The sequence below is a fragment of the Amblyomma americanum genome, chromosome 9 (genome assembly GCF_052857255.1).
Source record: "Amblyomma americanum isolate KBUSLIRL-KWMA chromosome 9, ASM5285725v1, whole genome shotgun sequence".
Classification (NCBI taxonomy): Eukaryota; Metazoa; Arthropoda; class Arachnida; order Ixodida; family Ixodidae; genus Amblyomma; species Amblyomma americanum.
The window spans coordinates 130,232,471-130,376,649 of NC_135505.1; the positions used below are offsets into that span (position 1 = coordinate 130,232,471).

Genomic DNA, 144,179 nt, shown 5'->3' on the forward strand with positions numbered 1-144,179 from the left:
AGGTTTTCTCATTTTGATGTCAGAAAACGCGTAGTGCTTGCGCTTTTTTCAGGTATATATCAGGCGGGGGAATTTCCAGCTTACTGTGGCTTACGTTTATTTTTTTAGACGTCTAGGCTTTTGAGTGTTTCTGTTTTCTTTAACCTGACCTGAATGCTCAGCGAATTATTTTACTTCACTTGTTGAATTTATTGGCTTTGTTGGATTTGTTGACGCTTCTCAAGTTCCTCGAGGATGTTTCGTCATATGATCTTCAGATAAATACTGTTCGAGGACGGTACTAATTCTTTACTTGCAATTAGAGAGTTCCCTTGAGACAGAAGAAGTGTTAAAATGGAATACAATTCAATTTTATGCAGTTATACTCAGATTATTTGTACGTGCTTGATGATTAGCAAAGCTTGTAAAACACGTAATGCGCAATCTGTAAAGCGTGAAGCTCATGTTCTGTCGTTACTTGTCGTGTTTGCGGTCCTTTCTTGCTCTTCATATACTAGTAAAGAAATGCTATTCAAAGCTTAACCCCTAGTGCACTGCGCCACGAATGGTATGAGTACTCTCAGGAAACTATGAATGTTGAGAGACAATCACTATTTCTGCATGTATGGGCATTAGCCCATCAACACTATCGCGACATCCTCTTAAGGAGCAGCTTCAGTTTCTCCTCCAGTTTTGGATCTCCTAAAGGTCATGTATACTTTGAATATTTCTTCAGTGCTAAAATACTGGTCTCTCAGAACGCTTCAGACCTGGCAGAAGATGTGAACAGTTTTGCTTTCACTCGTCGGTTCGTAGCCGGACGAAACCCCCCATGGAAGTTTTGTGGGCCTCGATTCTGCATTCCTTGGAGAAATTAAGCGTAAGACTGGCCTACATCTGTGGAATCTTCAGACGCTGGCGCTTAACGAAGAAGACGACGAGAAGCGCCGAACGCTCCGTCCCTCGTGCATGCTCTGGACTGACAGCTACCTCTGGTCTGTGCCTGGACTCTACCGCTGGTTGTTCGCTATGCTGTGATTTGTAAGACGTTCGTTATTACAGTGTCTTCTTAGTTTATGCACCTCTGGAAAACCTATAAATCTTATATGCACTGATGGGCTAATGTCACAGCGGAGGATTTAGTTTTTGGCTGTTTGCTGCACTTACGTAGTGCATATAAATACTGCGCTAACTCTCTCAATGTTGCCAGACAGCTCGAGCGTGCTATCATCAGAGGTTGAAGCAGGATAAACAAAGGTCACGTATCGGAGGGATCAGAATTAATTTTTCATTGCTATATGTGTCACCTCCAATGCCAACAGGCATTGCAGCAGGCGGTCTCTCTCACGTGGAACACTATATTATGCACCCAACGCGTTAAACCATGTTCATTCAATGAATATCATCAATATTGTGGCCACAAAGCATTCAAGTCATGTATCACAAAAACGAATAAAGAAGTACATTACCTCTAAAAGGAACTTAAGAAGCTTTGTATTAACAAAGTAACAACTGATTAGCGTCCACAACAAGCGCTGCTATACGGCGACAATGGAAAGCTGCACTGCTTTTGCAGAACTTTGTAGGTGAAGTCTAATTCGTTCTGGGCGATTTTTCCTTTGTTGGAACCAAGGACTAGGATAAATTTTTCAGCGACTACGAAATTTCTGTGAAAGTTGTTTAGCTCTCTTTTGCAGCCATATGGCTGCGTTTCGGTTGATGCTAAGGCTGATTCATATATATATATATATATATATATATATATATATATATATATATATATATATATATATATATATATATATATATATATACAGATTCATATTAATATATCGTGACATTTTTTTTTCTTTCACGTGCTTTGGAAGTTTGCTGAAACATGTGGGTAAAAATCACGCCACACTAGCTCCTTTTTTATGATAACATCTGCATTCTTTGTGCAACCCAGGTCAGTCGTAATATAAACGCTTCAGTGCTTCTATTACTGCCCGTCCCTTCAGGTAACAATGTTTGTAGTATGCACATAAAAAAGATTAGTGCGGTTGCTTTTAAAGGGACAGTGTAAACATTTCTTAGTATTTGAAGCCACGTCCCAAATATCACTCCTGGGAGCTGTCATTTCGGAATCATCCTGAAGACTTTCAATTTAGTCTGAACTATCTGATTCTTCACAACATTTAATCATCGTCGCAGATTTTGAATGAAAAAAAAAACGCAGACATAATTTGTGAACTGCAGAAACAGAAGTGTGTCCAGAAGACAACAATGCGCCTAATTGCAAGTGCGAGCAGCATATCGCGAGCAATGAAAACTTACCACAACAGAGCACTGCGAAAGTAAAAGGTGCTCAGAAATTCTGTCATTGAGGGAAACTTGCAAAACAAACCACTCCCACAAATATGCAGCCAGTCTTCCATTCTTGAGGAAAGAACGCGCAAGCAGCGGTATTGGGTCGCATCTACAGGAAATAACCAGAAGTCTGCTGTACGGACTCTTCTCACTACCCCGACTTCAAACATACACACATAAACGTAATTGACCAAGCTCTAGATACAGTAGCGACAGCATCCATCACAACCACTCCAAATTTGAAAGAGAAGGAAGCAGCTAGCTATAAAACGGTTGTCTACAGCCACATAACTAATGCCAAGCGTCCGAAAAGACTCGCGAACAACATGCTGAAATTACCACAGGAGCCTCGTATCCCCGTAACCGGCCAGAATTCTCAAGCCCTATGCCACCACCTCTTCTAAAGTCGTACTGGAATAGACCGCTGGCCAAGAGTCACTTCCTCTCATTCAGCGTCCTCAGCCGGTTGCCCCGCACACTTGCACACGAGCACGACATCAAACATAAGCCCACATTCCCTCAACGGAACCAGAACTGAACCAGCTCAAGCACGCAGTCATTTTCTCAAGGACGTCTTCATAGCCAAGTTCACCTAGCCGGCGATGAACCTTTTACGGGCCGAAATAGCCGCGCAAAATGTTTTGACTCAGTCCGGGACGAGGAATCAGAAAAAAATTTTGAAAAAATTCAAAATTGGTTTTGGGTAAAGGATATGGCGCAGTATCTCTCTCACATATCGTCGGATACCTGACCCGTGCCTTAAGAGGAGGGATAAAAGAAGCAGTGAATGAAGAAACAAAGGAAGGAAGAGGTACCGTATACGAGGGCTCCGGAATAATTTCGACCACCTGGGACCTGGGGATCTTTAACGTGAAAGTTGGTTTATGAGGAAAGGAAATGGTGCAGTTTCTGTCTCACACATCAGCGGACACCTGATCCGCGCCGTAAGGGAATGAATAAAGGTGGGAGTGAAAGAAGAAAGGAAGAAAGGGGTGCCGTAGTAGAGGGCTCCAGAATAATTTCGACCTCATGGGGATCTTTAACGCACTCTGACATCGCACAGATGACGCTTTTTAAGCTCATCTATGGCAGGGAGGTCGCGACCACGCTAGGCGCCATGCTGCCCAACGTCATCGAAGAAGATAACGTCGACATCGTCGCCTACTTTCAGTTCGTAGAAGCATGCCAGAGACTTCTCCGTTTAGGGATGAAAGACCAGGAGCGAACCGACGGCAGACGCTACAACCTGCGAAGACGCAACACGCAATACATGCCAGAAGACATAGTTTGGATTTGAGGCGCTCGGCTACTGATCCGAAGTACCCGGGTTCGAACCCGACCACGGCGGCCGCGTTTCGATGGAGGCGAAACGCTGAGGCGCCCTTGTGCTGTGCGATGTCAGTGCGCGTTAAAGATCCGCAGCTGGTCGAAATTATTCCAGAGCCCTCCTCTACAGCACCTTTTTCTTCTTTTCTTCTTTCACTCCCTCCTTTATACTTTTCCTTGTGGCGCCGTGCAGGTGTCCGCCACTATCTGAGAGAGACACTGCGCCATTTCTTTCCCCAAAAACCAATCTTAAACGTGAAAATTTGTTTTGTCTTGGGTTTTCTTCCCTGTGTCCCCGCTTTCCGCGCGGTTATTTTAAAAATGTATCACCAACTCGCCCGCCTAGCTATCGTGTTGAATTTAACATAATGTGCGACATCGGCAGGCAGTCGGGGCCAGTAATACTTGTCTTGAATTCGGCGGAGGGTGCGAGAAATCCCGATATGTCCAGCTCTCGGCTCGTCGTGTGAAGCCTGAAGAACTTCTTCGTGCAGACCTGCCGGTAAAACAAGAAGGTAGGCTGTTTTGTTCGCTGCGAACTTCTTGTTCAAGAGGACATCATTCTGTACACAGAACGAAGATAATCCTCACTTTAACGAGGCGCGGGTGAAGACATCTTACCTTCTAACTACTCGATGAGGCGTTTTAGGTAGGAGTCCGAGCGTTGCTGCAGTGCAAATAAGCTGGAGCTGATAGGTCCTAGGTAGGGGTCCTCATCGCCGTCCGGCGGTGGTGCATCTGCAGGGGCTCGTGACAGGCAGTCGGCCTCGGAGTGCTTTGCGTCCGGATTTGTAAACGACGGTGCCGTCAAACTCATGGAGGCGCAGGCTCCATCGAGCGAGGCGGCCGGAGGGATCCTTCAAACTAGCAAGCCAGCACAATGCGTGGTGATCGCTGACCACCTTGAACGGTCGTCCGTACAGGTAGGGGCGAAATTTTGACGTAGCCCAGATGATGGCAAGCCCTTCTCAGTTGTTGAATAGTTAGCCTCGGCCTTGAACAGAGAACGGCTAGCGTATGCGGTGACTTTCTCTAGTCCGTCAGTTTTCTGAACGAGAACGGCGCCTAGACCCAAGCTACTTAATAATTGTTTTTTTTTTTGGGGGGGGAGGGGGGCAAAGGAAATGGCGCAGTATCTGCTTCATATATCGTTGGACACATAAACCGCGCCGTAAGGGAAGGGATAAAGGAGAGAGTGAAAGAAGAGAGGAAGAGAGAGGTGCCGTAGTGGAGGGCTCCGGAATAATTTCGACCACCTGGGGATCTAACGTGCACTGACATCGCACAGCAAGCTACTTGCGTCGGTATGAATTTCAGTCTCGGCGTTTTCATATGCGCTAGGATCGGTGGCGACTGTAAACGACGCGAAAGTTCCTCGAAGGCTTCTGTTGCTGCGATTCCCATTTAAATGGCACGTCTGCCTTTGTGAGTTAGGTCAGAGGCTCCGCGATGCGCGAAGTTTTTGACAAATCGTCGGGAATACGAGCACAGTCCGAGGAATCTGCGCAAAGCTTTCTTAACAGCCGGCGTTGGAAACAGTGCAATAGCAGCTGTTCTCTGCGGGTCCGAGCGTACTCCCTGTTTGTTAACTATGTGGCCTAGAAACAGCAGCTATTCATAGGCAAAGTGGCACATTTCTGCTTTCAAGGTTAGGCTGGACGACTTCATTGCATCTAGTACGGTTCGAAACCTTTTCAGGTGCTCTTCAAAGTTCGAGGCGCAGACAACGTCGTCATCGAAATATGCTGCAGAAATTTTCCACCTCAAGCCTGCCAGCACTGCATTCGAAGTGCGCTGTCTTAGCTACTAGGACAACCGGTGCCGCCCATGGGCTGTTTGAAGGCTGGATGACGTCGTCGCGAAGCATTTCTTCGACATGGTCCCGGATGGATTGTCGTTCTTGCGGCGACACATGGTAGGGGCTTTGGCGGAGAGGTCGGTCGTGCTGGTCCGTTATAATGCGTTGCTTGGCAATCAACGCTCGTCGGACATTAAGGCGATGACGAAAACACTCGCTGTAGCTTTGAAGCAGGGTTGAAATGCGGGCCAGTTGGTTCATAGTAACTTGAAAAAAAACCAGTCACAAAATACAAGCGACAAGAGAAGGAGTGTACACGCCACAACGACTTGTCCCTTGTCTTTTGTGACTGGTTTTTTTCAAGCTTTGAAGCAGATTGCGGATCTGGTGTTGTCTGTTCCGGGGTAGGGCTGGGTTAATGTCTAAAGAGGGCGAGTTGTCTTGGTAAAGGGAATCTTCGGCAGATGGTTCGGAGAGGACAAAGCAATCTCGTACGTTGGGTATTTCGCCGAAGAAAGCAATCGTCGTTTCTCTGTTAATGTGCTGTTATTCTTTGCTGAAGTTTTTCAGCAGTACTTCGGCTTGACCATTGCGGAAATATGCGACGCCTCTTATGACGCCAATTCCTCGCTCTAGAAGCAACGCCGTGTTCCCCTCGATGAGAACTTCTACGTTCTTGGCGTCCGTGGAACCTGCGTTGACCATGACTCTTGATTGGGTTGGAAGGCTCACTTGCTCATCGGACACTTAGAGCAACATGCTGCTCCATGGTCGTCATTGAAGGGATGGCTGCGTCCGTCGAAAGCCTGATGAACTTGGAACGCTGGTCGATAGTCGCCTAGTGCTCACTAAGGAAATCGATTCCGAGTATCACGTCACGGGAACATTGCTGTGGTACTACAAATGTCGCAGGATAGATGTGCCCCTTGACGGTCACTCGCGCTGCGCATCGCCCCGATGGTGTAATGAGGTGGCTTCCGGTGGTGCGAATTTGTGGCCCGTCCCAAACGGACATAACCTTCCTCAATTGCGCGGCGAATGTTCCATTCGTCACCAAATAATCGGCGCCCATGTAGACTAGAGCAGTAACTTTCCGGCCGTCGATAGTCACTTCTAGGTGTGATGTCCTGGCTCGTGCATTGCACGTCACCTTCGGTGTGGCGTCACGGCTTCGTCGCGTATGCGAATCGCGGGTGGGGCGTGTCGTCGAAGCTTTGATAGGTGGCAGTGTCGTTTTTAATGCAGTTCGCGTTGTGGACGGGGTTGTCGTTTGTACGGCGTCAGTGCAGCGCGTGTAGCGTCCTCATGCGGCGTAGCGGGTGCAGCGTCTTCATGGGGCGTGGTCGGTGGAGGATCTTCGGCGTTTCGCTCTTGAGCAACCTCACCTCCATAGGTTGCTGTCTTTAGTTTCTCCTACAGGAGCTGGGAGACCTTCCTCGTACCGAGGCTGCGTAGCTGCGACGTGGTGAAGCAAAGCGCGAGGTTGACGGCGATAGCGAGCGCGAAAGGCGGTTCGGCGTGTACTCCTCTCGACGCACGTAGTCGTAGTCGATTTCCTGCGGACGTTGGCAGAAGAATGGTCGTAGCGCGTCAACGGTAAATCCTCGAAGACCGATATGTCGGTACGGGCAGTGCTAATATGGCCGGCCTCCCCGTAATGGAAGCACAACGGCGGTAGTCGGAAAACCTCCAGGCGTCGCATTACCAAAGGCTCATAGGGTCCTGGCGCTCATGAGCTGTGCGGGCAGCGGCGGGTAGGCGGCGTTCGGGAACAAGTTTTTTATGTCGGAGAGGACGTAGGGGTTGTCGTTGCAGCCGAGGACTGCGTACTGCAGTGGCATAGGTCATGACCTCGGGTTCTGTGGCCGTCGGGGTGCCAAGTGCCTGTTGCACTTCTTCCCGTACCACATCAATGAGAGTCGCTGCTTGCTGCGGTGAAAAAATGGCAGTAATCAGCGTAGCTCCTCGCGGATGATTTCGCGGATCACTTCCCGCAAGTTGCGGCTGGTGGTGGTCGTCGTGTCCGGATGGATTTCACATGCAGATGAAGGGCGGTTGTACTGGCGAGTCTGGATGTCGAGAGTCTTCTTGATCGTGCAGGCTTCTTGCATGAATTCGTCGACTGTTTTTGGCAGCTTGCAGACGAGGCTGCCAAAGTGTTGTTCCTTTACGGCGCGCAATAAAAGCGGAACTGTCTTTTCCTTGGACATCTCGGGGTGGGCGTGGCGAAAGAGGCGCTACATCTTTTCGACGTAACCGTGGGCGGGCTCGTTCGGAAGCTGGATCCTGGACTCATGGAGTCGTCCGGTACTCTCTTTCCTCACGACAGTGGTGAATACCTCCAAAAGTTCCTTCTTGAATGGCTCCCATGTCGTTAGGGACGAATCATGGTTTTCGTACCACGTACGTGCGGAGCTTTCCAGTGAAAAAAATACGTGTCCAATTCTTGCCACATTATCCAACTTGTTGAATGATGCCACGCGCTCAACTTGGTCCAACCATTATTTGGGGTCTTCGCCTAGGTATTCATTGAAAATTTTCGGTTCGGCACCCACTGCTGGTGCAGTATGATCGGTGTCGACATATTTTGCGAGGTGGTGGTGCTCGTAGCAGCGTCTTTTCGTTGTCGGGTGCAGTCCGTCAGGGTCCCGAACTAAGGCTTCAATCCCTGAAGACGTCTGCTGGCTCGCTTAACTCCTGGCTCATCCTTCGGTGCGATGCGCCGAGGTCTGGTGTCACGACTTGAAGGGGGAGTCCGGAACATGAAAGGCTACCCAGCACCTCCACCAGATGTCACGAAGTGGTGACTGCAATCCAGGGAGCACAACGACAGGGCAAATGGCGTCTAAACAAAACTCTTTATTTGTGCTGACTTGGGCCCACAATGGACTGAATCACTCGCCGGTGGCGTAGCAATAACAAGCGTGCTGGGCGGTCTTCGAACAGAATGCCCGCCGCGGTCTGCTGTGCTCAATTTAATGCTGATAGCGAACTTTCGAGATACGGCGTTGAAAGCTACGAGAAGATTCTGGAACAAGGTAGAATTGGCTCGCCTGGCTGCGAACAATCGAGATAAATCTGGTGGCGTCTTGCATCGCAAACAAAGCGATAAAGCGGCGTGCCGGCAGCTTTGAAGAATGAACAAACACTACTAAAAGAAAGTCTTCTTGGGCGAGTTGGTCACAATTCATCTTTGGTACTAGGCGCGAACACAAGGAAGGAAACAGGGGCGCTTTGTCCCGTTTCCTTCCTTGTGTTCTGTGTGTGTTCGCGCCTAGTACCAGAGATGAAACACTACAAAGTTTAGGAGCAATATTTGCGCTGATGTAGTGGCTCAATCATTAAAGCGGTAATCCTAACCTGCGCTCTACAGAGCGAATGCCGGTGTTTCTAGCGGAGGTACGAAATATTGCCCGGGTAAGAGGGGCCACTAATATTCGCGCATGGCTACACTATTTGTCATGCCAAGCAATATCATGTTAGTTGGCGTATCACATAAAGGAATTTTACATCGCCGCTCATGGAAATTCTCATTTTACAGGATCAACCGGGGAAAGACCATCGGAGCGTTCTCAAGAGTTTGTTGTTGAACTTTGCGCTATTACAACAAAAAAATACCAATCTGCCTTCGCAAGGCAAGAAGATATGACTACTTACTTCGCTGCATTGCTAAATTCGGTAAGGTACGCAAACTGAATCAAAAACGACTCCCTGTCCAAACTTTGCCGAACAGAAAAATATTTCTTGCATAGTAAAAAGTTAAGACAGTAAGCTTGATCGCGCTGCAAGTACTGTGCGCAAAGATATCTATTTAGGCCGCATAGTTCGGTGTTTTTCTTGAGAATGAATGCCCTCCCCTAAACCGAGTAGAGTATGAAAATAATTTTTAGTGGCCAGTATTGGGAGCATTAAACCGGCTTGCACCATGCCCACCTCGATTTCAATGTAATTTTGAAAGGTAAGGTTTTGTTATCCTCTGCTTTCACTTATACACCTCAATAGTTGCTGGGTATATATGTACCTATATGTTGCAATAGCTGTCTTAGAATCGCGCCTTTGCTGAGTCTTTGTGGATGCATCACTTTGGCACCATCGTGCCTTATGTTCATTGCTTCACTTCAAAGCTACAAAAATAAAAAAATCACAGTGAAAGCACAGTAGATTTACTATTAGCGTTACAAAAGATAAAACTTACCTTTCATGTAATCCACATATAATTTTCTATGCCTATTACAAAGTCTAGTATCTTCCTAAACGCATCAAGCTGTTTGCTACCATGGGTACAAGCTTAAAATACCACCGTGTATGTTGTCGGATATGCAGGTCAGCGAATGTTTCCTAACAAAGGCCGCACATGAGATTGATCCTAAGGGAGAGTTTTTACCCATATTTAATAGCAGCTCAGTAACCCACACCATCACGTTAGATGCCTCTCAACGCTTATATGGTGCTGCGAAACATTCACGCCGAGACCACTATGAGGCGCATGCAATTTTCATACTGCATACAGCAGCATACTGCAACACAGCCGCACTCAGGACACACGAGAAGAGCAAGCTGTAGGCAGCAGCTGACACATTTTAAAGTTCGAGCATGACAGGAATAAATAAAAAGTAGCTTTTATTTTTACAGGGAGAGCTCTTTTACCGAGCCCTCTTGATGTGTCCCCCCATGTAAGGGTGTGATGACCCAGAGCGCAGCAGGTGTGACGCCATCACCAAGCGCCGAAGAGCAGCAGGTTCTGCAGCCAAGGATGTCACAATGCGCAAGCGGCACACGGTGGAAAAGGAGTAGGAGGAGTAAAAACGTTTTGTAAAGGCGCAGCTGGACATCTCCTAGAATTAAGGTCGATTCGCAGCATATGGGGAACGCCTGGCCTCCTCATCATGATGTAAAGCATCGACGAAGAGAACATGCTGTCGTCCGCGCTGACGATTTCTAATCTGAACGATACCGCGACCACAACAAGCATCGGCGTACAACGCTGGAACTCGAACGGCAGTGGTGGCAGCGAGAGCCGGGCTTGGTGGCGTCTGGACCTTCGGTGGCGTCAGCCGCTAATGAAGGCCCAACGGCTGTCAAGCGCAAGGGGTGTTGTCCGATTAGGCCCCGCGCTCGGAAGATCGCTCAAAGCGGATGCGCAGGATTACAGCGGAAGGCAGCTGCCGTCCCCGCTCTTCCTAAGTACGTTCACCCTGTCTTATTAATTAGCTAAGTCGCTACACTTCACTTTGTCAATTTAGTTTAACTGGGAATTATAAAATTTTTGAACCGGATTGCCCCATCTCTGTAGACTCTGTAGAATGCTCTGTAGACTCTTTTCTTTGTTCAGGTAAGAGCGAATGTCAGCGCCAACGGCACTGCACATGCCTTCAAGGATCACTTTTAGAAAATGGCGACAACCATTGGGAGTCTCAGAAATGAGACATTAGACGATAACATTATTACCCTCTGGTGAGGAGCAAACTGCCAAATTCCTTGCTTGCTACTTTTCTTCCAGGTCAATCTAAGATACACTGATATGGCAAGACCTAAGATTAGATTTCAACTCAATAATGTCACCGTAGTTGAAGTAAGTGCTTAGTTTGCATTGCATTAGGAATTTTTCTCTCTCGTCACAATTCCCCAGAGAAACTCACAAATGATTTAGTTGGCGCCGTTTAAGCGCCGCCTGACACGTTTACGAGGTGCACTAAAGCTTATCTAAAATCTGTTCAGGCACAGCTAATTTATAGGTAACCTAAGTAATTGTTTAAAAAAGTCTGCATAAATATCCTTGGGTTTTCTCCTGCAGACTTGAGCCAGTAGCAAGCCTTTATTTTTTGCCCTGGATATTGTTTTAACTTCTGTATTTCTTTCACCTGTGACACAGCAGTCAGAAACAAATAGGCAAAAAACAGCTAAAAACATTGTCAAGGTGGAGCATTCTTCCAGGAATTTATCATATATAAGTGGTGCCAATGCACGTTGTTTTCACACACTCCAGTCTAGCTTAAGGTGGCCACAAGAAGACATAAAAAATGCCCAGATTAACCGTAAGAATCAGCAGCATTTGACGTCTTTAAAAATTGGCAAGAAACTCACGCTTAAAACATGCATGTACAAATCGCAGAGCCGAAAAATTTTGTGAGAGGCAAAGCGCGCCTCTAGGGCTAGAAATGCAGGTACCAATTTCTTTAATGCGCAGAAAGGTGTATTCAGGGATTTGTAACTGTAAAATAACATAGTAATTGTAGAGTTTCTTCTGTTCTACATCATGACAGGTCTTAAAACCATTCCAGGAAAGTCGACGTGCACTACGTAATGAAAAATTTGGTTAGCGTATCATTTCGCGTGCTTTAGCGCCAACTCATGAAGAGTAAAATTGCAGTGCGTCATTTATTCTGGCAACTGTTGAATACGCGTTCTATAGCCTCTGTCTTTACGAATGCGCTTTACTGAGAAAAATGTTCCATATAGCGGTGGGTCCTATAAGCAATTAATGAAAAATTATTTCACACTAGGATTCACAAGTTATCAAACACCACCGAAGACGAAAAACCGTGGATGCTGCGAACACGCTTATCAACCTCAAGAAGTTCCTAACGAATGGTTGTTGTGCAAGCTGCGATGTTGTATTCCTGTTCACAAGGTAAGAAAAGAGGAAGAGGAAATATGATGCCTTCATTTTCATTCAGCTCAGCGAGAGTAACTTTCGTCACATAGATCTGATAGATGACAGACGAAGTTACGCTTCTTATTCTAGCAAGAAAGGACAGCTAAGTATTTTAAAATTTTGGGAGTGTAATAAGTGGTTTTAGTGACAAACAATTATCACAAATACCGTTGAAAATTTCTTGAAATCTTTTTGACGCAAGCACTCGAACAAGCAAGGAAGACAGTTATCAACGGGTCATAATGGATATTGTGCGCTTACAGCGCTATTGCAAATGCATTCATTATGCCTTAACGTCAGCAACGTTTCATTGTAGCAGAAAAGCCCACCGAGAACGTGATATTTTTTCTATTCATGTGTGATCGTGGCGGAGCATCTGTTAAACCGTTTACTTTTGGAATTCCGTGCGCGAACTTAAATTATGGAGTCACCTTTCATTTCCTAGCGCAACTTTTTGCCCTTTCAATCCACCACTCAACCGCACATGGCTATTTTCTCACGCTTCGAACGTGACTCTCAAATATATCGGATTCATCAGCTATTTATTCCAAACAATTGACGTATTTCACACTTACACAGGAAATAGAAGTAATAATAATAATAATTGGTTTTTAGGGGGAAAGGAAATGGCACAGTATCTGTCTCATATATCTTTGGACACCTGAACCGCGCCGTAAGGGAAGGGATAAAGGAGGGAGTGAAAGAAGAAAGGAATAAAGAGGTGCCGTAGTGGAGGGCTCTGGAATAATTTCGACCACCTGGGGATCTTTAACGTGCACTGACATCGCACAGCACACGGGCGCCTTAGCGTTTTTCCTCCATAAAAACGCAGCAGCCGCGGTCGGGTTCGAACCCGGGAACTCCGGATCAGTAAAATAGAAGTAGCTATAGCCAAAATGAGCAGACGCTATAAACACTCCGTTATAAACCTCTACGGTCTGCATCAAGAGATTCTTGATGGCAAATTTCTATATTTGTGCCTGACTAGGGGGACACCTCATAGTATTTATTTTTCATTTAAAATTTATTTATTTAGTATATACATACCAAATAATTTTAGGAGTTGAATTGATTGGCTTTTGCAGCCTTCAATATTAACTCAAAAGACAGCTTTAGGTCTGTGATTCGTTTTCAAAAAGTATTAGAATGAAATAAAGTGCAATTTCTTTGGCAGATAAAAAATTCCATGGTGTAAAACCCCCTTTGAAAACCTGCAGTTAAAAAATACGATGTTTGAGCAAAGCAACCAAAGGAAACGGAACATATAATATCAAGCGTCGCATGAAGTAAACAGAACAACATAAGAGGTCAGGGCTGGCGAAAGCAAAAATAGTTTGCAGCTTTGAAAGGATAAAAAAATCACACAGACACCTATTGCCAATGTTTGTTGACAGTGCGGCAAAACTAAAAGCTATTTCTGAGCACTACAAGTGACATCACTTCCCTTATGATGACATCATTTATGTCCAGCCGTGGGAATCCTCCGCTCTGGTGACGATATTTCTCTGCGACCAAATGGAATGCTACGGCTTGGGGATATCACTACCTTCCAGCCAAATGGCGAATTTTATGCTTGTGGATCCATTCTAGCCCCATGTGGCCTCTAATACCTTCGCCTTAAGAAAGAAACCGTACCCAAAAACGGTACCTTCAATAAAACCAAATGCAAGCGAGGGAATGTGCAAATGCGAGAGGTATAGACACGCTCTCGAACACTTTCCAGTCGCAACAGGTCACAAAATTAATTTTACGCTCAATTTGAGCTTACAAACTCAAATATCTTGGTAATAGGTTAAGAGAAAACGCAAGCTTATATTGCATGGTCTCCTTGGTCGGCTGACATTGCCAACCATCGGAGCGTTTTTCGTTAATGAAGATGGACAGGGGTACTTGAGAAGGAGCACTCGTCGAGAGGGACAATATCGATGAAAGATGTGCTCGACAGGAGGCTAATGCCGCATCTGGTGCCTACTGGGCGCCGCTGATGATGCTGACGAACGCCTCCAGCGTCGTCGACCTCTCTTTAAAGAATTTTTTTTCAGGCTGTGTTACGAGTTCTTTGCAGCAGACTGAAGATTCCATATTCATGTTAGGTTTGAACCATGAAGCGCTTATGTGGGTCAAATGTAGACGTGTCCAATATTCTTGGACAAAAATTTTTGAATATTGAAATATTTTTAGGGATTGCTATGGAAATATTGAAGATAATAGTTCATTGTTCCCATGCGCAGCAAAAGTTTTCCTTTAGAGTGTTTCCACCACTCGCATCAAGCACTTAAGACTTAGAACTTAAGACAGCAGTTAAGACATAAGACTGCAATAGGGAACGCTTTTGACCACAGAAAAAATCTTCTTAACAAAAAAAAAAAATCAAGGCCGACGACGAGAGATTGTCTAACAAAGGTAAAAACATCACTAAATTTGACACAAACCACCCAGAAAGACGGACAGGACGGGCGCTGTCCGTCTTTCTGTGTGGTTTGTGGAAAATTTAGCGCTCTTTTTACCTTTGTTAGACAATGTTCCACCAACTAGTCCAGCATGAGGTACTGTTAAACGACGGGAGATCTGTCTATGCATTGATTCTTAAAGCGAATTATTGCAATGTATAAGAAACTCTACGCATAAACTTTTTCCCATTTAAAAAAACTTTTATCCAGAATTGTTGGGTAAGAGTCGCCAGCGTTCTTGAGTTCAGCATTCTCAACCCACGTTTTTCTTTATTTTTGTGATGAATTTATGTTGAACACATTGTGGGCACAGGCAGTAATTATTATTGAATCTCAGCTCTGCATGCGAATACTTAAATTGAAAAAGTGGCCAGCGTGCTTCCGCTCTCACAGCACATTATGAATCCCGGTTGCCAATAGAATTATTTCTTCGCATACCACCGTCAAAATTGTAATTTTTGTAGTTTCTTAGCAAGGCAGAACACAAGCCCTTGTGTTGTGTCTTGTCCTATTAATTCGTGCTATGAAAGGAGATGAGAATTAATTTTTACCCTGAACAATTGTCATTCGAAGTTTTAGAGGTGCACCACAAAGCTGTGACCTTCGCAGCACGTTACCTACTTTATACATTGTTGTAACAACTGGGCGCACATTGCAAGAGCCCGCATGCACTAACGTCATTAGGAGCCGCAAATGAATAAATTGTTCAATATGCTACCTAATATCTACAGCTGTCAGGTCGCAGAAGTGTATGAAGGCAAAAAAAAAAGAAATCTACAACTACATTGCAAAGAAGTGCGCAATGAAATAAATTTATTTTTATTTCAGTGAATCAATGGAGTTCTTAAGGGGCAAGAAATACGACGGAGTAAATGGTAAGTCAAGTTTTGTATAATTGTTGGTCATGCACTGGAAGCACAAATGTTTAGCTGCAAAGCGCAAGAGGCGCATTAATTCCTCTATACTTAGGTACCTCCCAAAGGAGAAACGATTTGTCGCCCACGCCAAAGAGTAACCGAGGCAATTACTGCAGCGCTGAGAGATTCGACAGACAATTGTCCTTTTGCGTGTCTAGCATGACTGGACATATTAAGAGTACTTACTAAAGTATATACACTAACATCTTTTGATCTTTAGTTCATTCGCAACTTCTGATGGAGCTCGCATCACTGACGACATCGGCGCTAGACAAACTTTAGCTTTCCATGGTCACGACTAATAAGCAGACCTGCTGGGCACTTCGCGCTCTCCAGTTTTCCAGAATTTACCCTGAAACTACCTGGAACTTATTCTAAATGTCGCCAAACTTCATACAAAAGTTCCGATAATGCGAGCTAAAACAACTCCTGGTCATTTATCTAAAAAAGGCGCCCTTGCCGTAATGTGTATTTTGAACTTCACTCAATAAAGTTCTAATTATTTCTCGTTATTTACATTTATTTTATGCGTGCTTTACCCTACAACCCCTTCAATTTCTCGCTCCAACTGCCACGTTCTTCATATCGACAAAGATATAAAGCACGGAAAATTACCCTATGACGCCAACACATCTAACTCTTATGTTAAACTATCATCGAAGAAAGATTTTGATGTGAGTATATCAAGTGAGTGCCATATATTCAGCGGCGTTAACTGGCAAAATAATCTTTTGGGTTCATTTCTGCCCATTAATCTTCTGAAATACAGGTAATGTTGTGTCTCCATTCCAACCAGTGACTGAAATTTTCTCCAGCCTGCGAGTGGGTGTTCAATTTGCTTCGATGAAAGTGCCCATGCGCCTTGAGTGAACAGATCACGGGCAGACACAACGGCAGAAAGGACTACTTTATGTGTCGCCAACGACGTGCAAACCAAATATGGTTGTCTAGTGTGTGGCTCAGTCTTCAGCTATTGTCGACGCTCTCAACGAAAGCGAGGAGATAAATCAAGAGTTAAGGTCTTTCCTACCTTTTGCGGCGTTTTGTTCGAGGCCCTGCGTTCGCATAACCCCGCGATGCCGCGCGCCATCCAGGAAAATCTCCTTCAGATAGCGCTTTGTGGTTACTCGGCGAATTGCCGCTTCGTGTCTAGCGTAACGAAATTCAAGAGTGTCAAAAAGTGCATCTTATAATGCAGTGTAACTGTACAGGTACAATAGACAATTGGCGAGCACTTCAATCATGCAAAGGGTCATATTGTGAGTTGAGTCTTAGGGAAGTGTTGAACGTTGCAATGGCTGTCCTGCCCGAACCCTTGAAGCAAAACCGCAAGCAGGTAGACATGTCAAGATATGAAGACGACGTTCGTTATTTTTTTACCGGCTACCAACACAAGCGACAAGCCTTCATAGCTACACACATCGTTACCTTAATATTATCTTCAAGGCGCGGGTCTGACAATATGAGCGAAAACGTTTGCTTTTTTTTTTTAACTCCACAGCGTTAAGGATCCCGTTCTGCACAAAATCCGTTTTCTTCGTATTCGGCGTTGTCCGCGTTGAGGTCGTTGGAGTTGTGAGAGAAAAATCCCTGGAAAAACAACCCAAGTCATCCACGTAGGTCACGTGACCTAGTGACGTTATCACAAGCTGCACACAGGATTGTGATCAAACTGACCACAGTTCCAGGTGGCAGCTAAATTAATGATTAGTCGTGAGCGGGTGGTCCGGAAGAACCACCTGTGTCCCACAAGCCCTTCCGGTGGCAACATGTGCCGTCATAGGGCATGGTCGCATCGCCAATGATTTTGATGATATCAATTCGACAATGATCGATCGGCATATGGGGGTATTAACCCAATAACGGTATCACGTGATACCCGCAAGGCGGAGCTTAAGTGTCTCGTCCAATTATTTTTCTTTTACCAAGCATCATCCCCACAGCTGCACAAGCGTCCTTACTATATCTGTCGAACTCTCAGATATAGAGGGACGTGAGACAAAAGATAGACTTTGGCATCTCGTGCATTCGCCGATTTCGTCATATGCAACTTTCTGAAGAAGTTTATGAGTCCGGTCTCCAGTGGCAGCGAACTGTAAACTCTATTCCCTCGTCTACATTTCCACGCCATAACGTGGTCCACAGAAAAGCAGGTGGGCAATAGGCCAATCATCATTTCTCAATGTTCAGACTCCACCAAGCTCTGGTGGTGTGCTTCACGATGCAGCAACTTTCATTAATTATTCCACCCGTATCACAGTTCCGTAACCAAAACATATTGCATAGAAAACCTACGAAGAACTCTTGGGGTTCCACAGGTGACCGTGTATGCTGAAGTTCTCCAACCGTGAACATGTAAACGCTCAAACATTGTGGGTATGCAGCAGTGAATAATAAAACTTAAGGGGCTTTTGAGAGGTGATAGCTAGCAAGCACTCCTACATAGTATCTGCAAGTTGTCTCATTACTGGGCTCTCTTGTCATATAAAACTGGAAGTGCTCTAGGTCTCAACTTTAGGAGGCGCTTGCAGTGGTTAAATCTTCTTTATTCATTTTATACTTTCGGCTGTGCGTTGACAATTCGTTAAGTTCGTACTAAGCATGGTAGCTCTTGCGCGGATACGTGGTCGATAGTACTCTAGTATTTTGAAAAGGAATTCAACACCATCTCTAGTTTTACCAGTGGTTCTGTAGACAAGGTAAGCGGAGTGTACTGCAGAGTCTAATTATCCATTTTTTATTACTGTCTGGTCTACCCACCTTAATCGAGTCGATTCCTCCCCGCGTCTAAAGTCGTTACCATTGAGGCGTCTTACGGAAGCTAAGACAGGGGTAGGGAGCTTCCTACGTATACCATTGTCCGGCTGTTCCCGACTTCAGCGCCAATTCCTGCCATAGAGCCTGGAAGAAATGTAACTGGAGCGCATCGTTGCCATGGGAACTGTATCAAGAAGAAAAAACTTCATCCCTAGGTGGGATTTCATTTAGTGAAAGCGAAAAAAAAGTCTATTAGTTCAGCTAAATCCGCCATCTTCGTAGCGTCTTCAGCTACTTGCATGGGCACTAATAGTTCATTTTTAAACATCAGCTCCCCTGCTGTCACCAGGTGCGCTGAAGTTGTTCAGACCAAATCTAGCCGGAGTTTTCTACCCCTGGCTAAGGTTTTCACGGGCTTAACGTGTTGTCTTCCTGACATATTCGAATTCAGCGCATCATAGGTTAGCGCGTGGTTCTGATCGGATGTCGCTTACTCCTCTGCATCCTCTGCAGCCACTGCAGAACAAAAATTTCTCATTACGTTTCTAGTGGGTACCTTTGCATATAAGCATTTTCGGGCATATAGGCGGCAGATAGCTTCGCCCATGAAGTGCATTCTGCACATTAATCAAGAAAATCCCTCTCATGCTCATACATTTCTAGGATACAGCGTTCGGCCACTTCAGATCCCTGCGGTGGACACTGATCTAACCGTTTGTGACAGAGGGATAAAACCTCAGCCCACTATGTTACACCCTAGTCGCAAAGGTTCTGCTCGTAACCCAGAATTAATGCACAGAAGTGATCAGGCGTCGCCTTCGCTGTGTTCACCTTGTGGCGCGCGCGGCGATGAAGGATATAACTTTTTTGCTGCGCAGTTTACAACACGGACAGGTGTGTCCTACTCATTTGGTAAGAACCAGGTTGGGCTAGGTGACGATTGGTCATGAGTGGAAGAACGCTAGTCACTTCACTGAGAGCGCAGGAGCTCCACATGGTTCGCATAAAAGCACTGTTTACCAACTTGAAAACGGTAAGATGAAAACCCGGATTTCCACCTACAAAAGTTCCTGCAAGGCACTGATCTTTAGTCCAAACGGTAAGAGCAGTAGCTTAATATTTTGCGTGTGGCGAATATTGTGTGTGTGCCGGCATAGATCTGTTAGGTCGGAGATCTTTACCTCAAATCCACGCATCTTGTTGACATCCAATTGTCGCTATGGCGGGGCACTTTCCGGCAGAATAATCACAGTGCGAGCCCACTTTACATGAACCTTTGCACTTTAAACTTTTTGCTGATCGGTGAAACCACAGGTTGCCTGAATGGTAAGAGAAATATTCTTTTTTTAGGAGTGGCATTGCCGGCTTCAGTTTGCACGCCTAAGAAAGTAGGAGTCGTGAGTGATATACCTCACTCGTACAGCTCTTCAAGAACATTGTCTCACGAGCTTGCCCACACGTAAGTTTTTAATAAAAACCTATTATGTTGTATATCGGATTCAAAGTATTAATTCAAAATTATTTCATATCACAATAAGGCCTTTCGGTAATAGTTTTTTAGTCTTCACATACTTTTTTCGTGCAAGAAGCGCGCCTTCGATGCGAAGGGGCCATCAAGAAAACGTACTTTTTTTCAAGAAAAATAAGTTTAAAGTGTATCTAGTGTGTTCGCTGCTCATCGCCATGATGATCGCCATATCAGGAAATGAAAAGCATGACGTGAATTTTTCTAATAAAACTCCAGATTGCCTGAGCAGCTAAAGACGTTTCGAAACCACTTTCTTTCTAAAGAATGCACAAAAAAAAAACAACCTACAATGCCGTAGTTCATCTCCCTTCTAATTGTTACGGATGTGGGCGGATTCATGATCAGAGAGCGTACTGAAAATTTGCCGCACGAGCTGCACATAGGATTGAATGGAATACGAAGTTTGTGCAAATGAAAATCATTCTAAAATCCATGTGCCTTTCGTTTGTTTCAAATTTGGTTGGTAATCGCTTTCCACATGTCTTCAGCATTACACACAGCTTCCTTCAAAACCTTCGTGCCATAGCGTTGCCTCTGCAGCCATTCAATGGAGAATTTTAGGCACCTCAACAAGATGTCTGCGGGACCTCGTGTACATTATTGCAAAAAAAAAATACGCATCACATTGTAAATATGGGCACCCAGAAACGCTTTTACTGCACTCCATTACATCCGTTTTACTGCCCTTTAATGCGATTAAGTGTCAGTTCCTGAAATTAGAAGATTGATAGCAAAATTGTAATATTTGCCTTATTTATCTGAATAGAATCTAACATTTCTGCAGCAAGTCAGAAATATGGACAAGAATATTTCCTTAAATTCTAGCAGAGGTCCTAGCAGAATCAGCGTCACGTAACTTGAACCAAGGAATAAAAAAGTTACCTATCGGAACTAGGTGATACCAACGACAAAGATTCTCGTCTGTGGCGCTCCTCAGAGTGTTTCTTTTAATTCCGCTTAATTGGTTAATCAGCTAAGACTAATTATGCAAAAGATCTGATGTTCACTTTAGGGTCACGTTCGTTCTCATAAGTTGTAAAGGAGGTTGAGAAAAGTTCCATAGTTTGTTTTTTTTTGCAACGTACAGGGGCGATGGGAAGAAACGCGAACAGAGCGGAGCCTAGGCGCTCCGCTGTTTGCATTTCTTTTCATCGCGCTTTTACTTTGGTGGCAGCAAAAAGACGCTAGAGTCGTCTGTGATGAATTTTAGGACAACTCTAACGTCTTTTTCTTACCTCCCATGTAAAAGCGCGATAAAAATAAATTCAAAAGGCGGAGCATGAAGCAGAGCCGTTGTTCGCATTTCTTTTCATCGCAAATAGACCTCAGACGTGGTCATTTTTTTCAGCATTTGAAGACAGCCCGCGAAATATCAAAAACCACGTTGAGACTGCGCCAATATTTTACCACATTTCAGCCCTCCCAATCGCGTTTTGACCGAACGAAACAGGCGCGCTGACCGGGCCCAAGTGAGTGGCCGCCGCGCACTTCGACGGGTTGCAATGATAAAAATTGAAAATAAAACGATGACTTCCTTGAAAAACGCCACTTCACTGCTTTTCCTTCCTTTTTTATTTTTCCTGTGCGATGGCTCAGTAGAAGCTGCGTCTGAATTGGTTGTCGTTGGCATGCTTATTAGTGATCGCCGTGCGCGCTTCCCGCGTTCGGGAAGAACGTAATGACGCATTTTCAAGGCTATGCTACGAGAGCAGTTGGCCGCTCACATCGAGCGGGTGAGCGTGTACGCTTCTTTGACGAGGGACACAAATGGCAGCGCAATACAACGGTAGCGCAATCATGTGGCTTTTTAGTGCGAAAGGACGACTTCACTAGGTATCCATGGTAAAACAGCGCGGAAAAAACACAAGGACGGAACAAACACGACGACATGCTTTCACCACGGAGACCGTTAACCAAGGTAGGATACAATTCTTGGATGTGGAGCTGAGACTTGAGCCCGGACATGTTTGCTGGCTGTATTCGCCTCGTTCCGTCAAGCCCCTACTCAGCTTTCAGTCTGGACACTCTAAGCTGGTAAAGGATGGCATCGCCCTGTCTTGTGTTCGCGCCGCCCTCAACAAGTCGTGTGTCCATATCATTGAGTAAGGTGTGCAAGGCCAGATTTCTAGGCTCAAGGACGCTGGTTTTCCTGAGGCAACTATCGGAAGGTTATGGGAAAGGCTGATGGCCAAAATCAAATCTGAGCATAAGCGTGCTCCTCAGGAAGATGAGGTCACGAATCGCCGGAAGATTGCTGTCATCCCTTACGTCCATGCATTATCACACCGTCAAGAAAGTGGGGCGAGAATTTCTAGTTGATGTTGTATTTTCGTCTCGCTGAAAATTAAGCAACATTTGCCGAGCTGTGCAGCGGAAGCGAGAGTCACTACTAGGAAGGACGATTGGTGGTGGTTGTACCACAGCACAAGCAGAGAGGAGGGTTGAATGCGTCGAAGGTGTAGTATACAAGATCTCTCTTTCATGCGGTGGGTGGTATGTTGGCCAGACTGGGCGATGTCTTAACGAACGGCTGAGGGAGCATCACTATTCTTTGGACAAGGCAGCCGGTTCGAATTTTGCGCTGCACTGCAGGCCACCTAAGCACACGTGTGCCCGATTGCTTCATCAGACATCCGCATCTTCAAACATAAAGATCAGATAGTAAGAGAACTAGTAGAGGCATATCATATTGACAAGGGGGGTGCAGCATGCATTAGCAAGCCCTCATTATCATTGGCTAACCACGAAATCACCTGTTTGGAGCATGCATTTGCAGCAAGGTAGATTTAATGTGTTCAGTGATGACGCAGTGTTTCTTGAATATTTTTTGTTCGGTATAGTGTTTGGCGGGAATAGTATATGTACACACGTGCGTAATAAATCACCAGTTGAAAGTCAGCGCTCGTGTCGTCGTGTTTTTTCCGTCCTTGTGTTTTTTCCGCGCTGTTTTACAATGGATAACAGTAACCAACTTGCTCAGCTTTCCGTACTTCTAAATGTCACTAGGTATAAAGGACTTACCAACTGTTAGAGAAGCTTTACCTTGTGTGCGTGTATGCATGTGCGTGTGTGTGTGTAGAAAGCCCAGCACCAAAGAGGATAGGGGTAAGTTTTTTTTTTTTTAATGTAAGGTGTTTGTCATTGGCGAAGAGATTTTGTAATCAGTGCACAAGCGGCATGTGGTACGTTTTTATACTTTCAGCGTAAGATTATTATATAATTACAATTAGGAGTTTCCGATGATCAACATCATAAATTTAAAACTAAAAGCATTTATTCTTTGCTATAGCCGTAGCTATATTATGGCCCTTCTTGGCCGTGCTTCGAATTGGAATCGTCAGTCCTTTGTTAAATCTATTATTTCGTGCAAGACATGTCCTTTATAATGAGGATCGTAACGCGGTTTGAGGCGGTCGACATGCACTGTTTCACAGCCATGATGGTGCGCATCCTGTGGCGGCGAAAGCGGTTCAGTAACATAGTTCATTGGAGAGGCCCTTAGGGGAACCATTGCGCAGAACGAGATTATGGAGGATGAAAGACGCAACGTCTTGCGCAGACGCGGATGGAAAGTATGAGGTTTCTACGTAGCCGGTGCGGTGATCTCCCGCCACGGTTATCTAGCAGTGGCCAGCCGGAGTGATGAGAAGGATATCGTAGATATCGATGCCAGTGCAGTCGAATGGGCGCGCTGGCCAGGACAAGGGCTGCAGTGAGTGGTGCAATGGCGAGGAGGGGTTTTGTGACGTTGGCACTTTGGGCAGGAGGGAACCTATTGGCGAATGAAGCGGCACCTTCCTCGACAGTAGAAGCGCAGTCGAAGGCGTGTGTAATCTCGACCACATCGACGTGGACGCACTGGGGGTCGGCGTGGAAAGAGGCGCATATGTCGGAACGAAGATGCCGAGGAATAAGTAGGAGCCATTTGCGCCCGTCCGGACGGTAGTTGCGACGGCAAAGGAGGCCGCCCCGTATTGCTAAGTGCCGCGCTTGACGACGGAGGGTTCAGGGCGCATGACGAAGAGATGGTGTAGACAGGAGAGGGAGGACGGAAGTGATCCAGGGTCCTGGCGTTGTTCAAATGGCACGTCAGCAATGTCTAGGGAAGAGCAATCACTAGGGCCAAGAGATGTGGAGTCCGCGTCGCCGGGGAGCGGTGAGCGGGGCAGGGCGTCGGTATTGGGATGCTTTCAAGCAGAGCAATAGACGACTTCAGTGTCATACTCTTGTAAACGCAGAGACAAGGAGCGAGACGGCCAGAGGTGTCTCTGAAGGATGACAACCAGCAGAGTGCATGGCGATCATTTTGACAGAGAATGGGCCGCCATATACGTAAAGTCGGAACTTTCGAATAGCCCAGATTATCGCCAAGCACTCTGGTTCCGTTACGGAATAACTCCTCAGAGCTTTGGTCAAAGGGCGGCTGGCATACGCAACAACATGCTTGGGGAAGCAGGGTTTCCGTTGGGCAAGAACAGCGCTGAGGCTTATGCCGCTGCCATCACTGTGAAATTCCGTGCGTTGACTGGGATCAAGATGGAGATTGATCGAAGGGGACAACAGAAGACGCCGAAGCCTGGAGAAGAACGCTTCACAAGAAGGTGTCCAAGACGAGAGGCTGGGGTCCCTGACAAGCTGCTTAGTCAGAGGAGACAGGATGGAAGTGAAATTGTGAACGAAGCGACGAAAATAAGAGCACATGCATATAAAGCTACGCCCCTCTTTCAGTGAAGTGGGTCGAGGTAACTCGGCTACTGCACGCTGCTTGGCGGCATCAGGAAGAACGCCCTCTTAGGAGACGACGTGGCCCAGTATTGTAAGCCGCCGGGCAGCGAAGCAGCACTTCTTCAAGTTCAGTTGCAGGCTTGCGTCGGTCAGACATTGCAGGACATGCTCGAGGCGGACCGGGTGGGACTAAAAGCCTCCAGAAAAGAAGACAACGTTGACGAGGTAACACAGACGCATCTGCCACTTCAGTCCGCTTCGAAATGGCTACATCATGCTCTCGAATGTGGCCCGCGCATTGTACAAGCCGAACGTCATGATGTTAAATTCGTATAGGCCAACGGGCGTGACAGAAGTCGTCTTCTACTAGTCAGTAGCTACCATGGGCGCCTGAAGGCAGCCGGAGCGCAGGGCCAGCGAGGAAATTATTATGCGCCTTGCCGGAAGTCGAGGGCATTGTCAATTCGGGGAAGTCGAAACATATCTTTGCGGGTAATCTTGGTCAGGCAACGGTAATCAGCGCAAAAGCGGATGGATCCGTCCTTCTTCCGCACGAAAACAAGGGGGAGGCCCAGGGGCTGCGGGAAGGCTGGAAGACGCCTCGCAGGAGCATGTCATCAACTTCTTTTGTAATGACGTCACATTAAGTGGGTGACACACTATACGGGCGCTCGCGCAAAGGGGAATGCGGCGAAAGGACGGCGTCAGTAGAGCGGGAAATTAGAAGTAGATTGGAACGTTGATAGCCTTTTCTTTCCTTGCTTTTTTCATACTCTCACCATCTGGAATGGACAAATTTGTGCGGTCTCCAGTATTCTTTCTTTGTTATTGGTGTAACGTGTAGTGTCAATTTTCAGACTAGGTGCAACTCATGACGGCGACGGGCCTCTTAATCTCACCTATAGTCACCCTGGAGCTAAAAGCTGCCCTTTTAACGGCGGGTACCTGATGGGAGAGGGAAACCATGGTCCTCGAAAGTACACTCTCTCAGACTGCACGGTGAAGCAAATTCAGGCGCATTACAGGTAAAGTGCAGTTTAGATTTATTTTCTAGTAATCTTTCCTCGGAAAAGTAGGTGCCAGCTGCCTTTCTTCGCTCAAAAAAGTTCACTTGTTGACTCCGCTTTCGAATCTCGAAACTAGTCGTAGATCCAGTTGGTGTGACATGTATAGCACAAATAAATAACACCAATAACAGCAGTTGTTCGGTAGCTGCTTTATTCACAATAAAAGTGTAGTTCTACAGCCATTAAGCGAGAAGAACACACAGAGAGAGGATGGACAGGACCGGCGCTGGCTTTGGCTTAGCTATAACAACCAGATGAAGGGGCTTCAATTGGCGCTCTGTCGTAACCATATGGTGGTGATTCTGTCAGAGTCCCTTCTACAAAGTATGAAAGGGCACGATTATAACCGCAGCTGTGCTGACGCATAACTTGAAGCAAGTGGCCAGCAAATATGAATTGCCAATTATTTTCAACGCTCACCAGAGGGACGGGCGATGGGCGGACTCTCTAGAGGAATGGGCGAAAGAAAAATCACCAACGGCTGCTCCACGAAGCACTCGAAGCCGTGCTTCACATCTGCCACCACAATCATATTTTAAATCTTAGGTTGTGGACAGGTTTACATCGTCTAAGCAGGCCGACGTGTGAATCATAAGACAACAAAACACTACCATCGACTAGAAAAAGAACATGATACGTATAAGCTCACCATTGCCATTTTTCTGATCGATACCAAAGCTTTGAGCGAAAACTGAATACAAAATAAGAATTCTAAGGAGGAGAAAAACACACTAAAACTTTCAACATATTCTGTTATAAAATCACTGGGCCCTGAAAATACCACTGAGACATCGGTACCCTTTTCGGAGGCGAAACGTTTCTACTAGGTTCGATTATATAGGGATTGCACGAAGGCAAATATCAGGTGTTTACCGGCCGTTCAGAAGCGTTTAGGGTTTTTCTCCTATTTCCTATTATTGGTCCAAGTGGAGAGCGCTGTGTGTTTTATCCCGTATTAAAATAAAACCAATTTTAGTAGAACGCTAAACAGAAAATAAAAACAAAAGAAAAGTAAACGGCCTTGTTGTTCATGGTATGTCATTGTGTTCGCCTTCTTTGAGCACTGTAGAATGTTACCGTTAATAAAAATGAAATCAAACCTCGAATACCGAACGAAAGATGCAATTTTGGCACTGCATCACTTTGGACAAAAATCTTTTCGCCCGATGCGGGCCGATTTTTTAATCTCGATTTACAAATCAGCAAGGCTGAACTGGCTCAGCCAACCTGCCAGAAGCTGGCATTTCTACTCGTATTCGTGCATAGAAAACGTTCAATGAAAGAAAGGAGGCTTCCCGCTCTCTCCTAAATTTTTTTCGAGACTGTAATTTGGACACCGGATAGTGACAGCTGCGGCTTGCCGACTATTGCGGGGATTCTGCGCTTGCAGACGTAGGCCTGCCAGATCAGAAATAAGTGCCGCTGATCGCCAGTTTTAATTAAGATATAATAGTCGCTGTACTGAAGCGGTTCCCGGCAGAATAATTGAAAGGCTAATTCCTTCAGAAGATAATAACAACCTCAACCATAAAGCATGAACAATATCCGCGGTTTCAGGGGCAATGTTTCGGTTTGGTTTATGGGGGTTTAACGCCCAAAAAGACTACGGCTAAGAGGGACGCCGTAGTGAAGGACTCCGGAAATTTCGGCCACCTGGGGTTCTTTAACCTGTACTGACGTCGCACAGTACACGGGCCTTCATCGCAATTCGACCGCCGCGTCAGGGATCATACCCGCGTCTTTTGGGTCAGCAGCCGGGCGCCATAACCACTGATCCACCGCGGTAGCTTAGAAATGTTGCGATGGAACCTAAATCTAAGATACCCGCTTCCTGTGCGATGTCAGGGCGCGTAAAAGAAACCCAGGCGTCACTTTCCTTCCTTTTTCTTTTTCCTTCTTTCCCCTAATTCTTCTTAGCGTGACTAACGAATACGTTTGTGGCCAAAAAGTGTGAAGTGAGATTCTTAATGTCTCATTTTTTTCCTCAAAACCGACTTTTTCTCTTGGAGCCGTTCGCAAACGTATGCGGCGTAGAACAAACGAATTAAAGATGATGAAGACCCTTACATCGAAAACACAGCACAACACATTGCGAGTTAAACACATGGCGCGAGAGGTTACGGCGACCGCCAAGTAGCAGAAGGCAGCAGGAAGCGATGCTTATCTGCTTATGCAACCACCGGTTCGATTCTCGCTCCATGCTGTATGTGGGGTAAGTTTTCTTAGCCCCCATCATTTAAACGGAAAAGTTCGGAACGTTTCGGAAAATCCAGAGTTTTCTTCTTCAGGTTCTGCATCATATTCATCAGCAGCCTCGGGCGATGTTAGCCCGAGTTTGCCGAGGGCAGGAGCGAAAAGCATTTCATAATGATAATAATAATTGGTTTTTGGGGAAAGGAAATGGCGCAGTATCTGTCTCATATATCGTTGGACACCTGAACCGCGCCGTAAGGGAAGGGACAAAGGAGGGAGTGAAAGAAGAAAGGAAGAATGAGGTGCCGTAGTGGAGGGTTCCGGAATAATTTCGACCACCTGGGGATCTTTAACGTGCACTGACATCGCACAGCACACGGGCGCCTTAGCGTTTTTCCTCCATAAAAACGCAGCCGCCGCGGTCGGGTTCGAACCCGGGAACTCCGGATCAGTAGTCGAGCGTCCTAACCACTGAGCCACCGCGGCGGGGAAAAGCATTTCATCCTGAAAAAGATTGTGCGGTAATGAAGGGACGACGAAACTCAAGCGGAGGAAGCAGGCATGGGTGATACTCCACCGGGGAACTGATATCCGGTTGTCTGTTGAGTTAGAAGAGTAGCTTCGAAGTACAGTAAAACGCCCCCAGATGCCACACAGAGCGCAATGAGGTGCGATTCCAAGATTTGATTCCGGGAGCTCACCGCGGTCGCCGAAAGGAAGCTTTATTTAGATATAAATCGGAAAGCTTGATTTATACAGTAGGCTTAATAATAAACATAAGACTTAAAGCACTAGCACCCATTTCCCCCCATGCAGGGTAGCAAAACCGCTTATTCTTCTGTTTAGCCTCCCGGCCTTTCTTCTTCTTCCCTCTCCTCCTCCTCTCCTCTGAACTTAAAGTTACACCAATATCATGTGTGCCTAACTTTTCTTCCTGGAAACACATATATAGCTGTTTCACACATTAATTTAGCCCTGTTCTGAAATGAGCACGTGAACGCACAAAAGTGGAGATAAGCAGATGCTCCTAATGTCCAGCGATCACCACCAGCGATTGAGATTAGGTCCCCTTAATTCATTGCTTCCGGATATTTCGTGCCAACACCTTTCCGCTTCGGATTATCTTTCTTGTGTAATCCCGTTGTGCCAACCTGTGGAGCGGACAGGTCACTTTTCTTCTTGTTTCTTTTTCTCACCCTTTCAAATGTATGTCCTTCTCGTGCTCAACACATGATGGGTGATAACTCGTCTAACAAAACCAACAAGACAGTTAGGTCCTGTGACTTATATTGAACATACGCTAATAAAACTTCTTTTTGTTTAGTACACTGCCATCAACTTGCATTGATGTTAACGGCCCAAGTTACACCAGTAACAAATATCCTGGACAGGACATGACCCCAGAGAAGCTCTGCAGTCACTTGCTCGGGAACACAGCCAAACTCAAACAACTGAAAGTGCGTATTCTAAGCAGTTTGTTTGCTTGATTACTTTGTACAATACCAATGGGCAATGATTCTGCGTATCTTCTTAAATTTAAACCGCATACAAAATAAACTAAACGTCAATAAAATCAAGAACATAATTCTAGAAAGCTTTTATTTTTATTGTGCGATAATGACTAGGCTATGAAATGCGCTCTATAGCCGCTTGAGAAACAATGTAATTTATTTGAATGTTAAAGACAAAGCAACCGCAATCCAACAATGTCATCTAAACCTACGCTCAGCTTATGCTGCGCGCAGTAGTTTCGAAAACTGCGCAGTTCGTACATAAGTGTAAGGCTGTAAGTAAGCTCCTTAAAAATAATGGGGACGCTTTAAGTCATCTTAAGAGGGAAATGCGATAGCATTCGGACCGTTGCTGTAGAAGTACTAGGAAGGGAGGCTGTACTCTGGCTGCTGTAGACACGTTTTAAAAATACGCTGTGGACCGATGCCAAATGGAGGTCTTTGACGCACTTCCAAACTCGATGAGCAGCTGCACATTGACGTAGGGGCTTCCGCATCCGCCGAGTACCTATTCCAACCTGCTTGTGGTCCCCTTTACCGTTTGCTTGCTCCCTGCCTTGTGTTTTTAAATTTCGAGTTTTAGCGACGTGCACCAGTGACCATGTGACGCCAACGCCCTCTCGATGTGGCCGCGTGAACTTATGACGTCACTGCCATCACCACAAATCACGGTCTTTTGTGACTAATGCAGGACGCGACATTGCGTGATGTGAATTCTAATGCTTTCGCAATAAAAAAAAAGAGGTCGTCTTCAACTTCAATGCAATTTGAGGCTTCCTTTACTGTTACTTGCTATCTTAAGCGGTATATACATAGGTTTTTTTTAAGCCTTGTCAAAATAGCCCTTAGTGACACCGTAACCAAGATATTTAGTTCCAGTCACTCACTCAAAAATGTGGCACCCCTAGCCGCCCAGATATGAAGGACACAAAACAATTCAGCAGCCAGCTTTCTTCTCTAACCAGTCTACTGCCATATAAATCTTCTTTCCAACGTGTTTCATAACACGAAGCTACAGAAGGGACTTTCAGCCAAGCGCTTATGTTACACTTTCTGCAAAACGATTAGCTAGCGTACTTCCGTCTATCATGAGAAACAAAAGTTGATTGTGAGGACACAGTTGCTGTAGAGGACAGCCCCTCTGTAATGCGAAAGCCCTGAGGGTAAAATAAATGGAATTAAATGAAATGTGTGAGCTTTATCTGCCCTTCACACATTGTCTAGCTGTCTATTTTTTTCCATTTGCAAGAACCTCATAGTTTGTCTTTCTGACTTTCTGATGCTCCCCTCGCCTCGTTTATTCACCTGTAGAAAAAGCACGCAGATAAGTGCCAGTTGGTATGCTGTACGCCGTCCCTGAAGAGAAAAGCCACTTGCTATGTGTATAGCATGTTGGATGCAATGGAATGTTCTGTAAACATGGTGAGCACAGATATACATGCATGCAATTAATTGGAAGCAGTTTTACAGCGCTTGAAACTTCAAGCAAGGTTCCAAAACCTCCCTACTCTTAGTACAGGCCGTACCTTGGAATCAATAGTCAAAGCACCATTCGCCTTTCATGTGGAGAAGATTTTACGGGCTGTAAAATGTTATAATATTACTTATACACCATACTAAATGGTTATTTCTGCTGGTAATGTTGAAAGAACGACACCTCCATGCATCCGCGTCCTCACATCTGTAAAAACGCGATGTGGCTTTCACCTTCATTTAGTAGGAAACGCTTAACGCTCCTGCGCCTATCAGCAATTGCTTACATGAATTAGTGCCTTAAAACATACTGAAGGCATTGTTCTTTCGCAAAAAAACTGGACTCGTTAACACGAAGTTTTTCCGACATTATCGCGGCAACGCGTTTTACGCTGATTAGATAGGTCCGACATATCGCCTATTGTGCGCCGTGACTGCTGCCCACCTCCATTTACTTAAAGTGGAGGCAGCAGATTACGCCGCCACATCGCATACCATTTTGTGAAAAATCACAGGCAGTCTCAATGGCAGATTTAGAGAGGGCAGGAAACACGCGACCGAGAATTTAAAAGCTGGCACATTTGTGCAGATTGAACCAGATTCAAAATTTTTGTTTACGAGGCAGACCATTTCAAACCTGTTGGTGCTAGCTCAGTTTTTGTTTGTCAAAAATGTAGCTTTGCTGCCATTGGTAGGGTTATTGCTGATGTTGCGTTCTCTAACCTGGAACCTAGCGAATGACTGGTTGCTATTTGGACACTACTCGGCGGTTCTTTTTATCTATTCAGCGCATGTGCATGTGTAATGAAAATCACGTGCAGTACGACACACGCAGTAATGGTGTCCGGATCTATCACACTGTACAAGAATTCCACGCTGGATATGATACTACCCCGTGGACTCTTTGACGGCTCGATGACAAAGTGTCAAGGATAGTCAGCCGCGACATACACAATTCTATGATTCAATGTTTTAAACGCAATTAGGTTGGATTATTCCAAGTCAAGATCTAGGCTCTGTTCAACTTCCATTCTGAGGTCCTTCTTTCGCAGATTGGTATCCCTGCGGTAACGCTTTCCGATAGTTAGTCACACAAACGGAAAAGCCCGTGCAGGATGTCATTGTAATAAAAGGTGTTGATTTTTTTAGTCAGCTACTTATTCGGTTACGACATGGATATAAAATACCAAGACAAGCATGGGAATTTCACCCGTCTCATTCGTAACTCTCCTTGTATTATTGGCCGTTCTGTATGTTGAGATTTGAAGGATTTATTTTGACTTTCTCATTTGCAGACATGCAGAAGGGGTCAATGCGGAGTGCACAACTGGGCTGAGACATAGCGCCGCTTCTGAAGATGCCGGAAGCGCAAATAATGTTCCCAGAGGCTTGTCAAGCTTCCTCACAACTTCTCAACGGTAAAAGATACGAGGCCAAAGAAATGTAAACCATTACAAAAAGCAAACGAATTAAATCACACAGCTTGTTCAGATAACTTTTAATTTGTGTTTAAGACTGAAAGCGCTGCTCGAAATTAGGTTCTTGCCTACTGCTGGTTAGGCGAGTGTGAATCATCGTGCTGTCTCCATCTGTCTAGAAATCAAAGAAATTTTAAAAGGTGAACTATATGCATAATGCAATGCCACCACCCCTTTTCTATCGACACCTCCCATGCCCCTTTCATTCTGGAGGGCTTGGTTTCATTCGTTCTAGGTGGAGCATTTCTCAAGCCTTCCATCCCTTAGCTTTCATGATTTGATCTCGCTTTTTGCATTATAACCACGGCAAAACGGGAATGTTAGTAAGCTTGCGAAAACGCAATTATACTCGGTGCTGTAGGTGAAAGACATTTGACAATCACGCGCCAGAAGACGCGCGTTTTCGAAAATCGCGTGGCTTTCTCGAGCCAAAGAAACTCCCCCAGCTTACTTTGTTGACTACGTGTCCGGTTACTGTTGTTCTGCTGTGTGGGCTGCGGCAGTTAACGGGATGGGATAGGGAAGGCTACGTGGCACTTGAGCCATTGAGGGTCGTGGCTTGGGGAGAGGTGCTTTGCGCTCGCAAAATTCTCGAGATTTTTGAAAGCACGGATCTTATGGCTTGTGGTGGCAAAATTTTACTGAAAAGCAACGCCGAGGGTTATCCCGTTTTTTATTTCAAAAACCTGATGCTGTGCGATGTCAGTGCACGTTAGAGATCCCCTGGTGGTCGAAATTATTCCTGAGCCCTCCACTAGGGCACCTCTTTCTTCCCTTCTTTCACTCCCCCCTTTATCCCTTCCCTTACGGCGCGGTACAGGTGTCCGCCGAGATGTGAGACAGATACTGCGCCATTTCATTTCCACAAAAACCAATTATTATTATTAAAATCTGATGGGGCCGTTACTACCATTCGGCCTTAAATCTGGAATTTCAATCATGTGCCCAATCTAACTGTTAGAGAGGTAACTAACTGAAGTTCACAAGAGCGAGGTGTCGTGCGAATTGGTATTGCATACCGAAAGAAAACAGCGCGTTGAACAGGGACGCAGGAAGACATTCACACGAGCGATTACTAATACATATGTGTGCGTTTCTTTCTTCCTGTGCCCTTATTCAACATGCTGTTTTTGATAACTTTCTCAATTAACCATCTTACTAGTTAACGTGATTCATTAGTTTTTGATGCCTACCAACACCCCTATTTCTATGCCAAAGAAGTCATCTGTAATGTGAAGCATCATGTTTTTTTAATTATTGATGGGCTTCTGTGATACACCAGGATGTACCCGGCAAAGTTTAAGACGTTCCTCAGGGAAAAACTAACGAAGTCAATGTTTTGGCGACAAGGTGGCCTTCGTCAGGAGAGGAAGCGCACACAGGATGCTAAGATATAAATATTGAAGAGTGCAAAGAATAATGGTAAATAAAGGAACTAGAAAGAAAATAAAGCAACAGAGAGAAAAAATAAAACAGGGAGGGGGGTAGGAGAGACAGATTATTGATTACAGATAAAAGAAACAAAAATTTATATATTAAATAATCAGAGTATATTTTAAAAAGAGCATGCGGGGCAGTTATCATTGACCATGGCTAGGGAATGCATTAACGCGGGAAAAAAATAGATATAAAAGGGGGCGGTTGTGGCGAGCGGCTGCATCGCAGTTTTTCTATGGAAAGACATACAATTCAAGATGCATTTGTCATTGCTTCCAATTCCTCTCGCAAGCTAGCCTCCAAATTCACTAGCACATGTAAGCTATATGGAACGAGAAATCGTATGACACTACCCGAATTGTTGTTCGACAAGTCGTTGCGCATAATCTTGAGCAAAATGGCATCGCGACGCGGACACATAGAAAAGAAAGGGAAATGAACACGTTAACCCGCACTTGAATAAGTAAACTAGGTATATGAGCATGTAGAGGAAAATTCACATGCCTGAAGGCATGAACGCGCATACTGACGCACACGCATGCACTAACGCCACATTCCGGGTGGACAGAGGAGCGACAGTGCACCAGGCGGGTTCCTACGTATCCGTAGTGGGCGTCAGAGAGACGTATGAGCAGCGCAAGCAGCATTTTGCACAGCTCAGCAGCCGGCCGCAGCAGGAGCCCTCGACGAGGCGACGACTGTGGGAGAAGGAGGTCTGCAAAGCGGCGCTAAGTTCAAGGTCCCCGCGTTGACTCAGGGGCGGACAGGCCGGACCGAGACGCGTTTCCTTGTACGGCGCGAACGCGTGGGGCTCCCCGTCGGACGCGCGCATAGGTACACGCGCGAACGCAGGTGTGCACCCCACGGCCGCTCTTTAGATGCACTAAGGTTGCGCTCAGCATGCTGTTCAATTCCCACGGATTGTTTCTCTTTGCAAGAGTGGCTGCTTAGCGTTCAGACTGCACAGAACTTGGAAACAAGGCCAGCAATCCTGGACAAAAGCTTCTTTAAACAGGAAAGCGTTTGTGAGCGCAATTTTTTTCACACGTTGTAAGATTTTACTGTAAGAATCGGTATATTCGCAGTTCTCCCGTCGGGAGATTTGCATTTTTTTTTGCTATTAACGTTTTTGCTATCAACAAAAACATTCCCCGTCTGTGTTCTACCGCAGTCGTAGCTACTGGATGCAGTGCTAGAAAACTTCTAAACAAAGATTTTACTATGCATCAGAGGAATGGGCCAATACCGTCAACACAGCCATAATTGCATCTTACAATGTTACAGTATTCGGAATTTTTGTTCAAGAATGCTGGACTAGGCTACCTTGTTACTTGAAGAGGTAATAAAAGAAGCCCAGCTTTCTTGGACATATTCTTTAAATTTGAACCAGCTGTGCAATGTTGTAAGACACTGTTACGAAGATATTGAAGGGAATGGTCTAACCTTCCGATGCGTAGCAAGACCTTGCTTTCAAACTTTCTGCTGCTCTCGTACCGAGCATGGCAGCAAGGTTCAAAGGTCACGCGGATGGATCTGCGGATATATTGGTTGTTCAGATGTATTCTTACGACATGCGAAAAAATATCACTCGAAAACTACTTCCCGTTGGAAAAAAAAATGGGTTAGTCCATAATTTGTGGGAACCAGGAATAAACAAGAAATAGGAGAGAATGAACAGGCTGCAAACTAGCCTTCCAGGAGCCACAAAGCCTGGATTCTTTTGAAAGAAGAAGAGTGAGAACAAAACCGCATGAACAGAAATATGAGACTACAAAATAACAAAAAAATTCTACATAGAACAAAAGAAAATGACCAAACGATTAAAAATAACTGCCACAGGGCACACAAAACCAGAAGCAAACAAAGAAATAAAAATGTACAAACTACTGCGCATAACATAAAAACCTGGTACTTGTGTTTAAATCTATATATGCAGGAGGTTATGCCAAAAAAAGATGACGGACGATATAGCGCGGTTGGGCAAAATGCGAACTAGGTGTGCTAGCACTTCGGATTCCGTTCGAGGCTCTGTTTTGAAGCTCACGCAAGGATATGAGAAATCGGTGAATGTAGGTCTTAGTGTGGGGTTGCAGCGTATATTTCTGCGTTTTTGGAAGAAATGCCAGTTGCTAGCCAGCGCCTGGGTTGCGTTCTTCTTTCGTCCTGTGTCAGCCCCGTTTCCACCATCATCTTAAACCAGCAACCCCAACTCTCTATTCTTCGGCGTTCGAAATTTTGCAGCAAGTTTCAGTGACAAAGTAATGGCCACTTTTCAGAAGAATTTTTTCAGATCAATTCAGGTCCTATGCGAGCAAATGAAGAATCACGAACCTGTAGAAACAGAACTTAAGTGGTGTAACACTCAAAAGGCGATTACACTCTGAGAAATCAAGAGCTGACTGCTTTTTTCTTGCAAAGTGGTACTAGGTACAAAAAGCGGTAGAAGGTAAGAAAGGTCTTTGTGTCACTCCAGCCATAACTGCAAAAAGGCAGTCGGCGGCATTCTCTAAATTAATACTACATAAATGAAACACTCTTCTGTACATCCGTGAAAGATAGTGAAGCCGTTCAAAAAAGATTGAAACGGTTCCTATAAATTGAGCTCAGGCAACATTAGAGCCGACCTCTTCAGAAACAGCGGATGCTTGCACATGAATTTAAGATTATCTTAGTTTTTCTTAATCTTGGAAAGCAACAAGAAGAGGAGTGGTGTGAAGACGGGTCTCTAAGATGGTGGAGGCAGACCAGCCACCCACACATTTTTTACGACTGCATGAAGGGGCCAGCACATACCGGACTACAGTGCATTGCCGCTGATGCGGACCACAATAAAAGTTCTATGATTCTTGGAAAGAAGACGTCCCAAAACTTTTATTTTAGGCAGCATAATGCGTTTCAATTTTATGCCGCAATAATTAGGTTGCTGGCCCTGATAAGCGACTTATTGAACACTGCTTGTTTCACTGTTGCGTCCCACGCCCCAGTATGTCCAGCCTCGGTAAAAAGTCTGCAAGAACCACGGTTGGCTTTTGGGCGTCATTTTCACGTACATAAGGCACTCTTAAAGAATTGATACTGTTTAAAACCTAAAGAAGAAGACGCACACTCATGCGAAAGACGAAGATGAGCCTGCGCTTGAGTGACAATGCCATCCTGTGTGTGTCTGTGCGCGAGCTGGCTGTCCTCGGTCCGGTTTCACCGCTGCCCCGTGATCTGAGTTTCTTTAAATCAAGCCTCGTCGTAAAAGAACAATCTTGCTTTCCTTCCACAAATATGTAACTTTTGGTATACCGTAGCTGCCTAGATACACGGCTCAAAAAAGAAGCAGGTGGCTTCGAAACTTTTGTGACGATGTTGCTTGTTAATCAAAACGCTAAGGCTTTCAACTGATGCTCAAAAATAATCATGTTACTAAGCTTGTTCGTTCACTATCTATAATGCATAAAATCCCACCAGGTCGTAGTGCCTGCATGAGTGTTTCTAAAAATGTCCTGCAGTAATGAGAATGGATAGGATAGCTGCAACTTATGCGTGATGTTTTGCTGCGCTCATTAGCTACGACTTCCCTGGGTCATTACTTATCTACATAGATGACAGTTTGCTCAGGTAAGGATTCCTTTTAGCATGAAAAGAAAATGTTTGCACTAGTATATCCTGGTGAGGAAACTAATCCGTTCTTGTAGCTGTTCGCCAAGCTATATTTGTACATGTTGGCAGATCAGCCAGCATTCAATGATTTCATCTACGTGCTAAATTTTAGCTCCGCCTCAGCTCGCGATAAGGTTGACTTTACAAGTGGAACAATTCGGAAACTGATGTCTTTTATCTGTGGATATTGTCTGGGAATTGACCGGACTAGCATGCCAAGTTGATGCATTAAGTTTTTCTTTACCTCCTTCAAGCTTTTTGCCTAGCAGGTCTCGATGTCTATGTGAGTTTGCCTTGCATTGCCAAGCTACGTGTGCAAATCCAATACAAGGGCACGCTACAGACTCTTCATAGCGACCCGACCGTAAGGCCGTACTTAGCAATGGCTCAAAATAGCTGTTGGTGGGACGAATATTTCAGTTCCATCATTGAAAATCATTAGAAATCAGCTATGTCTTGCTTTTCAGGTGACTGCAAAAGATAATGTTTGGCTTCGTAGCTACTTCGTGCGGTACTCCAGACAGTAAGGCACAAAACGTCAAACCTGAAAAACAAGCTAGGCCTATTGGCAGCTTTACTTACACATATAATGGTCAGATTCCTTTTCGTTCGGTCCTTATCACTTTTTATCGTCACACAAATATGCGTTATCGTGTCTGGAACACCTTGCCACCTAGCATCTCTCTCATCAGAAGGCTATCTTATCAACTTCACTCGATATTGTTCTTTTCTTTCGGCTTTGTTATTATCTCCAATCTGTGAAATAACATGATTCCACTGCTTCCATTTGCAAGAAATATTTGTGACCGCAACACACAGGTAAGATTTCGGTAATGGTATAAGTATAAGTATGGTATAAGCATGGTATAAGTATGGTATAAGTATAGTATAAGTAATGGTATAAGTATAAGGTTAAATTCTTTGACGCCACACGTTAGGTTCCTAGTGTGCCTTAGTTGAAAGCTCAGTTTTAACTTAGATAACGTGGTATTATTTACCTGCGCTCACACTGCACAGGCCACCAGCTTTCGTTACATTTCTTCTGCATGAAAATGGGGCTGCTGCGGCCATTATTTCCGTCCCACAACCTTTGGATCAACAGCCGAATGCCAGCGCCACTGAGCCACCGCGGCAGGCTCGTGTTTTTAATATACTCAAGCGCTTTCACCGGCAGTTCCGATAACGCTCTTCAGAACCGTACAGTGGCTCTGTTACCTAGTTTTCCGAACCTAATCTATGTTTTTCTAATAGCGATGAAATCCCTCGTGAGGTGTAAGTGCATTTTCACAGCTGCAATAGTTTGCGGTTGGGGATGCTTCAATAATGCGGAAGTATGGGGTTTTGGTATTTTGGTCACGTCAAGATTTCTCAACAATGCTTTATATGTGTCAGTTAAGGTATTGATATCATTTTATGCATTTTTACTTGCAGACTAAAACTGCGCACTAGGACCACGTGATGCACACGTATTGATAACAAGGGTGCACATAATGCATACGCTACACGTAACCGCACCAAACCCTTGGGGACAAATGCAAAAAGAAAGCTCTAAATCTTTTGCTTCGTTGTTTAATTCGATTTTTTAGGCGGCTCTACAAACTGAGCCTTCTCCTTAAGAGAATACAAAGAAAGGATGTACTCTAACACTAAACACCGAAGTTTAGGCTAGAAGCAAACGCACTGATAATTGGCTGATAGTGTTGGGTTTTATGGAACATAGATAACTAAGGCCATCATGCGCCAAGCTAATAATTGTTCATTATAAAATTTATGTATCCAAAAAGACTACCTTTACTTGATTCAATGCTCGAAAGATATCATCAGGGTCAACAAATTAATTAATGTTCTTTATTAAAGGTACGTGATAATCTTCAATAATACTTTTTGGTACTGAGCAAGCATCCGGGCTAGGTAAGTATCCGCGCCATACTGGCAGTGTCTGAAACGGCCGTCAAATACTTTCCTGCAGTTGCTCTTTTCGCGTCTATGCTCGGTGATAAGGTGCATTGAAATGATTTTTCCCCTGCGACCGGCGATCTTCCTCGGACTGACCCATATTTGCAACTGCTAACAATGCCGCCGCCAAGAACGTATCTAATCAGTCAGTGAGCTTTATCCCCGACTCTTCATAGGTTTTATCAGTGCCAACGCATCAAACATGGCGTGCGCCATACTCCCATAACCCCTTTCGCGAGCTACGCGAACAAGCCAGCAACCGCGATGCGAGCCGCACGAAAGTGGACGCTGCCCCCGCACGCCCAATTAAAACGTAGGCGTAGCCGTGACGTCACGTTGGCGTCGCGCCAATGAGGCGGTCACGCGCGGGCGAGAAGAAAACCGTACCCTTCTCTCTGTGGCGACTCGCCCGGCGAGGGCGGCCAGCCTTCGCGGGCGGTGTGCGCGCAAGCCCAAAACCGGTGCGACGTCGTTTCGCCGTCGTGGTGGTTTCAGTCTCTGCCTTGGCTTCGGTGAGGTTGTGCGCGCACCGCGGGGCGCTCACAGGCGGCGGTACATTCGCTTTCGTCCCACAGCAGCCTGTCTTCGGTGGTTTTTTGCCGAACGAGTCGCGATGGTCGTGAAGGTGAGTGCAAGGCACATATGACATATCACTTAATATCATTCCATTGCCCAGATAACGAAAAGTTTGAGTACAGAAGCAGGGACTATTTTTTCTTTCGGCGTCACGATGCGGAGGGATACCGCGCTGGTGCGTGGTATGCAGATGTGGGTCACACCTGTCACTTTTCTCTAGCTGTCGCCCCTACCAGACGCCTTTGTTCGTAGTATCTGTGGTAAGCGAAATGTTTAAAAGACGTTAGGGATGCAAAGAAGGGAATGGCTTGAGGAATCCGAAACAATAATAAAGATGACGTGTACGTCCCCTAATCTTACTTACTAAATTAAGATGTTTACACACAAGGGAACAAAACTGCTGGAAATTATTGTAGAAATCATTCTCCCTAAATATGTGATGTCAAGGAGCCATTTCGTAGGAAACTGCATCTGCGGGCATCAAACAGTTTCCTACTATCTGTGATAAGCGAAATCTTAAAATGACGTTAGCGACTCAAAGAACAGAATTGCTTGAGGAATCCGAAACGTTAATAAAGATGACGTGTACGTCACCCTAATCTTACTAAGTTGCCATGTTTACGCACAAGGGAATTAGCTGGTGTAACTTACTGCAGAAATCGTTCTCCCTCATTTTGTGATATCAAGGAGCCATTTCGTGGGAAACTAAACAGTCCGTGAAGGCGTACTTTAACGTATGCACTGATATCTTGCTAAGGCGAGCATTGTGTCTTTGCTGTGCGGTACTCTTGCTATTCTTCTGTGAGACCCGAACTTATCCTAGAGGGTGTATAATTGTGGCCATGGAAGTGTGGGGTCAGATAGCTTGCCGCGGTTTGCCTAAAATGATGTCATCCCTTGTATTTTACGAGGACTATCTTAACAAGTACGTTAAATTAGGAGCAACGACTGGCGGCGAGAAAAAAATTGGAAGATAGAGAAAAATAGTTGAAACTTTCTTGTGAGTGAAAATGAAAGAACCATCAGGGCTCGTGAAGATGACATATTTCTAGCTGCATCGTTCGTACCCCTGCAAAATATCCGTCGGCTAAGCGGCGTGACAGAGGGATAGAGAGCTATCAATATGACCGCGACCACTCGAAATACTAGACGATAAGGAAGAAGTTGACGATGCAACGCATATCGGTGCTACATTTCATATTCGTCTCCGTTCGCGTTAGCTTCTGCCTCATCAGCTTTACGAAGGCTGTCGGGTTTTTTTGTCTTTTTTTTAATCTTCAATACGACCGCCATAGCTGCCGGCGATGAGTGAATGAAAAAAGCGGCGAAATTTTTCGTCTTCTTTTGATCCTTGGATGTGCAAGATTGTTTTCCCAATTTAACAGCTAAATTGATAGCTCTGAGAGCACTGCCTATAAACCAGTACAACAAATGTTTCTAACGAAAGTTTAAAAGAAAGAAAATTTGGGCACGGTAATTTTTTTCCTTACAAATGTCGTTGAATCAGAACAAAAAGACACATCGACTAAGGTAGCGGGTGAAAATGGCTCTGGAATTTTAAGTTACAGAAGTCTCATTTCTAATCTACTCCCTTCTTGTTACTCAAGACGCAGATTTTATTTGGACAGTTTACTGAGATTTGTTTCCGCGAGTTTTCAAGTTCTTTTTTTCTGTGGGCTTTCTACGTGTTTTTCCGTGGCCATGGTATGTGTTTAAATTGAAAATGTTCTTGTTCTTCAAGCGGTTTTCCGCCGAGGTGGCCCAAATCTTGCGAATCATTTTGCTGCTGCAATCAACTATCTGCCGAAACTTCCACAAACGGCTTGAAGAGATAATGTAAAAACAACATCTTATATCGTGCTCCAGAAGGAAATGTGATGATAAGTGATGGCTGGGTTATTCATACTTTCCCCTGGCAGTATATTAGTCTTTATATTATTTATTTCCAAACAGCAGTTACAGTAAACAAACTCACCAATGCTTCTGCTTAAGAACAAGTCATGCTTAGTGGGTGAGCGTGTGCACATGCTGCAGATTGAACCCGTTCTGCTTGCAATGCAGCTGATAGATTATATTAGGATTAATATTGAAACATTAAAAAAAAACAGGATAGAAATTTCGTTATTGCATGGGCTTTATTGTATGTAGTATTTACCAGACCAGATTAGCGTACTTTTTTTTTTGTTTCCGCCGTGAAATTCTTTCTTCATTACGTTTATTTTCTTCAGCCAATTGTTCTTCTTGCCTCCTGCTTCATTATAAAAAAATTAAGGGGTAGTAACCGAATTTCTCGTGGCGGACAACAACATACGAGGCAGGGTTCAGGGGGTTCGTCGTCACGTAGAAACCAACTCTTGCGTTTAATGAAGCTTCTTTCTAGTTTACCAAAGTATTATCTCATGTTTTGAAGCTCACAAATTTGTTGGAAATGACCCAAGAGGGCAGTATACCACCCTGTCCGCAACAAGCGCTGGACTTCAGCCTGTAGCGTGCGGGTCTCTACCATATTCTATCTTTGATTTCTGTACATATTTATATGCGGTCATGTATTTATGGACTAATTGGTTATTAGCCCACTGGTTCGACAAAGGCGTTTCTTACTGTTTATAACAATGCCAGTAAAGTAAACTGAGAAAAAATTAGTAGCGGAAAGTTGTTAGCTCTTATGGCTAGATCTCAACGGTCGGCTCGCTTATAACATGACTGCAACACTGTTGCTCACCTGAAGCAAAACTGGCACACAGTTCCGTATTTCAAGGTAGCTGTGCTGAAGTAAGCTACTCTTGTACACTCCACCCACTTCCAACGCCGTGCATTGCGTCCATCCGGCAACTCAAGCGTAGACGACCCTTTCCAACCGACCCATCTTCAGTAGAACGTCACTCGCTTTCCACATTGGAATTAATGACGGGCGGCAGCATTACGTAGCCAACGCCGTAGTCGATAAGATTGGCATCTGCCTCCGCTTCTCTTCCCTTCACACACCTAGTCTGTTGCCTCCCCTCCAGTGCAGCGAAGCGAACTGGAATCATGTTCCGGTTAACATCCTTTCTTGAGTTCTGTCAGTCTCGCATGCTTTTATAGCTCTGTACGGGCTTCCTTGGGTTTGGAAGGACCATTTTATCCCCTTCAGGAGCATCCAGGATGGCAAAGAAAACATGATGAGCGCGTGCGCGTTGCTCGGCTGCTCCTGCGGTCGCCTGCCCGGTGCTCTCTAAAACATTCGCACAGCACTCTACACCTATGTATGGTACGACAGGCGTAAAAAAATCCAGCTGCAAAACCATATGGTTAAGCGTTCCTTGTTTGCTTTTTGCGAGTACTTATCCTACGCAACGCAGCAGTGATGAATGCATTCGATGGCCCTGGATTTGCGGCTGAAGGTGGAAAACAGGCAGCGTCTAGCCCCGTGAAGGTCGTATACTGGAGGGCTACGCGTGGGAGGTCCCGGATGTACTCGCCGCATACTTCCTGCAAGTCGTGGGTGCTTCAGCCACCGCGAATGGAAGCGGAAGGCTGAAAGAAACGCCCTTGCGCGATTAACGAATAACATACGTGTGCACTCAAATGCGCGCGATGGTTCCTTCCGTACCCCTTTATTTCCCTCTTCCTCTCTTCTTCTCTCCCCCTCTCTCTGCTTCTCTACTTCAAACCACTCAGCCCCATCAAAGCTAAAGTCGCGCGAGTACTGAAACGCATTTAGTAATACTACAACCACCCCTCAAACAACAGGCACACGTGAACGCCTTTACAAAAATGGTCTATAAACTGTCTATATAATCATTATAGAGTATATTACCTTGCTATAGATATTTCTTTTTGTCTATTCATAGTCAATATACTGTATATCGACAAGGCAGTGCCGGGTATGCTACCCTACACGTGGGAAGGGGAACGGAGGGAGAGATAGAAAGGGGAGAGAACAAAGAGAGATGATCACTTTTACACATGTCCGTTGGCCATTACTTGCAGGGTACACAAGGCACACACTGATAGTTCACAACCTTGCACTCAGTCCTGAGTCCTTCATGAACTTGAGAAGTGCCTACCGAAAAGTGTATATCGACAAAAGTCTACTAAACGTGTATAGCCATAAATCTATAGATTGCCTACAGACTGTCTATATGATATGTATTGTATTGCCTATAGACTTTCCTCTAGGGTTTGTCTATAGAGAGTATATAGATTTAAAGTCAGAAGCCTATATGTCCAAAAATATGTTTCTAAACCCATACAAAAAAGTCCTATGGGCGTATATGGGAAAAGCTATGTCCGTCTATGGCCTTTTATGAACGTCTATAAGCACCCATAGAGGTGCTTATTGCCAGCTATTGAAAAATCTATGCCACTAAAGCTATAGCTTTGGAACCACACAATTGTCTTAAGCTCTCTATAGAAAAATATATCAGCCTCTATAGACAGCTATAAACATAAATAGGAAATGTCTATAGCTATTTGGGCCAAAATTCTATAGCCGGCCATGGGACATTTTTGTATGGGAAGGCTCACACACATCCGGCCCCAACGGACTAACGGTCACCTCGTGGTTCGGAACAAAGTCACGATCGTTCCTTACCGTACACACAAAACAACGCAGTGGGAAATCGAGAGGGGAAGGGTGGTTGGGTAGAGACGGATGGAAGGGTCGAAGCAAAGCACGTTGTGGATCGCACAGCCGGCGCGGCGTCCCTCACGCGCACACTAGCGCCGCCGCTCGACCTTCGGTCGTGACGTCGGCTCGTGAACGAGGGTCGCGCCGTTGCAACGTGAGCGTGCGGCCCCACGTCGCCGACGGTGAGACGTGATTTGGCGTCTCCGGGCGTTGTTTCCCCTCACGATCGATTGCACGACGCTCTGTTGGCAGCGGTGTGGTGGACGATAGATAGCCGGAACTGCGGACAGTGCGAACTGTTTGTGCACTCCTACGCGTCGTGAGTTTGGGACATTCGTTACACTGCATTAGGGCGTCGAGCACTGCATATAGCCTTAGAGCTTAACGGAGCGTTGTTGTTCTAACGGGGCTGGTTTAGCAGTACACATGCCATGCATTTTAGTTGATATCCACGTATCATCGGCGGAAAAAGTAAATAACCCCTTCCCCAAGTTCCGACCGGCGCCACTCTGCGCAGGGGCGCCACCAGACAGAGTACTTGCCTAAGTACATGTGTCCCATAAGCAGATAGATTGTTTTTCCTGGCTTCATCGAAGCCTAGATCTTTTACGCGGTAACATTAGCTCCCTCTCACCTGAGCAGCTTTTGAACTTCCTAGGAAGTTTTTGATGCTCCTGCCTGGAATATTGCCTTTCCAGAAATATTTTGCAGCTCAGTGTGACCTTCATGCTCTCTAGCTCTTTTACAGCAATAACCCCTGCGTGCATGTAGAAAGTAAAAATATAAGCTGACTGCCCCAATAAGTGTGACCTTAGTGAATTTTCCCTTCATAAATTTCACTGTGATCTCAGTACACGTGCTTGAATTTTGTACACATTTAAACATTCCTTTTGATTATGCGAAGCTTTCTCCCGGGCTAAGGTAAACAACACAAAACCACACTCTCTGTGTCACGATAGGGCTCCAATGGTGACGATATAAAATGGTATGACTGCAACATTCAGCCTTAAATAGTATGGCAAAGCTTGCTGAGTAACCACATATTTCGGTATGAGCCGCTTCGTTTGAAGCGGTAGCTATTCAGTAGTAAAATACAGTTTCCAGATGAATGGTTTTGCATATACGCAGAAATTCCAAACGAGGGAGCCAGGTTATGGCGTGGCGCTTGTTGCTGCTACAGCATGGTTAGTGGCTTAGAAGTGTTTGTGGTAAAGAATGACAAACATTTACTGCGAATTTCATTTTATTTTTTTCACACAAACTGCTTTGCACAAGCTGTGCGAAAGCTGCACAGGGCAGGCTTCGCGTAGCCATCATTTCCAATTTAAAAAGACGTGATGGACAAGAATACATGCGTGTCTTGCAGTTAAAGAAGGAAAAAAATAGTTTGAGCAAAATCAGCGAAATTACGATCCAAATACTGAAACCTCTGAGAAGGGTTAAAAATCTGCGAAAAAAAAAACCGCTGAAGAAAAAGATCTCTTAAGGAAGAGTTCTTAAAAAAGACATTCTTTTCAATTCATTTCCTGCATTGAAGCCTGCAAAATAAACATTGTTGTGTGAGTGAAATTCTCTATGTACTGGCTCGTACCGCATCACTCGGCATTCAGTTAATTAACTGAACAATATTAATCAGGTATTGCTGCTCTGAATTAATGAATTATATAATATGAGATTTCGGTGCTTCAGAATCCGAGAACAATTTCACTTTTACACGTTTTTTATGGATGACTATGTCTGACAGCCCAGCAAGTAAAAAATATTAAAATTATTCCTCATATCATTCTGCAGTTTTATTCATTGTATTGGCTCAAAACATCTGTTTGCGGCATACAGAACTTAGTACCGCTTATTGCAATCCCACTGAATTTGCGACGTTTTAGAGATTGTGCTTTTGTATAGTTTCGTAATTTCTTCACATCTAGTTCAACACTGGCCAAAGTTTTATTATTGATTTATCTGTGTGTGCAGCTGCTAACTCGAGAAATAAAATTAAATATAACCAACTAGCCCGCCGCATTATTCAAAGTGAACAACATGCATGCTGCGGCAAGGGTTATACGGAAAGAAAATACTGCAAGTGCCCACTGTAAACACCATTCTTGCTCAAAGGAAATGCTTGATGAATGCGCGCAGGAAATGGCACAACTGAGGAGCCAGACAAAAGGGCTCCACCAATGGCATCTTTCTCAAGGGCCTCTACTTGAACAGTCATTGACGTTGAATTAACAGCCGTTTATTAAATCTCGAAAGACGTTTCATTGAAAGCTGACGACTGTTTCCGAAGGGACTCCACTCAACATTGCCTATGAAAAGGCGAATTGCAAATGGAGGCCAAAGAAAGCCGGTGGACCGCGTCGTGAAGGACAGATGTTGTTTACGGCCTTTGCTATACGCACGAGCAGTTGCATAGGCTAACAATGTCAAACATATAAACTTATATTTTAATATTTATGCCTGCTGCAGCGTCAGAATTTCGCGAAATTATTTAAAATGGCGCATTTTCCAAGAAGCTGCCATGAAAATATGAAGAAATTTACAAATGACATTTCAGATTATTCCCCCAAGCATCTTTACGCCACAGGCAAGATGTAAGAGCGTAGCGCTCAGTATTCTTTGAAGGTATTGATTACGGCCTGAAAGAGCGGAATTGTTGTGGCCTGTTTAGTCTGATTCTACCGTTCATCTTGCAAACAAGAACTTCAGCTATGCTGGTAGTCGCTAACTGGATGTAGTTGAACTTACATGTTGGCACCGCCGCAAAGTGTTGGATATCTTGGCGAGGGAATGAACACCTTCCGAAGAGCTTCATTCCCGCAGACACCTTTCAGCATCCTTTCTCTGAACATAGATTAATTGAATTCACTGCCGGTTTATTTCACTTTACTCTCGATATGGACATCACGCCAACAAATTCAGGCCACTAGCGTCGATGTTGTGCGCTTTGTTATTTGTTTCTGTTATTCAGGCCCATTTGCACATGATTTCATAAAAATCATTGTAAAGATTATTGCAAATAAATCTACACAAAACAATTGATAACTTGATTGATAAAATCAGCTTCATTTGGAGCTTTGAAGATGGTACAAACAGATTGTCGTTCTAAATTGTTTCGAGGCCTAATTACAATGAACGCGGGCTCCTTCGGCAGCTAACCACACTAGCCAAGCGATTTTATGTGCTTGGTATGAAAGGAAAAATTTGTTCATCTGGCTCGCCATAACTGTTCCCGACGTACTGTGACGTCTCGACTATCCTGCAGCTTGGGGGCAGAACATTCACTTCGATGAAGCTCGCAGTCGTTCTTCTCAGTTAAAGAAGGAAAGGGAAAGTGTACACACAGTCTGACGCAAACGCACGCAGACATCTTTATACATGGCTCCTTAGTCGAAGAACAGCGATCGTACGCTCCTTGCCAAGCCTGGCACGTGCAAACACGCCCGCCCTGCAACGTCCAGAGCATGCGGAAAGACGTACCACATACACTTCCCAGTGCACACAAAGGCGCGGCCCCGCAAACGAGACGCGACACAGACACCGGGGCTATCACTAGGCTGAGGCCGGCGTGACAGGCAGGCGCGGACCACACCCGGCTCCTGTCGCCCCACTCCGGAATGAAGTCGTCAAAGAGTTTGGTTGTGCGTTCCCCTGCTTGAGTTCGTGGGGCCTGTACTTGGCCTTGGCTTGTCTTCTTTCTGCATAGGATGGACAAAGAGCTTGACGGTTCTCGCTCGATGGCGCGTGGCCCCGGGGTGCGATGCAACCGGAGAAGCCGTGTCACGATCCATAGCCGATCCGAAGCTGAGTCGTGCTCGTCTCGTCTCTGCAAGGCGACGCTTGTCTTGCGCAAGCGAACCCGGAATGCGGGCAAGACAATCGGGCCCGCGCGCGGGTGCTGCGGCTGCAGAGGGGATGAATGAATTGCAGGGGTTCCAACAAGGGACACCACTGGGACTATTTACACACACAGTTTGATGAAAATGGAGACTATTTGCATGTCGGCGGGGATGTGGGTCATGGACTACGCGGTTGCCACGGGGCTTCTGAGCCGTGTGTGTGGTAGTTCTGCTAACAAAGTGGATACGTTGTTGCAACTTCTGTGTTCTGCGGTGTGGACAAGATGAATAGCTGCTCAGCTTGATGGAGCGTGTTAAATGAGATGAAAACGTATTCAATCGCAGTCTGCTGGTGTGTTATTTTTTTTTTTTCTTGAGGAGGGAGTGGGGGCGGGGGGTGCTGTTTTAAGGATACGTGAAAAGCCCTTGTCCAAGCAGGGTGTGTTGCTGGGCGAGTTGGTTTGACATTGTGAGCACTGAAGCGCTGGCAGGCGACGGACGAGGGCGAGACACACAGTGCGCTGAACTAACAACTTTAATACCAAATGAGGGCGATCATCACGTTTTTATACAGTAACCCAAGATTAGCCAGTGATTACTGGGCGCATGAGCAACTCAAAGCAAAAAAAAAAGCAAAAAGAAGCGTCATTTTCTCTGTATAGAATCAGTGATTCTGCTCTTATCGTGCAATGCTGCGATAAGAAAAAATATTTCAGATGTGAAGAGCAGATCAAATTTCGTGATATAAATGCAGAAAAAAAGATGGAATGCGCAAAGTAAAATATAAATAGATAATGAGACTCGAACCAGCCCTCTTCGATTCTGTTTGCCTTCACTGTTCCGGAACTGATCACACTTCGCATACTTCAGTAGGCGCTTCTACTTAGTTTTAGCTTCATGTCGGTCAGATCCCCTCGGTCCATCCATCTTTTATTCTTCATCGCCTAACAGCACTGAAACGCAGTCCATGCCTTTCGCACAATTCAGATAGTGGCACTCCATGCCAACAACCATGCTGGCAGCAACTCCGCACTCGTGCAACGTCGCGCTTCTTGGAAAAATGCCCGTTCACTTCGAACAAAAGGTCGCCAAACGACCTCTACAGATGGTCGTTTGGTTGGTTGATTTCCCAGTTGGTTCGCACAGTTCATGCAAGAAAGGAGCCGAGTCGACGCTTAATCGTCGAAACTTCACCATAAAATGCCCTGAGCGCCCAGCTTGGAAAACTAGTCGCGTCAAAAGCGAACGACAGGATGCAGCTGGGCGGTGGGAGCGCACCACACTCAGGGGTTGTATATACAGCCCACAGCCGTGCAGCGCCTTCCACGCAGTCCGCGCGCGCGAAGTTCAAGTCACGTCCGTGCGCGATCAATTCATGTGTACGCTCTCGCAGACTGTCCCCTCTCCCCCCTTCGCACTCTGGGCGGTGGTGACCCGTGAAACCCGTGACCTGGATGCATGCTGCGGTTAGCAGTGGTGCATAGGCTGCTGGGGGTGTGGCGAGGGAAAGCAAGCCGCTGCGCGGCGGAAGCTTGCCGTCGAGCCTCCTCTCCTAGCGACTAATCGCCTCCTTTCCCTCTGTCCATTCCCTCTCGGTTCTGGTGGAGCCGCGACCAAGACCCAGTTCGACACGACAGTGAGCCGTGAGACCGAGCTCGCTTTGATACTGGCAATTTGTTCCGCTCACCAGGCCACCAAAATTGCAGCAGCTCATGAGTGCGCCGGGCCTAGTCGATCGAGAAAGCGTGCCCCTTGAATGCGAAGAGTTGCAGGCTGTTTTATTTGGCACAGTTCACATATGTCGGCTGTATAGAACGCTTGATGGTTAATACGAGAGGCATTTGTCACTATGGCTTTCTGCGCAGCTATCTCTAAGCAGTCGTGTCACATGTTTGCAGCTGATGAAGAAATGAGCGGCTCGGTGAAGAGCACCACCTAGAAAAAAAAAATTTTCGTGTCTGTGCTGCAACATATCACCTATTCAATAGTGTATCGTGTGACAAAGTTGCGCCCGTACTTTCATGACAGTTACCATTTTTTGTTTTGCTACTGCTACTGCAGAAAGCAGCGGCCAGTGCCCCTTCTCGTAGCATCACGGTTAATCATGAAGTGTTAATTGTCAGGTGACTAGCAGGACCTGCATAAGATGTGAATAACCATTATGTCACGACATACGGTCAACGCCATTGGCTGGGCAGCCCTCTTCGAAGGGTATTCGCCGCAGATTTCTTGAGTTGAATCTAACATTAGACACCTACAATAAAGCGTTAGCTCAAACACACGCCCGGTCTTTCTACTTCGGCATGTTCAGGGCTACAACGATATTGTGTCGAGTTAAGTTGCAAAAGCGCCTACTTCCTACAGCTACCGTTACGGTGCACCGCTAGTTAATTTGTTCAAATTTGGAATGTCAACGTATCCCCTTACACTGCCTTTGCTTCACTCATCAAGAACCAATAAAAAGAAAAATACTCAAAAATAAAGAGAGGGGAAGGTGAATGAAGATGTAGAACAGCATCTTGTTAACTCCGTGGCAACAACCCGCACAGTAATTAGAGCGCCCCACAGAAGAGACAAAACCTCCGTTTCCAGCTGGGATCATCAAGCATTCGGGGACAATGCTTCCGATTGTCGTAATTACTGCTCGGCGTCACGACGCGTTATGGTAATACAGGGAGTGGGTGCCCGCAAAAACCCGACCGAAGTCGCCCACGCAGGAAGTTGCGCATAGAATCCGCGGACAACGATCGGCGTTATATGCAGCAGACGCCGGTCGACGGGGGGAACCACAGCCAGCGGCCAAGACCCAGATTTCGTCCCGCCAGCGGGACAAAGACAATGCGGGGCCTCCGCTCATTACTGCACGCACCGCACGTGATTCCCGCTGCTCGTCTACCGCGGGGGTGTTCATCGTCCCCGCCTCGGTGTACAGCGTGCGCGGCTGCAGGCACTCTCTACGCAAGGGGAGCATTGCTGCAGTCCCTATACTGGCTAGACGGAGTTGCATTAACGGGAGATCACAGAGTAGACGAGTGGACTGAAAGTGTCGGTGCTGCCACCTTGAGACGTCGACAGTCGACCTCCTCTCTCGGCCATCGTGAGTGGGCGCAAACGTCGTCAGTGTATCGTCTCTGATTGGAGACCACCCCCGGGGCCCCCCTCCTGGGCGATCGTCTTACTAAAAAGCTCGGTGTCGACTCCCCGGCGGGCTTTCTTGTGACTGCGTCGCAGAGAAATGTACGCCTGGTTCGTTCGTGACACTTGCTGCAGCGTCCAACTGAAGGTGAGCCTGCGTCCATCGGCAGTGTTAGAGTGTCTACAATGCAGTGGCCCGAATACCACTAGAAACAATCTGTGTAAGGTATGGTGATTTCGATTGACCAAAAAAAGTCTGGTTAGCGGCGGTTGTTTAATAATGGAAATATCTTGACGTGCCAAATCCAATAGATCAGCAATGATCCACGCCGTTATGAAGGGCTCCAGGCCCATTTATTGTGCACGATTCGGGCCTATGCACCGTCCACCAATGCCTCTTTTCAAGAACGTCTTGTGTGTCTCCTGCATCAGAGTATTGTTCGGGGTATAAGCCACATCACGCTCGCAAGAATAGTGCCATATACTGCGATGGCCCAATTCCGGCGATTTGGCGCTGAATGGCCAGAACATTCCAAGGCTCCGCGGCCGTGGTGCAAATGACGCAGAAACTAATTTGTAGAATCGAAACCCCTGAAAGTATCATTCCTTTATTTTATCCTAAATTATGCATGAAGGATGCAGAGAAAATGGAATTTGGAGCAGTGTATATCGCTGGCCGCTTTCGTTGTTCCGTGAAATGTCGTGTCGAAGCGGATTCGCAACGCAATAAAAAAGGATGGCCATGCCAGAGAAGTTTGGCGGTATGTGGTTGACATGACTACTGTCTGAAACAATGTCGCAAGTCAACATCAAGGATATCAACGTGGTAGGCGCTATGACGAAGTCGTGCTGTCAAAATGTAACGGACCGCCATACAAACACGATGTGTGGCTGTAAAGCAGCACGTAAAAAAAGGTTGCCTACAGACAGTGAAAATTTATCAAAGCATATTTTAAGCGCTGTTGGCAGCACTGCAGGTAGCCGTTGAGTACCTGCATTGTTTCTGCATACAGTTAAATACATGCGGCAATTCTCTTTTCCAAAAGTAATCCTCATAATCGATGCGATACGCTGCCCGCTCGCTAGTGGATGTAAACAGTGGGAATAGCTTTTTCAAGCATCTCTGCCAGCACCCTCAGAAATCACCATTCATGTTGTTGTTGTCCTCAAAATACAATGATGCATACCCACAAGGAGGATTTGCCATGACCAGGCGGTGACTACTAAGTCCGAATTGTAGATGGCTCGTGACACAAGACGCTTCTCAACTTTATCACTTGTGGAATCTGCCTCGTGCACGAATTCTGGATTCGTTTCATAAAACTTTCTTCTACGCAACCGTTAATCGCATGCACCTTGGTGATAAGTTCTAGAAGAAATAGCTGACGGTTTCCTTCGAGGGCTGGTCGTCTGATACGACAATGCCTTTCGTTGTTTGCCAGAGTTATGGTTCAGCGAAACTTGATATTGAATGAAGCCGCATTTCCAAGACAGTACATATATGCCCCCTCGACACTGACGGTAGCAACAACCAACTTAAGTGCTACGATATGATGGCTCAAGGTGACGATGACGGCGCGTTACGCCTTCCCTAGGCGACACTATATGGCTTCTCTGCTTCCCAGCGCTCACCTTAGCGTGACCGCTCCTGTTTGGGCCCTCCTTTGTGCGAATAACGGCGTACAGCATCAAAGGAGCGTCAGAGTCCACCCGTTCAGGATAGAATCAACTGATCCTTATGGTAGCGCGGTTTCGAAAATTCGTTCTGTTCATTACGCTGCACGGTCCCGCAGCCAAGTCATAACCAGACAGCGGTAACTGTCGCAAGCAGCAGAATAACGGGTCCTCTTTTGTCTGGTCACAATGCCTGGCGTAGGGACGCTTGGCCAGCATTCAACTCCTAGCCAGTGTCTTTGAGTTATACCGAAACAAAGACGCTGTTGCGTTTGCTGAGGTTACCGCGTGACCGCAGAGTGGCACAGAGGCACCTTCACTGGCGTTCGGGGAAGAACAAAGGTCATGAATGAATGAACTTTAGTGTTTATGGCATGAAGTCGACAACAAAAAATGACCCGTCGTCTAACTTCTTACTAACGCAATTGCTTTCTTTTGTGGTTACCGCTACTTTCTTCAACACGTCAGGGCAGCTTGCTGATAATCGATTAGCTGGTGCGTTGTGAACGTAAGATTGCAGACAGAAAAAAACAAACATGGACGGCAGCAGAGGCCAGGAGGCAAAAAAGCTTTCCCGTGCCTGCTTCTCCTGAGGTCAACGTTTTTCTTTTTATTTTCTGCTCTTCGTGTTCGACTGTTTACATTAAGCCACTTTATTGTAGTAAATGAGAGAGTGCATGTAAAAGTAGCCTCATTAAGACCCAAACGCTAGCCACTTACGTTTACTAACTAGATTCTGTCACAAGCCTCGCTTAGATTACATGTACTGGCTTATAAAATCTCTTCGTAGCTACAGAGCTACAATTTTCCTGCATTTTTGATATCTTTCTTATCCTGGACTCTGTAGTACTTATTCACAGAGGCAGCTCAATGAGCCGGAATATTTTTCTCATACGCAAAAAATGTTCTGAGAGTGATACCAGACCAGAGCTACTGGCTGTCTGTGCTTGCCCTTTATCTTTTGGGTCGAAATACTATTCTGGAATTTTTCGATATTTTCAAGTATGACATTCTGTAGCCTTACCGCATTCCTATTCAAGTCATGAACATGTATGAGCCTGAAATTGCGGGATAAATATTGTATAAAAACCGGTGCATCCATGAAGAGTGTAGAACAGGTAGACAAAAGCCGCAAAGTGAGACTACAGCACGTCTATTCTGACTTTTCTCAAACTTGTAATGGTAATTAGATGTTTACCTTATATTATGACTTTAACTTCTCATTATTTAGAGCAGCTGTGACCCGGGACTGTATATATGTCTTAGGTTTCTCTTAGCAGCGATAAGAAGAGCGGTTAAAGTAACTTTCCTGCTAATGTGAACGTCCATAGCGATCGCAACCTCCTCCGCAAAGCATAGTGTATAACTAGACCTGATTAGAATTTGAAAACGCGAACGACAGCATTAGCTTGTTTACTATCAGGTCAGTCCGAGATGCGCAGCACTTGAGAACTTTCGAAGAATTCGTACAAGCGCTCACGATTCGAAGCACATACGCGTTCGTTGTACTACGCTCGCTTTATAAAATTTCGACCACGTGGGTGGAGCAGCATGCTAGAGAGAACATGGAGTGAATAATAAAAATGACGAATAGGCCACAGCTGGTCGCAAGGAACGTGCAAAGCGTTTCGAAATCCCTGTCATTAGCGTGATAGCCGCGACCGCATCAGCAGCCGCAGCAGCGAGGCTACTCCAGGCGGCACGTAGCACGTGCAGGTCTCGTGCAAAAACCATTTGGCACCATACACAGCAAAAATAAAAGAATGGAGGGGAAGGGCGGAGGGGTGGAAGCCTCCTTCGTGCTGTGCAGTATTCCAGCAGGCATCCATCGCCTCGAAGGTTCTTCCCAGCCACGGTGGCTAGTACGTTCTCCACACCACCACGAAGACCGTTTAAAGCGCGCGCTAGCGAACCACCTAAGCGCATTCGTGATAGCGCAGTTCCTCGGTCGAGGATTCTGAATAGGCGCGCGCGTGCTCGCATCGAATTCGTCCGTGGGCGGCACCACGCATGGGCCATTTGCATTTGAGATGAACAAATATAAAAAACAAGACACCCTCTCTCTTTTTCGGGCTCCCTCCGTGAGAAGATTATGCATACGTGTACACGCCGAGGACTTCCGGGTCGTGACCACAAATAAAACGGTCCAAGGGGAGAAACAAGGTGTCTTTCTTATCCTTTTCTCTCTTACCCTCTTCCGTTTTTTCAAGAAACTCTCGGTACCACCGTTACCGACAGAATGAATCGGGAATGGAAGGAATATGTACCGTGTATGCCCGGTACCACTTTCAGCTCGCGCGCCGAATACGGTGATTGGTTTCGCAATAACTCGGTTTCTGCTCGCCTCATAAAAGGTGCGTGCACGGTTTGGCATCGTATTCTGTTTTGCAACCCACACGTAGCCAGAAGAGAGTATAGGAGAGAGACGCCTCACGGCGATTTCCGCAACGTGCGTTAAAGCCACGCGGACATCCCTCGGTAGGTTTTGGAAGACGGGGCATCAGAAGGCCCTGGGTTTCGGTACAGAACGCCCCGTCTGGAGGGCGTATCGTTCGTTGGCCATTAGTTTTGTTTTTCTTTGTTTGTGTGCCGCCGTCGTCTCGGAGACGTAATTTTCAATCTAAGCGGTGTTACGCAACCCTGGAAAATGAGGCGCTCATTATACGGAAGCGTCGGGTTGGAGCATACGCCCTTTCTTGCTTTCACTCTCGTCGTGTGGTTTTTTTTCTTCCTTTCTGCTTTTTAAGTTTTCTGTGTTTCGCTCGCCAGGTAGAGGTGCAGTAATTGATGGGCGGCGACGCGTTTCTCGAGGAGGTCCGCTTTGCATTCGAGGTATTCTCTCTTCCTCTCCGTTGCCGAGTTAGTGAAGCTCAGACGAGTCAATCTGTCGTCTAGTGCCTGTGTGGTGGAAGCAAATGACAGGTTCTCAGTGTGGACAAATTATCTTGTCCGGTTGCGTTTTTAGCCGGAAAAGTAAGGCAGAACACTTCCGAAATACGTACTCAGGAGCTATGACGTCAAATGGAGCAATACACCGTGAACAAAGTCGTCGCCTGACTTTAACACATGAGGATTGCGCTTTCAGATTAAAACTAAAGGATGAAATTAACTGTGTCAAGGCAGAAGCTCTTGAAAGTTGGTACAACGTTGTAAGGATGTTGTGTGTCGTTTTTCTCATTCGTCACGTATTTTGCACTGGTTTACATTTCTTTAAAGGATGAAAATAAGACATGCATGTATTTTCGTTTTTTTTTTCACATATTTCGAGCTTTACTTTGTTTTTTCATGCAGGTAAATTTTAAAATGAGTTGATTCTTTTTTCAACGTGAATCACCGAAACGTCCTCAGCCCCCACGGCTCCCCAGCCTTTTCCTTTCTGGGTGCTACAGACCCTGAAAAGGACGCACCGCAACGTCTTGCGATTCGCGGAAACGCGGGCTGCTGCTAGCTCTCTTTAGATACGAGCACCGCACCACGCTCGCGAGCGAGCCAACAAACGCCTCGCACATGTGTAGTGCACGGCGCGGCACGCGGAATAAAAAAATAAAAAAAATAGAGATACATAAGCCGTCCCTGCCGGCACCCACGCCAGCGTCTGAAGCCCGGGCGTCTCGAGATACGGTCTGGCTTTCTTCTTTCTTGCGCGACAAAGCTACCTACCTGCCTTTCCTCAGTAGTGCCGTCGTTCGAGAACTAGGCAAGAAAAATCGCAACAAAAATTTGAAAAAAAAAATGTAACGCATAACGAACCAGGACCACGTGCGACCTAGTCCGACACCAACGCATGCCACGGCTCTGGAGGATAGGCGAGCGTGTAAAAGCCGCACAGCAAGTCCTTGTCAGTGCTACGGCGGAGTCAAAGCCCACGCTGGAGATGCAGATTAACATTATTGTTATTATTACCCTCGAGCCCACGGTGTGCTAGAGGGAGGCAGGCAAGGTTCGTGGTGATTCAAAGACCCGAGCGGGAAGTGCTGCTGAATATGCGACAGGCCTCGATGCTCTACAATCAATCCGACACGCCTTTCGTCGTTCCATAAATGAAATGGCCCACACACGATTTTCTCGGAGCGTAGTCGAGACAGTTCCAGTTCTGTGAAAGTGTCGAGGTTGTGGGACGAGCGGCAGAGAAGCTGGGGGCGGGTGACAGGCTATTAAGGCTAAGCGATCACTCAAGTTTTTAAACAGAGCTGACATCTCGCAGCACCAGCTTTTTGTGAGCTACGAACTACCTGCTGTAAATAAGAGTGTCAATGCATTTCCCTGTAATAAACCAATAGAAAGAAATTTAAACAAAAATAAACAAATAAAATCTCTTTTAGCCTGATTTCGAGGGGAACCTGTCGCGTTGCGCAAGCAGATATTGTACCTCGACGGCGATAGCTGGACATAAGACCAGTGCAGCTCACTTCTATCTTTAAGCAATAAAACAGAATTGTTATCGTTTTGGACTTGACTTCGCTTCAGAAGCGCAGTTTATGAATGAATGATTAAATGTCGGTTCTTTCAGTGGCGATTTTTTCTACAGATGTCTTCATGCTCTGTTGCATGCCAGTGTCGAAGTCCTCTTCACTTACGACCAAGTTTATACTTCATAATTATATACAGCGGATTCTATAGCACTCGCGGAGTGTACACTGCACAGCAAGGCCTCCGCTAATGATATTCAGTGCCCCTTCCGAGCCTGGCCGCCCAATCTAATTATTTCTCGCGGTCATATTTGAAAACTTGATTTTCGGCATGATCTGGCAGCGATCACTGTTTCTTGATATCCAATCTGTATTTTTAAAAGAAAATCAGTCACATATTTCCCACATTACATGACCCACGAAATTTCTCTGGCTCTATACTTGAATTGACCTCGGATATCATCCACTCCAATTTGTTCTCCAATCCACGATTTTTCTTTTTGTATCTCAGTGTTACCCTATAGTTATTTTCCTTTTATTAGCACACCCTGTAGCGCTAAATTTAATTTCAAGCCTTTTTAATAATTTACAAATTTCGGTCACATAGGCAAGTTCTGGCAGGATACATCGCTTTTTATACTTCCGAGAGACATGCGTCAACTTACATCATAGCGAGAAAGTGTCTGCCAGGTGCACTCTAGCCGATTCTTATTATGCAGTTCATTTCTCCTTCATTTTCTCGAACCTCTAACACCAGCCTCTTCGTCACACCATTTCACTTCTTTCGCTGAAACGCTCACATTAAATCTTCTCCATGCGTAATATATCCCGGCGGTGATGGGGAGAAAGCCGTAGGAACCGCCCCGGTAACGAGCCGGCTAGATGCCGACAGTGATTCTTGGAATCGCGTTTCGAAACAAGCCGCCCGACGAGTCTCGGCACCGCACCAGACTAGAGGAAGAAGCTTGCGCGAGCAAACGTATCTTGCAAGGCGGCAGCAGTGAACTTGAAATGGCGATTGTGCATTTTTTTTTCGGCCGTGACGTTGTATGTCCATAGGGCTAGCCAGCCAATACGGGCTACCTGTCCAGGAGGGGCGAGCTATCGTAGATGCCCTTTATACGGCTCTTTTCTGGTTTGGTGAGGGGGGGGGGGGGGGGGAGGCACCAGACGAGTGTCCTTGATTCCTCAAACACTCACGGTCGGCGAGCTCACGGAGAGCGCACCCACGAGGAAGACGCATTTATCAAACACTTTTGTCTCGCGTGCTCACCATTTGTCAAACTAACTCGTTGTCTTGCTTCCAAGGACTTGCCTCGCGGCAAGGTTGCTGCTCAAGATTTCCCAGATGGCGCGAAGCATAACCGCAGGCATCTAGAGAACGTAATGTGCTGTACAGAACGCTTTGGCTCTATTAAGCAATAGGGGATAGTTGTGCACGACAGGGAAGAGGAACCTGATTTCTACCACGCAGTACAAAAATAGTATGAATTCAGGTCTACTGCTAAACTCAAAATTCACCTGTCATAAAAATGATAAAGCCTATTTTCAGTTTATATCCTACTCTCGCGCTTCGAACGCTAATCGTATAATTTGCGGCTTTCACGGACATAGTAGCTCTAGGTTTGATTCGTTCATCATTCTTTTTCACATTCGTTTTCACAAATTTTGATAGAAACGTTTGACGTTTGAAGATATTTTGAGACACCATCCACTTAAGCCTAACCGCAATTTCCCTATCGAATGCCTAGGGAACGTACTGATACCCTTATCAGGCACTACTACGATCACTAACTGGCATCTGCCGCATTTGGAAGCGAGAGAAAAAGGGCGGAGGGTTACTAAATATCCATTTCTAATTCAAATTCTTGAGAATAAAATACTCCTCAAAAATGGCATAGCACGCCATAAACGTAAAAAATAATATGGCTGTGAAAAATAAAATTCCTATTACAATGCTTGCAATTATTCACACCCGTAAGCATTGCTCCACGTGAAATCATAGTTTAGTTTCTCTGCGGGCAGGTATTATATAAAGGACAACGTCGACTATATGAGAAGAAAAAAGAGCACTTCAAAAACATCAGCGCCCACTTTCCGGATTCTTGATGAAGCGGGACTGGATGACAATAAAAAGAAAACATTGAATGCGTGAGCAGAAAAACATCATGAATGCTTACGACAAATTAACGAAAAAGAAAACAAACAACACAAACAGTACATTTGCATCTCCTTAGGCGCGTAGAGTTACCCGCCACGGTGGCTCAGTGGTTAGAGCGCTCGGCTACTGATCCGGAGTACCCGGGTTCGAACCCAACCGCGGCGGCTGCGTTTTTATAGAGGCAAAACGCTAAGGCGCCCGTGTGCTGGGCGATGTCAGTGCACGTTAAAGGTCCCCAGGTGGTCGAAATTATTCCGGAGCCCTCCACTACGGCACCTCTTCCTTCCTTTCTTCTTTCACTCCCTCCTTTATCCCTTCCCTTACGGCGCGGTTCAGGTGTCCAACGATATATGAGACAGATACTGCGCCATTTCCTTTCCCCCAAAACCAATTATTATTATTATTATTATTATTATTATTATTATTATTATTATTATTATTATTATTATTATTATTATTAGGAGCGTAGAGTTAGAAGAACCTGAACGTAACATGCTTTGGAGCTTTGTCCCGCGAGTTTCTGCGCCGAGGAAAACAGCCAACGGAGGCACGTTGCGTAAAGCAATCGTTAAGGCTTTAGAAACGACGTACAAGTAATTCAACAGACATCACACGTCTTATTTGATTCTTTATTTAAGCATACGAACATCTCGAAGAAGTTTAGTGGTGACTACTTTGGCATGTTTCACACCTAGAAGAAAGTGTGCCGCTTTACGAGCCGCTTACGAGGCTGGAATCACCTTCAACTTACTGCCAGCGATAAAGCAGAGCATGAGCGACCGTCAATGCATATCATCTATTTTAAATTGTGTTCAAATTCATCAGCACAGCTTACTTGTAAAAATAAAAAAGATAAAAAGTTCTAGAGCACATGCTCACGATATCGTGTGCATGCGCCATTTTTCACGAGTAATGAACAATGATGAGGAAAAGTTTCGCTCCGCGTTTGGCATCAGGAAAAAGAGAACCTAGTACGTAGAGGTGCCCTTGAAAGTCGTTGCGACAAACTGGCTTTTAGCTTCTTTTCTGTTTACTTCTCGCCCCTCTTAACTTGGAGCCAAAGTCGAGCTGATCCTCGACGCAAGCGCAAACTTCGGCGCACGAGGGTCGAGTAAAGTTAGCAAAGCAAGGCTACGTCAGCGATCGCGAAGAGGTAGAGGCTCTTCAGATGCTTTTTGCGTTTAGATTGGGTAACGTCCACGTCATAGCGTGGTTGCAGAAGCTCCGGCCTGCATTTTCTCAGGAAGTGATAAATCAATTATTACGTTACTAAACTATGCTCTCATCTATGCGTGAACATCGTTTCTGATGACTCCGTGTGCATTAGGCTGCTGAGGATGAACAGCGTATGTCGGGATCTTAGCACGCGCGATTTCTTTTTAACTTTGCCTACATCAAAATGAAAGCATCGCACTTTCGTACGCAACCTGCGCCTTTGTGCTCAGCGAAACAGCCTAGCAGCGGCTGCTTCAACTCGGCGAGTATTTTCTCAATCCTAGGAAATCTTAAGGCTTTGTGGTCTAGATCAGTTACCAGTGATCAAAATTTCGTTTGGCTATATTCTCGCGGAAAGCCAAATTGCAAAAACACGTCGGTCCTCTTCTTGATTTTCTCTCGATGGCGTACCGTAAAAGAAGCAACTAACGAAAACTGCTATTATTTTTCTCCAGGACTTTTTTTAATGCACAATAATAATTCTTGTTTAAATGCGCCTGCTGTGCAGAGAGTTTTTCAGTGACACAACATAGACTCAAACATGAGATAGCGCCTCCTGAGTCTTAACGCAGCAGTGTTATAAGAGTTCTAGCAAATAATGCAAAGGTGGCCATTTGGGTCGAGCAGCGTCGGATTCTTTTAAATAACAGCACAGAAAGGGAGGAAAGGTGTAAGAAAGATACATTCACTGACTCTACTCTCGCCTAAAAAAAAAGAAATGGACAGCATATATGCTCTGACTCGACTTTAAACCCGAAGAATCAACACAGATGCAGTGTGGGCATAGTCACTGACTTGCCTTCTGTGCACCTACCCAGAAAAAAAAAATGCATATTGGCCCCAAACTCCAACAGACTGCTTTGATCAGTTATACGCCATCTTTGTGGTGGTTTTTACAGGCAGTGAGAATGTCTCCACAGGAAGAGAATAAAGCCCTTTGCTGCAGTTTGTTGTTGCAGATATAAGCCCCCGATGAATACCTTGCTCGCTGCGTGAAATTGCCACTTACCACAAAATAACGGTTCTTCCTGCATTGTCTAGATGCTTTACATTGACAAAGTTCAGATTACCAAGCACCGAACACAAAGAGAGCGAATACAAACATATTAAGGCGAGGCTAGGAGTCAATTATCAGCTGTGTTTGAGCCTTGCGCCCCACAGAACCTTCTAGAAGCGGGACGGGAGGAAGGGGGGGGGGGGTGCTCGTAGGAAGCAATCGGTAAATGTTCGCGTCTAGCGAGACAGTGGCGACGGCAATGCTGGCGTCCTTTGCAGAACACCCACGGACCTGACAAATGTGGGCGCGCGAGAGGCAAAAAAACTAAATAAGTGGGTCGATGACGCGTCCGCGTTCGTAGGCCAGCGCTGACGTGAACCGGCGCGTTTCGCCGAGCTTTTAATGTCTCTCCATGTTGCTACTCTCCTGTCTTATTAATTAAATCTACCAAATTTGGCTGCGTTCTTCCGGTGAATTATGGTCCATCTTACCACAAAAAAAGGAGTCAGGCCATCGATTTTGGCTAGTTGGCTTACTCCGATCAAAAAAGTAAACCGGCGCAATAGGTCGAGGTGATTGAGCATGTGTGCGGCCACGTTCTAGTTCATTACACTTTGATTTTGATAAATTTAAAATTTCATTAATTATTCATCTCTACTTTGGTTTCTTTATTCTCTCAGCTTGTAGTGGTTTCACATCAATATGCAGTTAGATTTACTGCTTCAAAACGCGCAGAAGACCCGGTGGCTGACTGTCAGAACATTTGTTTTATTATTCTTTTCTAGGTTCTTCCTTTATTGATTATCTTGCCCAGCATATGGAGCGGAATTCAGTTCACTCTGCAAGCGCCGCTTTTCTATGTGTTTTCCAACCGAATCTTTTCTTCCGGGGTAGGGGCAGCGACATGCACGGATTGTTTCCTTGAAAACAACTGTTGCAGACACTTGAGGCTCGTAAATAATCAATCCAGCACTTTGCCGGCGCTAAAATGATCCGGAGGGAGTGGCTGACCTCTTCCTACCCCCTCCCATTTCCCGACGCCCTCCTGTACCACCTTCCACGAATGGCTTTACGGACCGTGGTCAGTGGGGGGTCACCAAGGTCACCTAGCGGTTCCCAACGACCGTTCTCGGCGCGGTAGGTACAGCAACTGGCGTACCCTCGCGCAGTGTCTCTCCGGACCACGATTAAACGTGAGTCTTCGCGGGCCCCTCTCACGCCTCTCTGCATGATATTATCGTCGTGACGACGCTGGTCCCCCCTCCCCCATCCCTTTCCGCTAGGGGGCGTTTCCTTCGATGGCGCGGAGCCAAAGGATTGCTCCGTACAAGGTGACGAGTTGCTGAGCCAATGCATGGCTCATTTGTCGGCACTTGCGTGTGTCCGCTCGCTAGTGCTAGGACTATTTTAGCACATCGAAGGAGAAAGGGTGAGAGAGTACATTTGTGAAAGGGCAGTGAAGCCCCGGGGTAGCCAATCCTGTTTAAAAAAATGAGGGTACTAGGAATAAGGAAAAAGGCGTTCATTACTAGTCACATGACAGTGATATTTGCTGTTGTGGTTGGTTGCTATAAAAAGCACAGTGCTCCCTGAAAGAGAAGTTGGCATTCTCTGTGTTGCAGAACTGTCTAAGATTGTAAAAAGAACAAGAAAAAAAAACATGAGGAATGGTTTCGTTGGCACGGGAAATTTTTGATAAAGCTCAATCTAGATCAATAATGATTGCTAAACTGCCGCTCCCTTCTGGTTGTATTTTGCGGTGTTAGTGGCAAGAACATGTTATCGCTAAGTGTACAAAATTCTTGTTGTTATGCAAAAACATCATTGCGGCTGCAGCATTTTCAGCTTGTGCACTTTATATGATAGTAGAAAACATCTGTTTCCTTCGACTTAGGAACACCTGATGCTTCATATTTGAGGAGAAGTTTATTCCTTGTGGAAATATTCTTGATTCGCGCATTGGGGCATTCCCCACCCCCTTATTGGTGCATATATGATTGCAGCTCTTTTGCTAACGTGTTTACAGTCGATGCAAGAGAGAGAGAGAGGTGGGGGAATCGCGCGACCAGTGCACATGCGCAGGGCGGGTTTCACAATTTTTGTTAAAGGGGCCGACAACTGACTAAAACGCGTCGTCCGATTAATGTAGAAATGAAAACATCTTGCTTGTTTCTGCAAGAAATAATTAGGAACTGCAATTACTTCGAAGCGAGGATGTAAAAATTTAATTTGTGGTGAGTTATGGTTATACTTGAAAATTGCTTACGTTCTCTACAAACATTCTTTAGATACACAGAAACACTCCTTTTGCAGCGCCGATGAAGTTCTTTCAGCTTTTTTCGCTAGATGGTGACACAGTTTTTCGTTTCTTGGATGACTCTGTAACTGTGGCCCACTGAAACATTCGTCGACGGGGCGTGCGCCACTACGCAGCAACAGCTTTAGAGCTGGAAAGTGAAATAGACACTACTCTGCACTAAAAATAAAAATATTCGTAACAGTTTTGGTGATGAGATTTATATTGGTTCTTGGTGCATCTGTTTTGCCTGCATGTAATCGCCCTCATGATCGCTCATTATAGTCTCCAGCATCTGGATGCGCAAAAAACGGGCGCATCCACTGATCGAAAAATTCTCGGCAAAACTATTTATAGCATTTATAACATAGCTGTAGTGCAATAGGGCACCTTAGAAAATTAGGCAGTATGTAGAAAGAGCAGGTTGTCTGTTGCGCCGGAAAAAAATAGTCGAGCATGAAATTCAGTTGCCGGACCTTTTACTCACGGCAGTAGCAACAGCGCCATCTACAGCTGCAGTGAGTCCCCAAAAAAAGTAGTTTTCCAATTCTCTCCGAAGAGTCCGTCCAAGTGCGCGCCCCGATGAACTGGAGCAATATCGCAGTTCTCAGCCGGCATCGCTTTGAGTGCAATCTTGTTCAATGGTAGTTTAATCTTTATTCGTTGATATTTTTATTGACCATATAATTCGCCTGTTTGTTACTCTTTTGTGTGAATTTGCCCAATTAATCTCTTGCACGTCCTTTAACTGCAGTGGTATCTTACTAGCGATCTCGCGAAGTGCTAGAAGCCTACAGTATGACCAGTCCCCGTTTAATAAGGCGAAAAATTGGGCCTCTTATCTTAAGCAGATATTTTCACTGCGCTACACATTCACAAAGAGGACAGCGACAAAGAAACACAGGACACAAAGCCGGACGTTGCTCGGGTCTTATCTCTTTCTTATTTCATCGTGATGTGGTTTGTCAACATAGCGCTGTGCAAAAAATCAACAGTCCTCAATATTTGAGCCCAGTGGGTGCACGAGGTATGTTTTGCAAACACCACATAATTGGGGAGCTGCGGGCCCGCCGACTTCCGAACGACAGGCCAAGAGCGGATTATAACAGAAAGAAAACATCAGCCGCTCTCACACTGACCCACATCCACGGCGGCTGTGACCTTCCCTGTCCGAGAGTGCACCTGTTGCGCGGTGCGTGGATAGCATAAGCGCCCTCAACTACTTGGGCACCGCCGTCTCCGGAAAGGAGGTTTCCTCCCATTCCCTGGTCGGCAGTGGGGGCCAGATTGAGGACTCGTCCGTCGGCGCAGCCGGTACGTTTGGTGCTGTGTTGCCCCACAGCCCTTCTCGTCTAGACGTCGGCTGTTCTTCATCAGTGTGACGCGTGTGCAAGGTCGCAGAACGAACGCGCTGGTCGCTGTCTGGTTTCATGCTGCCCACTGAACTCACCGCTGTGAGACCTACTACACGAGCCAAATTAATAGTGACCAGGAAAATTCATATACACAGCAGGTCGATGAGGTATTAACGAAGACATAGAAATATAGGCTTGATCAACTATGACTTCCAGAGATTGGTGAAAGTTCTTAGCTTCTATCAACAATCTCCAAAGTACGTTTGTCCTCCTGTGTTCAGGCATGTTTATTTGGTGTATCTACTAATGTTCTTATATTCGCCTTCTTTTTCTTTAACACATTTTTGAGACAGGCTCACACAGTACACGGCTGTCCTGTAGGGAAATAGAGACACGCAGCCTTCTGGAGGTTAACAGGTCCACTGCTCTTGCCTGTGAGCGCTTGAGTACATATTGCGGCGCCGCCATAGGACGCCTGCTAAGTCACAATGGAACACATTTGGTTCGTCTTTGACGTTGTCGCTACATCGTGGCGCCGAACAACTGCTACCAAAAAAAAAAAAACTGTGGGCATAGTTAAAAATTGAAAATTGGTAGTTGGGGAATGGAAATGGCGCAGTATCTGTTTCACATATCGGTGGACACCTGAACCGCGCCGTAAGGGAAGGGATAAAGTAGGGACTGAGAGAAGAAAGGAAAAAAAATAGGTGCCGTAGTAGAGGGCTCCGGAACAATTTCGACCAACTGGGGATCTTTAACGTTTGGGGATCTTTAACGTTTAACTGGAGATCTTTTGCGTTTCTCCTCCGTCTAAACGCGGCCGCCGCGATCAGTTTCCAGCCCTGGTACTCCGGATCCGTAGCCGAGAGCACTAACTACTGAGCCACAGCGGCGAGTGGGCATAGTTTGCTAATAAATAAATAGCGTCGTTCTTCAGGCCACAAGTTCAACCTTCGTGCAATTCGACACACAACGCGATGCAATAGCACTAGGTCTACCTCTGTTTTCCTTACTTAGGTGTAGCTTCCGGAGATTTTGTTGTGTACCGTGTAATACGGCCCGTAGACATGAGGAGTTTCTGGCCCCCACAGTGCAGTCGTGATCTTTCGGGAGAGCTCTAACACGTCGTAACTATGTTATTTGACCGTACCTTTTCTTATTGCTAAGTCAATGCATATCGTTCATATTTAGTATGCCTGCATAACATGTTACGCCTGCCGCCAGCTTAAGCTTTTCAGACCTCCCGCCGGCGCTGATCAATACCTTCTCAATCGAACAGACGTTGGAACAGGAAATGCGAAGTGAATGACAAGATTCATCTATACAACAATCGGAAATGTTGTTTCCACGTGTCTGCTTTCCTATCTAATGCCTGATGACAGCCTCCTCTCGGGTTGGAGTGTGCGGGAAGTGCAACTTTATTGACGCTCTGCGGGAGCTGAACCACAATCACTGACCACGTTAAAATATCGTGCGTTATGTAGCTTTCATACAGCCATTGGTGAATGCTTGCACATGTTCCTATTAGACGCTCCTACCGATTGCAAGATGTACTTGGTGCATGCGAGACCGATTTATTGAGCACAGAATGCTCTGTGAAGAACCACATGTGAGCTGGTCTTCAATGAGGCAGAGTGGATTAGCTGCTTCCTGCATTCAATATCAGTCATGAAGAATGCTTTGTATGCTTGTGTTTCAGTTTAAAAAAATAAAAGTTTAAAGATCCATAAGTTATTAAGTACACAAACTTAAAGATGTTTTCTTCACTAACGAATCTCATCGCCAGTATCGGCAAAAGCGAATGTTGCAGCGATGGATATGCTTACCATGTATTCTCTAGAGCAACCGAAAAAAAGAAGTCATGCGTTACACTTAGCAATAAAAATTAAAATTCGTTTTTTACGCGCGGGAATCACAAAATCTCAGGAATTTATTTTCATTTTCATTTCCCGGAGCGATCGCCGCAGAATGCACGGTAGGAGTGCTTTCCTACTAAAAAGTGGCCCCGCTGCGACTTAAAGGACAAGTGTGCGCATGCGGTGTGCATAATAAAACCGACGTGGGAAAATGACTGCCTCGATAGCAGCCCCCCCACAGACAAATACGCTTCACAAGCTGCCTTAGCAAGCTAGCCAAGGAAGTTGGAAGAATTGACAGCAATATAAAAAAAGCCTATCTTTCGGACTCGAGGTGAGCACCATACCGTGAGCCTTGACAACAATTATAACAAGCTAGTCACGTATTGCCTCAATATCCCTTATCTTTGTTTTTACTACGACCCGGTGTGCTTTCTTTCTTATTTTTATGACGCTGGGAAAGCTTTCACGTACGTACTCGGGAAAAGTTTTTTCAATTGGCCAAACGCCATTTTTAATGTTCGCCGGGGTGTCTAGAACGTGGCTGAATTTCTCGTGGTGATGTTGTGCATACAACCGACCTTGGAGGGCGGTTAGTAAGTCAGAGCATGCGTTATATTTGCCCAGTTTGTGTGCCTCCTTTCGAGGAAGTTTGCACTTGGAGTCAAGTAGCCTAAAACGACGTAAAGCCGGCAACAAGACGTCTGGTGTAAATAACCCCCTCAACTCGGTTGCGCAGCTGCCTGTTGCCAGTGTCCGTCAGGTTATATTTCGTGTGATATTTCAAAGCGGCTCCTGTCCCACTAATGCGAAGATCTCTGTCAAAAAGTTAAAGCATCGCGTGCATTACTTTAATACGCGAATCATCCTGTGAATTGATTCCTTCCCTTTTTGCCTCCGAAGTACATGTTGCTCACCGGAATTTCCATGAAAATTGTTAGCAGGTATTTTCTGAACGTTCTGGTAGGCGTATAGAAGGCTATTCCATAACTACAGCGCAACGAACTGGACGTAGAACAAGGCAGGGACACAACACTATGTTGTGTCCCTGCCTGTGTTCTTCTACGTCCCGTTCGTTGCGCTGTAGTTATGGAATATAGAAACCAACTCGCCCAACAGCTTGCCTTGTCAAGGAAGACTATGCTGTGAAAATTCCGTCATCGGGAATTACAATTAGTCGCCGTGCACAGAAACCTTACACAACCAGTAGCCCACTCACATATGGCATCTATTTATCTTCTTTATGTTCATACTTACTGCACTCCGCATTTGGCGTTTTGCTCGACAGTAGCGAGTACTCACTGCGGCAGCGCTGAAAGTATGAAATTATTTCATTAGCCTTGTCCTTGCCTTCACGTCAATTAAGGTATACAAACATAATAATCTCCCGATTCCTAAGTTTGCCTCCCTCTTTTCTTTTACATAGCAAAATAAAAAGCAAACATTTTTTTTGCGATCTCGTCCTGAACGCTTAGTATTTACAGGCCTTCCAGGAGCCGCAGGTGTATAGGAAAATTAAGTAGGAGCGTTAACGTCCAACAGAGGCACTCTGATCAAAGTGTGCATATGTACCACTTTGAACAAAATTTCCTGGATGCGAGTTCTAGGAATAATAATAATTGGTTTTGGGGAAAAGGAAATGGCGCAGTATGTGTCTCATATATCGTTGGACACCTGAACCGCGCCGTAAGAGAAGGGATAAAGTAGGGACTGAAAGAAGAAAGAGGTGCCGTAGTGGAGGGCTCCGGAATAATATCGACAACCTGGGGATCTTTAACGTGCAATGACATCGTACAGCACACGGGCGCGTTAGTAGCCGAGCGCCCTAACCACTGAGCCACCGCGGCGGGTCGCGAGTCCTAGGAAAAACGTCCATTGCAGCTCCTCTTTGCTACTCAGTCCCGTGATATTGTGAAGAGAGAAAGGATCATTTAGGCTTTTAACGCCTTCATACAGTATCAGGCGACTTGGTAGGTACATTGCAATACGAACTCCCCTAGAAGAACGTACGTACGATCAAGGAGATCTGCTTCCCCTTCTTCCAAAGCCACCTCGACAACATTTTGTTCTATCTAGACTGAAGCAGATACCAGGAAAGTTCTCTGTGGGCTTTGCAAATGTTTCGCACTTAATACCTTTTAATCGCATGGGTGAATGAAGCATGGAAAATAACTTTTCCCGCCCGGTGAAGCAAGCCCCAGCAGACTGCGTTGTGCCGTTCATCCGCCGGGCAAATCCAATCTGCGTTCGCATACTGCAGCTTCCACGAGCGGCTTCCGTGTGCACCTTTGTGTTCGACCTCAAACCGGGACACGATTCGCCGGCGGTGGGGCGTGAAGGCCGCGGCGGCAGCATCCACGCTTTGCGTTGACAGTCGGCGGGAGAGAAGACGCAAGGACGTACGCAGGGAGTCCTCCTCTGCGTGATGCTGTATACGCGGTCGCGCTCTAGTACGCTCCGGCGAGGCGCCGATGGCGACGTCTGGCGCCGACGAAACGGAAGTGAAATTTGTTGCGTCACTGTTAATGATGACGCAACGACAAAAGGGGCACGGACTGGAGCTGTGAACCCTGGAAAGAGCCTCTTATATTGTCCATGCCTGGTCAGCGGCGCCAAGACCAAAAAACGATAATAATAATAATAATAATAATAATAATAATAATAATAATAATAATAATAATAATAATAATAATAATAATAATAATAATAATAATAATAATAATAATAATAATAATAATAATAATAATAATAATAATAATAATAATAATAATAATAATATTAATAATAATAATAATATGATAATAATAATAATAATAATTGGTTTTGGGGGAAAGGAAATGGCGCAGTATCTGTCTTATTTATCGGCGAACACCTTAACTGCGCCGTAAGATAAGGGATAAGGGAGGGAGTGAAAGAAAGGAAGAAAGAGGTGGCGTAGTGGAGGGCTCTGGAATAATTTCGACCACCTGGGCATCTCTAACGTGCACTGACATCGCACAGCACACGGGCGCCTTAGCGTTTTTCCTCCATAAAAACGCAGCCGCCGCGGTCGGGTTCGAACCCGGGAACTCCGGATCAGTGGTCGAGCACCCTAACCACTGAGCCACCGCGGCGGGTCAAAGGATGCCGAAAAGTCGCACTTTTCGTCGCGGCTGCGAGCGCCGCTTCACGGCGATCGGCAAAAGTACGTGTGCAGCGATAAATTAGGCGCTCGCCATGAAGAGGCACTCGCAGAGGAATATACCTAAAACCTCGTTCATCGCGTGGTCCATGGCGGCGCGCTTGGTTTTGCCACTGGCCATGATGAGGCGTTCACATCGCAGACAGCCCACTCGCGACAGATAGTGCACGCGAACTACAAAAACGCGCTCATTGGCGCGTAGTGAAATCCTCTCCTGACGTCCTCACACTTGGCCCGCAAGGAGCGCAGCTGGCCTTGATTTTGCTTGCATGGTGGCTTGTGAGCCGATGCCCAGGCGTGGAAAATATAGGAAGTTATGCCCTGGAGCACTAGCAGCTAATGATACTTTTGAAAATACATTTAGAAACCCAGCCTAAGTAATACAGTGGTTACATTTGGTTTGACCCCAAACAACAGACATTCGCGGGAAAGATCTTTGTTCGACCTCAACGCCGATTGTGACTTAGAGCCCGAAGCTTGTCGTTGCATTCTGCGGAATAAAAGTTTTGCAACCTGAAAGAAAAAACTGACAAATATTGTCCGCGAAAAATATGAACGATAAACTTGGATTTATGATGAGCAACCTTTCCGAGAAATCCTTGTTTAAAGAAAGTTGTTCGACTTCTAGCCTAGGGAGAAGCTCGTTGCGTTACGTGTTAGCATAAAGCTTGAACAGGGATTTTGTCGTCGCAGTCTTTCCAGTGCCGTGTACGTCATTGGGAGGGGGAGTGGCGGAGGCGGGGATAAAAACATTTTGACATCGCAAAACAGTAACGAAAGCTTAGCGAATGGTTTCGTCACTCTGGTCACCTGTGTGTGGCCAGTATAGATAAGAAGCGCTTCCACGATGGCGCTCCCTTCTTTGTAATTGTCCACACTATGTCGAGCTGCTAAGAAGACATATATGATTTCTGGGGTGAACTTGCAGCCGCTTTCCATTCAAGTCACTTCAAGCCATTCCTTACAGCCGAACCAGGCTTTCACTGAGGGGGATCAGATTTTTTTTTTGATTTAGCAATAATTTTTTTTGACTGCCGGAAGCGGGTTAGATCACTGTTTTCTTCTCTCTTTAAAAAGTATTTCCTAACTCAAATGTGCATTACACTATATAAAATCAAGTGAGATGTAATTCTTTACAGTATCTGCACACATACGGATTTCCTAACTAAAATGTGCATTACACTAGATGAAATCAAGTGAGATGTAATTCTTTACAGTATCGGCACACATACGGGGGTCCTCAAGTTTGTCTTTCCACTCCTGTTCTCGCAGAGTGAGTTCGTGTCAGGTTACTATGTCCAGCAGCGACCATGGACGCCAACCCAGAGGCGGGGCCCCATCTCGTCGGACTTCAAGACCCCCGGCCCAGGGGCCTTCAGCATCCCGTCCACCATCGGTGAGACAGTGATTGCTGAGAAGGATTACTTTGTCGTGGCTATCTCTGCACGAACTCGGATGCAAGAGAATAAAGATAAAATCTCAAGCACTTTGTCATTGCATTTACTATCAACAGTACTGTCAATATCCTTCAACATGCATCCTTCTATTCAATTTTGTAGGATTTAACTTACTGGAGCGGCACATGGTCTATAATGGTCGCCCTGGTGGAGGGCTCCGGTGTAATTTAGACCACTTCTGGTTCGTTAACGTGTGGCCACAGTGAGCATCGTAGGGGAGCCTTTTTTATTTCACCTTCATCAAAAAACGGTCTCCACGACCGGGATTGCGTCTGAATAGCTTAGGTCCAGCAGCCGAACGCCTAAGCCACTCAGCCGCTGCTGTGTTTGGGCTTATTTTTATTACTAGATGAAACATTGCTCGCAGTTAATAATGCTAGGCAGCAATAATTGTTTCTTTATAGGCTAACTTTTAGAGAGAGTCCTCATCGATATCTCACCCTCCTCGTAGGCGTGACAGGAAGTGATCACATTGCAAGTCCGCGTAAACAACTGTTAGGTTCACATGACTGATTGGTGACAATTAAATTTCATGTTAGGAGCTGGCTTTCATGCGACAATTATTTGTCAGTAGATCACATAACTATGACTCCATTACACGTACTTGACCTTTATCACCCGCTTCCGCAGCATGTCCACTTTAACACCTGATGTGAAAACTGGAATCACAATTCGAGAATGCGCCTAGAGTTCTTATCATATGAGACTTTGGGCGTGTCCAACCACTAGTAGCATTGAGTTAAAACTAGATTTCTAAAGCCTGGGTTTCTTCGTGACACCTGACGAAATTCACTTTTAGCGAATAATTTTGAGTGAACTATTTCTTATAATTACAGAGAGTCGATGAATTATTGCCTTTTGGTTATATTGTCTGTTGCTAGGGGCACCCGTTCATGAGAACATTTTGATAAAAGAGCGCACGGCAGTGCCAGGTTTTATTAGACTTAGCGCTCCATTTTCTCAGGCGGCTCAAGGTAGGTAGCGTGACTAAGCGACATTTCTAGCACGCCATAATGAAGACGATTTGATGAAACAGCGTTCTCTCTACATATGCTCGAGTAAGTCCGCAGATTTGTGTTTCTGTCTGCCATTATTTAAAGAACTCAGAAAGTTTTTATGCAAATGCTTCATCGCATGCAACTAATATTAATTTTACTTATTCAACTGTACTCCAAATCTCATGGGGGAAATATGCCTGAAAGATACTTGATGAACGCCAAAGCTATGTGAAAAATTCCACCAAAAGCTCGAAGACCATAGAAAAAGGATATGCACTTACCAGACAGTATTAACGTTACGCCTGTAGAACAAGCAGCAAAAACCGATAGCTATGATTAACAAGTTGTCAACTAAGTGCTGGAGTTCCAGGAATATAATATGAGGGCATGTTAAGTATTATCTGGCTATAAGACATGACAGGAAACTAGCTATAGATAAAAAAAAATCGCACGAATTTTTATTTAGAGCCCATAACTTAGGCCGCTAGGTATAACCCAGAGATAGTACAATACAAATGAAACGCGATTATCACAACTACCAGCTGGCGTGCCGCACAAACTAAGCGGCCCACAATCATTTCTCCCCTGCTATATCTACCGCCTGGAAAACAGCAAAGGTTTGCATTTCAGTTATTTTTTTATTCATATATTATTTACTTGTTTGTCTGTATAAGAATTATATTATGAAGATATGTCTATTTGTTGTTTAGTTTTAATTTATTTCCCACTTATTGCCTATACTTCGTGCCCATGAGCAGCAGCAGCTTTAGTTACGGTGCACAAACGCGCACAACTTGCAGATACAAGGGAAGCTTGAATGCATCAAGAGAGGATGTGGGGACAATCAGAAGGTGTCTAGAGATGTGTAAAATAAGAGAGGAGGCGTTCTTTTCTGCAAGATGAGAAATCTTCGAGGTTCCACTTAATGAGGATTTTCCAGTGCTCATAGTGAAGCCGGCGCCAAAGGTACCTGTCAAGCTTATCATACTCATACACCACATAATGCAGCAGAGCTTCCAGATGCTTCCAATACGTACGTCCGGAGTTGCTTGTACCATAGTTTCGTCTCACCTTCTTAGCATGAAGGAGTGAATAACTGAGGAAAAGTACGGTAAATGTACCGAGTGAGTGCTTATGTTTTGTTGCTGTTGCAGCCTCAGTTGGAGTTGTTATAGTTTTGTCAGCCTTGCCTTTTTTTCTTAGTCGTTCGATGCAGCTTTCCTCGTGATAACATGACAAACCAGTAATGCACCCGTCCGTTACTGCTTATTGATGGTTAAAGGTCATTGTGTTTGTTGTCATGCTTGTTAGTTTTCTTTATCGTGTCTGATTCGACACATTCCACCTTTCTCGAACCATTTCTTAACTTAGCACAAATGACCTGTGCTTTAACCAGTGCTTCCCTACTGTATGCAGCCCGCAGAATTCTTTAAAGCTCCCGTTTCTCATCAATATGTATATATTTTTTTCAGGAGAAAAGACAAGCACTAACGTTACTAAAGGGCAGAAGGCACCCGCCTACACTTTCGGCACCAAGTAAGTGAAATCCTCTTGTTTCGGTGCTTACCGCTAGAAAACAGGGGCGAAGTCAATGTACACGCATAGGGGCAAGGCTATTTGCACATCCGTAGATATAGACAGCTCTCTTTTAGCCAATATATGCCCTTCGCAGCCTTCTGCGAAAATAGGTATTGTCAAGTGTCTGTACGTTTTTATTACGCTAGTAATTATTCTCCGTAGTGATGTGCTGATGTTATAATTTTTTATGGGTTTTAACCTCCCAATGTGACTCAGGCTATGATGAAGGCCTTAGTTCAAGGCTCTGGATTATGTCGACCATCTGGGGTTTCATCGAAATGCGGCCGCTTGGGCCGGGATCGAACTGGCGTCTTTGGGGTCAGCAGCCGAGAACAATAAACAGTGAGCCACCGTGGCGGCTTGCATGTTTAAGAGACCCCTTTAAGAAATTTGAAGTCGACTTCACTTGAATGTGTGTTACTAATGTCGGAACAGCACAATTGAAAAACCTAATAGAATAGCCTCAATTCACATGTTTTGACTAGCGGAGCGCGCTCACATAGTTCCCGTGACAACACTAGGCGCGCATGTAAAGAGGTAATTAAATCAAGAGTTGGACGAAAACTCGTCTGGTCGGGTTGAATCATAAAACGTGACATTGAAGACACCGACCACAACAAAGAGAAGAACACACAAAAGACGTTTCGGCTCCCATACGGGCTCCCAAAGATTTGGCAGCCGAAACTTCTTTTGTGTATTCTTTTCTTTGAAGTGGTCGGCGTACTCAATGTCACGTTTAATGTAAAGCGGTAACGTGCCAGTTCTGCACCTTATCCTCGTTTCACTGATGGCTAATGGCTTCATGATTTAGGCCAAGTACAAAGTGTGAAAGTGAACATTGTACATTCTTAAAGTGCTCCAAACCATGTGCCTGCTTAAGAATGGGCTGGAGACGTTTTCTCTACAAAATTTATCGCTGCAGTCGTTGGAGGTCATTCTTTGCATGCAGTTCATCATGTCCCAGTGTGTTCCCTGCTCTTGGCATTTCGCTGTGTGTACTATACGCGCCAATGCGACGCAGGACGGAGGAGAAGCGGGACCTTTTTGTGCCGGGTCCTGGAACGTACAACATCGCGGGACTCTCCGAGAAGGGCAAGGAGACCGTGGCCGCGCCCACGATATCGCCCAAGCTGCGCGACCCGGAGGGATTCAAGACGCCCGCACCGGGTGCCTACAACCCGGAGAAGGCCGAAACGTGCGTGCTAAGCGCCGCGCCAATGTACACCTTCGGCGCTAAGATCAAGGACCCGAAGCCGGCCGACATACCCGGTAAGTGAGCAGCCCTCTCTTACCGCAAAGACCGATCTATTAAACACTCATCTCCGGCTCTGCCACAAATCCTTTGGCGAAATTTATATGTCGTCCGTCAGACGCTGAAGGTAGAGCAAATATCTCGGACAGAATCGCTGAGGCGGCGGTCCTCAGGGACAAAGAGAAGAAAGCACTGACAAAACGCGTTTTGTCCGTGCTTTCTTCTGTTTGTCCCTCGCGGATGTCCTCACATCAGAGGACTCGTTTTGTCTGCGCCTCGGTTGTCGGCAGTACGCTGAAGATGTGCTTTTATGCAGTGCCTTTAGAGGAAAGAAGGTTTTTGTCATTTATGGAGACGACGGCGCTGAAAAGGGAGGCGAAAGCAATCGTTCAGCAGTCGTCGTGTGCCCATAATAAAATGGAACACATGAATTACTCCCATCCAACTATGTGCCATAATAAAAAAAAGCAATGCCCGGGTCAACTGAGCCGGAACAGCAAACGAGATTACAGCCGCTGGCACACAAAATTGACTGGCGTTCCGTAGGCCCGGGCAAAGGGAAAGTAAGTAAGAGAAATAAGAAAATTTTCGCACAATTTCTTATCCATCATTGCCGAGATTTTTAAAGTTCGCTTTTCAAAACTAGCTACTCTGGTTTCTTTTAACGATGCCAAGGAGGGAACAATTCACAGTTTATGCACTGAACTGCGCAGCAAAGGTTCAACCGCGTGTCATGCGATGACAGCGTTATTAAATGTAACAGGGACGCGCGCTTTGAACACTAGGGGTATTTGAAATTTGTGCGAATTATTAACTACGAACCCTGAAGCCTCCTGCTAGTAACAGCGTTGCGCCGAAGCATTCATTATGTGTGATATTTTGCGTAACACTTCACCTTATAATCTGCAATGGCGAAAATCGATTGAGAGTAATACCTCCCTTTTGGAAACCGAAGTGTGAGCGTCTGCCTGTTGTTGGTCACCACTGCCGATAACACTATCCTTTGTGAGGCCAAATGTGTCACACCTCTTTAAAAATTTAATAACTATGTTTAAAACTATATTGGCGTGTAGAAAATTGAGATTACTACAGTAGCACCTTGCACATTACATCACACATGACAGTCTTTGGCGGGAGAAGAATCGAATCTCGTGTCGGTTCGTACAAACTTGCTTAATTTGTGTTTGTTTCAGCTACCCTCAATGTGGAATGTTTATAGGGAGCAATGGTTTCTCTCCCTATTTGATATGTAATCTATTTCGTTTTGGACGAATGCTGCGTCATTTGACCGCCCTGCGTTGTAAAGGGACTCTGCGCACCTCGTGCCCAGATATTTTATCCACCTTTTAAACGGAGCTCCAAAAACACGTGCTGTTGGACAGGAGAAAGAGCGCCACCCGACCGACCGTGCCCGTCTTTTTTCATTTGAAGAAAGCGCAGTGTCGTGCCGCAAAGCTCCACGTTCAATACCTTGATGCCAGCTGACGTCACACCTGCTCCAAATTGAGGGATGCCCTGAAGAGTAGCGGTTTGGGAAACAACTGTCTCCAGTCATACACAACAGAAACTGATAATCAGTTTCTGTATTCTATGGCTGGCATCAAATCCACGACATGATTTTAGAAACTGAGAACAAGTTCCTGCCATCCATGGTGTTAATTTTTGAAAAAAAAACTGAGAATTATTTTCTGCACATCAGAAAGAATATCGAATGGTCACTCTTGGGCCATCACGGTCAGTGCACAATGTGTTTCAAGCATGATACCTCCATGTTTGAAGGTCTCACCTGTGCTGCACACGGCTTTACATGCTGAAAACCTTATGCGGTTTTTAGAAATATATATGGCGACTCCGTTTGACGAGTTCACAACGAGAGATAAGGCGTGGTGATTTGAATGCAGATATGTTGGAACACAAGCGGTGTTTTTATTTTTTGGTTGTTTACCCACGTTTGTTTTACTGACCTATCCTCGCTGAAATGGAAACGATTTCTGGAGGAACAAGGGTCAGGGTAGTTTCGCCCAGCTCATGATGTTAGGTGCCCTCCAAACCCAACAACATGAGCGTGCAATGGTTCACAGACGCTCTGAGTTAGGCAACGTAAACAGTCTGGGCCTTCTTTCAGAGGCCGATCATCCAAGCCAAGAAGAAACTCACCGCCGCCCGCTGCTCGTGCAAAGGAACAGACGAGCGCCCCGCTACTCCTTCGGCCTCAAACTTAAGAGCCTCTTCCGCCCCAACGACAACCCCGGTAAAGGCAGAGGGGAGGAGAGGCACTTGTCTCTCCCTTCGCCAGCACCGTTCTGCACTCGTCGCTTCGCGCACCATGCACCATGTCCTCGTACATTCTGCTCACATTGCTCCTTTCTTTCCACTTCTCTATAGATGTCGAATTGCACGGAATGCACCTTGTGTGGATGAGCATGCCCGCGAAGTTTCCTACTACGTTCGGTTTTTGGCTTTTACTTTTCTCTCCTCTGCTGTGTAGTATGCTGAAGCGTAGTTCATCGGAGGTTGGTACCTCACATTCTTCACTGAGTGCAAGAAAGCTGTCAACAATGCTTGAAGGTTAACATTGATATAACTTCACCAGCGAAAGCACGAGACACCAGGAGAAGTAGAACACAGGACAACGTTGTCAGCGTTGTCCTGTGTTTTTCTTCTTTGTTCTCGCTGGTGAAGTTATGTCTGAAATACACCATCTAGCCCACATGGTTACCTTGTTACAGTTAACATTGATAATACTCGACGACCTATATTCGTGCCTGCCGCGGATATTGTATGATAATCACGGTTATTAACGCGATGAGAAGATGTACTGGTATTTAAACAACGTCTTATGAGTTGTTCTCAATTTTGATGAGAGCAATTTGATTGGTCAAAGAATGCGTCGAAACTTTCCTGACTGAAAACATCCTATCATACTATGCCACACATTGCGCCATGAAGCTGGATATGTAATCGACACATTCAGGAACTGCAAGGAAATAAAAGAGTAAGAAGAGACGTTACTAGCGTTCAACAAACACGTTTATTACGCGGAAACAGAGTATTTCAAATAAGAGTTCCTGCAATTTTCAAAAGAGGCATTTTTTAGTTTAAAAAGCGCCTTTTCCGGCGTTGGACTGTTAGCGGTGTAGTACATCAAAATTCAGCTAAGATGCGCTAACGAGCTGGGTGGTTAGCTGATATTGAATAGTTAATTTCTCATCTATTATTCTTAGGGTCCCTAATTACAGAGAGGCATGTAGCCCACTGAATATTCATATCAGTTTTTACAAGTTAGAAGAAATTTTGGCTGCATCGCTCCAAAATAGATGCGCTTTCGAGGAGCTTGCAGCCAAAGGAACCTCTCCGCTGCCCGTAGCTCATCGTAATAGCCAAGATTTTTTTTCGCCCACAGCGCTAAGTGTAAACGTGTTTCCGAAATTCTAAACTATAATAAGGATATTACTTCCGGTGGGCGACAAGTCTCTCAACAAATAAGGAGCCTAAGAGTAGTAGTTAAAAAGGTAACTATTCAGTGTTAGTTAACCAGCCTGCTAGTTAGCTCTTCTTAGCTTTGTTGTGATGTACTGCATCGCTGATGATGCTATGCCGCAAAAAACCGCTACCGAACTCGAAAACCTTATTTCTAAAAAAGTGGAAAGTCGTAGGTGATACACTTTCTATGTTACTTCCGGGAAAAACCAACTGCACGTTTTTTTTTACACTCCATTAAACACCGCAGCTCCGGGTGTTTACGACATCGACAAGGGAGACGCTGTGGTCTACCCGAAATCGCCTAGCTTCTCGATTCGCCGACGACTTCGCGACCCTAGCCCCGAAGAACTTCCAGGTTTGTTACGGCAGCACTGTCCCGGAACTTTATGCACGTCTTTGTGCAAAACGTCATACGATCTAACGTTGAATGGATTCTAAGAGTCATCAGGACTCTGCGGGGACAATCGATTTTTATTGTTTGTTTTCACCAGCAGGCTTATCTCTTGAAAGCATAGTTTTTTTTTGCTTGCAACCATCTCTAATTAAGAGCGGTGAAACGTTAGACAGGGTGCTCTAGGTTTATATATCGGAATATTCGGTTAACAGTCTGCACTCGGTGCGCAGTCCGCAGGGCGCAATTTGGTTTCAAAGAAAAAAACTAGTTAAAAAACTTCCCCCGCTCTTCCTGCATCCTGTTTATTGCCATCATACAATCATGTGCAACATTTCATGCTGTACTGTTCGATACTCAAAAATAACATCCTGTAGTCTCCCAAGCCGAAAACTTCACATTTTAGAGCGGAATGGCCAGGGGGCTACATAGCGAGTTTGTGGCGCTCGTCTTGCTGATTGCCGTAGAAAGAAGCTTAATCTAGCAGTAAATTTTGAACGGGCCACCAGCTCCAGGCTACAGGTTATAAATGCCGTCTTAAATAAAGCGTAGACCAAGTATGTCCACCACCAAGTAAGCATATGATACATTTTTTGAAATGAAGCCTCCTAATGTACGACTTCAACAGCACTTGCGGAACACGGCTGACGCAAAGAATTCGCATCCCTCTGTATTGCAGCTCCTTGCGACTACCGGCCGGAAAAAGCTGACACCACTGTATATCCGAAATCACCGAGCTACTCAATGCGCCGAAGATACACGAACCGTGAACCAGACATATTCAACTTTCCCGGTCAGTTCGCAAACGTTACACGCTTCGTAAAAGACACCCAAGACGTAAACATAAAAGCCGTTTGTAAGCTTTCATCTATATCACTTTTGTTTTCATGCTCAGCTCCTGGAGACTACGAAACATCCACGGCAGAAGGCATGGTTTTTGCGAGGTCACCAGAGTATGGTATTGCTTCCAAGCTAAAGGAGTCCAAGCAAGATGGACTTGAATTTCCGGGTGTGTGAAGCTTGGAAGTTACTCATTTTTGCGCATTCTGAACACATGCAGAGCGTTGAATGAAAACATAAAAAGTTTTAAAGCCAACGCTTAGGGAAACAGCAGCGCGATTGAAGAATATGCGAGTCTTCATCATGGTCTACCAGTGATCCAGTACTAATCTGCTGCTGAACCAGTGATCTATACAGTTACAAGATGGATAAAAGAAGGGAAACAATCATTGTAGTAGAGATTTGAATAAAATGATGAAGCAAGGAAATACGCAGGTTAATTTTGGGCAGATCAGATGCACCTGCACAGTACAAGTAGAAATCTCTGTCCTCCAGTGCACATAGTTTGATCGTGGCAGGTACGGCGCGAAGGATGCCGACAGGCGAGCACGAAACGGCTGTTGCCTAGGAGTAAGGTGGCGTTAAAAACTTTTTCCCACCAGGTCCTGGTACGTACGTTGGTACAACGAAGTACGACAGCTCTTATGCGAAGCTGCCCGAGTATTCTTTCGGAAGACGTCTAAAAGAACTGAAGAAAGAAGATTTTCCTGGTGCGTGTTAACGTCAGCGTCAGTTATCTAAGCACCGTCGGCACGTTTGGCACTTCGCACCGTCCTTTGCTCATCTGCATGTTTGTCTTCGGCACTCAACCGACTCGCACAAACGCACTGCACTGCAGGAAAAAAGTAAGCTGAACTTAATTGTATGTTCTTTCAGTATTTTGGGCCGAACACGACGGATAGCACTAGCTCTTGAATGTTTTGGTTTCTTTCTAATAACTGCATGGATTAAGGCCGCAAAAAGGGGCTGAATTGGAAGTATTGCCAATTTTCGCGGAACACTGCGCAACTATATACTTTCGAGAGTATGGCAGGGAAGCCAGTATAGCGACACAACTGCGCCTTGTGCGCTATTCATATCCGCATTTCGAGACAACATATGCTAAGTTTATCTGTAAGATGCGTTCCTAAATTAAATGATATTGATTCAATTGTTAGCTTTCCTCATACAAAGTGTGCAAGTATAATGCATATATTGCTAATGCCAAACGTTATGCATAGGCAGTACGTACCGCGGACATCTAAATGGACAGACTGTATCGAGACACTGCCATACTACACTAATGGGGTATTGCTTCAGCCAGAACGTGCGTTTAAGCGATGCACGCTTCGAACCTGCAGCGCCTGGAGCTTACGACATTAGCAAAGCCGAAGGTGCTGTCTACGCAAGATCACAAGAGTACACAATGGCTCACAGACTGAAAGAAACGCCACCAGACTCGGCATATTTTCCCGGTTCGTTCTGTGCGCCTTCTTCCTACCTCACGCGCGCTGCCTCTTACAGTGACTAAAAGCGTAAATATTCAGCTCCAGGAGCTTACGACGCCAGCAAGGCGGACTCGACTGTGTATTCACGATCTCCGGAGTTCAGCCTTGCAACGAGACTCGAACACAAGCCGCCTGAATCGATCGACTTTCCTGGTTCGTTACACCCGACTATCGTGTATTCCTGTCATCCGCCCGTATCGTGTGTTGTAACGCAGAAGCATTCGCAGGCCCTGCGGAATACGACTTACGCAAGGGAAAGTTTGTGGCGGCCTCGATAGCGCCTCAGTACAGCTTCGGCCGAAAAATCAAAGACAAGCCTCCGGATACGCTGAAGTTCCCAGGTGCGTAAAGTGTTTCGCCCTAAGAATTTGTGTTTAGACCATATTTCTGGCATAATCCAAGCACTAAAATTTATCTCCTGCGGTTTGTTTGGCAGCTCTAAACAAAGCGCCTTCTAACATAGCATAGTTATAACCTACGACATGATACGATGAGCGAAGTGTACAAATGATATTTTTACGTCTTTGAACTGTGGCTACTGCTGGTGAAGGTTAATCGCGATGTTAGCGGGCGCATTGATGAGACAAAAGCCACGAGTGCTTGAAGCGTCCCTATATAAGCTTCAAGGCAATATGGTGTGGCAAAATTTGCAGCCTTTTAAAGTCCGGCAATGCGCGGTTGCATGATAAAAATAAATGCGGCACAGGTTTCCCGAGCATTCTAAGCACTGCGGGATTATCTAACTAAACAAGATTCGAATGTGCTTGCGCCCTAAATCAACGCCATGAAATAGTTTTGCATAGAGAATAAAAAATTTCAAATTATGTTGGCACAATATTTTCAGGCCCAGGGGAGTACAGCCCAGACAAAGCAGACCATGTGATTCGTGCTCGGTCCCCTAAGCATCGTATAGGGTCGAGGTTAAAAGAAAAGACACCTGACTGCTTTTTATATCCCGGTTAGTACAAACATAATTCGATATTTCATGAGGACGAATCTATATTACGTAGTGTGAGGCTTGTTTGCACATTTCTAGGGCCTAGCGAGTACCACTACGACAGGGCTGACCACGTGACTAGGAGCCGCTCTCCGCAGTATCGAATCGGGGAGAAGCTGAGAGACAAGACCCCGGAATCTCATGGCTACCCTGGTCAGTTTTAATTGCTCAATGACACACGCCTTTAGTTTCCCTGAGATGCGTGTGACCCTTGATCACTAATGACGAAATGATGACACAGGCCCTGGCGAATACAACGCAGACAGAGCAGACATAGTAACAAGGAGCCGTTCACCAAAACACCGAATGGCCGCGAAGCTAAAAGACAAGCCGCCAGAATCTCTTGACTACCCCGGTCTGTTTAATTCCACTCTCTTAAATCCAATCTTCGTAATCTTTCCAACTAACGAAAGTATAAATACATCCACAGGCCCAGGCAAGTATACTGTCGATAAAGCAAACCATGTGACAAGAAGCCGGTCGCCGCAACATCGCTTTGGTATCAAGCTAAAGGACAAGCTTCCAGAGGCTCATCATTACCCTGGTCAGTGACGTGATGTTTTGCTGCCACTACCTCGTCCGCCCTGCACAGAATTTACCCTTTGTTTCACGAAGAATAGCAATAAAACTGCAATGATTCCCGTAGGTCCAGGGAAATACGATGTAGAGAAAGCAGACACTGTGACAAGAACCCGCTCTCCGCTGCACAGAATAGGAGCCAAGCTTAAGGACAAGCCACCGGAGTCATACGAACATCCGGGTTGGTCATGAGAATATTGCACAATATTTACGTGGTTCTCTTCCTAAGTTTACTGCTCTTTGACCATTGATAATCACTGACAATGCAACGACGTCACTATAGGTCCAGGAAACTACAACGTGGATAGAGCAGACCATATTACAAGAACTCGCTCACCACAGTATCGCATGGGTGTTAAGCTCAAGGAGAGACTTCCGCACTCTGTTGATTACCCAGGTCAGTTATATTGGCGTTTGAAGAATTGATATGTTGCTATCACAAAAAATGTTCCTGTCCGAAGCCATCACCTTAATGCTCTATAAAATGCCGTGCTCAGGTCCCGGTGAATACAGCTTGGAGAGGTCAGACCACGTGACAAGAAGTACGTCCCCACAGCACCGATTCGGAATTAAACTCAAGGATACGCCACCAGATTCTCTGGAATATCCGGGTCCGTAGGATTTATTTTATCACATTGAAATCATTTTCGCATGCTATGCTTACTGCATCATTACTGTTCTTTCGCGCTGAAAGTGCCGTGAAATGCCTAGGTCCTGGGCAATACAATGTGGGCAGAGCAGACCATGTTACGAGAAGTCGCTCTCCTCAGCATGGATTTGGTGCTAAGATAAAACAGCGACCTCCGGATTCAGTGGACTATCCTGGTTTGTCATATTCATACCCGTTATGCTCCACAGCATGCTTTGGCGTTTTAGTAACTCTATCTGCTAACATTTCGCTGCACTCGCGGTTAAATAACTGCCTTAGGTCCAGGGGAATACAATGTCGACAAGGCGGACCATGTCACAAGAAGTCGTTCACCACAGCACCGCATTGGCGTCAAGCTAAAAGACAGGCAACCGGAATCAGTGGACTACCCTGGTTTGCAATATTCACTTTACTGGGATTCGAGCATTTGCTTGCCTTTCCCCGTGGTATTATTCTTGTTCTTGAGTTCTATTAATCTGACGGCGTTCTTAGGTCCAGGAGAATACAATCTGCAGAGGGCAGACGGTGTGACAAGAAGTCAATCTCCGCAGCATCGAATGGGTATAAGGCTTAAAGACCAAGCACCGGAGTCGCTAGACTTCCCGGGTTTGTCCAGTTCTAATTTTTGTTTCCAATTCTGTTGAAACTGATAGTACGTGAATAATAAAAGCGCGGTAACGTTGAAAACAAAATGGCATCTTCAGGTCCAGGAAAATACGACGTAGAGAGGGCAGGATTCATAACGAAACCTCGCTCACCTCAGCACCGGATTGGCGTCAAGCTGAAGGACAGGACACCAGATTCGCTTGATTTTCCGGGTTAGTGACTGTTAATTTCTTCAGATTTGATGTGTATTATTCTGAATTGATGACTGATTTTTTTTTCATTCCTAATGACACCCTCAATTTAATATTAAGGACCAGGTAAATACAACGTTGACAAAGCCGACCATGTGGTTCAAAGTCGTTCACCGCAGTATCATATGGCGAAGAAGCTCAAAGAAAAACCGCCGGAGGGGTTCGACTATCCCGGTTAGTAGCAAGCAGCAGTAGTGACTCACCGCTACTAGAAAATAACAATTTCTCGTTTTAGGACCAGGGGAGTACTACATAGAAAAGGCCGATTCAGTGATTCGAGACAGGTCTCCTGAGCACATGATGGCAGCGAAGCTAAAGCAGAGGCCACCAGATTCACTGGGCTTCCCGGGTTAGTAGCGCTTGATATTTACCACTTATTTTGCCGAATTTAACCTAATGTTTTTCTTCATTACTGTCGCCATTTCATTTGTCGCAAATAATGATGTAAAAATGTCCAGGACCAGGAGAGTACAATGTGGACAGAGCCGACAAAGTGGTGCGCAGTCAATCACCACAGTATCAGATGGGGAAGAGGCTCAGGGATAAGCCACCAGATTCTTTGGATTATCCGGGTTAGTAGTGCCCAGCGAGTCTTCCCAGAACCTGAAAAGTAGCTGGTCATGTGTTTCAGGACCAGGACAGTACCTGATCGAAAAGTCCGACCTCGTTACTTGTGGCAGGTCACCTCATTACGTCATGGGCATGAAGCTGAAAGATAGAAAACCTGACTCCCTGGACTATCCTGGTTAGTTGATGGCGCCAGCTTTTCATGAATATTGTTTGGATGGTCTGTCGGTGCCAGCGCACTTTGGTGAAATTGGACTTCCTGCACATCTTTGCTGTATGTTAGGCCCCGGGGAGTACGACGTCGAAAAATCAGACCGAGTGGTGCGCAGTCACTCCCCTGAGCACCGAATCGGTGTCAAGCTCAAAGACAGGCCGCCGGACTCTGTGGATTTTCCTGGTCAGTGAGTGTTTCGAAAAACTGTCGAAGTTTTGCCGCGATTACGGCTGCATCTCTTCCCGTTTATGTTTGTCGGCACTCACGATGCGGTAAAAAACTACCTTTAGGACCTGGGGAATACAGTCCCGAGAGAGCGGACCAGGTTGTGAGAAGTCGATCACCGCAGCACCATATGGGCAGAAAACTCAGGGATAAGCCCCCAGACTCGCTCCTGTATCCCGGTTAGTGCCTGCAGAGGTAGTTTTCATTGTGCCATGGAAACAAACGGGGATACCTTCCAGGTCCAGGAGAGTACAGGATCGGAAAAGCCGACCTCTTTACTCGCTACCGTTCGCCTCAACACATCATCGGCGTGAGGTTAAAAGAAAGAGCAGCGGAATCACTGGAATATCCCGGTTAGTAGATGGTGCGTCATATTCGCGGAATCGCATTTCACGTTCATTGTTTCTGCGGTGCTTTTAGGCCCTGGAGAATACAACGTTGAAAAGGCAGACCATGTGGTTCGTAGTCATTCTCCTGAGCACACGATGGGCACCAGACTGAAAGAGAAGTCGCCAGATTCACTGGAATTTCCTGGTTAGTGAGCGATACGACCTTTTCAGATATATATTTCTTTCCCGCGAAGGTCCCTCCCTCGCGGCAAGTGTAACAAGCAAAGACGCACGTCCAGCTATCACATCAGGCAACACGGTTCACAAATAGTTATGGAATTAGACGAAATTGTTGCATAAAGCGAGAAAGTAGAAAATTAGGAAATGCAAAGTCGCTTCGCGTGCTAACACAGATAACTGTGCCGTAACAAGGCTTCCTGCAGACGGTTTCCACAATCCTGAAATCTGCCATGTATCGTTCACACTTTACGTTAAACAAATATTGAAATCTGCCCTGCTTCGGTCTGCGCAAAAATAAAATGTGCAAAAAAAAAAATACCACAAGATTGACTTTAAAAGCGCTAACTGACAATTAGGAGGAAAGCAAATACTGCGAACAGGAGGAGCATTTACTTGAAAACTGTTTAATTCAATCTTAAGTACCAATTACAGCCGTTGGTGTTACCTCAAGGGTTCGTGACCGATTCAGAGAGCACTGATCAATACAAGAATCTCTTCTTTTAATAACTGTTTTTAATTTCTGTGGCAGCTCCTTGTGACTACGACGTGTCTAAGGGAGACAAGGTGGTTCACTCCTCGACACCCCGTTACACGATAGGTTATAAACCTCCTGAAAGGGAACCTGATTCGGCGAGCTTCCCGGGTTAGTCTTCCGACACTTTTTAACTGCATGCGTGGCCATGCAACGCAACATGTCCCTGATGACATTTATCTCTTAATGCCTGTTTAGCACCTGGAGACTACAGCCTTTCACGGAGCGAAACTGTGCTTTTTCCGGGGTCTCCGAGGTTTAGCTTAGGGATGAAACTGAAGGACAAGCTGCCAGATAGCATCGACTACCCTGGTTTGTCTATTTTCTGTCATTTTCTTTGAGTGTTTCCGAATGGCCTACCACTCTTCAAGAACTATATCAATCGGCACTTCCTTTGCCCTCCGTGTTTCTTAGCTGACCGGAATTATAGTCCGTAATTAAAATAAGACTAAGAAATACACAACTTTTCTCCGCGTTTCATCCTTCTATTGTTGTCCAGCCCCAGCTGACTACAGTCCAGATAGAGCTGTGAGGTATGTGAAAATGAGATCACCTAAATTCACTTTTGGCTTCAAGCTACGACCTTCCAAGCCGTACAGCTACGACTACCCAGGTCAGTACGAGAACCGCTGTACACCACGAACCTTTCACCCCTAACTTGCTTATTCCGCTAACGCCAAGTGATCACTGTTTCCGTCTAGCGCCTTGCAGTTACGACGTTTCCCGAACTGCTAAGTCTCTATATAGCTCCTTGCCCCAATTCACCTTCGGAGCAAGGCTCCCTTAAGGTCCACCTGAAAGTCATTCTTTCCCATGTACGGCAAAAACGTGAATACTAAGCCTAGCATCAACTTTTGAGTACACAGAACACCGCTTTTATCTATGCATGCAAGCATACGTCACCAACAGACACGTATTCCTATTCAACAATACGGCTAAAGTCATTTTCGATTTTGTATAGATGCAGATCTTTCCTACCGGATGCTGTCTGTTCCAACGCATCCTCAACCGCACTTAAATAATGTCATTTTCCTATGACTTGCATTTTATTAGCTTAGCAATAATCTCTAGCGCAAATAAAATGTGCGTCAGTGTAGAGTGCGCTTTTTTTGTAAAAAAAAAACCATGGGTCAAAATTTTCTTCTGTGCACTTTTAGCTCCCGGAGATTATGATCCTGATAAGGCGAGAGAAATAGTTTTTCCAAAACCACCACGCTTCAGCATTCGGTCGAGGCTCAAGGAGCGACTGCCGGACAGTGCTTCATTTCCCGGTTAGTACAGTGCAGTAGAGCCCGTAGCTTTGGTTTTCCTTCATTTTACAATAACTTCCCAGCGCCAGGGACGTATGACCCAGACAAAGGAAATCCAGCTCTCTTTGGATTGCCACCGAGAAGATCCAAGTCTCAAGATCTCCAGGATAAGCATGGTAAAGTAGCAATAAAAGTGATCGTAAAGGCGCACAGACCGCACAAAGGAATCGATTCTTATAAAAATGTCATATAAAAAGGGGTTCTCGAATATTTCTTAGAATGCAATGCGCCATAAGCTAACACAACCCATTCATCTCTTGACATTAGAATCCATGGCATCATCTTTGAAGGAAACGTCTAGAAGAAGCACATCATTTCGAATTATCCGAAGGACAGTCGGTGCTCTCGATGGTGAGTGCTTTTTTTTGTGGCAGAAACAAAATATGGCTAAGGACATTCATGTATGTGATAAATGCTCTGTATTCGCTGCTAAAAACGTGCCGTTTTCATTAGATTTATACTTTAGGGTAAAATACGGCCCGGAAGAATCCCCACGTCAACTTAATACTTACCATTACTGTGCCCGTGTAGATAAACAGCCAAGAATGGCGAACAGGGATTTATTACAGTACGTTATGCATTTTTAGCTACAGAAAGGGATGCAAAAGCCTCGGAAGAAATGGCCAAGCGGAGTCGTTCGCTTAGCGCTGGTCGCAAGGAGCCCACTGGAATTAGAGCGCCAGAAGGTATCTGCTTCGCACTTTCGTTAACAGAATTTTTATTGTTATAATTTAATTTACTCAATTAATTGCCCTGATTCTTTTTGGCAGCAAAGCGCACGTCACGACTGGAAGAAGCACAGAGAAGTAGGTCGTTTCGATTAGTCCGACAAGAGGAACTTCGCACGGAGGGTGCGTGTCACTGTATCTCCCAATGCACGCATTTTCCTAGTTGATAAACATCTCTTTTTATCTCTCTCCTCTTTTCTGTTTGCATTCCTACCCTCTTCTTTCTCTTTGCCTCTTACAAGTGCTTACCGATGGCCAGGCGCCATCCTGGTGCTGAATGGTTATGATGCGGTCAGCACGCTTTTTGCTTCGTCTCCACAGAGTCACTCGAATGCTTGGCCAGTGAGCTAATAACAGTAACTTTTATGTCACAGAGCCACGCGCTCCGAAAATGCAAGAGGGAGCAAAGGAAAGACGAGGTTTCAAGGTTATTCGGAAACAAGAATCAGCAGTGGAAGGTAGGCTCTGCGTCACTTGGGTGTATGAGCAAAATTGAATCGATATTCTCCCTTCATAAGGGCGACCAGAAGTGGAAATTGTTGTCTCGGGAGCAACGACACAGCGAAGCACGCCGCATACAATAACCAAACAAAAAGCCGACACGAAAGGTTAGCTGCACTCCTGGACCATTTTCCGTTCGATACTGACGAAGGCCTTTCGCAGTGACCGAAATAGGTGGACGGCCTCCGATTCCGCCTGCGAAGAGAAGTACCTTCCTTCGCTCTCTCAGAAGGAAGCTGGACGGAACTGAAGGTACACTCTTGTCACTCGCAGGCTCACATTGAGAGATTCGTTTGTGCCTTGTTTGATGTGACCGTAACACCTCTTCTTTTCAAGAACTATCTAAGGCCTCAGAAGGAAAGAAGGAGCTCGTCACGCCGAAGAGCTCAATTCGTGTTGAGAGAGCGAGAGCCGATGAGGGTCGAGGTAGGCACCGAGTCAGCCTCCTGTCTCCTCGTGCAAGTCTGTTTGCTTCGTGAAAATAACTCTTTTATTTTTCATTCAAGAACGAGCAACCACTACGGGTTTCACAGGAACGGTACCTCGAAGAAGTCGATCGCTAAGGGTCATTCGAAAAGAGGTTGAGGTAGTACCAGGTATATGAAGATATCATTCCCTCAGTTTTGATCGCTGACAGATACGCCCAAAAATCCTCGATGATGCTTACAAAGACAGTTGTATGGTTCTTCACACGTCCACGCAGATAAGCGAGCCAAGTCTACTGACGCACTGACGACGCGAAGTCGCTCGCTCCGCGCAGTCAGGGCTACGCAAGACGAGATTGAAGGTATTTCCCGTGCAATATATTGGCAGATTTTTTTTTTTTTTGCTCTTAACGGGGACTCCAAATCTAGCCTTCTTCTCCATTCACCAGCTCAAGAGTTCGAGAAAAAGAGCAGACCTTCTGAGCGAAGATTAGGGAGGAGTCGATCTTTGCGGATAGCCCAAAATGCAATTGACGATGTTGAAGGTACGTTTACAGAGAATTCAGAGCTTAGGATATGAATGCATAAGTGTCGCAGCCGTTGCACCTCTATCGACAGAATAGCTATTTGACAGCCATTTCTTAATTTTACCCACAGAGAAGGAGAACGTTTCCAAGTCTGACACACATATAACAGCTTTCGCTGCAAGTCAGAAGGAGCGGTACTCTACCCAGCACTTGAAAGCTCTCGGTAGTAGTTCAAAATCGACCTTTTCCTTGCTTGTTTCTTTTCACCACATCTGATTCAATGAGACCAACCCTGATGTCTGTGTTTTAAACTTTTTTTATTTAGAACCAGCGGTGTTTACTACGAGTGACGAGAGTGGCATGTTCGAAGATGACGAAACGATAGAGACCGTGTCAGCCCGGGACAGGACTTTTGTACGAACGCCTACGGGTCAGTGTTCTGTAACACATTTTCTGCCCACTAAGAACAGCGTTATTCATTGCGTTTCAGGCGCCCGGTAAACACGAACTTTGATGGAGAAATCTTTGTGGCACCAAGCTTTCAAAACGCGTGGTGAACGCATTGAAACGCATCGCTGTTGTACGCAAAAAGCATACAATGAATTCTTCGTGGATATTCCTGCTTTTCTATTTGTATTCTGTTGAGTAAGGGCTGGGTATTTTTCAAGAAAGTGCTGGTAAAAAAAAAAGTTAGAAATTTTTATGCCGGCAACATCCAAGTGTCCAAACCTTGTTTTAAGGTTTCATACTGGTATCCGACCGGTTACAGCACTGTGCTTAAAGTGACGCCGAAATTTCATAACGAACGCTGTAATAGGCTTTTAATTGAAACAATTTTGTACTACAGTTTCGTCAACAAGACAAGAGTCGCCCGACAGCTTTCGAGAGGGAAGGCTTGTCCAAGGAAGCGTGAAAATGGCGCCCAGGTTTCCAGAAGGATTAGACTTCTGGAAGCCTCCTGGAACGGGGTCTCTGTTTGCAAAACTGTATCAGTCCTGGACTCAGGAAACGGCTGTTGCTCCTGGTGTGTAAGACTCTTATATGTTTATTTCTGACTTTCTGACGTAACTTTTCAATGCAAAGCGGTAACACACACAGACTAGTTTCTTCACTTTATCTGGAGCTTGCATTTTAGCTATCACAAATTTTTCCAGAGGTTTCCCATGCGCCTTCCGCGAACGTGCCTACTTTTTATAAATTTTCGGTGAAAAGTTCCTAAACGCTATATAACACAGGAAACGAACAACACAATAAAAGCATTATTGATGGAAGATAAATTTTTCGGCCTGTTTTTTGGCGATCCCTAAGCAGGTCCGCCCATGACAAAAAGTAATCTCTAAGGGCGCGTTTCTAAAACTGACTGAAAAACCCATCAAACATCAGCTGGTTGCTATTAGTTGTTCTCTGTAATTTCTCAACTCAATGAAATGTTTATATTAGCAGATTTAGGTTATTTACGAGGCGGCCTGTGTGAGTCCCATATTATTCGAAGTATTCCTTTCTATGCAGCTGAAGCAGAAGACAACAGCCAAATAATGTTCCGTTCAGCTGCGAGCCTCTTCTTCAGGAAAGGTTTTGCAGCGCTCATGCGGAGTGAAACTCCAGGTATGGTGCTCTATTTTTGGGATAAGACGCCGAAACGCACTGTAAAATTTCAGTTTTACTTAAGGCGGTGGTTCCATGCAGCTAGTACCACTCACTCTTTTCACTATGTTTGCGTGATCAGTGCGGTTTGCATGCTTGCGCTAGAACATGTTCTAGCTCAGTAGAGGAAGAATTGTATTTACATTTCAATGATATGCGTTCCTGATGCTAAATAAGGTTGGCACGTGGGCAGTGAGAAAATTACAGCGCGCATAAAATGGTACTTTTGTTCAACTTCAATTTCTTTGTGAAATTGTTCGAAAAACAGTAATACTTCGCTCAAAAGAAAACTACTTAAGCTGTGTTTATAAGATATGCCATTGTCGTAAATGCAGTTGCAGTTTTTGCTTCCTGTGGAGAGGTAGTTTAAACCGTCGCTCTAAAGAAAAAGATAAAATTGACAGCTTCTGGTCTTTTTCAAAAAAAAAAGAACGCTCATTTTAAGCATTTTTAGACTGGCCATATTTCTTGAAGCTTAGCACGTTTATCTGATCTGCATGTTGTAATTCTGGATCATAATGAACATTATTAGTAATACAGCGTCAGTTCGTCGGATTTGGTCTAGTAGCAGCCAGTTTTGAGGGTGGACATGTGTGCATGCTTGTTGCAAATTTCCTCAGGACGACCAAGCGGTGCGTAAAGGGAGTGCATGGGTCACATAATTGGTAGTGTACCTTTTACAAACAACACTTATTACTATTTGCAACATTAGGCAGTTTGGTTTGATGTTTAGGGGAATACCCAAGCTGCCGTAGTTTTTTTATTAGGGAGTAATTACTCATTGCCACCCACCCAAGCGCATCCGTGCGGCTTCAAAGGAAACCAATGTCGGTTTCACAGAAACATTGAAATTAAAGAAAAAATTTGTCCTCTTCCGGGACTTGAGCCCAGGATCACCACCGTACCAGAGCAGTCACCTTAACAAATGAGACACCCTAACAAAATAGAGGCGGCTATCATATGGAAAAGGCGAGAGCGAATTGATCAATGACAAGAAAGGGGAACGGTGTTCGTTCAACTTGGAAGTATTTATCAATTCGCTTTTGCCATATCATCTGCTAGCTGTACCGGCTAGCTCAGTCGGTACAGCGACAGCTCCGGTCAGGCGATGGTCGTGGGTTCGAACATCGGACCGGGATGAACTTTCTTTAGCTACGATGCTTTTCTAGAAGTTGTACAGCTTTCCTTTGCGCCAGTATGGCTGCGCTTGGGTGGACGCCCAATGAGCTATTACTTCCTTATTATCAAGCAGTTTCCACGCAATTCTGGCGTCAGAGCTTTTCAGGTGTTCCATGGTGTTTATTTCACTCTAACAGGACCGGGTTACTATAACCCCAGCATTGGTGAACAGCTACGCTTCCCACGCATGCCAAGCTTTACAATACGAAGAAAGATCAAGTGCCCGAAAAAAGAGCCCACGCCTGGTCAGTGCCTACGGCGTTTTTCTTTCCAAATCACCCGTCTGTGGTTGCCCTTCTCCTTTCCCGTGCCACTGTCTGTCCTTTATCTTGTATAGGCTCACACATGGTGCCCAGTTATAGTAAAATCCTTGTGTTTTTGCTTCTCTGCCTCCTTCTTGAGCACACCTTCATCCCCAGCACCCTTCTTTGTACTGTCACCAATATAATAAAGGTCTTCACTGAAACCAACTTTTCCTTTTCATTACTCGTGTGGAATTCTTTTGTGTGACTTGTTTCTAGTTGTTCTCTCAGAAAGACTTTTGCACTTCGATGCGAGACGACTTGCCAGAGTTTCGGCCTGTTTATTAGATGTGTGTTATAACTGCAAGTTATTTAGACTCATGTATTGTGGGAGTCATGAGGAGATTCCATTAGAGCGATGAGTGGATTTCATTGTTCGTGTGTTCTACGGCTTTCGTGCATATTTAACAATTTTTTATGCCTGGGACGCAGCTCCGTGGGACTACAGCCCCGAGAGGGCGGATACTCTCGTGAGGCCCATGTCTCCCTCATATACCTTCGGACACAAGGGCGACTGTTGTCATTGCGGAACTGGATGTCCTGGTTTGTACTCTTGCACGCGGCGGTGACGCAGAAGCCATTTGAAAATAGCTACACTAGTTCTGCACTGGTTTTGCACTGTGCACTTGGTAGCACACTGTCTTGCGCTCTTCTGCACTGGTGGCACAAACACTTTTCTACCGCACCGACTGACCTTTACGGGCTTCTATTCTGCTCGTCGAGGACGACTTTCTCTTCCGCCAAACAACGTACTTGATCTCGGCTCTTAGGCGTGCTCGTGGTGCTTTGGATTGAACTATTGTGACATGACGAAGCTTCGAGATTTGCTACTTCGAAAACTTGACCTCCACCCATATTGTCACTTCCTTGTACGCCTTTCATAAGGCGGCCACATGGAGACAAAACTGCCGGTCTTTTAATATATTTCAGGCCTCTTAATGAGCGCAACTAAATATAACGTTTACGCGAATAAAACTGATACTCCGAACATGTCCATGAAATTCCAAGTTAAAACGCAGTGATGTGACCAGCAACAGGCACGGAACCACTGGTTTGTATCATTATGTGCGTGTGTAAAATATATTCTCGCTGGAATACTGTTACGACCCTTGGATTTCGTTGCAATCAGTTATGCATGCTTGTGTCTTTATAAATTGCACTGAAGCGAACAAAGCATAAATCCTGTTGTTTGAGGGATCATAAACTATTGTCAGACAACTGCATTTCCGGCGCTGTCATGGTGATGTCTGCGCCGCTCGAAGATAAGAAATTGGTTTGTGTTCTCTGAAACAAGAAATACTGGCATGAATCTTCAAGCTAACTGGTAAATTGTGAATATATAGATTGCAACGCATTGGTATTAACACCGGTTTGGCCTTGCATTTCGACAGCTCCAGGTGCCTACGACCCTGACAGAGCTGATCAGTGTGTCAGGTCTCTGGAGCCTAGTTACACCTTTGGAGTGAGACTCAAGGAACCGAAACGGGATGATTTTCCCGGTAGGTTAATCAGCCTTCTGCCAGCTCCTTCCCGCACCTAACCTTCTCAAAATCGGAATGTTACGAAGTGCTCGGTCTCCTTATCACTCACACATGTAGTGTTTTAATTCTTTGCATTAGTTCTCCTACTACTCACTCTTTATTAGAAATTAGTGCGGAAGCATATTCACTGCAAGTATAGTCACTGCAAGCATAGTCACTGCAAGTGTAGTCACTGCAACGTCGCGAAACGTCAGAGATATTGCAGTTCCAATCCTACTGCAGTTTTTTCTTTTGTGCTAGCGCAATGAATAAGAAAGGAATGAGGTAGTAAGAAAGCAAGAAAAAAATAAAAACTTCTGGAAGGAAAGAAAGGAAACAGAGAGAAAGAAAGAAAGAAGGAAGGAAGGAAGAAAGAAAGAAAGGGAGGGAGGGAAGGAAGGAAGGAAGGAAGGGAGGGAAGGAAGGAAGGAAGGAAGGAAGGAAGGAAGGAAGGAAGGAAGGAAGGAAGGAAGGAAGGAAGGAAGGAAGGAAGGAAGGAAGGAAGGAAGGAAGGAAGGAAGGACACTCTTTTCTCGACAGTTGAAGTATCCTTATGACACCAGAATTAACAACGTAGGTACTTTATTGATTGAGCGATTGATTTCATTAGCAAATCTCCCTCTTCGTCTTTTATAGCGGTACTTGATAAAGAAAGTGGACGTCAGTGCAAGCTTATGTATCATTTAAAGCTGATGTCCAATAGTAGGCACTTGAAATTTTCGCAACATTTCCATTTTAGAATGTTGGCTTAAGGTACAAGGGCATACTTGTGCATCCTCCGATGACGTAACCAATGAGCCCTACAAAACTAACGTCTCGGTTTGCTGTTCCACTGATGCCTTTGCCAGTGACTGCTCCATATTTGGACACTCTTTACTTGTTCTGCTAAACTGTCGGATTTGGGCCTCCAACATTTCCTCCTTTAAGTTGCATGCACCTAAACCGTCTTCAGCTGTTCGTTACCTGAACGCGCATCGGCAGCCAAACTAAGAGCTGATGTTTCTCTGCACAAACCTCGCCCGACTAACAGGGACCTTTCACACTATCTGGTGTGTTGTTGCTGGCGTAGCTAATGAAGGAATGCAGCCGGAACTCATGGGTGACAAGAAACTCGATGACCGAGCGAACTTTTGCATGGCTTTTCTTCTTTCCTTCAGCGCCCGGCACCTACTGCCCCGAGAAATCCGACACGGTTCTAGCCACGACACCAGCTTACACCTTTGGTTTCAAGCCTAAGGACCTTAGGCCTGATGATATTCCTGGTAATGCAAATGCTTTTTCGGTAGCACTAGAGCCTTCAGCTGTGTCTCACTGGAAACTCGTTTTGAAGCCATGGCGGCGTACAGGGGTTTACAAATGTATGCTAAATGACGAAGGATAATGAATGAACAAGAATATATCACTTAGTAATATTGGTCCTGCCTGCAGAGGAATCAAATATTGTTTTAGAAGTAGATAAATATCTATTAATATATTTACTAACATTCTCAAACAAATGTCTCCTAAAGTAAAATTTCGTCAAAAAAATTGTAAACTGAATATACAGAACAGTGCCGCCTTACAAAAGTACCGACAGAGCTTTCTGGTCAAAAATCAGTTGCCTAGTCAAATAACTCTATCAAGAATGACGATTAAAAACTTAATGGCTTTTGGCTTGTTGTTACGTTAAATTACGTATGATGTTATTCAGGAGCTTCTGCATTGACTTGGCACTCTACAAAACTATAGTATCCTCTTTTCTTTCTTTTATTTGTCTTTCAAGTCCAATACAAAAATTATGAAAAATCTGCTGGATCAATAGCCGAGCCAAGTACTGCCCAGTTGTACAAATTCTATGTTTCAGAAACAGAAAAAAAAGATTGAGAATCTAGATGTGTGCTTCCTTTCAGAAAATTGGGCACACGCTTAGAAGGCTCCTCATTTAATGCCCATAGCAACAGCCTGTAGTCTAAAGTCAGGTCATGAAGAACCAGCCGATCTTTACAAGCTGTTTTATCTCTTCGCATGGCCACAGCACCCGGTGCCTACTGCCCCGAGAAAGCAGACACCGTGCTTGCAGTCACACCGGCCTACACCTTCGGCCAGAAGCCCAAGGACGCAAAGCCTGATGACATTCCCGGTAATTTGCTAGAACCGTGAAAGACGAGCCTGTGAGATATCCTTTCTGGCTCCGAAGAGCTTGAATAGATCTAACTTAAGCTGCACTCACATTTGACCACTTCTTTCAGTTTCTCATGCCTCGGCTCACATAATTGATTGATCGGCTATAAGAAAGAAATATGCGTTGCAGGAACGCACCCACCCTTTGCCTCGCTCTGTTCATAACGTCATATCTTATCATTTGTTCACATAAGTTTTCCTTCCTTATTCGAGGAGCTTTGTATTGGGCGTTTTCAATAACAATTTTCCCCTCAGCGCTATGTGATATTAGTAAAACCTCCTTTGTTCCAAAATTCTAGGAGTTCACATTCGGCAGTGATATCCGCTTTTTGAAAGATGGAGCATTTGTTGAGGACTCAAGCTGACGTAGAGTGTAAGAAATATGCGTTTAAAAATTCGGACAAACAACTGCTGCACTTGAAAAAATAAAAATATTCGTTTTCTCTGTTTTCGAAAGCATAATTAAGTATTTCCTGGTTTTAGTGAGTTCAAATCAGCTGTGTACGAATGTTCATTAGCGCACCATTTCTTTCTTCTCCCACATCAACACGCTGCTGCACCTTTCAAGATTCTATGTATAGTTGGTACGACTTTGCTTTAACACGTGCTCATAATTTAACCGCTCAGAAGACGCCACAAAAGACTGTGAAAAAAAGGTTACTTTAAGCGTTGTAACAATAAGTGATCTTATTTGATATCTTCCATTTGTCAGAGAATTATGAACAGTGTACGAAGTGTGAAAGCAATAATATAGTTGCTCGCTTAATGACACTTTTAAGTCCTAATAAATTTAGTCCACTCGTTATTTTTTATATGCTGTCGACAATAGAGAATTTGTTCAGAACTACGCGAGTGTACTTCATAAGAGTGCACTTCATATCTAAGAAGTCCGGGTCACTAGACAAAGAATTTGAGCTTTAGCTGCGGAAGCATTATATGAGGCCAAAAATTGTTTCTTAAAAAACCACCTGCTGCATAACTGCTTTTGTACTACTTGACCTCTTCCCGTATCTTTGTTATTCTTTTCTTTTTTGCTGAAGATATTCAGAGCCATTCCAGTGTAGATCAATTTGATAGTTCAGAATCACGGCCTGTTGAGTGAGGTGTTACATGATGAATTGAACTGCTGCGCAACAATGACACCACAACAGATTGACAACACATGCGCAACACATGTGTTTGAGCTGGTTGTTGCGCTGCCATTCATTTATTCTTCATAATTTAGCTCGATGTGTACAGGTATTCTTTTCTTTTCTTCACTTCAGTTTGTAATACCAGTAATGGCAAATGAACCAAGCAGAATTAATAGTTATTCAGAAAAATATAAAAGCACGTAGGTGTACAATACTAAAAAAATATCTCTGGCCATGGCCAGTCCTTTTTGCCGCCAAGACCGACCACCCAGCACTTCTTTTTTCCTTTCCGGCACCTTTTTCTTTCACTCTTAACCACACGAACTAACACTACTGATTTTCATCACCTAGCACCAGGCTCGTATCACCCTGAGCGGTCCTACTTTCTCTTGGTCCGCAAGCCTTCTTACACGTTCGGCACGAAACCGAAGAATACCAGGCCTGACGACGTACCTGGTAAATCACGACACATCTCCTCCTTGCTGCTTTCCTGTTGTCAGCCTACTCTTTTCCTTTCCTGGCGATATGTTATTCAACGCAAGAACAAAGGCAGGTTCTGGCGCCGCTCTTGTATACGTAAAGCTATTTTTTCAACCGACAGGTTACAGGCATATAGGAGCTTGCATTTCAGCGCACGATAGAAACTCGCATTTGTTCTCAACTCAGCCGAACGCACCTATGGTGCTCGCGCAACATGAGTGGCTTTGGTTTGCTGCGCTAAAAGGGCTGTGAAACACTTTCCGAAAAGAGGACGTCAACTCACTTAATCACTGCACTGTGTTGTCATGAAAACCTGAGCCAAATTATGCACTCCTACACGCAGCAGAGGACCCACAATCACGCGCGAAAGCTGGGGAGCCCTTCCCGGCGACTTTTTCATGCTCGCACCCTCCTCCGTCGCTCGCACCTGCGTATACAAGTTGAGGGGCGGTTGTTGGTTAGATTGTTTCAGACGTTAGGCAGCTGCCGTGTCCGCGGCCAATAAGCCGCGTAGCTCAGGTGGGTCAGTAAGCTTTGGGGCCGGCGGTGGAGCCCCGACCTTCCAGCGCCCAAATAGTGACGAGAGGAGAGGGATAGGCGCGAAGACAATGAAATTCAAAATTTGGCCACAGATAACGAAGCTTCTAGGAAGCGCATTAAAAAAAATTCTTGGTGAACAATATTCGCGAAGCGGCGTGGTTTGACATTTCAGGCATACTGCAACTTTATTAGAGCTCATTTCTGAGCCCCTTTAATGCTGTACATCAATATTCGCGCTAGTTACATGTTGCCAAAAGTTTTGAGAAAGCTCTCTGGTAAAAATTTTGTCTCCCGACATGTATTATATTGCCTTTCGTATTCCCCTTGTTTCATGGAGTGCCCGGTTTTCTGTTATGAAACAAAGTAGTGTGAACGCAATCGCAGTAACTTGCCTTGGAAGCCAAAAGCTTCCGTATGGGCGCTTTCAGTGTTTAGTTGTCAGCTGTCTTTTGCTTGCTATCTGAGGGATATTGGCAGTACGTACACTTTAATAAGGATGTGAAATGACTATAAAGAGCAGCTAACTGCGTACAGTGCTTCTGTCCTAAACTGATCTGAAGAAGTTCAGACAACTTGTAATAAGCTTTGTTAAATTAAGAGGAGGTAATAAAATCATCGTCTAAACTAACTTGAGAAGCACCGGTTCCGGTAAAAAAAGGAAACCAAAGGTCTCATGGCATACAAAAATACCGATACCAAATATTTTGAAGCCCAATACATTTTTTTCTGGTGCTGGAGCAAGCACAAATAAACGTCAGCCATAACGTATTAGGGCTCTTACTGGTTGCAGGCGCTCTCCTTCAAAGCTGACTCAACTTAATTTGGAGAATATTTCAATCGCAATTATCTTGTTTATGGCTTGTAATTAATAGTTTTGTTATCACAGAATCTTGTTCCTCTGTCAAGGATGAACTTACTTCGATTTCTTTCTCTTTTTCAGCTCCCGGCAAGTACAATGTTCCGGAACCGGACACCTACAAGAGCAAGTCTCCCGCCTACACACTTAGCTACCGCACTAACATCCCTTCAGACCATACCAAGAAGCCCGGGCCTGGCGCACATTCACCAGAAAGGGTAACAGTAACACGGAATATCTATCGGCGTTGTCCTACAGTAAAATTGCTCTGGTTAGGAGACGCAGCTAATCAGATATATAAGTGATAAATGAATACCCGAGGGGGTTGCTACTTTGCGTCTCATAATACATAATAATTAATTGCAATAATCACAAAAGTAGGTTAATTGCAAACCATCCTATAATTTTAATAAGCTACTCTAAACGCCAGAAACGGACCCCGAATCCTTCATGGAGAAAGGGAAAAGTCGGGATAGAATTAGAATGCAGAGCATTGTCATCCAGCGCTGGACGATTATATTGAAGGCAGATATTCATGAAAATCTCTTATTGCTTCTATAAAAATAACTGTATACATACCATCTGAAATTCATGCATGTATAAGTGAGGCGAGTCCTCAGTACTTACATGTGAAAAGAGTTCTTCCATAGACCGGCATATAATTGCATGCGTATGCACTGTCACTGGTAATTATTCTAATTTCTACCGCCGATGTTTAAATTCTGAGCTCGAGGGACCAGCAGCATAATTTTATTCCCGCACGCTATATTTGTAAGCGGATCTGGAACCAGAACCGCGTCAGGAAGTACAGATTTTAAAAGAGCACGTTGTTGTGAAGGCAGCCCTACTAAATGCTCAAGTACTACTTTGGTATCTCCTAATTAGTTCATAGCTAAAGTGGATTTTTAGAACGGCATCTGTCCCTTTGTTGGCATGTATCCTTGTGCCTGTCACATTTGCCCGTGCTCCGAATCTACTGAACGCTGCTTTAAACAAAGTTTCGGGCGAATGTCAGGTGTTATAGCGCACTGAATGCGAAAGCTATCAAGCCAATCGCTTCATGTCAGTTATTGATGCTATAGTAAGTTAACTTAGTGTATTAAATAGCATATAAGTTAACCATGATAGTCAGAAACAGCGATGCTGAAATAGTCTATCTATGCATTCGAGAGGGGCCAGCACATTTTCAAGTTCACACGCTTGGTAAGTTGGCGCTTTATATCTACCAAATATTTTCAGTAATATGTAACACAGCAGATTCAACATGTGCTCAAAGAGATATTACTGGGTAGGCAGTTGCATACTCTGCTATGAGTTTGGAATCATTTTTTTATTTTCAGGCTGCTCCCACAATGCATAAGCACTGTTCCACTTTTCGCGTCGGTTGATCTCACTTATTATGTGTAGACGCTGCTTTTATTATCGTCCTCGACTTAATTCTGCCCTGGCCTGTCTACTCAGACAGCACTCACTGGCACCAAATATCTACTTCCATACGCTTTTTCTATCTCTGCTTTGCATTAGCATCCTCCTCTCAATACATAACACGCAGTGCATTTCTTTCAGTAGTTGGCGTTCCTGACAAGTGCGCATAGACGCGGCAGTTTAGGCACATCTTTGGAAGCGGTCTGCCGGTATTCAATTAAGAGCAGAAGACTTCATTGGAAACACTCCTAGCTGTCCACACTGGTCTCACTTGTTTCAGCGGCAAACATGTACACTTCTCTATTTTGCAGGTTTGGATGAACAAGAGCAGCTCTCCTCGGTTCACCTTTGGCATCCGGCACAGTCCTGTGGCGGAGACGAAGAAGTAGGACATCGCGCCATCTAGTGGCGAGTACCGAAAGTGACAGCAGCCCGCGATGGTACGACTTAACAATGCCTCGGTTTTGTCCATTCAGGCGTTCAGCGAGAATGACGTGCATGTTTTGGGAGTATGAAGTCAAAGACACTGCAAGGGTAGATATACCAGGCGCTATTGAGGCGGACATGCACGGCCACTGCCCACTAGCCCAAATTTTTGTTTTACTAAAGAATGACATGTCCCCAGTCGGTGCCCACCTGCGCTTTCTCAAACCCGAAGCCGCGTGAATGATGTTTAAAATTCAGTAACTGAATGGAGTGTTCGGTCTTGAAATCGCAAGTCTAAAGACGGGGTCATGCAGGCATATTTGCCATGATAAACTGTGGGCTTAAGCTACTTGGCAATCCATTCTTGGCAACAAAGCGCGCAGAAAACGACGAATACTGAAAAAGGCACACACTAAGGCAACAACAACAACGACAATAGCTTGTCTCTGTCTTAAATTTACTTGAGCGTACCGGTATTATATAGTTAAATGAGCGCGCTTTGATTTTACGTTAACATTTTTTTTCTCTCAACCTTAATTATCCTTCACACATAATGCTTCCTCAGCAAGGAAAAGGGTTGATTGTTTATAGGACTGCAGGAAATGAAGGTTGGCTTCATATATTTTGTCTCTCTAATTTCATGTAATCTACAGTTAGAACGAGACGAGCTGTCTGTAACATGGGTCATCCTGTCAGTCCTGTATCTCCCATGCACCGCACAATGCCCTCTTTGCCTGACTTGCAAAAAGTCTAGAAAGTTTTCTCTGTCTCACTTTTTGGAAATTATCGAAGCCGAAAAGTGTTCCTCTTTGCCTGACTTGCAAAAAGTCTAGAAAGTTTTCTCTGTCTCACTTTTTGGAAATTATCGAAGCCGAAAAGTGTTCCAGGCTGATAGACGCTAGTGTCGACTCCTGAACTGCTTAAGGTCATTACTGCTTCACAAACCGCCGCGGCAGCCTGGTGTTTGTGGTGCTCGGCTGCTGACCACAAAGACGCGGGTTCGACCCTGGCTGCGGCGGTACCATGTAAATGGAGGTAATATGCTAGAGTCCCGTGTGCCGTGCGGTGTCAGTTCACGCTGAAGAACCCCAGCCTCCACTACGGCTTCCTTGATAGGCTGAATCGAAACGGGCTGTTATATCAATAAAAAAATTACTACTTCACGTTTTTTTATTTTTGAGAACGTAATCGCTATTTTAATGCTCTTTTTATTTTTTATTTTTTTGCAGGACTAACGGTAGCTACGGCAAAGCGACTATCATCGGCCATCTCTCCCACCATGACATGACCATCGAAGCGTCAGCGTCTTACTCGATATTTCAATGCGTGCGTTTATTAGGCACCTCTGCGCTTGCAAATTTTCATACGTTCAGGTCAGTGGTGCCTCTAAGAAGACGTTAGATTTTTGTACGCTTTGCCAAAGTGGTCATCGTTTTGTAAGAGCGCCGTAAAATGAAGATGAGGTTGACGTCAAAGCACCACTGGGTGTTAGACTGCTCGTTAAGCGTATTCAATAAGCCGTAGTAACCTTTCTTTATTGTTTGTGCAGCTTTATTGTTTCGACGCATTGGGCGCTTGGTATTTGCTATGCATCGATACTCACGCATCAGGAGCTACGCTAACAAAGCTTTCTGTTAGAATACGATTATAGAAGCACGCTTTTATTTTTACTTTGACTCCTACCTACATTTGACGAAGAAATTCAAAAGTAACAAAACTTAAGGCTTCAAATGCCAGTTTTTATTTTTCGTGATCATTTTTTGTCACAACGCTTGAAGAAATAAAGGTGCACGACTTGCACATTGCACAAACGGACGTGTTTTTTTTTCCCTTTACAGTAGACAATAAAAGGCGTTGATTTTGCCAGTTTTACCTATCATGACCTTTGAAAGAAGTTAGTGGTTTATTTCCACTAAAAAGGAATGTGCGCGGTCGCGCTTTTGCGAGGAAACACAAGAGATCACCTTGGAAGAGATCGTTGCCAGGAATTAGCAGGATTATGAGGGCTCCGGGTTATTTATACAACTCACAGTTCATCAACATACACAGATTAGGGGCACGACACAGGTGTTTTTTAAGCTTACCGTTCATCGAAATGCAACCGCGGCAGCAGGAATTCGAACGCAGAAAGTTTGAACACACTGGCGCAATCCAAAGATACGCTATGTGAAATTTTCATACTTTGCTAGTCGCGAAAGGCCTTCCGTCGTATTAAAAACCAGCGCTTAAGAAAACAGACAGATGACGAGACGAGACACACACGAGACAGGGTCTCGTCTCGTCCTCTGTCTGTGTTCTTAAGCGCTGGTTTTTAGTACGATGGATCACCACCGACTCGCCCAATCCTCAGTTCTGCGAAAGTCCTTGTTGAAGAACGAAAAACTTGGTGAAACGCAAAGCTACCTTCGGCGACATAAGTAACTGACCCCTCTCCAAGTTCTTGACCATGTAGCACTGCAGGACGGTGCCACCTGATGATGCACACCTGGCATCGGCAGGTCGCCGGTCTTGACGCCAGGTGTGCATCATCAGATGGTACACTCATGGAGTGCGACTCTGCGATACGATCAGGAGCATGGAGGGAAAGGGGCAGTTACTTTTTCCCCCGATAGTACGTTCTTTTTGACGCTGATTCACGCCACACTTCTTGGAGGCTATAAAGAATCATATTAGGTATTAAACACCTCCCGTATTAAGGTGTGGTGCGTATTTATTGGTTGCTCTGCTCCTGCACTCAGCGCAGAGAAGCCTTAAATTTTGCAGCGCCATGGTGCAGCCATTTGATCGCCCCATTTACATCCGAACGTGCGGTGAAAGGCATCCATGGTCGACACCGCAAGCGTGCATGCGGCCGAAGCTGTGTCCTGGTCGAGAGAATTGAAGTCCGCGCGCTGCTTTCCGCCAGCGCAGAGAGAAAGGCAGGCGCGTCGAAAGAACAGCTCCATTGAAAACAACGGGGCTTCGCTGGCGGGGGCAGTCTTCGCGACCACGAACCCGACCTGAAGGACAACCCTCAGCGCGAAGGCAGCTCCGACCGCTTCATCAAACTCCGCGTCCCCCAACAAACCGTGGAAGGCGCCAGAATTATTCGCGTAGCAGCTCTGGGCTGCAGCGTAGTAGCTGGCAGTGTCATTCGACCAAGGCGAGACACCTCGCACCCCGAGAAGCAGCGACATCACCTTCCGGGCGATGTGGAAGCCGAACATTGCGAGGTTGGCGTAGGTGCCTGCAGATATGTCCGAGAAAACAACCGGGGGCACGGCAAACATGTGCGGGACGATTACGGTGTTTGTTGTCATGTCTGCCAGCAACTGTACCTCAGCGGTCTCCAAGTACTCTTCGTCCTCGGCCAGCGTGGAGTCCTCATCCACGTCATCGGGGGCTTTTGTCCTTTCCAGAACTGTGGCCTTGTTGGATATCCACTCGCTGGCGATTTTCAAACTCTGCTGGAACCGGCTGTTCTCCAGATCATCTTTAGAAAGAGTGCCATTGCTGAATGTCGATATGCGCATCTCTTTCAGTCTGGCCAGCGCTGTGATTCGATCTTTTATATTCATCCACTTAGGGTATCTGACACCGGCTTCCTCAATCATCATCTTCAAGGTCTTGAAGTAGCCACTGATCGCTTCGATAGTGTCCGGTGAGATAGCAAGTACCTTGGACAGAGCTGGAAGCCAAAGGCGTTTAAAAGTGGTCATGGTGTCCAGGTGGCAAACCTTTTGCACAAGCTCTCCCTCAAGCTGCTTCGATTGTGTGCTTAGCATGAAATCGAGTTTAAGGAAGTCGACTGCCAGCAGCGCAAGAGGATAGACGGTCCCAACCGGCGTCGTCTTGTGCAGAAGGACGGACTTAAGGTCACTGCATGTAGCTTTGAAGTCTCTTGCCAGAACATTTGTGTTAGGGGACAGCTTCACTTTTTCCTGTGCATTCGTCCCTTGAATCCACTTTTCAGGCGGGAACTCGGTGCATTCAGCTGCTGATGTCGGCGCCAAAGGGGAGCGCTGCTTGCGCCGCACCGTTTCGTTCAGCCCGATACTATCGTCTAGGGTGTGACATTGTGCGATGACGGCGTCGTTGACACCTTCGGTTCCGATGGCTTTAAGAACGGCGGCAAGGTAAGTTTTACCTTGGCCGTCTTTATCCGTTTTAGGCAATCGTTGTTTGAAGGATCTCCACCTGTCTATTGCTAGGTGCGTCTTGTTGTCATTAATTCCGGCGGTTAACATAAACAGAGCGTTTAGCCGATAGAGGAAGGACAAATGCAACAGCTTAAAAAATGTCTGTTCGGAGGACATCTTCAGCCAGGATTCCAGCTTTATGCCACTGACCTGCGAATAAAGGGAATTCCAGTTTTAGGCTCTTACAATATATTCCTTTTCAGACAAGAAAATTGCATCAGCATGCATCGGTGTGCTTCAGACAAAAATAGGCAAAAGTAGCAGCTATTCTTGGCCCACCCCAATGATGGGTCTTGAAAACTGTAATTCGGTTTTCAAGTGGGGCCACCTTATTTTACACTGACGGCGTGATCTGACTGAGGGGCAATAATAAGGCGGTGTTTTTGGGCCCCCGAAGACGCATATGTTGGCCCTGACCATAATTTCCTCACGCGAGAGGCGGCACCTGGCTTTCCAGCGTTCTTCAATCAGGTAATACGTGGATTAACTACAAAGCTGATAAGGCGCTGCGTAGAGTATATGACCGCAGATGGCACGAAAGCTTCTGCTGAGGCTATAGACAAGGATGAAAATTCCGCTTCGTTACCAGCTGGAGGCAGCGCAGCCATTGCTACGCCAGTACCGGCGCGCACACACGGAAGATCCTTTCAGATTTTTTAACGCGTGCTTGGTGCACAGGTACCCTCGGTTTGTGTGTGTCATGTGCAACGAATTAGTCATGATTTTTTATCGTGTCAGAAATACTGGCAAGTATTACATGCTTTCAAAGCCTTATCATATATTACATGAAATAAAGCGTGGAATATGACGAAAATCTCGCCGCTCAGGAAGCACGGGTTTTAGCGTGCCGTGTACCTCAATGCACAGGCGCGTTTTCAGCGTAGCCACATCGTAGCAGAATATGTCCTGAAAGAATCAGGGAGCTGCAATAATCTCTTACGTGGCCACAGGAAACCACCGTTTAAAATAGTATCAGAGCGAAGCACTGTCTCGCGAGGCATCGAGATAATAATAGATTAGCTGTAGGTAGGCTATATTGAATTGTCATAAAGGAAAAAAGGAGGCGCTGCCCGCATACGCATTGCAAGTGATCAGTGGTACTGCTGACACCTGAACTATCCGGAAGAGCAGCAGAAATGCGAGAGAAGCGAGGAAGAAGACACAATGCACCGTATTTTCCGGACTGCACGTCGCACCCGATGTATAGTTCGCGGGGCAAAATTATGACCTAAATTAAAAATGTTTTTGCTTAAGTAGTGCGCACCCGGTATATTGTCCGCAGGGATCATTTTCGGCTGAAAAGAGGTTTTTTTTTGTTCGCTTATGTGCAAGAGGAGCAGCGCACATTGGTGCACTTTTTTTTGCCCCCATGAAATTCTTTCTCCCCTGTTCAGTTCTACTTTGCTGCTTGTGCACACTCCACTTCATTTGGTTCGACTGCTGCCAGCAAGGCTATTTGTAAGACTGGCCTTCGGCTTTGGAATCTTCAAAGGCTGGCGCTTAATTAGCGAAGAAGACGACGACAAGCGCCGAACGCTCCGAAGCTCGAGCGCCGAACGCTCCGTCCCTCGTGCGTGCTCTAGACTGACCGCAGCCTCTGGTCTGTGCCTGAACTGTGCCGCTGGCTTTTCGCGACGCTGTGCTTTGCAAGACGTTCCTTATTACAATTTATATTTTCGTATCCATCGAAGCCGTTCTTCAAGGAGGACTACGGCGCCTGTTGTGTTATTCATGGAGGTCTTTCGTATGTGTTCGCATAGCCAAGCTCTGAAAAGCCCCCACTATGAGCATCTCCAGCAGTAATTTCTTGCATATCAACGCTGATCGCATGTAGGAGCTGATTTCGCCATATCATGATTTAGTACAGCAAAATGTGGCAGCCGTAGTGACGTTCATTTTTTTTTGTTTCAACTGCCGCGCTAGGGTTCTTCGTATATGACAAACTATCGTAAAAATTAAATCATGTATAGTCCGCAACCGGGAAATACCAGTTTTTAAACTTTTGTACTCCACAGACTATAGCATGGATAGAACGGCAAGTGACTGATTTCGTCGGGGCATATCAGCCCGGCAGCAGCCGCCAAATGGCTTTTTGCCTGCTTGTAAATATCTGCTCCAACGACAACCCCGCACTACCCCAGTCACGCATGCGCTGCGCTTTTCTCTTACCTCCAAGACCTTGTCGACGATTTCGCGAATGGTCCTTGAGACGCCCAGGTAAGAGATGCAGCTGTTGTAGTAGCGCGACACTAAGTCGGCGGGCTCCGCCAGCGCCTGCCGCGCCACCATCTCCCGGTGCCTCCTGGCGGTGTAGTTTAGTAGCACCTCCGCCATGAAGGACGGCGCGAGAGGGTCCGGAAGCGAGGCGTTCCCAATCCACCGGCCGCAGACGTGTCGGTAGAAGTCGTGGCACGGCTTCACGCTGTTGTCCACGATGCCATCCATGTAGTCCAGTACCTGGAAAACGGGAAGCAAACATGCATCCAGGCACAGCGCGAGATTCTTCTCTTGAACGAATGACCGCGAAGCATGGTCCGCAATTTGCACCACACACAACATTGGGCGCCTCTGCACAAGTAATAATAATAATAATAATAATAATAATAATAATAATAATAATAATAATAATAATAATAATAATAATAATAATAATAGCATTTTGGGGAACGGAAATGGCGCAATATCTGCCTCATATATCGTTGGACACCTGAACCGCGCCGTAAGGGAAGGGATAAAGGAGGGAGTGAAATAACAAAGGAAGAAAGAGGTGCCCGTAGTGGAGGGCTCCGGAATATTTTCGACCACCTGGGGATCTTTAACGTGCACTGACATCGCACAGCACACGGGCGCCTTAGCGTTTTTCCTTCATAAAAACGCAGCCGCCGCGGTCGGCTTCGAACCCGGGAACTCCGGATCAGTAGCCAAGCGCCGTAACGACTGAGCCACCGCGGCGGGTCGACCTCTGCACAAGTACGAATCCGAATTTAAGACAGAGCAGTAAGTGTGCTGCAATAATCCTGCTGAAGACGAAGTGTGTAAATTATCCCCATATTAAAGAAAACTCAGGTCAGAGTTGGAAACGATAGCCAATATACCGGCTATTGTCACTGCGTGTTATACACTGATACCCTAGGCTCTGAATAGTAAACAATGAAAAGGGAAGCATAACCAACGACCCTGGCTTGTTTACAGCACTACTATAAGACACGCTGGACACTTTGTCGAAAAGTATTCGTTAAGAGCGGCATGTGTAGCCGTGGAATGTAGACGTCATCCCGAACGCCCATTATCGCCATCGGCTGAGTGCTATTGTTTAAAAATTTTCCGTAAATGTTACTTTCAATGTTCTCGTAGTATTACCATCATCTTTCATTACGTCCAGTAAACAGCCTTTTGCAGGATACATGGCCTTCAAGGTGCATTCACTGAGAATACATATATCATTGTCAATTTCTCCCAGGCCTCTAAGAAGAAAGGCGAAAAAATAGCCCTTTCCTGTGTGGAAGGAGGTGAGCGTGTGCAAAGGACGGTGCCTTCCACAGCCCGCAAAAATCTGTGGGTGTATAAGAAAATAGTTTTACACCAGGAGGCAAAAAAACAAATACAATGTTCAGACAAAGCTCGCATTGTTTTGAGCGTTTATAAAATAAATCTTTTGCGGGCTATTTCGGGAAAATGTCCAAAAAGGGGCCTCTTATGAATTCATCAAAAGGGCGCATACTTGAACATTTATCGGATGGCACTGAAGGACCCTGTACGCTCCGAGATGTGTGAAAATTACTTGCGTTTAACCGTGCAAGGGGAGCTGTTTTATAATAATTGATATGAAATCCTTGTTTGCTTGAAATTTTACGTATCTTTCGTCTTAGCTTTCGTGACAATTTCTACTTAGAAGATCAACACACGCCATTAATGGGGGTTTATAATCTCAATCTAGGATATAGTTTTCTAATGTTTTGGTGCTAGAGACTGACTAAGACGTTTAATAGCATTAACCTAAATAAAAGATTAGAACTGCCTGCTTAGTTTGTTTATGTGACGGAAAAGGGTTATCGCCGTTCAGATTTCTTGGGAGCCTTTCACAGAAGTAAAGCACTTCACATTGAAAGACTGGTCTCAGCCGACTCGTCTGGAGGTTGTTCATACTACTGCATTTACTGCTGAACGCAACCAAGTGAAGCGTGTGCCTAGACAACTGTTATGAGCGCGATTTGCGGAAGGCCTTCTTTCCTTTCTTTTCCTTTTTTTTGAGAAGCTTCATTGCTAAGCCGAAAAGCATCGCGAGAACTGGGGTACCCGTGAAAGATTTCGCGCTGAGGAAACTTTAGTGTTTAAAAGTCAAGGAAGAATGCGGTCACAAAAAAATCAAGCATTCTTCCTCTCCGCAAACAGATACTGATGGTGTCTGATGCCACACCTAATTGTAAGCAGCGTCCCCCCCCCCCCTCCTTCAGTAAATTTAGGTGGCCTGCTCCCAGTCCGCCCTTGATTTCAGCGTTACGAGTGAGCTGACCGCACATGAGTTTCAGTTTACGGCAGAAAGCGCCGATGACACTACAAAATCGGCAGTCATTTTCTTTTTTCTAGATTGCTACTCAGCCTGGCTATTGACAAATGGTCATCATGCTAATCGGTAAAGTTTCGGCAAGTGTTTTTTTGCGCTCAAGTATTCTCTATTAGCAGCACCCGGAAAAATAAGCACAACAATAAAAGTGAAGGTTGGTAATAACGCTTTCTCAAAGCCTGCCAAAGTGCGGTTCAATGGTTGACGTCTTACATTGTTGGGCACTGCAGAAGTTTCGATATTAACCAAGATAAACCCCGAACGTGTAAAGTCGGTCACGCTCTGCGGCTCACAAAATGCATGGCACTCAGCGCCAGAAAGGCTCAGACGTGGGAAAAGAGGCGCACGATAATGTCGGCACCTTTCTCGGCCTAGTAATCAGAACTTCGGGAAGCCAACACAACAGACTAACACTACACTTGTCGAAGGCCTTCGCCGTCTTCTGATGCAACGGTGCTAACCATTCTAACCGCTGAACGAAGTAATGAGGAGAAGTATTGAATCGTTGGTCGTCAAGGGAATACTTGCGTAAATTATCACGTGACTGCTTACCTCGCGGCAGCCTGGCTTGTCGCAGGTCGTTTTCGGCGTGGAGGAAGTCGTGGCCAGCACAATCCCGAAAATGATGGCGCCGGCGATTAAGACAAACGCAGTCACTATGGTCTCAGGGCTTGTGTGGCGGGAGGAACCACCTGCGGGTGGCACAGGGCCTAAAAACAACGTAACGGAATTAGTATAGCACGTGGGGCTTAATGTCAAGGAGCTACACACGGGATATGAGGGACGGTGGAGTAGAGGGCTTCGGTCTAATTAAACTGACCTAGGGTTCTCTATCTGCGCAGATATCGCAAAGCAGATTGGTGTTTTTGTATCCCACTGCTTCACAAATGCGGTCGCCGCAGTCAGGTTACGATCACTCGAACTGAGATTAGGAGCCAAACACCCATGCCTGTGACCCACCACGGCGAGGCAAACAGGAAACAATTGTGCGGTACTTGTAAGCTATGACATTGTTTATAGCATGCACAGTGACGATAAAAGTTTGTGTGAATTGATTCCTTCGAAACAAGTTTTCCGTAGCTCTGCTCCACGACCCAGTCATGTGGTATTAACACTATAGCAAAGAGAGCATGCATGTCGCTTCACACCTCGACACATTTCTGTTGAACGGATTGCATGACTATGCCGAAATAAGTGTTTTTATGCAGGAATGCATTTAACGGCTACATTTTCGACTCCCGTTGTGCGTGACTGTTCCGTCCACCAACGCTTCAGGACATACACAGGTTCCCTAGCGGGCACATTTAAAAGGCAAAGGCGGGCTAGTTGGCGGTTAAAAGGGGGTGCATACTGCAACCGCGCAAAGCGACAAGGGACGAAGAGAGGAATGCACAAGACATAACGCGGAACTTGAACTGAGGTTTGCTACAAGGAAAACCACATATATACAAGATTCGTAATCACACCTGATAGAAAGCAGACACCATCACGTGACATTCGCATGCGGGTGCACGTGGCGCAAGTTAGCATCAAGATAGTTGAATTCCTTCTTGGATAAGGATACGGAATTGGTGCTTATGCAACGGTGATTTTCTTTTCTAATGCTGTAGGCTTCAAAAATTTGCCTGCTAAGCTGGGTCGGTAATTTTTTCAGGACAACTGTGTCTCGGAACGTGGGCGTGCAGTTACTGAAATGAAGACAATGTTTCGCCAGTTCACCGCCCCCCGCCAATGATTCAACGGTTGCGCGGTGCATTCTTGGTGTCTTGTGCATTCTTCTCTTCGTCCCTTGTCGTTTTGCGCGGTTGCAATAGGCACTCCCTAGTGAGCCTCAGGGGAGTTTCGAAAATTCTCTTGTGTTGTAGTTGTTTTACTTCACATATCGTCAAGTGAAGCAGTACTAACAGCGAACGGCTTTTTTTCAATTCCTACCTACAATAACGATATTGCGAAAACAAAAGACTGTTAGTCTGGAATGTTATTAGCGCGTGTTCTCCGGCGCCAAGGGCTGCCGCTGCCGCGCGGTACACAGCCGTTCCCACAAAAATCGCGGTGCTGGTGCCAGATGGCGCCACTTGTCCACGAGGTGGCCAAAAATTCGGTATCTCATGCCGTACCCCACTGTCCTGCGCGACAGCACAGAACACATGCTTGAGTAAAAACAAGGTTTCTCCAAAACTGCACTTTGTTTATGGCAGCACAACAATAGTCAGCACGCATGCGTTCCTACAGTGGAATAATCTAGGCGTAGCTTGGATTAGACCGCTTATTTTCCCTCAAACTCGCATTCCGTAAACTTTCGATCGTTATAGTAATTTAGCTGACGAAAGGTGTGGGCACTACTGCGTTAATTTCGCTGTAAAAATGTCTTGTAGCGATGTTAGGTTAAGAAGCAATATAGGAGAGCCGACTCTTCTGACAGCAGCATGCGACTCGTTTTTCTTGGGAGCTTCGAAGTGCTTTCGACAGAGAGCAGTGCGAATTGAACAGGAGATGGCATTTTTTGTTTGGTCTCAGAAGGTGTGGGAGGTTGAATGGGTAATCAGGGGAATTACGGAAGTCTCCGTAGGGGACGTAAATGAAGTTCTGAAATTAACTGTACCCGTGCACAGAAAGAGAGGAGACAAAGGAAAGATGTCAACTTTACACTTCGGAACATAAACAAGCAGGGCGGTAGACATTATTCTACGTGGACACATCTGAACTAGCAGCTGAACAAACGAGATAACTTTTTACAGATTTGCGAAAACATATCTCAGATATATGGAGGAACGGGCAAATATAGAAAACTACTTTCGGGAAGCGTGCAAAAGAAGAGCTGCATCACGAATGCTTGGAGGAATAGGCATACTTTCCCGAAAAAGGCCCCGATTAGCACCTTTAAATAGGCATACAAGGAACGTTTATGGATGCATTGCACAGTTGCTGGAAAGGGCACATGCGAAGGTGTAGCTTATTTGTGTAGATGGAGAGAACATAAACAGAATTACGAAAAGTTTGTCAGCTGTGTAAGAGCATGCATGCGCTAAAAACCAAAGAACAGATCATTCTGAAAGTGGATAAGAACGCCCACACTGAGGAAGTCTGCGGCTGCAGTGACGCAAACAGAGCATTGCTATTAACTCTATATGACTAACTATTAGCTCTATATTAACTAACTCTATATGACGAACATAACGTCGTCATTGATTTCACAGAAGGAAAATGTGACGGGCAGGCAACGTATCAATTACTAAATCGACAATAGAGCATATTCACCGGAGAGGTTGATGAGGATTTACAGGAAATAGAAGTAGAGGAAAACCATGAGAACGATCACAGATTTTCTCTACTGGGACAACGCAAGGTGAATAGTTTCTTTAAACGTGCTGACAGAACTTTTCTGACCAGGCGGAAAGTAGCAGACAATGTGGAATGAATGAAGAAAAAAGTAGCGAAACCGAACAAACGTACTAGACTATGTCAAACTCAATGGCTTCCTCAGCCAGTACTTGAGCAATGTAAAAAAACTGAAGGTGAACGCTTGAAATAAACCGCTAAGTTGGTTGAATATCACATCAAAGTTGTTAGTTACGGAGCTAAGAAGACGGGCATCAAGGGACAACACAGTGCTCGAAGTGGTCGTGTTGACCGGCAGATGTGCACAGAAAGTGGGACTTGCACCTATAGCGCAAGTTGCATGTCGAGGAACTCATACACGTGACCATTAGACCGCAAAATGATAGTTGTATTAGGGAGGTAATGAAAATATTATAGATGGCCAAATGAAATTTCTATTAAATAGCGTGCGCTAACAGGACGAACAAAGGAAACTTGGAGACAGAGGAAAGAAGCGCACGCTGTTAGCGCACGCTATTTAATAGAAATGTACCAACTAGCCCGTCAAAAAGTTCTACTACAGCAATGAAATTTCGAACGATACAAATCGATTTGCTGGGAAGACTGAAAGTCTGCAAGATTGTATACAGGGCCAAAAAGACAACTTTTCAAAGAGGGAAGTTCGCCTGCAATACTCCAGTTCGGTAATTAGAGAGGAAGTTGAAGTAGCTGCAGTGGTAGTTTCTAACGGAAGTTGCAGTCCTGATGTCACCATAAACGTTTAGCTCTGTGGACAAACCCGTAAGCTGAGCCTCATATTCCGCTGTAATAAGCAAAATCAACGTCAGTCGATCAGTCTATCAGAGAACCTGGAAATTTGAAAATGAATTAAAAATAATAGGACAAGTGAATGAAAAATAATTCATGCTTAACTGAATTTTAGTCCTAACTTGTAGCATTCATATAAAACCCACGAGCAGGCACTCAAGTCACTCACCGACATGATCATCACCCTGCTTGGGCGGTCGCGGTTGCTCTGACTTCCCCTTGGGCTCTCGGAGCTCTGCGCCGTGTTGCTGAGCCTCTTTTTGGGGCTGCTGTTGCTGCTGCGGCTGATTCTGATGTTCTTGTGCTTTCAGCGCCTTTCGTGAGCGGGACTGTTCCTCATGAGGCAACTGCGGCAGACTCTTCTGTTCGCTTTTCGGCTCAGTTTCTTTCGCTTCTTCCTGACCAGCCAGGGAGGCTGGAAACATGACAACATATGGTCTGCACTGACTGATTGCATCTCCTAACTCTACTGGGCGTGGGCATCCCTTGACATGTGCGAGACACTGGACCCATCCTTTCATCTATGGTTGGCCCAAAAAAACTTCAATTAAATATAGGTGGCGTGAAGCAAGAATCGGTATAGCGTGCTACCTGAAGTTAACGCGTGTTTAAAACCTTTCAAATAACACGCGCAATTGCAAGATCTTGAAAACGTGTTGACTGTAGTTACCAAGATCCATCTGTTTTCTGGGGCATGCCACCAAGATTCTTCAATACATGTATTACAAGGCCACAAAAGCACTCGCTACACTGGATAACAAGCATAATTTAAAGTAAATAATGCAGTAGCTCTTCCCGGAGGATGCCTTGAACACTCATTATTATGTGGGTTCCTCAGCAGGTGGGCACAGCGCACCTGCTGCGTAGCGGCTTCCATGCCATGCATCGGAAGGTCTGGGTGCGATGTCACAGACGTGGTTCGGGGACTGAGAATCCGGTCAGTATATAGTCATTGAGGTTAAAGTTGACTGCAACAACCATGCAACTTCTTCCTTTTTATTTGTTTTATGCCCGCCACACGATTTTTCGCACATTATAAGCCCAACAAGCGGCCGCAAACGGTACCATTCTCTTTAAAGTCTTAAAAAATTAATTACCGTATTTCAACACCAGGTTGGCTGTTGTGAGGAAAAATATACACTACCTTCACATCCTACTCTGAGTTATCCTCGAAAGAAAGCAATGAGCTTACCTCGGCTCTTTTTCGACTTGTGCCGCTTCTCTGTATGCAAAAAAAAAGAAGTGAGATATGAGTCGTCTTACACTGAGAACACTGGTGTGTGCAAAATAAAAAAATTCTACCGGACAATGTTCCTAAATAGAAAATACGAGTAAACAGACACAGGCTCAAGATGTCTAAGTTTCGGGAATGAAAATGGCATATTAAATAGATCCGCTGTTTTGACATGAACCAATTAAATTTCACTTTTTAGGTTTTGCATGAAAAAGCTGAGGTTCTCTTTTCTTAATGTTGCTTTGCAACAAAGAGCAAGTATACCCGTCATCAAAAGTAAATGGTAGGCGACTCTGCCGAAACATTTATTGGTGCACTGTGTAATTTGCACATTTACATTTAGGCTGCATATATACTCTAGAATGCATGAAATTATGGCAATCAAATCATATGTTTTCGCGAATATTGCCTTCCGTTTATTTTTGACGGTACCTGCAGATAATATTTTCGGTCGCAATGCTATATGAGTAGCACGATTCTATGAAGAAACAAAATGGTACTTTTACTCAGTCGGGCGCATATATTGTCAAAGGTTATCTTTTAGTTTTTGAAGCGAATTGAAAATGTACTGCCCGGAGGGCATAACGAAAACAATATCAATCCGTACAAGAAATTATAAAGGTAAAGCTATTCTTAGTTTGTGAGGTAATGAGTCTCGATCAAGAACGAATTAAAAAAGAACTTACTTTTGCTTTCGTCGACTGCAAAATAAGCGGATGCATAGGATTAAAACAAGTTGCTGCGAACTGGAGTTCTGGAAAATATTTTTAGGCGATTTGTACTTAATATAAGTATACTTAATATAAGTACAAATCGCCTAAAATATTTTTATTACAGAGTGTATATATATATATATATATATATATATATATATATACATTTACCGTGCTCATAACTGATAATTTGGCCACTCTTACCCACGTATATATTTTTGTTTTCATTCGAAGCATGGAAAGCTATGCACACATCTATAGCTGCACGAAACGCTAAGGTAGGTATTGTCCTTCAAATGAAATAAGGGATTTTCATTACAGAGCCAAGCAGAAGCAAGCTGTATATAGCATGTTCACAACACGGAGATCGAGTACAAAATGAGTTAACATTGGCATACAAAGAGCTTAGTCGTCAAAATTTGTTTTTGACTTTAAAGGGCTCGTAAACGCGGCATATATTGGCCTATGATTACTGAGGATAATCGTGCACTCACCTTCCAGCATACTCAGCCTACGGAGCTAAACCATATGATGATGATTATTTTAGCAAAGCCTTATTTGGTCACGCCTTAGGATCATGTTTTCCCTGAGGAGGAATTGCTACTATTCGAGACGACTCTCGGGCGAGGAAAACATGATTACGCTGGTACCGTTTAAATCCCTGTTTGTGCAGCCTAACCCGCCTTCGCGAGTAACACCACACAGCTATATTCATTCTTTTTAACTACTACTATAACTGAACAACAGCGTAACTATCTCGTGTTACTGCCCTTCTGTAACACATCAATAGCTTGGGCGACACTTAACCTTCCTTTAAGATTACTAGGCAATAGCATTAAAGATCCCCACCCCCCCACGTAAGTACTTCTCTTTCATATATACATACATCACAACGAGTCCTTACATGTATACTGGCACAGTGGTTAAACAGAGTGCCACTGCCCCAACAGTTGGCTTTAAACAGTCTCTGTGGATGCTTGTGAGACCCAGTTTGCTCTTACCGAGCTCCCCATAAGGCTCATTTTTATACAGAATGTTCTTCCATTGGTTCTCTCTCCACCAATGAGCGAAAGCGCAGTGTCATAGTAGGCAGATTGGAATTTCAATGAATTTATTTGAATTCCTTTCATTACAATCTGCCATGGCGGGTAGCATGGCCGAAATCCGGTGGGCAATTTGCCGCATCGTAGGATTCTAGGTGGGCCACTTCCTTTTTTGTGACAGATGGATGGGCGTCAGCTTTTCTGGTGAATGGGCCCTTTAATGCTATCGCAATAAATTATTACTCCTGTACTGTCATTAAATTTTTGGTAGCCTTTCCACGAACTACCACCTTTGCAGAACAGCTCATTTCTTTTCCTGACACAGCCATCCCAAAGCCGCTCATCCCCAGCGCGCCTTTACTGTGGCCTTTCAACAGTCTTCATTACAACCATGCAAGGTGCGACAAAAGATCTCAGATCTCAGAATGCGCTTTTGATAATTGTAGTGGGGCATTTTCGTCAACCCCAAGGCTCATTATCTTTGTGGATGGTTGGAAAAGCATCATCTTCACCTCTTAAAATGTTTTACAGCTTCATAAACGGCTTAATAGCCACCTTTTATCGCTTAAAAGCAGACCCATTGGCCTGGAACTTTAGACGCACCCTGCAAAATACAAGGCTAGAACCGCCTTCCCTATGAAATTGCTAGGATAACAAACCACTTCTGTTTTACGTAAATCAATAACCATAGACAACCATTCCTATTTGTAAGCACCTTCTTGAACGTAGCTTTTCCCTTCCCACCTCTCATACAGAGCCCTATGATGGGACCCTTGATGTACAATTCATGAATGAATAAACAAACACTTAACTCATAACCGAAGGACTGACGTCCAGATGCGCAGCATTGAACAAAATCATTACATGCCGAGCATTATTTTGAAAACTTCTTGGCGGCTAAGGCTTTCACAGGTGTTCTTTTTCGATTGGGTCGCAAGCCTATCGCGCGGTCTGCAAGCCAGGTCCACGCGTTCGCGACTACGACTGCGCTGCGCAACAAGTAAAGAAATATTCGTGAATGCGGCCCAACATGCCCTTTCCTAAGCGATATCCTTCCATGTCGTATACCTCTAGTAAATAATGTAGTATATACAGACTAAACAGCGACAAATTAATGGCTACGAGAGTGGTGGTAACGAGCGGAAACGTGCATTTTCTTAATTGGTTGCTCGGGTTTTAAATACTATATGTCGCCATCATCATCATTTGCTTAACGTTCACTACAGGGTAAAAGCCTCTCCCATTGACTTGTAACTAACCCTGTTCTTATGCTGCAGCCAGTTTCTCGCGTATCAGCCCACCTTGCACCCTGGAATGCCTTTTTTCCCTTTCGATCGGTTAGCATCTATTTGTTACCCAATGGACAATCGGTTATATTGCCTTTGCATTCATTCCCTGTTTTTTTCTTCATTTTAGTTAGGATATTATTTTCTGGGGTGTCGTTCCTGACCGAGTCTGCGCCGTTACTGTTCCTTAACCAGGTTCAGTAGATATGTAACCGACGGTTTATTTTTCTTTCTTTTCGAGCCTTAATACCTAGGATGTTATTTCAGGATGCGAAAAAGAAAGCGCTTACGCACCTGCGGATGTAGTGCGGGACCGCTCGCTCTCGTCTCGTGGTTGGCTGCTCTCCATACTGAGACCTTGAAAGACAGTTTTGTCGCTCGAATAAACAAAGCGCTTTCTTACGTGTGCACTCAGAGGTGAGCCTTAAAATGTTTTCCAGAAACATGCACACCACTTGGTTCACACCAGGTCACACGGTGTGTTGTTCTGGCACCCTTGGTACTCCAGAAGTTTAGGAAGGAAGGGCACCCACAGTCTAACATGAATTGAAAGTGATCACTTCATTGTTAACCTACTCGGATTAAACTGCCCTAAGACGATTTATTTATGCAAGTAGGCAGAAAAGAATGACCGAGTTTAGCTTGCCAAGTGATGCCTTTGTATCGTCAATTGTTCCGGATTACGCGCGGATACAACGCAATAATGGAGCGAAAGATGCCCTTCAAGGGCCACCCTGCAGCCAATGGAGTTGACCAATTATTAAGAACCCGTGGTTAAATCGATTAAATAGTGGTTAATTACCTTTCGCCTACCATCCGATTCAAGGGGACGCTAGCAGGTACAAGAAGGGGATTAACCACAGCATCAAAATAATCAGTTGACGCCATTGGCTGGAGGTCCATCTTTGAGGAGCATTTGCCGAAGCTGCCACCAAAAGAAATAGTCCGCTTTCGCGAGAACGCAAGTGATATTCTTCAAATCACACTATACTGTATTTCTGAACTTCTTCCAGGAGTCAAGAACGCTTGTATCGCTCACGGTTGAGCTGCCTACCTACTTTGAGACGTACGGCGCCTTCATTTCCTCGCAGGCAATTACACTTTTTATACTTATTATAATTGTATTAATAACTCACATGAACCTACCTAATCGCAAATATGATGGCCCGTATGTTTCCTGCAAGTGTCTGTAGGAAACATTCAAAATGAAAATCTGGCAAAGGGCGATGTTTTGGGTATGTGAAACTAAGCCGTGTGCATAACGCTGACGAAGTGAATCCTTCATAATGTGATATTCATTTTCTCAGTTTGGCTTTGTTTATGGGGTTTAACGTTCCAAAGCGACTCATGTTATGAGGCACGCAGTAGTAGAAGGCTCCCTAACACCTTGGGTACTTTAACGTGCCCTTACATCGCACAGTACACGGGCATCTGGCATTTCGCCTCCATCGAAATGCGACCGCCACGTCTGGGACCTAACTCGCGTCTTTAGGGGCAGTAGCCGAGCCCCGTAACTAAGCCACGGCTGTGGTCGACTTTTCTTTGAGTTCTTTATTGTTGATTGCAAGCAATCAGAGTCTATATGACAAGCACCTACAATGAAAACATCACACCATATCTCGTGTATAATCACAAGTTATATTACGCAGTTACAAATTACTAAGCGGCCTTTAACCGGTAGCCTCTTTTAAAAGCCTGTTTGAGGCGAGTATGACGAAAAAAAAAGGCAAGTTGGGCGTCTGTGGGGTCATTCATACCACTAAACCGTAGCTGGAACAGTGAAGGCTTTAAGAAATACGTCTAAAAGTGTAGGCTACTTCCTTTCACGTGACCAAAAAAGAGATCAAAAGAAGTCTGACTCGTTCCCCTTTTAGCTGTAAGAGTTGCGCACAAAACTCTCAAGCGACGAGTAGGACTAGATAATGTACATCACGACGCGTGTACTGGAGCAGCCCGTGAAACGGTATGTGTTGACTAATGTAAAACGTTCTCGGCACCATCTTAGGAGGTGTAGCTCCTCCATTCAGGCAATGGCCGGACCATATGCAAGGAAATGATAAGAAAACAAACCGGTTTGGGTGGTAGCCTGAGTCCCAATGCGACTCAGGCTATGAGGGACTCCGTAGTGGACGTTTCCGGATAATTTCGATATCCTGGGGTCCTTTAACGTGCGCGAAGATTGCACACTACACAAACCACGCGGGTTCACTCCCGCATGCGGTGGTCGCATTTAGATGGAGGCGAAATACTAGAGGCCCTGTACTGTGTGATATCAGCACACGTAAAGATCCCTGGGAGGTTTAAATTATCCGGGGCACTCCACTACGGCGTCCCTCATAGCCTGAGTCACTTTTTGACGTTAATCCTATAATATCAAAGTTTAAGTGCCAAAATCCTATTTGATGGCTTATTCAAACGCATACACAATCTTAAATAGGGCATCAATAGAGACTAAACGCCTACCCTCGTTGCGACGTCCTGTGCAGTAGTTTACCCATACCTGCACCAACGGATTTCAAACTTAAGCTTCGCGAGTATTAATGATAATGCGTGGACGTGTCAGCAGGCGCTGAAATGTCAGCCGATATTACAGTTCGTCATGGTGGCCAACACAATGGCTGACCGCAAGCTCTATGCGAAAATTTAGGGGCTGGTACCATATGGTGCGCATATCCGCTGCTTCCGTCTATAGTGCAAAGGTATTCGTGCGAAAACCACATGAGGTGATGCAACGTTTCCGACATCGCATCCTGTGACATTAGATCCTCAATAGCAATCGTATCCTAGCGCTAGCGAAACATCTGCGCCCTAACGAAGAAAGAAGGGGCACATGCTAGTCTGCTCGCTTGCAAAGGAGTTCTGAAAGCCGAAAAAACATCTATGGCTTATTTATATGTCTTGTCTATTCTATTCCTAACGAAAGATGCAACCATGTCTGTTGACTAAGAGAACACAATTCCGAATGATCGAGTGCTCCGTCAATGCCAGTCACTGCTTGAGGGCGGAGAAGACAGCCGGGTGCTTACCTCTTCTGACCTATAAGCACGGCTCCTTTTTGTGAACTTGATGCCCTGGAGGGTCGTTGTCTGGGAGTTGGCGAAGGCTCGATGCGATTCCGCTGCCAGGGAAGGACGGCTACGCTATCTTTCCGAGGGAAATTCGTTCACGGCGGAAGACTAGAAATGCTGGTCAGCTGCCTCAGGCTGCAAGGTGTCACGCGAAGCTCGCGCTGAGCTGATGGGGATTGGATTGCACTGTAAACGACGAAGAGGACGACTCCAACGCTTTTTACTACAAATTTACTCCCAGTCCCTTGACTGGTCTTTTTCTCTCCGTCTCCAAGATTTCACTCCTATCTATCTGGCTGAGTTTCTAGCAGTGCTTCTCGCTCTGCGCAAGGTACCAATTTCTTTATCAGCAGTAATAATAATTACGGACTCGTTATCTTTATGCACTTCCCTCTCGGCGTCCACTGAATCGCAGCTCTTTCGGATACTAAAATTTCTGATCCCTCCACACATCACATCAATTCGATTTCTTTGGGTTCCTGGGCACAGGGGTCATCTATTAAATGAATCAGCTGATGCTTTAGCGAAGGCAGCCCTGAGTGGACCGATTGTTTACCCGCTTCCAACAACTGCTTACATCACGGCGGCACGCTTGCGACGGTACACTGTAATGAACGAATTGGGCGCATCAGCCCTTACTTCCTTGGACGACTTCCAGCACCTACTGTTTCCTTGGAGAAGCTCAGTCTGGCGATCGCGCAATCTTGAAGTTTCCTTCACGAGTCTTCGTTGCCGGGTGCCGCAACTAAATTTTTACCTCTACAGGCCTGGTCTGGCGATCTCCCCATTGTGTCCGTATTGTGCGGAGCCGGAAACAATAGAGCACTTTCTTCTTTTTTGCCGTCGCGACTCATCGATTAGGAGGCGACTATTATAAGTTCCAATACAGAATCTCAGTTTGCACCTGTCTTCTGCGGTTGTTCTGTCTCTTGGCGCTTCTATGCTTGACCATACCAATGGGAATGTTTGCTCTGCCATTCAAAATTATCTCCTAGAATCAAAACGTCTACCATCATGAGCTTTCGTCCTGCCCATCCCATTATCAGCTTCTGTATTTCGGTTTTTACAACCACTTATAGTAATCCCTACCCCTTCTTTGCCTAAATTTTAGTTTGTATGACCCCCCTAACCTCCTGCAACCACCTCAGCTACGGAAACTGTGCGATCCAAATTTTGGTAGGTCATCCCATGCTTGCCACATGCAACTGGTCATTTAAATAGTCACCGCCTGGTTATGGCCAATCCCCCTTGTGGGTATGTGCCATTGTGTGAGGTCAACAACAACAACAACAACAACAACTACAAATGGACACATTTTCTAGCCTAGTGGTTGTCTCAAATATTAAGGAAGACGCCCCTACGGCCGTCAGGTGAGTGGCGTAGACGCTCCTGCGGTCTATGCCACCCAACTGACGATTATATTATTTCGTTATTATGACGCCTGCAAGATCAAGTTTTTTCTCTCATGACTACAGAAGATTTATCGTAAGACGTTGTCTGTATTCTTGTGCGGTATGTCATTCACGCTCTCAGAAATCCCTGTAGGCCACAGAGCAGCCCATCCGGATGTGGACGCCTTTCGTTGTTCTCGCTACCAACCGTGAACAGGTTGAGAGCGCCTCTTCTAACCTGGGTTCATCCGTGTATATCTGCTTCTTGGATATTTGATTGATTGTTCTGTCCAGTCATCTCTTCGATATGTCTCCACGGTAGCTAATGAAGTGGAGGCGGCTTGAAATTCATCGCTCTGGTTGCCGCAGAGCAATGCAAGCACCTCGAGAAGAGCATGCCCTGTACATTGGAGAAAAAGCACCAGGCGGCTTTCGATGCGCTTAAGAAGATGATTCGCTCTTGAACAGTGCTTGCTCATTATGACGAGACAAAGCCTCTACTTCTGTCTGAGGATGCGTCACCATTACGCATGGGCGCGATTGCCGCACAGAAAGATGCATTCGGCAGAGAGGCTCCAGTTGCATTCTTATCGCTAAATTTGGGAAATGCAGAGAAAAACTACTCATGGCTGAACAAAGAGGGTCTCGCGGTAGTTTGTGGCGTGAGCCATTTTCACCAGTATATCGCTGGCCGGCGCGTGACGACATTAACGGATGACTAACCGTTCCTGTGCATCATAGGAGAAAAGAAACAATTACCTCAGGCGCTCTCACCTAAGATTACCCGATGGTGTCTCAAGTTAGCCACGTACGACTACGAGTTGGCGTACAGACCGGGACGCCTGTACCAAACGGATGATGTACCTAGCAAGCTGCTACTGCACGCCTAAGACGAGCCATGCCCTTCTTGAGATGTGCTGATGCTGGCTTCCGGGCCAAGCTTCGAATTGCCCCCAGTCAACTGGTGGAAAATATTCGGGAAGATCCATTGCTATACCGCGTAGTTAAAGCTGTCGCAATTGGAGAGCTGCACCGGATTCCCAAACACGATTTTTTTTATTTCACAAACCGTGCCCCTGAGCTTTCGCTACAAGAAGGTTCTTTATCAGAGGTACCAGACTGGTCGTTCAGGCGAAAGCGAGGAAAGACGCGCTTGACTTGGAAAACTCTGGTCACAGGGGCATAGTTGCAACGAAAGCATGCACTCAAAGCTATTTTTCGTGACCAGGTGTTGACAACGAATTCGAGTGGCTGGTAAAAAGTGGCGCGGTCTGCAGAAAGCATAAAAAGACAGCACAATGGCACACAATCCACACAGACTTCACTTGCGCCGTGGAGGGAAGGATGGTACTAATTGTTGTCGACGCGTACAGTAAGTGCCAGCAAGTGCGCTACATGCGAAACAAACCGACACCAACCTTGATCGAGGAACTGCGGAAACAGTTCCCAACATTCGGCGTTCCCGGAAGGATAGTAAAGGAGGACGGTCCGTCCATTGTTTGTACGGAAATGAAAGGTTTCCTGAAGAGGCACGGGTTAACGCAAATTACAAATGCGTCCTATCGTCCGGTTACGAGTAGGCAAGCAGGAAGAATGGTCTTTGAGACAAAGCAAGGATTGGAGAAGGATCGGTGTGGAACATTCACGTGCAGACTGGCTCGGTTTCTGCTCAAGCAGCGCGCACCCGCTTCAACAACGATGGGCAGAACGCTAGCTGAACTCATGTTCAGTCACGAGCTCTCAACGGCACTCACACGCATTCGGCCACGACGTTCTGAAAAGACAAACTCTGGTCTCAGCGTTACTAATTTGCCGAAAGGAGCGCGCGTAGGACGATCGGTCTTTTTCCGCAACTTCACAGGAAGCCATGCTTGGATTGAAGGAACCGTACTGAAGAGGCTCGGACATCGATCTTGGCTAATCAAGTCTGAAAGCGGGACGCTTCGTCGGGACCTTAATCTCATAAAGCTGGGTGCAGAAGCCTACCCGACGAAGGATCCACCACCTGACAATGGGACCAGCAGCAAATGAACAACAATGCACTGTGCCGGCTCCGTACGTGATCACCCTGCCAGCGGAAATTTCGCCTGCGCATGATGTGCTATACACCACTCCACTCCGAACATGTTGAACCTGCCGCCGTCTTGACGACCATGCGATGCAACCTTGCGGGAACGAACCCAACTGGTCCACGCAACAGGAAGCAACTGCCCTAATACCCCAGCGTGAACGGCATCCACTCGTCCGATACGGTGACCAAATCTAAGGAGCAAGGGATGTCGTGTTCGCTGACCAACTAACACATTGCCGCTCTAGTAGCCCTTGCATCCTTCGCGCATACAAATCAAATCTTTATTTCCACCATGCATATCACGGAAAAAAAGCTCTCAGTAAGCGGCTTGACTAGTCCACAGCCCCAAGTATTATGCGATGTTTTGGCGATAACAATAAAAAACAGTCTATATACAAATCAAAACGTTTGATCAGTGCAGCACGTAAGCAAAACACCTTGCACATAAAAACAAAATGCCAGGATAACTGAAATCAATTTTCTTAGTCTGCAAACACACATCTAAGTTTAGCACTAGAAGAAATTAATAGATTGATAATAGTTTTACATTTATGGTAAGGAATAACAGAGCCGTTTTTTAACGGAGTTTAAAAAGGGTGCAACAAATTTTCAATATTCTTCATGTCTGGTGGCATAATATTGTTCATTTTTTTTAATGTGGCAAATCATGCAGGTTACGTATATTATAGTTCACGTCATATTTAAATCTTGTACTCAAACGATAGTGGAATAGTTTGTGAGCTGTGATGACATGAGCAGTATGGAAAAAAACTGCAGTCGTGGCATTATAGCCCGCATTATATACATAACCTAGGTATCGTTTTTGCATAGCGTGGATCTTTTGTAGGTTAGTGAGTGATTCTGTACCCAGGTAAGTTGGCAATAGTTCACATGTGAATAGAAGAGAAAGTTATAAATCAAAATTTTATCTTTGCCGGCCGCTTCTAAGAAAACTAGCAAGGTCTGCCCGCTTCCAAGAAAAACACGGCGCCTACCCCAGCGACACACGACCTCTATACGGCCCCGTCGAATGAAGCATTCCCGATTCCCTCTGACCGCCTGTACGGCTCCGGAAGTGCTTACTTGTACAATCTCTCTCTCCCTCCCCACTGCAATAAACCCTTTAGTGTCCACCCGGCAATCGTGTTCAGAGGTTCCTCGCTTACGGGGCTCCCACACCCCGAGCTAGCACTAACCTAAACAGTGCCTCTTTGGTGCCTGTATGATGCTTAAGCGGGTGAGTACCTACCGTTTGGTGGACAGGTCACCAAGCTAATTTGACCTCGTGGCATAATCACAACATGCTCACCCGACTGTGACCGAAACGACCACCGTAGAGATTGTACCACAACTAATTACTAGTAGCAAGACGTTGCTCAGGAAAAGCAACCTCGGTAACACGTCAAACCTTTGGCGGCACCTTCCATTGCAGGACAATGGCGAGTTTTTTAACCGCAGCGCCACTTCGTCAGTAGTGGTATGAGGACTCCTAGCCAAGTATGATTGTAAATACAAAAGTGACCAATTCCGCATAGATCAGCATTAACTCGATAAATATCGCGCAATAGCTTAAAGGCGGAGCTTATGGTACCCTCGTGTTTTAGTGCGCTATCATTAAACGTATGTGGGGGCGAGTGTGGTTCGCATTTCGCTTAACCACGCTAAATCGTCTTCATTTTTAAAAATCCTTCCCGCCAGGGTGCTTTCTAGCACAAGGAATATCTTAAGTGTGGAGAATATACTCTAGTCAGGGCCTTTCCCCTGACATACAATTGCTGGAGTTCCCGCGTGCTTCGAAAGTAATAGGAATCTTGGAAATATCTGCGCACTTACTCTGTAGTGGTATGAGGACTCCCAGCGAACTATGTAAATAGAACAATGACTAATTCCGCACCATATCGACATTAACGCTATCGCAGTCATGGCCTAAATGCGGAGCCTAAGTGTACTCTTCAGTTTTAGTGCGCTATCATTAAACATACGTGGGAGCGAAAGAGATTCGCATGTGGCCTAGCCACTCTAATGCTGTTAATTTTTAAATCTATTTTGCGTTAGTGTGTGTCTGCCTCCCTTTCGTCCGTGTTCTTGTTGCGCAGTTCGTCTTTTTTGCATTATGATCAACCAACTAGCCCGACAAGTCCTGTTAAAGCAAGGCAGCCTTCCATCACAAGGGATATCGAACAGCGGATAATATACTGTAACCAAGACCTTCACCCGGAAATGTAGCTTTGGCGAATTCCTGCATGCTTTTAAGCTAAATCATTTCTTGAGATATCGATTCTTCATAACTTTTTTAAACAATGACTTTTCAGCAAGGTATTTCAGTCAGAAGGGTTGATTTAATGTTAATTTTGTAAGCCATACTACACGGCACAAGCTTCATTTCATACTGAGGCGCAAAAGCTCTCGTAAGTGTTTTTCTAAAAATGCGGGATGACCTCCACACTTTCCCCGTTTAAATATGCGTTAAACTTGATATTCTCTGCCTTCCGTGGACACGTTTGGTTTTGGTGTTTCAATTGCTTTCTTGTATCTGCCCTGTTCCCGTTGAGCTTCTGTGCGCTATCAATTTATTTAGCTGTATTGCTCTAATGCAAAGCCTCTCTCCATTTTATGCACCTTCTTCTCCCTCTCCCTTTCAGACAAGGAAGCTTTTGTATCTTTTCCATCGCCACTTGCCAGCCTGATTGATTTCCATTTGTCTGGAAGTTTCCGTGCAAAATAAAAGCATAAATTTGACTCGCTATGCTCGCTTGCTATTTTGATTTTATTTGCGATAAAACATCAAAATAGGATCACAGTTCACTCAGAGAAGAGAATCGCGCATGCTTTGACGTTTCTAAAAAAGGGAAATTATATTTAGACATCCAGGAGCTTCCGAAGCGCGAAAGGAGATTGGTACCGATTTGGCAGAAGGCACCTTGCTCACAAGGTTCTATTATTTATAATTCGCCCACAATCTATGCGAAAGCGATGAATGTAATTCACTTCACCTGAAAGCAGGCGAAAACCATCCCGACAGATAAAAAGGCGTTAGAATACATTAGCACCTGGTTCAGTCTGCCAGCTCGACATCCTCATAAAGCAATCACATCACGGTACCCTACGGCAACGCAGGGAACTTAATATGAATATGCAAAAGTTGTACTTGCAGTCTCTTATCAATTTTGCAGTAAGCAAAAACAGCAGTTTACGCCGTTTTAGATGCGTACCAGACACCTCTGGTGCCGCGTACATAAATCGGTAGGACGCAATACATTATCGCAGAGATGACCGCAGCTCTCGGGCTGAGTTTGGACTTCATAAAGTCGGGAGTGCTCTACTGGAACAAAAATTGTGCTAAAAACAAAACAAAACAAAGGTGGAATGCCCCGCTGCGGTGGCCCAGTGGTTAGGGCGCTCGACTACTGGTCCGGAGTTCCCGGGTTCGAACCCGACCGCGGCGGCTGCGTTTTTATGGAGGAAAAACGCTACGGCGCCCGTGTGCTGTGCGATGTCAGTGCACGTTAAAGATCCCCAGGTGGTCGAAATTATTCCGGAGCCCTCCACTACGGCACCTCCTTCTTCATTTCTTCTTTCACTCCCTTCCTTATCCCTTCCCTTACGGCACAGTTCAGGTGTCCAACGATATATGAGACAGATACTGCGCCATTTCCTTTCCCAAAAAACCAATTATTATTAACGTGGAACATTTCAATGTATTATGCTGAACTTCACGGCTTTTTCTTGCGAAGGACTGGTGGCTACAAGGAACGGATTGGGAACGTAAGCTTTCCTTGATAGAAAGAGACACTGTTATGGTGGTCAACATCTCACCATGCTTCCAAGGCTGCAATTCCTGCTGCATTTGGTTTGTGCTGTTCTACGTGCGTTGGCATCAGATGTTTGTAGTGTGTCTACAATCACAGCGTACTTACAAAATATCACATCCAGATATGCTGACATCGTGTTCGTTGGGTATCAAATGCGAACGCCTCTTCTGCAGTGGTTGAAGCTAACTGGTTACCGATATACTGTGTGGAAGAGCACTGGTGGCGGTCTAAACAATTTACTTTCGAAAAACAGAATTGTAAACAAGCCAACCATTGTGTTGGTGTCTGTAAATCTTCTTCACTTGAAGGTGATTGCGCATTCTTTCAGAAGGAGGCCTTTCAGTGAAATTTTAACTCACTGGTTGTTTCTTGTCGACGACAATGGCATCATGCGTATTGACAACCTTTTGCGGAATGCGTGTGATTGTGATTTCTTTAGTATTGTATACATCAGAGAAGTGGATCCTCGTGGAAATCGCAGCATCCAAAAAGCGCAGGAAAATTGTGCATTATCGCATTTGCTTCTTCAAGCCGGAGGCGGAGGAAGAAAAGCTTTGCAAGGAAGTCGAGGATTTTTTCCGGAGAATCTATCCGCATCGGGTGCGTAATAGCTGTAGTTGGCGACACGTGCTCAGAAGAGTATAATTCGACTTTCTTACATCTCTTGAGGAGCAAAAATGTTTCAGCGAAGATAAAACCATACGATAGCTTTGGCAACGTACTCTTCGACGTAATGCTTTTAAAGATAGATATATTACTTGCAAGCAACAAAATTTTGCACGGCGGATTAGTCACGATGACTTTTGCAGAGGTGGATTTCGCCTACGAGACATTCTACGCGAGAGCGAATCATACCCGCGTACTGACTATGTTAGCAGCCGTTGGCAGTTCGCCTTGTGTGGTCTTTGCCTTTTTATGCTTAACATGCTGTGCTGTAATCACTGCAGTTACTAGAAGGGTGCACTCAAGAGCACGACGGGTGCCTTATGTCTCTGAGGAGGCGTTCTTCTTGCTAGCATCACTTTTTGGCACATCCACAAATGAACCGCCGCCGGAAAAGAAGTTAAAAACATGTAAAGTTGTGTACTGTGCATGGCTCCTTTTTATCATGCCTTTATCTGAGTACCTTAGAAGCCAGTTGACATCGTTAGTGATTATAAGTTGTCCAGCAGACCGTCTGGATACACTTGAGGAGCTCGAAGGCGGTCTGGACGACCGTTTTGTTCTCCCCTGCGTAGCCGAATGGTCAAGCACCCACACATTTCGCTAGAGGGGCCGAAGGTGCTGGGCTTTTCTTCCAAAAACTTCGACACGCCTTCTTAGCTCACAAGGGCGAAGAGCTTTTGACCGGCTCGGTGGAGGATTGTCTTCGGTGCACGAGAGCAGAAAATCGTGTTTGCTTCACTCAACTCACGTCAATCTGTGATGTTAAAAATAACTTTGCTGAAATCGACGAGTTCAAGGAACCGTTTGGAATGGTCCTTTCAGGCTTCCCGATCAGCAAAGACTTCGCTGCGATTTGGCCCTTGCGAAGGTTCATGCAGGCCGTACGTGAGGGGTCATTGTTAAATCAGGCTTTATTTGGGTGCGATGGAGGAGAGTTCAGCGTGGGAGGTCGGCTGGAGCTTTGGACTTTCTTCGTGCACTTTTGTTTGCTCCTCTCTTTCGCTGGAGCAGTGTTTTCCGCTGAAGTTTGTGTGTAATATTGTAATCGATTTGACGCGATACTCTCCTCTCGCATCAAGGGCGCTGCGCTACGATGCCTTGATTGACGATACTACTACCGGAAGCAGAATTGTTCCATAGCCGAAGAATGAAGTAGCAGTAAAGAACAAAAGTAACTTTAACAGTCTCACGCTTTCGCGCTGCGATAAAGTGACGCCAATGATTCTACCTAACCACCACGACGGCACACGCAACAGGCAGCTTGCCTCTTCAGTCACGCAACTGGATATGGAACATCCTTGATAGCAGGAAAAATCAACAGCTCCGAATGACCTACTACTCTCACTAATTGAAGGCAGTGTCTGTCAGTGTCACAGTGATTTGCAGCAAAGACCGAAGCGTGGAGTGAACTTTTAAGGACAACCAAATGACCCGCACAAAATCCCAAGCTCTAAGAACCTGGATTCGACCCTCTCCGACCTGTGCCTCTTTGTTCTGTATGAAGTTCTAAATAAACGTCGTTCTTGGGTCTGAAAGTATTTCCGTGTTGTGTTTAAAAGCGCACATTCTTGGGGATTGAAACTGAGGAAACAGAATTGTCCCGAATTGTCCCGAATCGCCGTCATAGAGCGTCGCATAAGAACAGAGAGCGGTAGGTTGAACGCAGAACTCTTTTGCTACACTGTTCACCTTGGATGTGTTGGACGTCCATTCTATACAAATACAGCAGCAACATCTGCTAGTTGAGCCGCATGTTCATAACGAAAACCTCGCGGAAGGCTGCAGAGGTGTTACGGTGTCCATCACACAAACGCGGAAAAGACTTCGACGACAAAAAAGAACTTGGTTTTTGGTGCAATCCTGTTACTACTTAATGGCAGCTCGGCCTGTTGCCTGGCGGCCGATACGCTGAATACGCGGAATGAACTTGCACAACCAGATTAGAACTCATAGGTAATAAAAACTTGTTAAGAGAATACTAGACCTCAAGTGGTTGCTCTGTGATTGCACAAACTGCGACCGTTGCTCGTCGACTGCGGTATTCACCAACTGCGGATCACCAACTCGCCCAACAAGCAACACTTCTGGAATTCAAATTCAACCAGCTTACCTTTGTACGACACATCACATTCTACAGACTGCTCTTTAGCGGTTGGCTGTTTAGTTTAGCCATATGGTGCCATGTTTCCGATGGTTGCAGCTTTGGCCCTAGGCCTTCGAGCCAGCTTTTCAATATAGGTGATGTGACGTCATGCCAGGCGCGCATCTACTGCCACTTGTTCGCCTTAAGTAGTCGGCGCTCTAACGCTCTGCCAGCTGCGGCGCACATTCCGCTCCTGTTGCTTCCGGTGGCAACATCGGACCGCTGTGCCGAAGGTGACGTCCTGACAACTGCCACGTACGCTCGAACCAGCTTCACCTGCTTCGCTGAAGTTTGTCCTAGCAGATAAAAAAAACAAATTAAAAAATACTAATTTTCTAACTACACTCATTTCGTGTATCCGCCGCTAGGGGCACATACCCAGAAAGCATTGCGAGGGCTGAGATATAAGACGGGGGGGGGGGGGGGGGGGGGATACAGGAGCACGAGTGCAGCTATTCACGACGTTTGAATTTATTTCTAATATATGTTTTTTTTAACGCGCACTGAGGGCGGACAGCACACGAGGACTTTCCTTTCGAGTTCTTCGCCATGCTCTCAGCGAAAGCCGGTATTTCATCCGGCGACCTTCAGCTCAGAGAACGCGCCGAGTTGACGCACTTGTCTTGGCGTTCGGCTGCTGATGCCGAGGTTGCGGGATCTTGTCAGCACTTCGGCAGCTACATTTTGATGGAGGCGAAATGCTACAGCGCGCGTGTGTTGCACGAGGTCAGCACTGGTTAAACACCTGAGGTGGTCTGAAGAGTCGGAAACCCTTCACTACGGCGTCCGTCTTACCCAATGTGCCTCTTCGACACGTTTAACTGTATTTCTCAAATCATTTGCAGAAGCATAAGTTAAAATCGGCTCCAGCACGTGCTCTAAAGGCCAATACAATAAAATGGTATATCAGGAGGTCTTAGCTAAGAGGACCGTAAGGGGCTCCTCTTAAACTATCACTGAAATTTATTCTCCAAACCGGGAATCTCAGCATTTAGGCTTTAGTGCACTATAAAGAATGGCATTAGTTACGAGCAAAAATATAAAATTGCAACATTCAACCCCAACTTTCGATAATGCATAAATTAACGCAATATTAGATGGTGAAACTGAACAAAGCACAGCGTTTTACAAATGACCAACCGCGGTGTGTACATTTTTTCAGAGGCTCTTGAGAACATGCTTGAAATTTTCGCCTTCGTTTATAGTCAACGTATGCTGCAGGTGCAAGCTATGGTGAACTCACACAGGCACGTTTTCGCCGATGGCGATGCTACTCTACAATTTTTATCTTTATTCGTCGCAGAACTTTCGTGCTATCGTCGAATGCCGTCGTCCAAGCAAGAGCCATCCTGTTCTGCTAAGGCTGCGGCGATTTTCTTTGTACAGTAAGGCATGATGCTGGGCTAGTTGTTTTAGCATTTTTTGAAACTTGAAAAAAAAACCACCTTGGGGCAAATAAATTCAGAGACAAAACAAAAGAGACAAGGAGACAATGGACAGGCGCCAAATTCTAACTGTTTATTGCAGAAGCAAAATAACAGATTTATGGCCTCAGGATACGCTCACTTTTTTCCCTCTACGTGTGAATTTATTTACGCCAAGGTAGTTTTTTTTTCCAAGCTTCAAAAATTCCTTTCTACAACCTGCCGAATATTGCATTTGCTTCAGTGACGCGCACCAGTCCGTTTTGCGTTCTTCCTGTGGCCGAGAAAAGGGTTCCGTGCCCTAGAAGCGGTTTTGAAAAACGTTTTATACCGTTACCGTTACCAGCGTAAGGCTCAAGTGTCTCTGGCACCGACGAGGACTCATGGCAACCAACTACTAATGAGAGTACCGCTTCTTGTGTTCGTATAAGCTAGACGAAGCCCTGAATCGTCGGAGACAGCAGGGACACTCGAACGCTTTCTCGCTGGTGTGCCTGAGCAGGTGACCTCGGAGGTGCTCCCTTCTCTTGAAGGCTGCTAGGCAGACTTGACAGCGGTAGGGCCTCTCGCCGGTGTGAATCCTCTCGTGTCTGGTCAGCAGCCACCTGGGTTTAACGCGACGGACGAGATTAGGCAGGTTTCACCGAAGGACACATAAGCGATGCCTCTCAAAGCAAATGAGTTTCTCAGTGTTACCCAGAGTTCAAGGAGGCAGTTTTATGTTTCAATCAGTATTGTAGGCCTTGGGGGGGGGAGAGAATGTATTTGTATTTGGTATTGTTTGCAAGAAAAGATAAACTCAGGCTTATGAAAATGGTGTTCGCAAAAAAGTAAGACATGGATGCATAGCTTCCAGGTTAGCCTAATATTAAACAATCGTCAGCATAAAATATACTGAATATACTATGGGCAGATTATTTAATCTGCGCACAGCGGAGCACTCGCTCCACGTTCACTTGCTCCACATTCGTATTTCAAAATGCTGCCATGATTGCTGTGTACAAGGTATGTTTTTGAATTACAGTAGTCCAGATGAATACGAGCTTTGCACTTCGCCAGCATTCCCACGGTGAACTCAGAGCTCTAAGAAACAATGAGTTACGCTGGCGCCTTTGTCTTGAGGGTATATTTAAGAAGCTTTACCTGGAACAGCCCGGAGACACTTGGAAAGGTGATAACTGTATATTTTTCTCACTGCTCCTGATTGGCGTGAAAGTTTCACTTCTAAGCGGTAAACTCGTGGGCCACTTTCTTCAGAGCAAATAGCACTCACTTCTTTTTCAGCACTGATAGCTGTGACTGAAAGTCGTCGCGTGCATCTAATGGCCATCGAGATATCAAGGTTGGTCACAAACTGTGAAGTGTGAACTATCACTCTGTGTCCTCACCTGATTCAGTAAGGACTAGGCCATGGACAATAAGGCATTCACTTGAATTCTGTCGTAGGGGAGATCATCCAGGCAGCATAAAAAGAGTTGTTCAGCGCCTTCTTACTATGAATGTGGATTAAGTCGGACGTCAAGGATACACCGCATTCGTCAAAAGAGCAAAGTATGAGAAGTTAGCTTCTCCAGATGTTATGTGGCTCGTACTGCATCACGAGCGCCCCAAATCGCTTGTAGAGGAGAGAAACTGTCGCCCTCACCGCTCCGGCACCTAGGGCTGCAAACGATAGTATAAAACTCTGAGAAGGTGTCATTTGAAGCAGTTCCTTTAGGTTCTTGACTCTTCAGATAGGCTGTACCCCAAATGGGAAAGCAATGTCACCCAAAAGTCAAAGGAAGCTCCGACGCTCGTTGTCGTCTTTTATAGGTGAAAGCATAGCGAAGAGCTCCTTTGAGATTCAAATGTCTGGGTCCCATTTCGATCACGTGATGGAAATATTTACTGTACCTTTCGGCATCTGATGCACCTATTCTGCGAAAGCAGCTGGAATCACCCTCGAGTAATACTTTGATGCTTCTCTCCAATGAACGCTTTCGGTATTAGCCATGTAGGGCGAATGTGAGTCGTAGGTGTGCGATTCTGGAGGATTGAGTTAGATGTGTGTATAGGGAGGTGGTGAGAAGGATAGGGTGACCCGAATGGGGGGGGGGGGGCATGAGAAGGTGACTGGTGGGTGGTGCTTCTGTAAAGTAGTGTGCTTTCGCTCTCCCCTTTTCAATGTGATTTCTCCGTCGCTTTCTCTTTCCGCAGCTGTGTAGGCGTCTAATCGGTGGGCGCCTTGTTCAAGGCTAATTTCGGTTGGTGGGAAGGTGAGGACACTTTTTCTGTCTGGAGGTTGGCTGGTGAGGAAGGTAGAAGTGGGTCGAAGGTGGCGGTCGGTGGGTGGCTGGTGGGTTGTGGTTCTTCAGAGGGGAGGTCTCGCTTCTCAAGGCCTGCATTTTGCCTTGTAGACAGATGTTCTATTTTTGGACCCAAACAGGACGAAGAAGAACATGAGAAAAGCATAGTCTTTCCTGTTGATATTATCGATAGTAGCCATGCAGAGGCCTAAACTCTTAAGAAAACTAAAATATACCGAGTCCTTCACTGGCTCTTTTTTAGATGTGTTTCTCAGGCCAGGGTTTTTACCTTCTGTAAAAAGCATAAATTCGCCATATGCTCGGGAGTGAGACCAATAATCGCCCGTTTTATAACTGTAGGGTTGTGACAGATTTATGACGTCGGTTTTAACGGCTCTGCTTGCTCCACCAAGTCTACACGCTTTAAAGATTTGTACAGGGTCTAGTTCAGAATGACCTGAGGGCGCCAGTGGATGCTATAGAGGATGGCAGTAGAGAAAACTGCGAATAAAGGCTCACTTTTTAGCAGTATAATATGGGCAATAGGAACAACAATGTCTTTTCGGCGGCCTGCCGTGGTTCTCAGGCCGATGGTGATTCGTCCGGCCTGCCGATGAAGTGCAGCTTTTTCCGTGGGACTCAGAAGAGTCCCCATCACACTGGCGCTCCACATTGGCCACGGAACCTGAAAAAGAAAATTAAGCATAAAATTCCTGCTTTGTTCCACGTCGAACAGAAAGAATGTGCGGCGCATTCAGTGCAGCGCCTGACTGCACATCTTTACTGCTCTTACAGTCATGACGAATTAGGGAAAGTTCTTCTAGTGACAAGGTCATGTAGGCACAGATTTTCAGTGACTGGTGCGGTGGTTACGGCGACGATTATAAGAAAGGTAGAGCCTCCTAACCGCAGATTTTTATCATAAATAGAGTTTTAACGTAGTCTCCAAGAGTAACTTAATCTCTCTATCCAAGCTGTCACTGCCTGAACTCACAATTAGCCCTAACGTGAGGAACAAAAATGATAGTGAGCGCTCTGAACGTGTTTCGTCCGCCTCTTTCCCAGGCAACGGATTCCACGCCGGTATTCGATTTGCGTTACAGCTCCTTAAAACCTATATTCACGAGGAGATGCCACAATCAGCAAATCCACTGCGATCTCCCGTAAACCCATCACACTTTCATTACTTGGAGTCCGTATGGTGGAGTCTTTTTTGGCTCTATTAGCCTCGTTTAAAACAGCCAAGAGCTTGCTTCCTGGTTTGTGTGAAGAATTTAACCGTGTTTCGGACGAATTCATGATCGAAACTAGCAAAGCTGAAAAAATTCATGACTTTACAGGAAAACACTCGATTAAAGCCTAAACATTTTGAACGTTATCTCCGCCAACGTGAACGCTTGTATTAAGCGCCTGTTAATCCCTAAGAACGCGTTTAGATTTGAAAACCGTTTTTAATACCGCTTTCTTGAAGCCCAACGTATGAGAAGGCATACAAATGCAAAGTACAGTGTAACGTAATCTAACGTACCAAGTGTTTGCCTGTCGTGTCGTTCTAGGTCCTTTTCAAGCGCTTGAAAAAGAGTTTCCAGGTTAACGCCTTGCAGCATACTGACTCAGTAAGCCGGCATACTCTGTCTTAGATCCGTCTGCGCCAAGTGTCCGCAATACCCGTACACCGCATCGTCAGCTTGCGGTGAGATCAAGAAGTGCCAGAGAGAGGGCACTGCACGCGTCCGGACGGCGGCATAAGCGCGTTTCTCCCTTTGTCAGCGACATACGCTCATCTTTCTTTCTACCTGAAGACAAGACGCCGAATGTGCTGGTGCGTCAGTGTTCGAGCCCTCTACAACAAAAAATTCCCTTTTATTAGCCGACAGATACTGTGCAAAAGAAAGAGCAGACGGTGAAGCTGCGGTACGGTGTATATGCATGTCGCTGCCAGTGGCAGACTGGAATGCGGATTTCACCATTAGGGATTTATTCTTGACTCCCACGGCTAAGGAATACACAGCTGGTTGCCTAGAAATACAAGTGCGGCGTGATTCATAAAATGATCTCGCTTCTATGCAACATTATTACTTTGGCGCCTCGCCGTTTCAAAGACAATGAGTGAGTGAGTGATTGAGTGATGTGTGTCCCATTGTATCTGTGTTCTGAGTCACATAATAAGACCATGGGCGCTGAGATAGTTAGCCCGCCGTTGGCGACGCTTGTATGTGCTTGCGTGAGATTTATGCGAGTTGCAAAATTTAGCTGCCCGATGCTGCAATGTTAAACTATCTAGCCCGCAAAAGCAACCTCGTGAACTGCTTAAGAACTCAGCCGGTCTTTGAGAAAACTCGTTTTTATATCATTTGCACTTCGGTTCACTCTTTACGCTAGTGCTGCTTGGTCAGGCGAGAAAGTAATCTAGAATGCAACCAGCGCTATATATCTGTTTCAATGTTCTCACAGAAGTTTTCGAAACATGGAAGCGGAGAAACTCAATTTCTCTTCTGCATGGAGGCGTGGACTGTACCGAGAAAGACGCTGTTCAACTCGCGCCTGTAACGGTAGAATGAACCTTCACTTCATCATCGCTAGAAGTTTAGACCGCTAAGAGACCACTTTTCCGCAATTTCTATGTTCGGAAAACCTGGGCGCGCACCTGTGAATGAAGCAAATTTTCCTATCTGCTTGGTCCTTAGAAGAACTTGGTTGCAGGCTAGTTGGTGGGACATCGTGAGGATCAAAACCGCAAAACAGGATGGGACTGAGGAGGCCGACAACCGCCCTGTGTTGTCGCCTGCCTCAGTCCCGTCCTGTTTAGCGGTTTTGATTCTCACGATACTTAGTCCTGTTGCCTCGCGCCACACTCTGAACCAACGGACGACGAAGAACTGCTGCTTTGGACATGCACTGCGCACAACGAACTTGGCACGCGTGCTTGGTTCTGTCACCCCGCGTAGGACATGGCAAGCGAAAATACCTGATTTGTGACAGTGTGTGTAGCTCCGATGCCTGCACGTAACCAAACCAGTGTAGTGGAAGCTCTCGCACCGTAGCAAATGATCTGACGTCCGCTCGATCAACACCCCGCCGCGTTCAATTGAGCATTGAATCCCGGCCTAGCCTGATCCAGTGTGTCTGATCGTAACTCCTACGGAGTGCGGGTTAATGAATGACAGTGCCATATTGTTGCTCACTAAGCTCGGCGCAAATGCAACGCCGAGATTGTGCTACTGTGCATACTGACCAAACAGCGTTACCTCTTTCGGGCAACCATTCTGAATTGGGTCGCACGAAGTTTGCGCCGTGAACATCGCGAATACCTAATCATCTTTGCTTGTTTTCTTCCGATTGCTGAATACTGAAGACTTCACCAGAACTTAGTTTTTAATAAATTTTAGCATTAGGTGCCTATAGTGATCGCAACACGCGTTTTCGCTAATATAACATTTTGGATTCGGTTACGTTGAATGGCCTGAAAAATAATTTATCAGCAAAAACTGTAAAATTTTTATAAGTTTGATACTTTGTTGCTTGCTGTGATGACTTGACGCTGAGTGCAGAAAGGCCCCCAGAGGTAAATTGGAAACATATTCCCTCCGCTAGATCAGTTATGTCGACGTAGGCTGCTGGAGAAATCGCTATGAACGATTTCATTATGTCACACATGACGTCATGAGTTCGCGCTTTCCTGATTCGAGCATGAATGAGTGATATCGGCAGCGGGAATAATGTAGGGCAAGTTAGTTATGCGGGTCCGTCGCAACAAGAGTTCGTTGCTTGTGCTTGCTTGTTCGCCACTGATGTTAAATTGGCTCGAGTACCGCCCGCCCGGAGCCTCCACATTGTTTGGCTGTCGCAGTCACGGCGAAAATGTTTCCTTAGGTGACCGCTTTCTTTGTCCAGGGTTCACTGCGAAGAAGGATTTATAAAGCTTGATAAAATAGCTCTGGACTGACAATATACTGTTTCCATGGTCGGTGAGAATGGTGTCGAGGCTGATGTTTCAGATGAAAAAAATAACCTTTGAATCAAACAAGCTGAACCGACCGAGACGAGCCGAGAGTGCCTGCACGAAATGCGCGGTGGCTAATCTGGGAAGAAAACATGTTAAAGTTAGAAAGGAGTGACATTGTGTTCATGGCGACAAGCAGCAACGATTTATGAGAATATCAAGAGACAGAAGCATTTCCTTACGAGTTGCGAGCAGATGCGAAGGCGGGCTGGCTTCAGAGTTAAGGGTGTCTTGATCCGTGGTGGTGGTTGCGTCCGGTTCTACAGCGTGCTTGAGGAATGGGAGAAAAGTGCTTGTTAAAGACACCCGTATCCCCGCAAGTAATATATTATTCTATTAGTTAGGGGACGTTAGCACTTGCGCGCTTCATATTGCGCCCTCTTACAAGCTGCCCGTGCGATAATTGATTTTGCCTGGTATGCTCCCCTATAGGTATCTGCTGTGGCCGACCTCCGGAATTGTTTGGTAATTACCACACAAAACCTGCGCACTGGAAGCCACTCCTGTCTGTAGTGATTGTAAGAGGCTACACTAAAGCAAGGGATATATCCATAAAGTAACACGTCCGTCAGAATACAACTACAAGTGCTATGTACTTTAATGCAAAGCATAATGGGAAACCAGCAGATTATAGAAAACCTGTCCTCGTCGTCGTTTGTCCTGTCAAAACGCTAGGTTTCCCATTCGAAGTTTTGCTGAACCTTCTCAGGAGTACCGCTTCGATTCTCCTGTCGTGTGAGGCAGGCGCAGATGGTTTTTTTTTATTTCTTCGCTTTCACCATAAACATGTCTTTTGAGATATGTTAATCATTAGTTTTTTTTTTATCTTTTATGTCAGCTTCGACACAACGTTTGTTCTCCTCACGCGATGCAAAGAAAGCTATGCGCTAAGCAAGTTAGTCATGAGTGTCGTTCTTGTGCACCATTATGCCGTGTCATGTGTGATGATTTTGAGTGAAGTAGGTATTTGTCGTTCTTCTAGACGATTAAAATAAGGTGAAATTTCTCCTTCGTTGCCTTATATGCGGTCCAGGAGACGTCCTTTTCAGAGTTTCTTCTATAAATGAAGAGTTTAAGAAGTCACTAGGGAAAGGTCTAAAGTGATGCACACGTAAGTAGTCCGGCACTAATATAAATGAACGAGCAGCTATTGGTACTAACGCTTGAAACAATTTAGGGCGTTGTACAACAATATCGCGCCAATTGATGTGAAAAGGCTGTACTGTTTTAACCAGAATAGAGGTAGGTTTGTGATCTCGTACAATACGTGAAAATGTGTCAGTAGTCGTTGTTTAAGCGCACTTAAGCACCGCATTAAGGGTATGATGCGACAGCGTTGTGGTTTAATTCATTCTCAGCTTTACATTGATCAATTCTTAAGAGTCTTCGTACGCTTCTTGGGCAACAGTGCAGCGGTTAAGCAATGTGACACTGCCCTGCGATGCCAGGTGGTCCCAGTGGTAGGCCCCATGGAGCCCTGGTTCTCTTCCCGAGTGACCAATCATTAATTTTTCTGCCACCAGTCAAGTTGGGCAGTTCACTCATTATCTGTTGGACAAGTCTGATAATGCCACAAGGTCACGTGACCTAGGTGGCCCACCTGCTGCCTGGGTTGCTCTCTAAGGACCACCTGCCAGAGCCATGATCGTTTTTTTGTTTATAACGCCGACATTACATTTTCTGGTGAACGGGACCGATAACGCTATCGCGTTCAAAACAAAGCACAAGTGTAGAAGTGCTTCTCCACCCTGCTGTAGGAGCTAGTCTGTGTGTGGTTCGTGCTTATCCCTCGCGGAAAATAATTTTGCTAGCTGAGAAGTACACCGCGCAGCGCATGATGGAGATTACTCACCTCTCGGGAGGATAATTCCGAAGTGTCCATGGCAGCCAAGCAGGATCACAGCCTCCGTGTAGCCAACCGACTTGTCACGGCATCAAAACGGTGTGTAGCCTTCTCCTACAGCAGAAGGTCTTGCCTTAGGCGTTCGCCAACGCACTTGCCGGGTAGAAGCGAGGCCGAGATGGAGTCTGTAGGCCTATAGGGCGCCCCTTTTTTGCCTAGTGCCTGTCACTCTGACGCTCCTCGAGGCGCCGGTGATGACGTTGATGCTCAGTTACCTGCCACGTGCACGCACCAGAGCCCCCGAAAAAAAAATCCATGCAACGAGGAAAAAGACGAAGTAATGGAATCTCCACTGAAGATGAAGATGTTCCCTGGCCAATCCCCCGCCGTGGGTATGTGCCATTACACCAGAGGACATCATCATCATGCTGTGCTGCTGGTACTTGTTTAAAAGGTCTGATGTGGTGAATTGGTGGTGCCTTGCCTCGTGATTTTGATGTTAGAAATTCTGCCTTGTTTTTTATGTATTTTTTCATATACCTCCTCCCATCATCATCATCCCCCGTCGTGCACCCTCTTTTTTCTCCTCTTCTTGTTCCCCTGTGCAGAGTAGAAGGCCGGATATTTATTTTTCAGGCCAAGCTCTCTGCCTTTCCCGTCAATAACACCCCCCCCCTCTCTCTCTCTCTCTCCTGCGCGCTCATGATTGGTGAAGCCATTCTAAGTGGGGGAATTTGGCCGGATCTCAGGTTAAGTCTGTAGGCGTGGTTAATGTGTATTTGAGGGCGCCTTTGGCCAAGTATGTCCCTGACCTTCCCAGGCGGAGGGTCGATGACATGGTTTGCCAGCTTGCCCACCCAAAGCTTGCCGCTAGACTCTTTTCTGAAAAATGAAATCGGCGTCATCCTTGTGGCTCTTGTACCGATCTGTGAGGGCATGGTCAATAGTAAAAGCTGTAAAGTTCTTCATTAGGAGCTAAGGTCTCTAACGAAATACTATCTATAGATCTCTTAGGTAAGTCCGTTTGGCCATAGAGGCATTTTCCGAAACTCCTGTAACATTGCTTGTTTCAAAGACTTCCTTCAGTGCAAAATTTTTTAATCATTGCCGGTGAAAGCCTTAATCCCGGAACAGCGCGCAGGCACCAATGGTATTGTTAGTTGTGTCCACCCCGCAGCTTTCCCGCCGGAAATATTGGAAGAACTTTAAGATGAAGGTGTGACGGTATTTTCAACCTACCGGTGCAGCACAAAATTAAATGGCTTCCGTGTAGCGACAGATTCAGGCATACCCTTTGCTTGCTCCTCCTCACCTTCTAAACTCAAGGTCCGACCGATAGTATACCGTGTGGACCGTCGGCATCCCCGTCCTTTACAATGCGCCAACAGCCGATGGTTCGATCACAGTGGTAAAGCGTGGAAATCGGCGACCCGCTGCCGTGTTTAAGGAGGTCCTTCGACTGACAGCTGTGCCTGTGATCAGCCCCTGTGTTGCCTCTGTAACTGCAACCACTCAGTTGATGAAGTCAATTGTTCGAAACGAGGTGATGGACAAAGCCGATTAGAGATAATTCGAGTGACGTGATAATCTAGAGCAGATGCATAGGCTCTTCTGAACCGGAAGAATAATTCATATGCTAGCCGTAGTCGTGCGTGCTCTTCTGTTGGAGATCTAGAGTCAAGTCTGCTTCTTCCATTGTGTCCACTGTAGAATTGGCTCTTTGGTGGTCGAGCGAATGCTGTGTAGATTTACCGAGGCTTTATCTCAATTTGTTGCAGGCCAATCTGTGTCTTCTCAGTGATCTGCTCTGGAAAGGGACGTCTGCATCTCACCGAAATTGTGCTGGTATTACTAGCCTCTCCATGTCTCCCCCTGACGCTTCCCAGGGGCCGCCTGCCAATAGCGCTCCTGGCAGTGTCTTTCGCGTA

General features: G+C 45.5%; 2 protein-coding genes and 1 long non-coding RNA gene across 9 annotated transcripts; 1 reads left to right on the top strand and 2 right to left on the bottom strand.

The window, feature by feature from the left end:
* The first annotated feature begins 39,655 nt into the window (after positions 1 to 39,655).
* On the top strand, positions 39,656 to 104,190 carry LOC144104357 (uncharacterized). 7 transcript variants are annotated; one of them, XM_077637302.1, is made up of 57 exons: positions 39,656 to 39,872; positions 71,823 to 71,946; positions 74,478 to 74,541; positions 75,605 to 75,852; positions 77,961 to 78,086; positions 79,566 to 79,673; positions 80,389 to 80,502; positions 80,605 to 80,718; positions 81,152 to 81,259; positions 81,890 to 82,003; positions 82,076 to 82,189; positions 82,264 to 82,377; positions 82,881 to 82,994; positions 83,073 to 83,186; positions 83,275 to 83,388; positions 83,464 to 83,577; positions 83,680 to 83,793; positions 83,896 to 84,009; positions 84,110 to 84,223; positions 84,324 to 84,437; positions 84,541 to 84,654; positions 84,754 to 84,867; positions 84,966 to 85,079; positions 85,179 to 85,292; positions 85,354 to 85,467; positions 85,577 to 85,690; positions 85,750 to 85,863; positions 85,969 to 86,082; positions 86,190 to 86,303; positions 86,364 to 86,477; positions 86,545 to 86,658; positions 87,223 to 87,336; positions 87,424 to 87,537; positions 87,725 to 87,838; positions 88,383 to 88,496; positions 88,559 to 88,651; positions 88,803 to 88,886; positions 89,129 to 89,221; positions 89,306 to 89,386; positions 89,638 to 89,721; positions 89,782 to 89,871; positions 89,927 to 90,016; positions 90,101 to 90,190; positions 90,271 to 90,360; positions 90,468 to 90,551; positions 90,639 to 90,734; positions 90,847 to 90,939; positions 91,042 to 91,146; positions 91,564 to 91,740; positions 92,226 to 92,321; positions 93,677 to 93,784; positions 94,274 to 94,384; positions 97,376 to 97,480; positions 99,006 to 99,110; positions 100,615 to 100,748; positions 102,267 to 102,395; positions 103,611 to 104,190. In XM_077637302.1, exons 1-56 carry the CDS (start codon positions 39,861 to 39,863, stop codon positions 102,342 to 102,344), a joined length of 6,069 nt encoding a protein of 2,022 aa, XP_077493428.1. In that variant the 5' UTR covers positions 39,656 to 39,860; the 3' UTR covers positions 102,345 to 102,395; positions 103,611 to 104,190. The 7 variants fall into 7 exon arrangements, with proteins under 7 accessions (XP_077493428.1, XP_077493427.1, XP_077493430.1 ...); XM_077637301.1 differs by having other exon boundaries at positions 89,123 to 89,221; positions 103,611 to 104,189; XM_077637304.1 differs by lacking the exon at positions 99,006 to 99,110.
* A 903-nt stretch (positions 104,191 to 105,093) lies between these two features.
* LOC144105509 (endothelin-converting enzyme-like 1) lies at positions 105,094 to 109,007 on the bottom strand. Its single transcript, XM_077638631.1, has 2 exons — positions 108,729 to 109,007; positions 105,094 to 106,709 (listed from the first exon to the last, which is right to left on the bottom strand). Exons 1-2 carry the CDS (start codon positions 109,002 to 109,004, stop codon positions 105,132 to 105,134), a joined length of 1,854 nt encoding a protein of 617 aa, XP_077494757.1. The 5' UTR covers positions 109,005 to 109,007; the 3' UTR covers positions 105,094 to 105,131.
* Positions 109,008 to 134,518: 25,511 nt separating this feature from the next.
* On the bottom strand, positions 134,519 to 137,084 carry LOC144105510 (uncharacterized). The gene is made up of 2 exons (XR_013308817.1): positions 136,925 to 137,084; positions 134,519 to 134,725 (listed from the first exon to the last, which is right to left on the bottom strand). It is a non-coding gene; the product is annotated as an uncharacterized LOC144105510 (long non-coding RNA).
* Between the last annotated feature and the right edge of the window lie 7,095 nt (positions 137,085 to 144,179).

What these genes read in the sequence shown, in the direction of transcription:
- LOC144104357 (XM_077637301.1), top strand. An exon ending in GGAGGGGTTCGACTATCCCG is followed by an intron (nt 85,293 to 85,353) that starts GTTAGTAGCAAG and finishes TTCTCGTTTTAG; the next exon opens with GACCAGGGGAGTACTACATA. An exon ending in GGAATCACTGGAATATCCCG is followed by an intron (nt 86,478 to 86,544) that starts GTTAGTAGATGG and finishes CGGTGCTTTTAG; the next exon opens with GCCCTGGAGAATACAACGTT.
- LOC144105509 (XM_077638631.1), bottom strand. Translation starts at nt 109,004, where the DNA reads ATGGATGGCATCGTGGACAACAGCGTGAAGCCGTGCCACGACTTCTAC. An exon ending in TCGTCGACAAGGTCTTGGAG is followed by an intron (nt 106,710 to 108,728) that starts GTAAGAGAAAAG and finishes CTTTATTCGCAG; the next exon opens with GTCAGTGGCATAAAGCTGGA.